General features: G+C 47.6%; 3 protein-coding genes across 4 annotated transcripts; all 3 read left to right on the forward strand.

The window, feature by feature from the left end:
• The first annotated feature begins 3,063 nt into the window (after positions 1-3,063).
• Positions 3,064-33,145, forward strand: tlx2 (T cell leukemia homeobox 2). Of its 2 annotated transcripts, none has more exons than XM_056600096.1 (5): positions 3,064-4,044; positions 12,558-12,770; positions 13,527-13,761; positions 31,821-32,001; positions 32,772-33,145. In XM_056600096.1, exons 1-5 carry the CDS (start codon positions 3,516-3,518, stop codon positions 32,952-32,954), a joined length of 1,341 nt encoding a protein of 446 aa, XP_056456071.1. In that variant the 5' UTR covers positions 3,064-3,515; the 3' UTR covers positions 32,955-33,145. The 2 variants fall into 2 exon arrangements, with proteins under 2 accessions (XP_056456071.1, XP_056456072.1); XM_056600097.1 differs by having other exon boundaries at positions 32,791-32,894.
• A 14,769-nt stretch (positions 33,146-47,914) lies between these two features.
• On the forward strand, positions 47,915-75,729 carry npm1b (nucleophosmin 1b). The gene is made up of 11 exons (XM_056600482.1): positions 47,915-48,549; positions 48,952-49,034; positions 49,286-49,405; positions 50,028-50,121; positions 52,728-52,825; positions 53,973-54,037; positions 54,121-54,196; positions 69,356-69,451; positions 73,901-73,990; positions 74,148-74,222; positions 74,950-75,729. The coding sequence occupies exons 1-11, from the start codon at positions 48,501-48,503 to the stop codon at positions 74,998-75,000; spliced, it is 897 nt and encodes a 298-aa protein (XP_056456457.1). The 5' UTR covers positions 47,915-48,500; the 3' UTR covers positions 75,001-75,729.
• A 14,750-nt stretch (positions 75,730-90,479) lies between these two features.
• fgf24 (fibroblast growth factor 24) lies at positions 90,480-99,708 on the forward strand. The gene is made up of 5 exons (XM_056600514.1): positions 90,480-90,617; positions 90,746-90,782; positions 95,821-95,998; positions 96,756-96,862; positions 98,705-99,708. The coding sequence occupies exons 1-5, from the start codon at positions 90,586-90,588 to the stop codon at positions 98,981-98,983; spliced, it is 633 nt and encodes a 210-aa protein (XP_056456489.1). The 5' UTR covers positions 90,480-90,585; the 3' UTR covers positions 98,984-99,708.
• Positions 99,709-125,000: the final 25,292 nt, after the last annotated feature.

A 125,000-nucleotide genomic window follows, 5' to 3' on the forward strand; every position in this document is an offset into this window, starting at 1 on the left:
GGCCCGCTCTCATATTGCTGAGAGAGGGGGGGAGAGAGAGGAGGGGGGGGGGGTGGGAGGGTGGAGGGTGAGAGAGAGAGAGGAGGGAGGGTGGGGGAAGAGAGGTGTAGAGAGGGGGAGGCCCTCTCTCATATTGCTGAGGGGGGGGGGGGAGTGAAGGGGGAGAGAGAGATAGGGAAGAGACTTAAGGGGGATGGAGGGGGGTGTAGAGGGAGCGAAACAGAAGAAGCTAATTAAAGAAGCCGTTTGTGGCGCGAGAGGAATCAGTTTTTGAGCAGCCTCGTGCACACAATAAAATCCCTCCCTCAGCTGAGTGCGTTCACGTGATCATCATTCACCCACTCTCCTAACTCTAGTTATCCTCCCTGTGACTAACTAAACCCTATCGATCAACAATCACCGCCTGTGACTAACAAACCCCAATGAATCAACCATCACTACCTGTGACTAATTTACCCCAATGGATCAACCATCAAACCCCCATGTATCAACCATCACCACCTGTGAATAACTAACCCCCATGGATAACAGTGAACAGATACTTGTGAGTGCGCTCGTCTAAGCGGGGAACTAATGGCTCTAGACGAAGAGATTCGCACGTCAGCTCCAATCAGCGGACGCCCGTGTGCAGCGCGGCTAATAATTAGGCGGGAATCGGATTACATCATTACTGCTCCCGTCCCCGTCGAGTTGGAAACGGATTAAACACGATCAGCTAATGCGCTCAACCTAACCAGGTGTGATTTTACAACATTATTAGGGTTTAAATGTTTTAGTTTGAACCATGAGCTGCGTGATGTCTGATAAAATAAGAGAAAACGGGCTTTATTAATCCCAGACGGGGGATTAGCGGATATTTCGGAGACAACTAGTGGGTTAAACGCAGCTGGATTTGTTTTGACGGTTGAAATAATAATAATAATAATAATAATAATAATAATAATAATAATAATAATAATAATAATAATAATAATAATGATGATGATGATGATGACGATGACGAAGAAGGTGATGATGATGATAACGAAGAAGGTGATGATGAAGATGATGATGATGATGATGATGACAAAGAAGGTGATGATGATGATGATGATGATGATGATGATGAGGAAGAACGTGATGAGGAGGATGATGATGACGAAGAAGGTGATGATGATGAACCGCTACCCAAAGTTTATCACGTGACCTATAATAAGGGTTTAAATTCTGCAATAAATCAAAACACAAATTAAACAAGTAGCCTACCCAATGAAGATGTATTCGATCGCATCCTCGAGACGTCACGAGTCGTCGGTGAACGTCTCATCTAGGCCTCCGCGCGCACAGCCTGGACGAGGCGCGAGGCCTCAGGTGTCGTTGACAACCCCACACCACCGTGATCTGGTAAAATGGGACGGGGACACGACGGGAGAATAAACGTCCCTGACAAACGCCTTAACGAATCTCTCCCGTTATTCCTCGCGCCAGGCGGAGACGTGTCGCGTTGATTTGGTCGTCGCCAGTCAGTCGCGAGGGCCCGAGCGAGACGCTCCTCCTTAATAACACGCCGCCCATCACTTCTGCTCATTTTATTATAAGGGGCTCCCATATAAACACACATCACAGTCCGCAGACTATTATTGATAGGGTCTAGAATGCACACAATTGATTTTTATCTTCCCCTAGCAGCCCCTGCGCGGGGCGCAGAGATATCTTTATTCTCACGGAAACTGAAAGAAGTGCGTAATAAAACGATGATCTATTCAATTCGTTTTTCCCCGTGTTGCGTTTTTATTATTTTTATCCCTATTGAATTAAGATGCAAGCGATCCGCTCACACCGAGACATGTATATGAAATAACTGATCTATCAGTCAACCAATCAATAGCATAAACAATGTATCAATATATGACCTAAATCTATCCATGTATCTATTTGTCTCTGTCTATCCATCTGCCTGCTGTCTGTCTCTCAGGTGGTCTGTCTGTCGTGGTGTTGACCTGTTGGTTTTGTAGTCTGTTATTGTTTGTTTATTTTGGTTTTGTAGTCCTGCATGTTGTGTGTCTGTTGGTTTTGTAGTCCTTTATGTTGTGTTTCTGTTTTGTGGTCCTTTATGTTTTGTTTCTGTTTGTTTTTTGTATTACGTTATGATGTGTGTCTGTTTCTTTTGTGGTCCTTTATGTTGTGTGTCTGTTGGATTGGTATTCATTTATTGTGTGTTTCTGTTCGTTTTGTTGTCCGTTAAGTTGTGTTTCTGTTTTGTAGTCCGTTGTGTTGTGTGTCTGTTGGTTTGGTAGTCCGTTATGTTGTGTGTCTGTTGGTTTTGTAGTCCGTTGTGTTGTGTGTCTGTTGGTTTTGTAGTCCGTTGTGTTGTGTAGGCCTGTCTGTTTGTGTTGTAGTAGTCCGTTATGAGTTCTACGTGGTTGTTGTGTTGCTGCAGACCCTAGCAGACGTCTCGTGCGTGGTTACACGTCATTGACTTCCTGTCTTCCACTTTCTGTCTGCAGCTCGAGAAACGTTCGAGCCGCCCTCCAGCTCCTCGAGACGACCTCCCTGCCCCGCGCGAGGCGCTCAGAACGAGGCCACCGCGCGTGACCGAGGAGCCGGTGTATGTGTTCGACTCGCCTCGGTATCCGTGCGCGGCTTATCTCGCTACCTCAGTAAGACTCGTGAGAACGAGAGAACGGCTGGTGAGTGAATATCGTTTATTCATACTCAGAGCGCGCGTGTGAACTTGTCTCGAGGCCACAGGAAGAGGAAGAGGAAATAAATGCGCTGCGTTGTCTTTAAGAAGAGACACAACAAGCGGGAGGAGGGAGGAGGAGTGGGGGAGGCAGAGGAGGGTCTCACCTGCTCCAAACCCACTTCTCGATTCAGCACGAGCCAGTCATCTTATCTCTCCCCTCCGCACGTGAAGAACACCGCTGTCAGCGACGCTTGACACCTCGCTCTCCTCCCTGGATCTCCTGATTGGACGGTCCGGCTCCACGGTTACCGGCGGTCTATGGATGCTTTCTGCCCCGCTAGGCTAACAAAGGACCCCCCCCCCCCCCCCCACACCCTCTCAACCTCGCGCTCCGTCTGTGAGCACTTCGGATAGCAGCACTGCGCGAGTCGTCTGATCTGGTGCGCGCGCTCAGGCTCTAGATTCACCGGGGGAGCCGCTGCACGCGCGGTGAGGATGGATACGTGTCCGCCATAGTTCCCGGTGCTCCGGCCGCACCACCGATGGATGTTGTTTTTTTGTGTGTTTGTTGTTAACGAACGAAACGACTCGACTCCCTGCCGCGCGACGGAATGACAGCGCGTGGGACAGCCGCGTCGCCCGCCTCGAGGAAGTAGAACCGCCACCGACGTGTGTTTGAGGCTCGCGCAGAGAGAAGTTGAGCTCTTCTGTGGACGGAGGGCTTCCGGTTCCGCGTGGCGTGCGTAGACCGAAGTGCTCTGCTGCAGTTTCAGTTTGTCTTTATTTATTGTTATCATCTCCACGAAGAGCGCGCGGTGTCGGGGTGACGCGGCTTGGCGCGAGGAGCAGCATGGAGCACACGGGCATAATCGAGGAGGGGGGCCAGTCGCTCCACCAGCCGCACGAGCCCATCAGCTTCGGGATCGACCAGATCCTGAACAGCTCGGACCAGGCAGGGGGCTGCATGCTGCCCCACCGGACCAGCGGGGGGGAGCCCCCCCCGGAGTACGCCCTTCCCGCCGCCAACCTGTACGCGAGCGGCTACAACAGCGTTTACAACAACCCCGCGTGCTCCATGGCGGCGGGGCTAGCGGCGGGCTCCTACAACGTCAACATGAACATGAACGTCAGTATGAACATGAACGTGAACGTGAACCCGGGGGGCGGGAGCGCGAGCGGCGGGGTGATCCGCGTGCCGGCCCACAGACCCATGCCGCCCGCGCCACATCCGCCCCCGCCGACACACGCACCGGGAATGGGGCCCGGGGGCATGCCCCCCCACCCGGGGATGCCCGGTTTAACCGGCATGCCCGGGAACGCGAGTTTCACCTTCCCTTGGATGGAGAGCAGCCGGCGCTTCGCCAAAGACAGACTGACAGGTAACGTCGAGCGCTGTGCTGTGATTGGCCAGAGGCAGGCCCACCTGTGTCCCCGGCGTCAGACGTCAATCAACGTCAATTGTTCCCCAATAATTAAATCCGGTTCCTAACCGTCAAAGCAAGGTCGTTTATCTCCACTGCCTCACGAGCCGTACTGAGAGATGTCATTTAACTGGAGGACGTGAGGCTAGCGTAGCGCGAGCCCTCGGGCTAACACAATCAGACACGACACAACACAACACAACACAACACAACGAGGACGTGATGCTGAACAGATCGCACACAGGCTCCTCTTTATGGCCCTGATGTCGCATGATGGACGAGCGCCGGGATGGGAGCGGGCGCGCGGACGGACCCGTCACTCTGGGTCTGCACGCGAGGACAGAATCATTCACCTCAATAAACACGGAGACGCGCTTAAGCGCGCTCCAGTAAAGTCACACACGGCGCCTCTAACTTTATCAAACAACAACAATACTCATAATGATACTGTTATAATAAAAATTACAACCGAAACATATACTCTTATAATAAAAACTACAACTACAACAGTAATAATAATACTTAATCAAACTACAACTGCAACAAAACTCTTAATAAATGTCTAATTATAAAACTACAACTGCAGCAATGCTTATAATAAAGCACCGTAACAACAACAACACGAGGCTTATCCGAAAGCAATATGACTATATTATTGATAACAAAAAACAATGAGCATCATAGTAGTAGTTTTAATGTATCATAGTTAATCATATTAGCAAAAACCACTGACGTAATATTTTAGGTTAAAATAGTAACAACGACAATGAATATGAAGCCTAACTATTGTTAGCGTAATCAGCCTATATTATTGTTGGGCTTTTGCTATAATTGTTGAACACTATTGGATAGTCTATAATATTGTTATGAAATGCATTATTATTAAATAAGCCATTAATGATAATATAGGCCATCTGATTCCAGATTCCATTCTTCGTGTTTAGTCTTTGGATGAATGAGTTACTCACCCATTCATCGACTTATGAACACGCTTTACTCTGAATCAGCACGAGAGCATTAAGACCAATTCACTCGGCTCGGGCCTATTCCAATTTGTTTTTTTTATCATTATATATAATAGTTGTATTACAATTGTATTTTCCTGACATATTTTATTATTATTAGGCAAGCCTGTAGACTATTTGTATTATTGTTGTTTTTAATTGTATATAACATATATATATATATATATATATATATATATATATATATATATATATATATATATATATATATATATATATATATATATATATATATATATATATATATATATATGATATAACATCATAATCATTTAATCTTAAACATCAGTATCTCTACAGTTTATAAATCTCTAAATGAATGTTAACTGTGTGGGATTAATTATAATAGTAAAAAGCGAAATCATGGCGTCATTATGGGATGATATTTCATCTGGTAAAATGTGAAGTAGAACTAAATACAGTTTATTATTTATTCCTTCATTTTACACTTTATATTATAGTAAGACATCCGGGTGTCAAATTGTCTGAATATAATACAATATATATATTATAATCAGTCAATAATATATATATATATTATAATGTTATATCATTTAAACTCTAACCTCTTAGAGGTGAAATAATGCAACATAATAACGAAGGTATTATTTTAAGAGTTACATTTTACTTACAATATCCTCATTATTCTACAGAAGAGGCAGATTATTTTTGGGACGCTTCACGTCTGATGACCTGAGTCGTCTAACGTCGTCGTTAACTCGGCGTGTGTGGCAGCAGGACAATTATCCACTCAACTGAATCAAACTTTATTATTTATTTACCCCTCCTGCTGAAACCCATTCGTGCTCATCACTGGTTGAACTGATGGTTCTGGGGCCGTATTCACAAAGGATCTTAGGGCTAAAAGTAGGTCCTAACTGGCGAATTTAGGAGTAACTCCTAAAAATAATGGGCGTGTCACTCTTAAATTTAGGACTCCTAACTTTTTTCACTAAGAGCAATTCACAAAGTATTTTAGGACTAAAAGTAGCACCTAAGTCTAGGAGAGCTTAAAAGTCCTCAAGAGGACTCCTAACTCAGTAAGACCTATTCACAAAGAATCGTAAAATGCCTGCGAGACGAAATGTTAGGGTATTCAATTTATTGTGGAGTTAATGCGCGATGCAATAACATCCCCGACTAACAGGAATAATCCGATTAGTCCCGAAATAAAATGTTATAAAAATTATAAATTATAAAAAAATATATATAATTTATAAAAAATAAAAATAATTGCGCCATCAAAAGACGAGGACGTGTTCGTCAATAGGAAGAAAGTGCATTCCATCAACACGCAGGTTGTTTTTGATGCAAGTTTTAACATAGCCTACTGGATGTTGTTGCAAAGTGGCCTGGATCTTCAGCTACCCATGATTCGCGCATTTTAATGGTGAGCGGTCTGAGGCAGCTTTTTGAGATATAGGAGTTGGGTGTCACTTGCTGGGTGACAGTGAATATCCATGCAAGACGTGGCTCTAGACACCCTACCTTAATCCACAACCGGGAGCACAGTTACAGTGTAACATGTAAGTGATTACGCAGATTACGCTTAGTCCTATGCGTAAAACACATCGTATTGGCTCTTTGCGAGCACACAAACATACACGAAATGTTGTGGAGAGAGGAATTGGGCAGATGAAACGTCGGTTTCATGTCCTCCACGGCGAAATACGCCTCACCCCAGAGAGGGCAAGCACAGTAATCACTGTATGTGCCATTCTACACAACCTTTGCAAGCGGAGGAACATCCACAGCCAGACGTTGATGATGATGATGATGATGATGGCAATCAACATTACAAGGAATTTGGCCGTGTGGAACCGAGTGGACTGGCATTTAGGGATCACTTTGAAAACACATTTTAGGTAAACACCTTGGCACAAATCAGTCAACACTTGGGTAGTTCGTAACATTTATTTTCTTTTAGATTTTACGTATTTTTATTGTTTGCTTTCTCTCTCTCTTGAACGTGCAGGCTACAACGTCATTATCGTGGTCTGCACAAAATTGTCATCATGCGTGTATTCTGCTAACTGCACTATAACTACTTAATAGGAATTAATTTCTAGCCTAGGCTATTTCCTTGTTTTTCGGTGATTCAGTGGGCTCGTCTGAACAACCAATCACCGAACTGACCGCTTCTAAACTCGTGCACGAGAATTGACGTAATCCATAGCAACGGCGCGTCACTCTTAGTTCACTCTTTGTGATTTATCCTTAGTAAGAGTAGGTCTCAGCGGCTTTGTGAATAACTTTTAAGAAAAAACTCCTACGTAAAATGTTTTAGCGCGAGTTAGGAGCACTCCTAGCGGTAAGATAAAATGCTTTGTGAATACGGCCCCTGGTTTCCAGTTGGCTTTAGCTAAAAGTATGAATAGGCTTTAGACTTTGGGCTGGGCTACAACTTAATTATTAAATCAGCATCGAAATCAAAAGCTTGTTTAGCAATTAGGCCTATGTTTAATTTTTAAGACAGGTTGGTTTTTACTGGAGTTTTTAGGTTATGATTTACGTTATCCTTATGATCCATAATCACACTCCAAGCATTTCAATTAACTCGATTTGGAATAGATCTATGCATTATTCTAACGAAGGAAGTCACCAGTTTTATTATTATTCAATAGGCCTATGTAGGCCTACTCTTTCTTTGAACAGATTATCATTTGGCCTATACATTTTACTTCATGCAATATCTGTATCAATCGGGTATTTAGATAACTGGGTCGATCCAATTACGGGTTATCAGGGCGCCATGACCTCACCGTCATCAGAAGAAGATGAAGGATTGAGGCCCGCGTTAAATATTGCTGTTAATTATTAAAAGGAGGCGCCGGAGACGCAGTGTGGGTCGGCTGATCAACGGGGGGCTCGGAGGGGCTCGGAGGGGCTCGGGAGGAACGCTCGTTTAAATCCGCTCAGCTTCGGTCGCTGTGATTATTTTATTTTATTATCTTACCCCGTTCGATCGATCAGAGGAGACACACACACACACGCAGACGCACACACACACACACACACACACACACACACACACACACACACACACACACACACACACACACACACACACACACACACACACACACACACTGTGTGCGTGTGTCTGTGTGTGTGTGTGTGTGTGTGTGTGTGAGATACAACTTTATTAAAAGAAAACACTGTTTGTGCGTGCTTGTGCGTGTGTGTGTGTGTGTGTGTGTGTGTGTGTGTGTGTGTGTGTGTGTGTGTGTGTGTGTGTGTGTGTGTGTGTGTGTGTGTGTGTGTGTGTGTGTGTGCGTGTATGTGTGTGTGGGTGCCCTCTGAGCGGAGAGTGTGTGTCTGTTTATCTGTCGTCATTAGGGCCTCGCTGACTCCTTGTGTTCTTCGCGCGTTATTATGAGGGCCTTCAGCTCTGAATCAGCTTTATTATTATTATATATTTATTATATTTAGACCCTCGCATACCTGTAGTGCTCCTAGAGAATGCTTCACATATTTAGAATTCCTTTGTTTATTTTAACGTTTTGACTTTCGATATGTCCCAAGGCAAAGAGAAATAATCTTTATCCACTAACAACTGTCCACGGGTACGGCTTCTGGGACCTTATAAAGTCAATCCGAGGAAGGAGCTGAAGTAGGGGCGCGTGGCTCTCTATAATCTTCATATTTAATAGGCCTACATGATATATAATGTCAGGTTTAGGGTTAGGATGGGACGGTGGCAGATCTTTTCCTCGGCTCGTTTGTCTCGATTCGCGTGCCTCACCGCAGCTGTCACAGCGGGGCATCGAACCCGCGGCCCGCGGCGTCGCGAGACCCGATATTCACAACAGAGCGAAGCGCTGAAAGAGAATACTGCTGTTTTAATGTTAATTGACTGGACTGGAGTCTGTAGCTTCAGAGGAATGGAGATAAACACGTCAACAAACACCGCGAGATTAGGTCCGAGATTATTATAGGCCTATAATAATAATATTACTCCTAATAATAATAATACTACTACTGCTAATAATAATACTACTTCTAGACTACGAATTATACTACTGATAATAAAGACTAAATAATGATACTAATAATCATCATAATAGTAGGCTAATAATAACAACACTATAGGCCTATATATTATAATGGATACACATCCGTACGGGATTATATAATGAGATATTATGCCAATATTTATCCCCTTTAACCCGCCCATATAATTACCTTTTAAGTCGATTGGATTGTGCAAGAATTTAAATGGGTTAATTTAGATAAGCATTAGGCTACATTTATTATTATTTTGATTGTTGCTCGTCGGGTTAATTGCTCTGCTGACTGCAGCCGCGTACAATTTTACGCGTAATGCATTAATGTTTAACGATCCTCTAATGCAAATCATTTTATTTCTTTTTAATTTCGTATCGAGTGTCGAAGCGCCATGCGCCTCCCGTTTTATTAAATTTAATAACCCGCAGGAACATTCAGAAACGTCCGAAGATTGCAGGTCGGTGAGGAGGCGACGTGATGCGTCCTATCCCGTAGAAACCCACCCAGACCTAGACCCAGATACCCTAGACCCAGACCCGGACCACCCAGACCCAGACCTAGAACCCCCAGGCCAGGACCCAGACCCCCGCTAACCCCAGACCCCACAGCAGCGGACCCCAGCTCTCCTCCCGTCCCGGGTCTGACTGGCCCGCCGTTCCTCCCGCGGTGTAATAAATAGCAGGATGTTATATTTAATCTCCCTTTAGATATATTTATTAGATGGGTAATGTCCGCAGGGGGGCGAGGCGCGCGCTGTCACCGCCGCGTTATTAAGTAGAGCTTCTGCTATTATGGGATGTATTCTCCACGGTAACGCTTTATTCTTTGATGTGCTTATGCTAAATTCTATTACTTCGCCACACTTTGAATCTGCTTCTTTCTGGTGTCGTTTCGTGTGAAGAGGAGGCGGTTTCCTGAGTGATATTTGGTTATAGGCCTATCTTTCCCTCTCTCTATGTCTCTATCTCTTTATTTGTCTCTCTCTCTCTCTCTCTCTCTCTCTCTCTCTCTCTCTCTCTCTCTCTCTCTCTCTCTCTCTCTCTCTCTCTCTCTCTCTCTCTCTCTCTCTCTCTCTCTCTATATATGTATAGTAACGTAGCCTATATGTACATATGTCTTTGATATTGGATATAGCTCGAAATTCTTCGACCTATTTCTGACCTCGTCCTCCGTGATGCAGCTCGTATATTTTCTCTTATCTTTCTATTTTAAGGGTGTTTCTTGGTATTGAAACCATAAGATGTTATTTTCTGATAAACATGTTGGATCCTCAGTCGGGCCTGAGAGGGTCCATTATAATCCCACGGGATGGTTCTTGACCGTAGGGACTCTCTGACAACATGTGAAGCTATTATCGGCCTCCCCACTCACCCCACCGCCTCTCATCCATAGAATAGTTCACATAGTCACTCCAACGCAGGGCCCTCCCGGTGTAATAACCTGAACCAGTGCGGGGAAGGGTCGTCCCTGGGTCTCTCCCAACCCCGGAGTGGACAGTTGTCCGGCTGACCGTCTTGGGTGTCAGGGGAGCGTGTCTGTATGCGCGGCCCTGAGGGTTGGCCCGCAGACGGCCTGGATAGTTTACTGTGTGTGTTCTCTACTGATGGAGCCAACATGTGACCGGCGCGTATTTAATGAGAGAGTCGCGCCGGGCCGCCATGTGCGACCTGTCAAACCTTCCTCCTGTCTTTGGCCTAGTTCTCTGAACGTTGCATGACCACCGTAAGCGCTTTTATGCACAGTCCGACGCGACGTTCCTTCCAATAGTTCCTATTCATGAAATAATAACAGACTCTATTTCTGTAGACGTCTTCTCTCCAAAAGCTTCCCGGCCAAATAGTTTCCGCAGAAAGTTGTCCCTAAAGAGACGGGTGTTTCTGGGAACACAAATCGAAGCGCTCCGAGCGGCACCCCCCGCCTCGCCCCTGCGCGACGTGTTTGGGGAGCAGAAAGATGTGTTTGTAAATGTGTTCTGGTGAACGTTGTTACTGCTTCAGGAGGAGAGTGTGTCTGAGAGGTGGATCCATGGCCACAGACGATCACGTTACCTTCATCGATCGCGTGTTTTCCCTCTGCTGACAAAATAGACAGGATCCAGAGATATTTCATGATGCAGATGATCCGCTGTTTGTGTGAGAAGCGTTTGGAAGGAGAGACAGTGGAGCTCATTATTAGAGGAATGAGAAGCCCCTCCTGGTCAGACACGGACTGTAAACAGACAGTAAACCAGCGTGGAAACAAACCGCGGTGTGATTCAGCTCATTTATCTATTCATATCTATTAATCTATAGCTATATCTATTCTATTTATCTATCTATATTTATTCATATATATATATATTTATTTATTTATCTATATGTATCTCTATTTATCTATGTATCAATATCTATTTATCTACATCTATAGGCCTATCTATAGGTTTATCAATTTATCAATTCATCTAACTGTATCTATATCCATTTATCTATATCTCTATATATTGATCTATCTATATATATTTATCTATTTATCTACCTGTATCAAATCTATATCTATTGATCTATCTAAATATATATATATATATATATATATATATATATATTGATCTATCTTTATCTAAATCTTTTTTACTACTATACTACATATATTTTCACGGTATTGTTTATTGAACTTCTCTAAGCCCTGAGACCAGGCAGTAAACAGCCTGTAAACATGTAACCCTAACCTCCCCCTTCAGCAGTCGGTCAGCAGCTAGTCAACGGTTAGTAAAAAACAGTTAGTAGACAAAAAAACTGTTAATAAATAATCAAGAGTTAGAAAACAATCAAATTCAGCAAACACTGCTTAGTTAACAACAGTTAGCAAAACAGCAAGCAAGCAACAACAGCTAATAAACAACAAAAGTTAGTCAATAATAGACTGGACGCAACAAGCAAGTTAACCACAGCCAGTAACCCGTCCATAATCAACAGCTGGTAAACAACAACAGTCAGTAAGCAGCTAGTCAACAGTCAGTAAGCAGCAACCAGTCGACCCCAGCTGCTGAACCAGTCAGTAAGCAGCAACCAGTCGACCCCAGTTGCTGAACGAGTCAGTAAGCAGCAGCCAGTCGACCCCAGCTGTTGAACCAGTCTGTAAGCAGCAGCCAGTCGACCCCAGCCTGTGAACCAGTCAGCAAGCAGCAGCCAGTCGACCCCAGCTGCTGAACCAGTGAGTAAGCAGCAGCCAGTTGACCCCAGCCAGTGAACCAGTCAGTCAGCAGCAGCCAGTCGACCCCAGCCAGTGAACCAGACAGCCAGCAGCAGCCAGTCAACCCCAGCCAGTGAACCAGTCAGCCAGCAGCAGCCAGTCAACCCCAGCCAGTGAACCAGTCAGCCAGCAGCAGCCAGTCAACCCCAGCCAGTGAACCAGTCCGCAGTGCTCCAGCTGAGGGACGTGTGTTTGTCTCCTTTCCTTCAGGGGAGCAGGCAGGGGACAGCCCCCCGGGAGAGGCCCCCGGCCGGCCCACCATGTCCCTGCCCGGCCTCTGCCCCCTCCCCAAGGGAGACATGGGCAGGGTCCCCTCCTGGAGCACCGTGGAGACCCTAGCTAAGTGCTACTACCCCGAGCTAGCGCACCTGAGGGACCACGACCCCCTGGCCGACTACCCCTTCCCCAAGGGGGCTCGCTCAGGTGAGTCAGACGGTCCGCTGCCCCCCGCTCTGGTGACCCCGCCCTGGGGTCCAGAGGCCCCCGTCGAGGGGGCCCTGGGTACTGGGTAGGGGTCTCTGGGTAGGACTACCAGGGCTCTGTGGGTAGGGGCCTCTGGCCAGGGGTCCATTAGGGGTCCAGGTGGGTAGGGCTACCAGGAGTAGGGGGTCTCGAGGTTGAGGTCTCTGGTATAGGTGTCTCTTGGTAGGGGTATCTGGTAAGGGGTCTCTAGGTAGGGGGTATCTGGTTAGGGGTCTCTAGGTAGGGGGTATCTGGTTAGGGGTCTCTAGGTAGGGGGTATCTGGTTAGGGGTCTCTTGGTAGAGGTCTCTGGTATAGGGATCTCTGTGTATGGGGTCTCTCGGTGGGACTACTAATGGGGTCCATTAGAGGTCTTAGTGGGTAGGGCTAACAGTTTGTGAAATGTCTAATAACAATGAATAATGTCAGATCAGCCGTATTCATCATTTGAAGTTAAGGTCAACGTGATTCAGCAGCCTACAGTCATCTTATCAAGGCTAACACAGGGAGCGGCGCTGCTAAACTAGCTTGAGTATGGTAAGCTAACCCAACACAGAGGAAGTGTACCTCCTTTACCACTAGGATGCCCGCCGCGTGCTAGCTAGTCGGTACGCTAACCCTTGGCTACCATAAATGATCCCTACTGAAGCTAACCAGCTAGCTCAGACTGTCTCCAACGCACCCAAGTAACCCATGACCCTCTGGTTGCCCCCGGCAGCGCTGTCGCCGTTCTCGGTGACGCGGCGCATCGGCCACCCGTACCAGAACCGCACGCCGCCCAAGAGGAAAAAGCCGCGGACGTCGTTCAGCCGCGTGCAGATCTGCGAGCTGGAGAAGCGCTTCCACCGGCAGAAGTACCTGGCGTCGGCGGAGCGCGCCACGCTGGCCAAGGCCCTGAAGATGACCGACGCCCAGGTCAAGACCTGGTTCCAGAACCGCCGCACCAAGTGGAGGTGAGGAAACTACAGTTCGTAAACAACAGTCAGTAAACAACAGTTAGTGAACAAAATACGACAGTTAGTGGACAAAAACAAAAGTTAGCAAACCAAAAACAACAGTTAGTAGATAAAGAGTTGCTAAACAAAAACGGCAGTTAGTAAACATCAGTTAGTAGACAAAAACAACAGTTAGTGAACAAAAAACGACAGTTAGTAAACAAAACAACCGTAAGTAGAAGAAAACAAAAGTTAGTAAACAACAGTTAATAAACAACGTGAAAAAAGTTAGTAGGCACCAGCCAAAAACAGCTTGTCAACAGTTAGTAAACAACAGTTAATAAACATTATTCATTGGTTAGTTAACGACAGTTAGCAGAAAAAAGAGCTAGCAAAGAACAACAGCAAGTAAACAACAACGGTAAGTCAAAAGTAGAGTTTGTAAACAACAGCTAGTAAACAACAGAAGTCAGCAGTCAGCAGCCAGTAGACAGCAGCAGACGCACAAAATGGCGGTAAGCTGTTTGTGGCTTTATAGCCTCCTGGGTTTCTATCATATTTACTCCGTTTACTTCCACCCTAAGAAAGAAACATTCGGCCTGTTTCACGCAGGATAGTGCTAGTACCTCTGTTTTTTATTTACTCGTATGAAAGGGATAAAACCCACATCAACCCCCCAGCCGCCGTTAACCCCGGGCTGCTCTTCTGCTTTAAGCGCAAAGTAAGATGGAGGGCATTCACAGCGCAGAAAGCCACATAACTGCTACTCTGCTTAGCGTAGCTTCAGGATGAGAGCGTTTCTCTTGACCAAGCACAATTATTTGTGCCTCCCCTGAAAGCCTTTTAGAAAGTTGCTGCCTGAGGCGATATTGAAACACTAAGGAGCCGGAATGGAGTCCCCAGGCGGACGAGAGGAGGCCACGCCCTGCTGATGCTAACGGCAGCTAACGGCCATTTTGGAGCAAATGAGCGGGAAATTAGGTTATGATATGTTTCACTTAGTCTACTTAAAGAGACTGCCAGCACGATATGCATAATCGTACTCCGCCAAGCCTTTGAATTAATTCAGTTTGGATTAGATCTATGCATTACGATGTAACGATGGAAGCAGCTCTCGTTTTATTTTCATTCATTATGTACTTTCTTGAAACTGATTAGGCCTATACATTTACTTTATGGATATTTTATATACATATATATGAGAAACATGAGCATTTTATATTTTATAGATGCATACATATCTATAAAATATAAAATACTCATGTTTCGGCCTTCCTGTTAATTAATTAAGGGTACATTTAATTTCTTATTCGTTAAGAGAAAATGTAAATGAATGGGTTTGGGAAACCTACCTCAGCATAACATAAGGCATTATTTCAGGATATAGAGGACCCTTATTGAATGGGGGATGCCAGCAGGATACAGTTTTTAGTGAGTGAATAAAGGCAGACCATACACTTACTTTGCGGTGGTGTTATGTTGCATCTCTTAAGGCCGGCTATACTTTATGAAATAAAACTCTTGATTGGTATATCGCATTGCTCAGAGCACAGCTCAGTAGCTGTGCTCTGAGCTGGCCAGGCTTTCTGTCTTGCAAGAGATATGTGCCTTAACGACCAGACCTTCAACCTTATTCCACTTAGCCGTCCGAACTGTTTTAATATATGCCGACATATGGACACCAATTTATATATTTTATAAAGCCATTCTAAACCCTTTAAACCATTAACCACCAGAAGAGGAATGATTTAGTTATAGACCAACAGACCGAGGCACGTGACCCACTGAACAGAGGCGCTTTTCTTCTCTTCGAGTCAAATGTTTGGCGGCGCTGCGAGGATGAGACGCTTTCTGCTCGTAGGAGGAACTGGACGCGCGCCTCGTGCACATGCCCGGGTCTCCTTTAGCGGGGATACTCCGTTCACTTGTTACCTGTGCGTGCGTTTTATTTAAGTGTTAAGTTTATTTAAACCGCCGTTGGGACTGGGGTTCGATTCCCAGTCTATAGGCCTATATTTAATTTTTTTCTTCATTATTTTCTGGTATTAATATATCCAATGACTTGTTGATGAATAAGTTGATGACATTTTATAAAAAAAACCGTTAGTTTTTATGTGTCAAAAAGACAAACTGTTTTAAAACAGATCTCAAAAATGTTTTGATGATTGTATGGGCATGATGTCACTTCATAGGGCAGAGGGGTATTCCACAAAGCCGGTTTTATCACATAACCGGGCAAATTAACCCAGGGTTTGCCAAGTCATAAAATCACACTGAAGCGCTTTGTGGCCACATACATAGTTCAGGCGTTCTCACGGCGACGTAGGGCAGCAGGCGTCTTAGTGGCGACGAACTTATCCAGATGTCGAGAGTAGACGTAGGTTTGGCACTATCCACTCGCCATATACGGGACCTCTCTGCTCGTGTCCTCGCGCCGTTGTACCGCGCGTGTGTACCTGTTCTTGCGCGAGAGGGATGTGTCCTCGCGGATGCTCTGCTACTAACGAGGTCGTGATCCAATCAGAAGCCGCTGAATCGGATCATGATAATGAGGTTGTGAACAGCGCGCGGTTAATGGATGCAGCAGGCCTTGAAGGAGGTGTTCCCCCCTAGGTCCGCGTTATCTTAGTCCACCTTTCATCTCTTCACTCACTACAGATCCACTCCTCCTTGTCTCCTATAGCAGCCTCCCCATCCCAAAATTATTCGTTTTAAATGCATTTTAGCCAAAGTTCAGACCTAGATGTAATTTTTGTATAATTACACCGGTTACTGTAGTGTAGAATTATGTGGTTACACACGTGCTAAAATAAGTACCGTCCATCCTCATTAGCATTGAGAGAGAGAGAGAGAGAGAGAGAGAGAGAGAGAGAGAGAGAGAGAGAGAGAGAGAGAGAGAGAGAGAGAGAGAGAGAGAGAGAGAGAGAGAGAGAGAGAGAGAGAGAGAGAGAGAGAGAGTAATTCTCTAGTGGGACTGGTTTTCATAAATTAGTCCGCATTTTTTTAAAAGATATAATTTAAGAAATGTCTCACCAATTGTGTACCAGTGGTTCTGTTTCCCTGTTTCCACACTCATTTGGGAAACTAATGTGACGATTGGTTCTCCATCTCTTTAACAGTGGTGTTACCCTGGCTGAACAGTCATTAGAACACTAATGTCACTACTATCGTGGTTCTGTTTACCAGGGGTACTGTCTATCTGTTTCCCTGTCTGATCTATTTTTTGTAATAAACAAAGTTTATTACAAAATAAACTTTGTCCCTGAAGTTTATTGAGCAGGGACAAATACATTGTACATTGTTTCATATTAAATATAAAATAGATGCCATGCATACAGGTTTCTAGTCAAGACTAATTTGCAACCCCGGTCCCTGGTTAGGCCTTTACTAAAAGTTACACATGAATAAAAATACAGAAGACATCATATACAGGAGGCATAAAGACAAAAACAAGGACAACGAATAATGCGTGTGCGTGCGCACGCGCCCATGTGCGTGCGAGTCAATGTTCACATGGTTTATTCCGTTTCAACCATTGTTTTAATTGTGTGTTAAAAACCTTGAGCTCTGTCTATGTTTTGATTTCTGATGGTAGTGTATTCCACAGTTTAGTGCCTATTGCTACAAAGGATGATTGTCCGAATGTGGTTTTGCGCTTCGCTGTTCTACAATTTCCGCTCTTTGCACCCCATTAACTAAAAAGTAATAAAGTTTTGATGTTGATTATCCTCTACAGTTAAATAACTGTGATGTTAATATTTGTGGGCCTTCTTTGGACCTTGGGTGACGTCTGGCCACATTTGTTATTCATTTATTAGACTATATGTATTTTTCGAACTTAGCATGGACTGCAAGGTGCATTCCATTTTCCATGAAAGCAATACTGGGTGCTCCCAGACATGGTGTAATCACATGTCAGTCTTGTGCCGTGTTCCAATACCCGTACTTCCATGAGTATACTTAAAGGAAGTACACTATCTGAACTATCCGTACTCACTTGAGTACGGTAATTTTTCAGATGTGAGTGCTGTTCCAAATCGAGTACTCCGTGGTGCACTTACCGGAAATTACGATCACGACTGCCGCCGCGGCTCCTCCCCCGCAATAAACATCCCGCTTTGAACGGTGAACTCTTTACACCTAGCAGCTATAAAAAGCTATAGAAACTATAAAAACTACAAAATGACTATTAATGCAGGCTATGTGGAAATTGCGCCGACTTTGGCTCAGCCTGGCTCCGCCTCTTCCGGTACGTAGCTAATGATGGCTGCCGTTGAGTACGGAGAGTGTCCTTCGATCCACACTTCACGATTAGCCCATTTTGAGTACGGCATCCGGGTCCTTGAAGTATACTTCTTTTCGCCGGATCTGAATTGTTAACCAGCTTAATTTGATATATTGACATCTAATAGTCAGTCATCTTTTAGCTAAACAACATGCAACAGCATTACTCAACTTACACGGTTTGTTTGGAGAAAACAAGGTAACGTTTTTTGCCTCTTGGCTGCTTGTTTGCTGAACATGCTTGAAACAGATCTGAATCTATTGAACAACACAACACACAACAGCGGTGTGTGCCACCTGGGCCCTGTACCACGAAGCTCGCTTAGAGGGTTAGCGAGGTATGTTGAGCTCCAAGCCTGGGTTAGTTGTACCACGAAAGTCGATCTCTTTTAGCGTCGCTGTATCACCATGGTGACTTATGCTCGCAACCAAACCTGGTCGGGAGCAGTTTTTCGGCTTAGTCTAGCCGGAGATCGGCTACTTAAATCGGCGTGCGCAGCTTCCTAGCCCCTCCTCTGACAATGGCGTCACCATTTCTGGGTGTTCCCGTGGACCTCTGCGCACTTCTCGTACAGGCGTCTCTCCGGAGACAGAGGGTTTTACGGGACAGAACCGATCCCCTGGCATTGTCTGACGATATTCAGATTTCAGACTTTATTGTCATTGTGCAAACAACGAAATTGGGGTTCTTCTTGAATATCTGCGCGGGGGGTTCGACTCCCAAGTGACGCGAATTTATGTGAAGCTTAAAAAGTCCCAATTATCATGCATATGGAATGCTTATTCACTAAATCTTATGGAATTATATTTTTGTGCTTATTTCGAACTTGAACCCATATTTTAAAGGCCGTGCTGGCACCACATCTATGGGGGTAAAAACATTTCTTACATAGGGTGTATTTAAAGTGAATTCCCTAAATGATAGAATAAGGCAGGATGGACGTTGCTTATGCATTTTTAAATCATCATCATTCTATTTGGATTAATGGCGAACAATTCTGCATTTGGCATAGTTATTTTACAGACAATATGCAGAATATTTTCACTTATACGCATATAGACTGCTTGATCTATCGTAAAGGTGAGAAAAATGACGCAAAAAACGCCCCTTTCACGTGAACGCGCACTGAACCTAAAGCGGAAAACCTGGTTCAACTAATTGAATCTAAAGTGAGCTTCGTGGTACCATTTAACTCTGATTGCGAGTTGCGGCTCTGTCAAGCCAGGTTTTCCCAAGAAAGCCTGGGTATGTTCAGCGAGCTTCGTGGTATAGAGCACTGGGCCCTGTACCACGAAGCTCGCTTAGAGGGTTAGCGAGGTATGTTGAGCTCCAAGCCTGGGTTAGTTGTACCACGAAAGTCGATCTCTTTTAGCGTCGCTGTATCACCATGGTGACTTATGCTCGCAACCAAACCTGGTCGGGAGCAGTTTTTCGGCTTAGTCTAGCCGGAGATCGGCTACTTAAATCGGCGTGCGCAGCTTCCTAGCCCCTCCTCTGACAATGGCGTCACCATTTGTGGGTGTTCCCGTGGACCCCGGCGCACTTCTCCGGAGACAAGGGTTTTACGGGACAGAACCGATCCCTTGGCATTGTCTGACGATATTCAGATTTCAGACTTTATTGTCATTGTGCAAACAACGAAATTGGGGTTCTTCATGAGAGATACAGATTCTCATCAGAGGGTGTTCGTTATTTGATCGTCCTTTTGGACCTTATGTAGACAATGATTACTGTTGCGCATCGTGTCTCAGTGACAGAGTGCTAGAGTGGAGGTAGCGTGTCAGTCTTGAATTTTTGCGCGGGGGGTTCGACTCCCAAGTGACGCGAATTTATGTGAAGCTTAAAAAGTCCTAATTCTCATGCGTATGGAATGCATATTCACTAAAGCTTATGGAATTATATTTTTGTGCTTATTTCGAACTTCAACCCATATTTTCAAGGCCGTGCTGGCACCACATCTATGGGGGTAAAATGCATGATGATAGACCGGCGAATTTGAACCCCGGTCGCTGGCGTTCGGGTCTTATACTAATCCACTACGCTACAGCCGCTACCACTCAGCGGCCGAAAACATGCGATACATTTCTTAAATAGGGTGTATTTAAAGTGAATTCCCTAAATGATAGAATAAGGCAGGATGGACGTTGCTTATGCATTTTCAAATCATCATCATTCTATTTGGATTAATGGCGAACAATTCTGCATTTGGCATAGTTATTTTACAGACAATATGCAGAATCTTTTCACTTATACTCATATAGACTGCTTGATCTATCGTAAAGGTGAGAAAAATGACGCAAAAAACGCCCCTTTCACGTGAACGCGCACTGAACCTAAAGCGGAAAACCTGGTTCAACTAATTGAATCTAAAGTGAGCTTCGTGGTACCATTTAACTCTGATTGCGAGTTGCGGCTCTGTCGAGCCAGGTTTTCCCAAGAAAGCCTGGGTATGTTCAGCGAGCTTCGTGGTATAGGGCACTGGCTCCGCCTGCTCATGGTGCGTTCAAAGGCGGCTCGGAAAAACGTGTTTCCACGCGTTAAAAATGAATTGAATGGTTGTAATGGCTGTAAAAAGTGCGGGGGACAGAGGGCACTGATACGGGAAGTGCGGGGGACATGTCCCCTGCGTACCCCGCGTCCGCTACGCCCATGTGTGTGTGGGATTGTTACTAAAAGTGTACGTACGCCCAAAAGCCAGGTTTTGCGCGCGCCAACATTTTTTCGGATTTATAAAACCCTGCGTACGCACACCGTACGCAATCTTTGCTTTATAAATCACAGAGTGCGTACAAGTGTGCGCAGCTGAATCAGCTTCACGTTCCGCCCTTTACACGCCCCTTTTTAACCATAAATGGTCAATGCAAATGACCTCATGAATGCGATCTGCATTCATGAGGTCAAGTATTAGCCTATGTCTTGTCGGAAACAATGGCAGAAGTACTGAGAAAAGCAAAAAAGCGAAATTTCACGGAGACACTTGTGGGTGAGATGGAGGCCCGGAAAGTAGTTTTGTTCGGTGGTCACAGGATTGGGATCGCCAACAACAAAAAGCAGAGTGAGTGGCAACATGTTGCTGCAGCAGTGAACTGGAGCGCACAGTCCCAGAATTAAAAAATAAGTGGTCTGACATAAAGGTACATATTTGTATGTACCAATAAATCGTTATGTCCCTAAAGACCCTATCCCTCCGAATCCTGCCATTTGCATGGTCCGCCAGAAGTGCCATATGGTGCAGCATTACCACGGCGCTCACCTCTGTATTTATAGGGTTACGGTAATAAGACTGACAGAGAACACCTTGGATAATCAGTTTGTAATCACCCACGTAAAATGTTCTTGAACATAAGCCCTTTTTAATGCCTGATTTGTCATGAAAGCATCAAGAGTAACGGACAACGGCTTGGTTTTCCACACTTGGGATTTAATTGACATTTGATGTGTTTACAGTGTCACATGAAAATATTATGTTATTGACACATGTTGGACATATGCTTTATTCCATGCATTCGCGCCGTCAGTGGAGAGTATGGATTGACGGGATTAAATATAGATTTTTTTTATTTCTATTCTACGGAGATGTTTCTGGAGTTATAACTGAGAAATAACCAACCCAGTCGCCAAGAAAAAACGTCAGTGGTGTACGTTTCCATGAACACTGGATACGTAGCATTTCAACGTAAAAAATAGCGTGTTATACCTACAGTATCCACGTGTGCCGCTGTGGAGGCGGGTTTCGGGGTTTGGGTTTCACGGCTTTCGCGGCAAATTGTGGACACGATTGTTTAGGGGGGGGGGGGGAGACTGTTGTTGACCGGGGAGGGGGGGGGGGGAGAGACACGTTTGTTGAGACACGTTAGTTGAAGGGGGGGGGGGGGGGGGACACGTTTGTTGAGGGGGGGGGAGACACGTTTGTAGGGGGGGGGGCACGCTCGACAACGAGAGTTGGTTTTTATTGAACGCTCGACAACGAGAGTTGGTTTTTATTGAACGAGACTTCAACACGGAACAGCTGCGCGAAACGATGGTCACGTCACTCTCGGTGACGGTGTCGACAATAATGAACACACGAACAATGTTAATAGAACAACACACAACCACATAACATCCCGAACCCATTAACCCCACTTAATCCTAACAACAAAACAAGTTAACAAAAGCCCCATTTGTCAACTGAGAACCCCAATTCCCAGAATCCCCCGCGGCTCCGGAACACGGCGTAGCTTATATTAATCTTTATTATCTGAATGGGAAATGCAATATTTTAGGACAGATACACCATTAAACGCGTTTCTAATGACATTTCTAGCGAGAAATGTACATTTTCCTTACATAATCTTCAGTCAGTGAATGTGTATGATCTTTATTATCTGAATGGGAAATGCAATATTTTAGGACCGATTCACCGTTAAACGTGTTTCTAATAACATTTCTAGCAAGAAATATACTTTTTAATTGCATAATCTTCAGTCAGTGATTGTGTCTGATCTTTAGTTTTATAGTTATTAGGAGTTGATCGGCTCGCTCGCATGTTTCAACGACGTCAGGTTGCTTTCGCTAAACTAGCAGCTCACGTGCTTCCGGCGTTTGTGTTATTAAACTGTTACTTTATGTAACTTTTAATGATATCATCTTGTTAGAAACACGTATATCTGAGAGCCAACCCAGTCGCCAAAATCATACCTACGTTGACACTGTACGTTTCGTGAACACTGGATTACGTCGCATTTCAACATAAAATTGCGTGTTATACACACACACACACACGCACGCACATGCACAGACACACACACACAAGCACACACAAGCACACACACGCACGCACAGACACACAGACACACAGACACACAGACACACACAGACACACACAGACACACACACACACACACACGCACACACGCACACGGTGCATTTCGCTGCTAAAACCACAACAAAAAAATATTCCCTCAAATATTATTACTTTCAAAACGTTGGCCAAAATGGCCAATAATATCTTTTTTTTTTGGGATGCTTCTAGGACATTTTGGGTGGATTTTGAACGGTATGTGGGGGGCACGTTTTTTGCAGGAAGATCTGGCTCCACCCCGGCGTGGTGCCGTCTCCTTTTGACCTTTTGACCCCAGACTTCTGGGGGAATAGCTGAATCAATTCATTAGTCAATCAGAAGCATGTAAATATCTTTCCGGTGGCGGAAGAGGACAAACAAGGTATCCTTCAACATCTACGCTTCCAGGCGATTGCAACGGTGCCACACATGAGCATATTCGAACATGTTTAATGGTAGTAATTAGCTGTCGAAATTGGAGGCCTTAATCAATACTGAGCAGCTATTGATTTGCTTCCCGATAAAGATTTGTCACAAATGACATGTTATTTAGCATCTACACGTTGAGCTGAGTCCAATGACACCAAGAACGACACTCTAGCTAATGGTAACATGTATTTTACATGGTACACCTAGGTCTAGGACATGATCTCGGTGTAGCAAGAGGCCGAGCTTGATCTCATTGGACTCAGCTTAACGTGTAGATGCTAATTAACATGTAATTTGTCAAAAATCTCCATCGGGAAGCAAATCTATAGCTGGTCATTATTGATAAAGGCCTCCAAAATCGACAGCTAATTACTACCCCCGAAACATATTCAAATATGATCATGTGTGGCACTGTTGCAATCGTCTCGAAACGTAGATGTCAAAGGACACCTTGTTTGCTCTGCTGCACCACCGGGAAGATATTTTCATACTTCTAATGGATTGATTCATATTTTAAGGTTCTCGGAGTGAGACTTTAAGTGGCTGCAGCAGAAGTGTTGCGACGAAAGATGATATCAAGAGATTTATAGAATATTCCCATTCACATTATGATTCTTCGTCGTAACTTCCGACCAAACATCCTTTACATTCACAGAGCGAAGATTATGAAAGTCCAGGCTCAGCAAGTGCTCCATCTCGTTGCACCTGCACCCAGCGGCTCGCTTGCAAGATTTTGGCCTGAAGTTCTTCCCAGACCTATACCCTAACAGTCCAATATGCATATCTGAGAATCAGGCCTCTCTTCAATAATGACAAAATGTAATGAGAGAAATACAGATTCACTTTTTGTTATCTCATAAGCGGCGTGGTGCCGGCTCCTTTTGACCTTTTGACCCCAGACTTCAAAGACGTGGCCACAGGCCAGCGGTGTCTACACACATTAAGCCACAAATGTACACCTCCATCCCACAAAAAATGGGGCCTAGAAACTAACCTCTGTCTTATGTACATTGACTGTACTGTTGGAGGTCACGCCCCTTTTCCAGCCTTTTCGAGATAGCTAGGGATGCTAAAATGTTGACACACATTTCCCGGGGCCCCGAGAACGACATATGCAAGATTTGTAGTTCTAGCCCATAGAGAAAAAAAGTTTTCCCAAATGGACTGTCATTTGGACAAAGCCCCTTCAGAAGTGTTGCCTGCGAGACCTAATGGACCCTTCCTGCCCTCGGGGTCCGACCGGGCCAAGTTTCGGTGCGGAGGTCCCAGTTAGGCCCTAGAATAAGGTATTAAAATTTCAGGGCGGTAGGACCTTCCTATCTCAAAAACTCTTTTTCCACCACATTCTGAACCATTAGGTCTCGCAGGCTACACTTCTGAGGGGCTTTGTCCAAATGACACTCCATTTGGGAAAACTTTTTATCTCTAAGGGCTAGAACTCCAAATCTCGGATATGTCGTACACGGGGCCCCAGGAAATGTGTGTAAACATTTTAGCATCCCTAGCTATCTCGAAAAGGCTGGAAAAGGGGCGTGACCTCCAACAGTACAGTCAATGTACATAAGACAGAGGTTTGTTTCTAGTCCCCATTTTTTGTGGGATGGAGGTGTACATTTGTGGCTAAAGGTGTGTAGACACAGCTGGCCTGTGGCCACGTTTTTGAAGTCGGGGGTCAAAAGGTCAAAAGGAGCCGGCACCACGCCGCTTATGAGATAACAAAAAGTGAATCTGTATTTCTCTCATTACATTTTGTCATTATTGAAGAGAGGCCTGATTCTCAGATATGCATATTGGACTGTTAGGGTATAGGTCTGGGAAGAACTTCAGGCCAAAATCTTGCAAGCGAGCCGCTGGGTGCAGGTGCAACGAGATGGAGCACTTGCTGAGCCTGGACTTTCATAATCTTCGCTCTGTGAATGTAAAGGATGTTTGGTCGGATGTTACGACGAAGAATCATAATGTGAATGGGAATATTCTATAAATCTCTTGATATCATCTTTCGTCGCAACACTTCTGCTGCAGCCACTTAAAGTCTCACTCCGAGAACCTTAAAATATGAATCAATCCATTAGAAGTATGAAAATATCTTCCCGGTGGTGCAGCAGAGCAAACAAGGCGTCCTTTGACATCTACGTTTCGAGACGATTGCAACAGTGCCACACATGATCATATTTGAATATGTTTCGGGGTAGTAATTAGCTGTCGATTTTGGAGGCCTTTATCAATAATGACCAGCTATAGATTTGCTTCCCGATGGAGATTTTTGACAAATTACATGTTAATTAGCATCTACACGTTAAGCTGAGTCCAATGAGATCAAGCTCGGCCTCTTGCTACACCGAGATCATGTCCTAGACCTAGGTGTACCATGTAAAATACATGTTACCATTAGCTAGAGTGTCGTTCTTGGTGTCATTGGACTCAGCTCAACGTGTAGATGCTAAATAACATGTCATTTGTGACAAATCTTTATCGGGAAGCAAATCAATAGCTGCTCAGTATTGATTAAGGCCTCCAATTTCGACAGCTAATTACTACCATTAAACATGTTCGAATATGCTCATGTGTGGCACCGTTGCAATCGCCTGGAAGCGTAGATGTTTACATGCTTCTGATTGACTAATGAATTGATTCAGCTATTCCCCCAGAAGTCTGGGGTCAAAAGGTCAAAAGGAGACGGCACCACGCCGGGGTGGAGCCAGATCTTCCTGCAAAAAACGTGCCCCCCCACATACCGTTCAAAATCCACCCAAAATGTCCTAGAAGCATCCCAAAAAAAAATGATATTATTGGCCATTTTGGCCAACGTTTTGAAAGTAATAATATTTGAGGGAATATTTTTTTGTTGTGGTTTTAGCAGCGAAATGCACCGTGTGCGTGTGTGCGTGTGTGTGTGTGTGTGTGTGTGTGTGTGTGTGTGTGTGTCTGTGCGTGCGTGTGTGTGCTTGTGTGTGCTTGTGTGTGTGTGTCTGTGCATGTGCGTGCGTGTGTGTGTGTGTGTATAACACGCAATTTTATGTTGAAATGCGACGTAATCCAGTGTTCACGAAACGTACACTGTCAACGTAGGTATGATTTTGGCGACTGGGTTGGCTCTCAGATATACGTGTTTCTAACAAGATGATATCATTAAAAGTTACATAAAGTAACAGTTTAATAACACAAACGCAGGAAGCACGTGAGCTGCTAGTTTAGCGAAAGCAACCTGACGTCGTTGAAACATGCGAGCGAGCCGATCAACTCCTAATAACTATAAAACTAAAGATCAGACACAATCACTGACTGAAGATTATGCAATTAAAAAGTATATTTCTCGCTAGAAATGTTATTAGAAACACGTTTAACGGTGAATCGGTCCTAAAATATTGCATTTCCCATTCAGATAATAAAGATTAATAAAGATCATACACATTCACTGACTGAAGATTATGTAAGGAAAATGTACATTTCTCGCTAGAAATGTCATTAGAAACGCGTTTAATGGTGTATCTGTCCTAAAATATTGCATTTCCCATTCAGATAATAAAGATTAATATAAGCTACGCCGTGTTCCGGAGCCGCGGGGGATTCTGGGAATTGGGGTTCTCAGTTGACAAATGGGGCTTTTGTTAACTTGTTTTGTTGTTAGGATTAAGTGGGGTTAATGGGTTCGGGATGTTATGTGGTTGTGTGTTGTTCTATTAACATTGTTCGTGTGTTCATTATTGTCGACACCGTCACCGAGAGTGACGTGACCATCGTTTCGCGCAGCTGTTCCGTGTTGAAGTCTCGTTCAATAAAAACCAACTCTCGTTGTCGAGCGTTCAATAAAAACCAACTCTCGTTGTCGAGCGTGCCCCCCCCCCTACAAACGTGTCTCCCCCCCCCTCAACAAACGTGTCCCCCCCCCCCCCCCCCCTTCAACTAACGTGTCCCCCCCCCCCTACAATCGTGTGTCGTCGTCCGTCTATGGTCCCCCCCCCTCAACAAACGTGTCTCTCCCCCCCCCCCTCCCCGGTCAACAACAGTCTCCCCCCCCCCCCCCCCCCCCCTAAACAATCGTGTCCACAATTTGCCGCGAAAGCCGTGAAACCCAAACCCCGAAACCCGCCTCCACAGCGGCACACGTGGATACTGTAGGTATAACACGCTATTTTTTACGTTGAAATGCTACGTATCCAGTGTTCATGGAAACGTACACCACTGACGTTTTTTCTTGGCGACTGGGTTGAAATAACGCAGTCGACTTAAATTATTCTGATTAGATAGATTTAACACATGATACGGGTTGAAATTTATGAAGATTTATGATAAAACATAATCGTTCTTCTCACTCTACAATTCTTCTGTCTGACTTCAGTTCACCACCACACCATCTGTGTCGCCAATTCTCCTTTTCCTCCAAACCATGTGTACGCATGGGTCAGAGTTTGCTTAGGGCTGCGCACATTCTCCCGTCAAGTTAGTTTTTTATAGATCACAACCTTGGCGTGGAAAGTCACGTACGCCAATTTCAGTCCCGTTTTGTGCGTACGCAACGGTTAGAAATGAGACCCCAGGTCAGGTGAACCAGACTTGTGAATGGGAGTTACAACTGCCTTTTTCCAGGGCTCAGGAAATGCATTACTTCTGATGGAGCAGTTGACAACATGAGTCACTGGCACTTGGACAACAGAACTATGTTTTTAAAGGCACCCAGTGCAACTTTCGAGGCTTAAAAATAAACATTCAATTTCTAGTCTTTTTTACAAGTAGTAAGTTTCAATAACTCCATACCATTACATACCGACATTCAAGCAGCAAAGATGAGACGTCGTTGTGTGGTGAGAACTGATAGAAAATCGATAACAACAACAATGCCGCCATTTTCTTTATTTTTTGTAACCTACAATAAATAAAGCAGGCTTCCAGTCAATGGAAAAATGGCTTCTCCCCACCGGCGATTGTTGTTGTTTACGATTTTCTATCAGTTCTCACCACACAGCGACGTCTCATCTTTGCTCCTTGAATGTCGATATGTAATGGTATGGAGTTATTAAAAAAGACTAGAAATTGAATGTTTATTTTTCATTGAATGTTTACATAAAGTTGCACTGGGTGCCTTTAATAATTAAAGTATCCAATCCAAAACTAGAACTGCAAGCAGTTATGCAGGGGTCCAAGAAATGTGCATTTCGCCGGCACAACACGAAGCATGTGTTCAAAACGCTACCGTGAACCTGTGGATACAAAGGTTTTTACTGTGGGAGGTTCGGTGTGGGAGATATATCCCCAAACGCGTTTTCAGAACATTCCTTTGGCCAATTAGGAGATATACAATTTCCTCGTTTATGGCGCCGCCTTGTGGCGTATTTTTTCGAAGAGAATTTTCCTCGTGGCGAAATATTCAGATTTTTTTATCGATCGCCATTAAGGGTAGCGCCGACACATGTGTAAAATTTGGTTTGACTTACCTCTTTAATATGAAAAGAAGTTAAGAGATCTCATTGTATATCATCAAACTCAATTGGTCGGAACTTGCCAGTTCCTCAACTGATGAAAAATGTATTAAATTCATTTGCAATTTCCAATCCATCATTACTAACTGTTCCATTTATATTCAATTCCACATTAGATCTTTTCATATTTGATGCCCGATTAGTCAAAGTATTTAGATGTTTCCAGAGTGCTGAGCTTTTCCCTTTTGAGTCAGCAATTAGTTGCATAAAGTAACAGGTTTTTGCCATACGCAACTCCTTTGTTACCTTATTTCTTAAACCATTGAAAATAAGTGTGTCTGAATTATTTCTGGTTAACAATGACTGTTTAAGTGCAAGATCCCTTTTCCTCATTAGTTGGTGAATATCCTTATTCAACCACGGGAAAACCCTGGGACAACGTGGCTTTCTCAATTTCTGAGTGCATTTCTGCATCGGATTAGTAAATGTTTTCATCATTGTATCACAACAGGTGTTTACATTCTGAGATTGCATAGCATCATCCCAAGAAATATTCCGTAAATTGTTTTCAAATTGTGTTCTTTTGTTCTATGGAATGCCTACAAACTCTGGTTTACCATTGCACCAGGATTTTCGACGTTTTTTGGTTAGTTTTCTAACTATTAAAACCATATTGTGGTCCGACAGGCCTGTGATTAAATTGTATGTCTTTGTCACTCTCTCAATTCTATTTGTAAAAAAGACCAAGTCAATATGGGTTTTGCTGACTTTAGTTAGTCTCGTTGGTCCTTTGATCATTTGCTGAAAATTATGCTTTGAATAGATTGTTTTTAATTTTTGCTTGCTGCCTTTGTGCAACCAGTTTATATTATAGTCCCCTAAAAATATAGTTTCATAGCTACAATTTAGTTGTTTGAGTAGTTTGTCTAGATCGTGGTAAAATGAGGCACCATGTGATGGAGGATTATATAGGGTTACAATATTGAATTTCATTTTTGTTGACAACACAACATTAATAGCAATACACTCCAAAGGTGTGTCCAGATTAATTTCAATACATTTAAAACTCTCTCTTATATAAATCATTACTCCACCCCCCCTACCCATCAATCTATCTTTCCTAAAGCATACATAACCTGGTACATCAATCATATGTGTTGGGATATTACAGTTAAGCCAAGTTTCAGTCAAACAATCTAGATTGGAGTCTGTTAATAGGTGTTGAACCTGATCTTGTTTTGAATGTTCAAGTGTCCTCCTACAATACCCTTTGGTTTGGTCTTTGAATCCCATATGACCTTTGGATGATTTACAGTGGAAGAATCTAAATTGTCTCCGTTTACCTTCAGCGCGACCACTGTGTTTGCAGGATTCACTGATTGCATGTTTCACTGCATATTTTCTCCCTGTGGTCGTGTGTTGGTTTGAGCAAGATGGTTCTGACACTGTTGGTAAACTGAAGTCGGCAGCATGAGGAGTGGAATCCTGGGTGGGCTGTTGTGGGTCAGGCAGCAGTTGCAAATGAAGCAGGTCCGTGGGTTTCTTCTCTTCTGTGGAAACATGCTGCACCTGCATTGCTTCAGCTGTGTCCAATGTTCTCTGATTGATTGATTGATTGTCTGGATGAGAAGTGAAGTCACTGTTGGCTCTTGGTAGATCAGCAAACGACTCCATGTGGAAAAAGTCCATTGGTTCTGTACCTCCGGTGTTCACATGACGCACCAGCGTTGTTTCAGCTGTGTTCAGTTGCACATTCTGAACAGGGCTTAAACTTGCTACTGGACCAGGGTTCAGCTGGATATCCCCACTTAGTAGCAACCAAATGCCATTTGCTCCTCTTGGTGATTTGTTTACTGCCTTTTTCATTGCTGTATAACTTCTGCCAGAAATTGGAGTAAGTAACTAAATGTCCATGTCCAAAAAAAAGTCAATTTTGGTGTGTTATTCCGAGGAGTAGAAAGTCCAGAGGTAGATAACTGATTGCTAGCCAAACAAAGACCTTGAACAGGTGGAGCATCAGAAAACACAGGCAAAGTAACAGTGTCCAAACACATCCATTTTCTCTGTACCTGTTGTTTGAATCTGGGCTTGGAGTCAGGCATTTCTTTGAAGTAGAGCATTTTTGTTGAAACACATTGGTTAAAACTGATTAAAAAAGTTAAAAGTAAGGAGAGGTGTGGCGCCTAACAAACCACACCTGCCCTTGGCCGCCTTTTTGGATTGTAGTGTTGGGACACTAATGTAACTACTATAGTGGTTCCCCATCTCTTAACCAGTGGTACTGTTTCTGTCTGATCAGTAGTCAGCATACTAATGTAACGACTAAAGTGGTTCTCTACTCAAGGGAGTTCTGTCTCCTCTCCTCTCCTCTCCTCTCTGTGTCTCCTCTCCTCCTCTCTGTGTCTCCTTTCCTCCTTTCGCTGTGTCTCCTCTCCTCCTCTCTGTGACTCCTCTCCTCCTCTCTGTGTCTCTTTTCCTCCTTTCTCTGTGTCTCCTCTCCTCCTCTCTCTGTGTCTCTTTTCCTCCTTTCTCTGTGTCTCCTCTCCTCCTCTCTCTGTGACTCCTCTCCTCCTCTTTGTGTCTCCTTTCCTCCTTTCTCTGTGTCTCCTCTCCTCCTCTCTCTGTGTCTCCTCTCATCCTCTCTGTGTCTCCTTTCCTCCTTTCTCTGTGTCTCCTCTCCGTGACTCCTGTCCTCCCCTCTCTGTGACTCCTCTCCTCCGCTCTCTGTGTCTCCTCTCCTCTCTGTGTCTCCTCTCCTCCTCTCTCTGTGTCTCCTCTCCTCCTCTCTCTGTGTCTCCTCTCCTCCTCTCTCTGTGTTTCCTCTCCTCTCCTCCTCTCTCTGTGTTTCCTCTCCTCTCCTCCTCTCCTCCTCTTCTCTGTGTCTCCTCTCCTCCTCTCTCTGAGTGACGTGTCTCCTCCCTCCTCTCTGAGTGACATGTCTCCTCCCTCCTCTCCTCCTCTCTCCTCCTCTCTGTGTCTCCTCTCTCCTCCTCTCTGTCTCCTCTCTCCACCTCTCTGTGTCTCCTCTCCTCCTCTCTCTGTGTCTCCTCTCCTCCTCTCTCTGTATCTCCTCCCTCTTCTCCTCCTCTCTCTGAGTGACGTGTCTCCTCCCTCCTCTCCCCAGGAGGCAGACGGCTGAGGAGCGGGAGGCGGAGCGGCAGCAGGCCAACCGGCTGATGCTCCAGCTGCAGCAGGAGGCCTTCCAGAAGACCCTGAGCCAGCCACTGCAACAGGACCCGCTCTGCCTGCACAACTCCTCCCTGTATGCCCTGCAGAACCTCCAGCCCTGGGCCGAGGACAACAAGGTGACCGCTGGCACCACCGCGGGCGGGGGGGACTGACAGTAGGCATGTAAGGAGAGAGAGAGAGTGGGGGAGAGAGACAGTAGGGGGGGAGAGAGAGGGTGGAGGGTTAGACAGTAGGCATGTAAGGAGAGAGAGAGAGAGAGAGAGAGAGAGAGAGAGAGAGAGAGAGAGAGAGAGAGAGAGAGAGAGAGAGAGTAGGCATGTAAGGAGAGAGAGTGGGGGGGAGAGAGGGGAGAGAGAGGGGGGGGGGAGAGAGAGAGAGAGAGAGAGCAATAACGAAAAAGGTAAAAAGGGGAGGGTAAAAAGAGGGAGAACGAGAACCGGCAAAGGGGGTAGAGACATTTAGGATTTTATTTGGACCCCCCTTCACATTGAGACAGCATGGGGAAACAACATGTATTTCTGAAAATACTTGCAAAAAAAATAAATACGCGTAAAATCCGAACAACGGAGGAGGGCCATTTTCTTCCGTTTGTTGATGTGCAAAGCATGCTGGGATAGATGGTACCGGACGCTGTGACTCTGCGTGGGGCAAAGACAAGATATTAACCTGTTACTGCCCAGACTCTGAGGCCGGGTGTGGTGGCCGCCCAGCCTTATTATGGTCTGTCCAGATACTGTGAGGCTATGTGTGGAGGCCGCCCAGCCTCATTATGGTCTGTCCAGATACTGTGAGGCTATGTGTGGAGGCCGCCCAGCCTCATTATGGTCTGTCCCGGTCAGCTCTACCATGTCTTTATTCTCTGAACCGTTTCCCTGCCTCACACCAGATTTTCGCTCTCCCTTCAGCTGACGGTCTAGAGCCCCGGGGAGCCCCTGTCCTCCAAGGGCCCGGCTTCACATGGACCCTCCAGGACGGGCCCCTGAGGCCCCTGGAGCTGCCCGGAGCTGGCCCCGCTGCCCTCTATCTGCCCGGCGGCGGCAAACACACAACCCCCTTTTTTGGCTTTTGACTTTGTACAACGTAGTAGATGCATGTTTCAAGCCTTTTATTGTGTACATTGGGACCGCGACCAGGAAGTCCCCTGACGAGGTGGAGGAGGAGTTTGGGGGGTACGGCAGGTGGCTCCGCCCCCCCGCCCCCCCCCTCTCGTTTCGTTATTTAAAAGGTGTTTTATATTAAATGATACCGTGACTTTTTGAAAAGATGACATCACTCTTCTGCAGGCTTTTCTTTCTGTGTCAGCGTGTCCGTCGATCGATGGAGGGATGAATGGAGAGAGAGAGAGAGAGAGAGAGAGAGAGATGGGTAGACACAGGCTCTGTTGTGCCGTCCTCAACGCCGGCGTCTAACCTAACATATCGGTGCATAAAGCTGCAGTGTCTGAGAGATTTCCATCTCCCTGGTGGTGCACTGTGTAACATGGCCACCCATGGCCACCATTGTAAACACACACACACACACACACCGCCCTTATCAGCCTATCACAACAACAATTCACCCACTTCCTGTCTGCCAGAAGCTGTAAACATCGAGGTGAGATCGCCGCGGTCCTCAAGACCTTAAAGGGGCAGGCAGACGTTTGCTCAGAGTGGATGTTCCGAGCGTCGGGCAGAGATCCTGGTGGATCTTGGGATCTCACAGGATGCATCATGGGAATAGATACCAGCTCTGCAGTGGCAAGTCTGGGTAGGCCCCAAACACCCAGAAGATGTGATTGGCCGCCCCAGAGGGCCTTAAGAGGCTAGCTGCAGTATCCAGCTTCCATTGATGCTAACGGTCCGTTGAGAGGGGGTTCTGCCTGGCTGACATCGTGTCAGAGGCCGTGTTTCTCCAGAAGACTCAACCCCTATTTCCTCTCCCTCCTCCTCCCTCCTCTCCCTCCCCCCCTCCCACCTCTCCCCCCCCCCCCCCCCCCCCCCCCCCCCCCCCCCCCCCCCCCTCCTCCCTCCTCTTTTATCTCTCTGTCTCGACAGCCACGAGGACGGGACTTAGCTCTTCGCTCATTTCACAAACATTCCACTGCAGGCTGTTTTGAAAGGGGCTGCATTGTGTTTCGCTACAGGTGCTCAGAGACCTCCTCCCTCCCCTCCTCCCCCTCCTTATCTCGTCTCATCTCCGTCCTCAACCAACGACTCCTCGTCACAGGAGAGCAGTAATCCAACTTCCTACCACTGTCGGGTTTCAACACGGCACCCGAAATACCAAAACACCGCCTTTACCTCGTGCACACACCGTGTCCGAGCACAGCTCTCATGAAAGCCCGTCAGCGCCCCGAGTATCCAACCCGTGTCCCGCCACGAGCCTTCACTCTACGGACTTCTCTTTACTATTTAGTCACAGCTGCTCACGTGGACGAGACTCGTCATGAGCAAAAAGTAATCTGTGCGGATAAACTGCGATGGAAAGTAGCCATATTAAAACAATTGCGTTGCGCGGCACCGCGCAACACAACATGATGTAGACACATGATTTAATATATAGGTGTAACGCCTTTGATTGCCATTTCTGAGCTCACATTAAATAATAAAATAATAACAATCATAATAAATGTTAATGATGATAAAACACTGTTGTGCTAATTGTTTCTTATTAGGCCTATGCATAAAATCCATATTGATCACATTTGAATTATTGATGACCTCTTATCCTTTCTACTTTTTTCAATTTCTTAGTACCATATTAAGCGCTATATAAATTTAATTTATTATTATTATTAATAAAATTATGACACTAATTTACAATAGCTCCCAGAGAGAAAAAAAACGATGTATTTCTTCGAGTCACAGCATGTCTCTCCCGTCTCCCTCCCTCCCTCTCTATTCTCTCCCTCTCTGGTTTCTCCCTCTCTGCTCTCTCGCTCTCTGGTCTCTCCCTCTCTGTTCTCTCCTTCTCTGGTCTCTCCCTCTCTGTTCTCTCTCTTTGTTCTCTCAATCTCTTATCCCTCCTTCTCTCTAAGTCAGTCCAGGCCTCTCCCCTCTGGTGTCTCCTCCATCCTCCTCTGTTCATGTATATACTTCTCAAACCCTTGAGATCCTTAGAGCAGAACGTTCTTTCAGCTCTGAGGCGTCGGGCTGACAGCTCAGAGGTGACAGGTTTCAGTCCGTCTCGTTACCCTGACAGCGTAACCATTATACCTGAACACGTCGAAGGGAAACATCGTTTATTTCACAATGACTCGTACACCACAACACCACGGCTGCCAAGAGCGTCTGAACTGGGGTGTTGAAATGTATTTCTGTCTTTGACCGTTAATATTTTAGCATGAGGTTGCGTTAGAAAAAACGTCTTAATTTGAAAATGTTGCCACACAACAAACACGGTTTGCCTTTTAACGTATCTGAGATGTCAGTCCTTCAGAATGTTGGATGGAAGGCAGACCACAGCTGGAATGTTGGAAAGAACTGTGGAATGGGACATTGGGACCCACACACACATGTACACTCACACACCAACCCACCCGCACGCACGCACGCACGCACGCACACACACACACACACACACACACACACACACACACACACACACACACACACACACACACACACACACACACACACACACTACACACACACACACACACACACACACACACACACACACACACACACACACACACACAGGGACGTCCCTAGGAATTATGGGCCCCCTGACAGAATTCAGTTATGGAGCCCCCCCCCGCCCCCAACCCCCCAAAAAAATCAAACAATATTTTCAAAGAAAATAGAATTATATATAGCCTACATTTTTAATGTCATATATTCATTCACATTTTATAATCATTAAATACTGGGTCAAAATTGGGTAGTCATTATAAGCAGAAGAAAATGAATAACAACTGAATAAAAACATGATAAACCTACCTACTACTTCACTAGATAGTTAGTTAGTATTTAGTTACACATTTACCTGGGTTGTAGCTATAGACAGAAATAAGCTAATAGACTGACAGTGCTGCTTCTACTTAGACTGTCCTCCTTCTCCCCTTCTTTTATTTCAACCTCACTGGTTTCTTCTGTGGGTTCATCATGGCTTGAAGAGGGCCCTGACTCTTAGATACATCATATAATTCAGAATATGTCTCATAATTATCTGAACATATTAAACAATATTGTCAACAGTCTATTTGATTTGATTGAGCGGGGCATGACTAAATATGTATATTTTGATTTGCTGCATTAGCCTACAATAAATAGCAGCTATTAATCTAAGGGTAGACTACTTGTAATTTTAGCTGGCTTAAAACTTAAAAGTCAGCTAAAATGTAAGTACCCTTAGTTTAATATCTGCTAATATTGTAATGCAGCCCATCAAAATATTCAAAATCTGTTTACATAAATGTTAACCCCAAAGACTTTTGTTCATGGATTGCACATAGGCTCACCTTCTTGCCTTTCAACTGAGCGGGGTAATCCTGGGGCTGCATCTGTGCATGAGGGCAGTTTTCATTAGCTAATGTCGACAGCTATCATGCTGGCAAGCAGAATGGAATGTTAACCATTGCATTATCTCCATTTATACAACGGGGGACCTAAATCCAGCGATCTGATTGGTTCCCAACTGTTGTATAATGAGCGTATACATAACTGCTATGACGCCCGATCATTTTGTGAAAGTTTGCGTATCACTCCGTGCCTGGAAGTAGAAACAGTTACAAAGTAAAACATATGTTGGATGATGGAGAGCGTGTAAATGTTGTTACTCCGGGAGTGAGCAAGGCGATGGAGAGACTAACGAAAGCTTAGGCACACGGCGAGTGAAATGCTCCATAGGATAAATTGCCGGCGAACCGCTCTTTCGGAGCCTTCTCTCGGAGGGACACTAAAATGTGTTGCATAGCGACCGTCGATGCATAGCGGCAGCCAGGAGGGACTACTTTTTTGTATTCTTTAATAAAACGGCTATTTTGACTGTCTTGGTTTCTTTTTAAATGTAGTGTGTCTATGACTTTCGTTTCGCCATAACAGTAACCGTTGTATAAAAGCAATAGATCACTTCAGTCAGTGGCATGTGCTCATTATACCACTGTGAAGGGGGTCGCCGGCCCTCCGCTGCGCGTCGGGGCCGGACAACGCCCCTTAACAGTGGTATAATGAGCACATACCACAGCCTGGCGTGATCTATTGCTTAATTATACCATGGTCTGGGTGAATACTCGATTCTGATTGGCTAGAGGGTGTAGGTTAAAAAGTGTTACTTTACACCTAGGAAAGACGTTGACCCTATGAAGACGCTATGGCCACGTTGCTTGGCAACACGAGATATTAAATAGTCCGCTCGACTTGTAAAAATAATGTAGGCTTTTTGTAGATAGGTAGGCTATTGGATATCATGTGAATGGTATTGCAAACGATCTTTTCAGTTTTATCATCCAGTGCAGGCTGTAATTATTTTAGCTACAGTAGCGCTAGCTGCTAGGCTAGGCTTGTTATCAGGTTGTTGGGAAAGTGTAGAGGGAAGGAATATACCTTTCTTGGTAAAAAGCTGGGTGACGAACTGTCGACCGCTTTGAGCTCTTTCCTCTCTTTCCTCCCCTGACAACCTGACTTCTTCATTTCACCGACCGGGGTACATACAAACTGACTTTAGACTGCTAGTTTAAGACACTAGCAGTAGTGTAAGACACTAGCAGTCAGCACTTGCTTCACCACGATCTGCCTGGCTGCTACTTTGCTCTGCAGTAAGACTTGGGCTGTACCAAAATGGAGAAACAAACCACAACAAAAACAACAAAACAAACCACCTTAATTTGATGATTAAATCCGAAAATTAAACTTTCTTTTTTTTTTTGCATAGTTTTAATAATACCACCAGTGTCCTCTGGGGCGCCCCCGTCAGTGCTGCACCCATGGAAACATCCTAATTTACCCCCCCATAAGGACGTCCCTGCACACACACGCACACACTAGGGATGGGCAAAATGATTATTTTCCGGGAACTAGTTCTTTCAGTTCAGTTCACTATAACGATTCGTTTGTTACGTCCAAGGGCGTCAGTTTGTTTTTAGAAGTGTCGGGGACAATAACCATAAGCTTGAGTGTGGTTTGAAAAGTGCTGGGTACCCTTATGTAAGCTATTCATCCATTCAACGCTGCATTACAATATGCTCTACAGTGTATTGTCAGCAGTGTTGAAAATCCTATCCGAACAATACAAGTTGAAAACCACAGTTTGTGTTTTGGCTTGTTTTGCAAAACGGCGTTGGAAACACCAGGGTATTGGCTCGGGATATGTAATACTAATAAACACAGGACAAAGAACAGTGTTGGCAATTTAACACTTATCTTGACATCAACAAAGTTTACCAGACAAACAATGCCAGACTGTAAAGGGGGTACGAAATGAAACGAGGTACTGAGCGACAGGTTTCAGCCCTTTGAAGACGAGCAAGGGCTGCTGGTAGCATATGTTATGCTGCATTAAAAAAAAAAAAAAGCGCCCAGAGGAGAATTGCATCTGCCAAATCCTGACCACCAGTAAATACTTGTGAAGGACCAATGTAGACTTCACTCGTTACAACATCATAAGCAAATTGCCCGCAAATAAAATCCCCTACAGTTTAGGATAATCACACAGGTTATGCAAGAACATATTTATGTCAGGATAGGCCTACCAGGCTCCAAGTCGTCACATATCTCAATCAGACAAAACAACTATAACCACATTGGCATAGCAATCGCACCGTGTGTAGCTGCTACTAGCTACAATCGATATATACAATGCATACTAGCTGGAGCACCAACCAGAATCAGATCACAATCGCTTAGGACCGTGGGTAACCTTTGGCCAGGTCATCACGAGCAAACAGAACCAGCAGCAAAGTTTACGTAAACCAATTTCTTACCTTATGTGGCCCTCCACATGCAGGCTAGATGATGTATCCATATCGTTATCCAGTGTCACAAACATGCTTTTTACAGGAAGCAAAAGGACCGGCTATTTTCTGAATAGAACTGTCAATTTTGGCTGTCCGTCTTGAAACTTCTCCAGTGCGTTCACTGTGCGTTCACACCAAACGCGATGGGGCGACAGGATCCCATACAAAGTGAACGTCTAGACGCATATCGGTCGAGAAAACCGGCGACAAGTTTTGATTTGTCGCGCCACACTTTCACCGTGCACAGGCGAGTGCGTTCACGAGGATTTGTGGCGCGACAAATTCGCTTGAGTTGAAATATTTCAACTTTGACACGAATTTCGCATGATGACAGCCAATCAGCGTTCAACAGCGTGGCCACTGAGTGACATGTGTAACGTAACAGCCAATCAGCGTTTAACCGTCAAACTCAGTGCAGTGCAGTCCGGGGTGAGCTGCAGCATGGAGGAGAAAGTGATTGTTGCCGTTTGCGACTCTCGGAGCTCGATATATAATAGTCTATAATATAATATAATTGTATAGATAATATCACGGCCAAAAGCTCAGTGCGCCTCCGGATGGCCGTAGCGCTGGGAGCTCTCATTGGGATTGGGCTTCTCAGGGTTTGTTTACCGGCGTTGCTATGGGTTCCGGTCTTGTGTGTTCCAACGGTTTATTAGGTTGGCCTATCTAATGAATGATGTCTTCGTGCGCGCCTATCGCATGATTTTAGACTCGACGATTTCGGTTGAGTATGTGGGGATTTTTTCAGTCGCAATTGGTTTGCACATTTTTAAAAGTGGTGGGGACAAAATTCGTATTTTAAATAGTGGGGGGGACACTATTTAAAATAGTGGGGGGGGGGCCTATGGTTACGTCAGATTTGACAGGGAACCTCACAGGTGTCTGCCCCCCCCGCGTGACGGCCCTGAGCATTATTTAAGCGTCTTCTAGGCTCTACCCCCCGTGAAAATCGACAAGATATACTATACAGTATAACCAAACGTCCCACCAATATTTATACCACTTGCATACTCTCTATGTGTCATTCATGGTTTTATAATTATAATTTTATTTTACTTTACATTTAATTCTTCATTATTCAGGCATTGCAGAACTTTCATGGTCATAAATAAAAAATACGAACTGCAGTTTAATTTCTTTGTTTGTTCTTGAATTGACATAGAATGGAGAAAAATTGGGAAATGCGTTTATCCAATAAACAGATGGAGGTCAAGTCTATTTTCAGAAATGTAGGGGGATATATGAGTGGCCCCATTTCGAATGGTTAGCCCAAGATACGTCAGACAGAGAAAGCGCGCAAATTCGACGGTACCACCTTGTCATTTGTTTACCCAGGTGCCATGGCAACACCATTGCTACCTCTCATTGGCTGAATCTTTGAGAACGTTGTAGACTCAATCGATATAAGGTCACGGGGAGACGAAGCTCTGTTTGTTTGTATATTTTATTTACGTGACCATATTTTTGTTTTATGTTCTTGAACTAGTTTGACGATTGTTTGTTCTGCTTCTTCCCTTTCTTCTAGGCTTGTGCTTTCGTTCGTTCTTTGCTTCAGACCTTTGTGTTCCTTGACTTTCCGCTTCAATCTGGCAACTGCTCTTACTGCTCTTTTCCAATCAGAGAACTTCTGTAGGCGATCCAATAATGATCTGTCTTCTTTTGTCTGAGTGTCACACACTAGAGCCTTGCGAAGTTCAGGATCGTCTTCCTTTATCTCTTCTACCTTGCATTCTCTGTTAGGAAGTTTGAGTTGCCAAAGAAACTTTGGTCCGGTGAACCAGTTTGAAGTCTTCAGCTGCTCAGCTGTCAAACCTCGAGAGGCGTGATCGGCCGGGTTGTCTTCAGAAGCTAAACACAAAACATTGTTCAGGTTTTGTGCTTGCCTTAATCCTCTGTACGCGATTCGCTACAAACACTTGGAACCTTTTTGCATCATTACTGATGTAGCCCAGGACAATTGTGGAATCGGTCCAAAAGAACTCTTGCAGATCTTGGATTTCAAGTCATTTCGAAGCATGTCGCTGGTTCGAACTGAAACAACTGCTGCTGTGAGTTCTAGTCGTGGTATAGTTGTGACGCTGGTAGGCGTAACTCTCGCCTTTCCCATTACCAGACAGCAATGGACGTCGTCGGATTCGCTAATGGCTCTCAGGTAGGTGCATACACCGTATCCGGAGAAACTCGCATCGGCAAAATGGTGAAGCTCATACCTTTTGACATTGCCGAAACTTGAAGGTAAGAAGCATCTTTTGATTTGCATTTCAGCTAGATGAGGTAAGTTTCTGATCCACGATTCCCACTGAGGTCTTAAGTTTTCAGGAATTTCATCATCCCAGCTTATCTTCTCTCTGCACATCTGCTGGAGAACTTGTTTCCCCAAGAGGACAAAAGGTGCGATGAATCCCAAGGGATCGTAAACAGAAGCTACCATAGAAAGCACACCCCTTCTTGTGAGTGGCTTAGGTTTTATGTCCACTCTGAATTTAAAAGAATCGGAGGTGATACACCACTCCACGCCAAGAGCTCTTTCCATATGAGGTAGACTCAAGGCCATGTCTTGATCTTTGACTGTGGTGCATTCCTCTTCTGGGATGGTTGACAACACATTCTCACTGTTGGATCTTCTTGGGAGACAGGATCATCTTCTTGTGTTCTCTCTGAGAAATCTGTTTCTAAGACTCTGATGATGTCTGAAGGAGAAATTTCCTTGACTTTGGTACGGCTCACATAATGCACTTCAGTTCGGAGGTTGACCGAGGGCTCCAAAGTTGGTGTTACTTCTCTCACTATTATGTGATGGCTCACTCCAATGTTGTCACCGTAGTCCACATAGAGATTCCCGTGGCCAATAATGCTCCATCCAAGGTCTGTACGCTGTGCGTAAGGATGGTTATCCTTGCCAGGAACAACTTCCCTTGGAAGTAAGGCTTGTGAGCAGTTGTACCCAATGAGCAAACCTACTTCACAGTCTTGCAGAGGTGCAATCTCTCCTTGAAGGTGCTCTAAATGGGACCAGGACTTGGCGGTTTCATCAGTTGGTATGTGAGTTCTGTTGGCTGGAATAAATTCCCGGGTGTAGACTGGTGGTAGGGCAATCTTCTTACCAGAGAAAAACCCTCGAACTTGGAGGTTGTTCACTTTTTGAGAGCTTACTACTGTTGTTTTTGAGCTCATTGTAGAAAGCTTCAGATTGACTTGTTCTTTGGTTACTTCCAAGGCTTCCACTACTTCATTCAAGGTGAAGGTTGTGTCGCTTTGCGAATCCAACAGATCATATACAAGGATTTCTCGTGCTGGTTGAGTTGTTGCTGAAAGCCAAACAGGAATTATTGCCGCTGTTTGCATGTTCGGTTCATGAAATAGCACTCTGTTGGCAGTAGCAGCTGTGAATACCCCTTGGTGTTGTGTTGATTGAGTACATTCATTGTTCCTCTCTTGACTTGGTCTGGGCTTTTCTTTACTTGGATTTCTTTCATGCAGACAGGTTGGATGTCGCTTGGAGCACACGTCGCAAACACTCCTACTGTTGCAGCTCTTTGAATGGTGACCTAACTTCAGACAACCAAATCATTTTTTCAGCTTGAATAAATGTGATTCGATCTGAAATTGGTTTATCCCTGAAGTTCCTGCATTTGTGCAAAGTATGTCCGTTCTTCTTACAGAAAAGACACATCATGATGACAAACCCTTCATTGGAACTTGTGGTCAGTGTCTTTGCTCCGACACTGTGTTGTCTTTGGGACTTTTCAGGCTCAGCTTGTTTCAGTGACTGCAGTGAAGTAACAGGGTTACAGGCGACTTTTACTTCCCTTGTCAGAAATTTTACGAACTGGCTGAATGAAGGGAATTGGTTTCTATCCTCTTCTTCATCAACAACCTTCCGGTTCCATCCTGCTATTAACCAATCCGGTAACTTTGACAGAATTCTCCTGTTTTCATTACAGTCATTCAATATTTCCAGTGCTTTTATATGGACCATGGCAGCCTCGCAACTGCGTAGAAAATCTACAAACTCTCTGAGTTCAAAGTTGTCTTTAGATCCTATCTTGGGCCATGCTTGTAGCTTGTCTCTGTAAGCCTTTGCAACTGTGAATGGGTTTCCATATCGCTCTTCCAGAATCTTCCATGCACTAGCGTAGGCCGACTCAGTTCCAAGTAGGAAATAGCCATCGATTGCTTTCTTAGCTAGTCCACTTACATACTGACGGAGGTAGTATATTTTCTCCTTATCTTCAATGTTCTTGTGGCCAATAAGTGTTTGAAATGAAAGTTTCCAGTTGTTGTACTTCAGTGGATCTCCGCTGAATATTGAAGGTTCAGGGATGGGAACTCTGTTAGCGCTCAGAGCATCTGCTAGCACCTTGACAAGCTCTGCTGTACTTTCATTTGAGCCGGTACTCGCACTTTGTATGGGAGACTTTTGCATGGACAGACGATTTGAAGGTGGAATAACTGGGTTGTCTGCTACCAGTTGCTGTCCCAATGTGTCCATTTGCTCTTCTTCTGCGGCCCTTGGTTGATCATACACCTGCATTCTGGCTCTTGCTGCATTGAGATTCTTGACTGCCTCCAACTTCTGCAGTTTTCTCCTCTTTTCTTCGAGAGCTCTTAGAAGAGCTCCATGCTCCTCTTCTAGCTGAGCTTTGATTTTTACTTCCTCTGCCTCTCGCTCTAAGCTGCGCTTAACAATTGCTGCCTGTTCATCAGATATCTTCCTTTTAACTTCTGCTTCTAGACGCTGTATTTCCTGCTGTTCCTTTTCTTGTTGTTCTAACACTTTCAGAACAGCTTTGCTTGCGGCAGCCTCTGCGGCAGCTTCTTGGCGTTTTATAGAGGACCTGGAGGAGTTGATTGAGGGAACTTTTAACTCAGTGGTGAAAGTACCTGACTTAGAGGAGCTTGTGCCAAAGAGAGAGCCTGCTTCTGGCCATTTGACTTCTTCTGCTTCCTTGGCTTCTCCATCGAGTCGGCTTGAGGCTTTGCTTACAATAAAGTTGGAGATCTCTACACACAGATCCACTTTTCTGCGCGTGCCTTGATCCAGAGTTGAGACATTGCGCAGCTCATCATAAATTAGCTGGACATCTGCAGAAAGACCTGCGATATCACCAATGATATCCTTGAGCAACTCTTCAGATAGACGGTCCTTTAATTGTGACAATGACTTCTTGGCTAATTTTGCTTGTGTTTTCCATTTATCATAAGTGTAGTTCAATTTTTGTTGAAGCCCTTTACATTTTTCTTCTTGCATTTCTTTGCCTTTTTCTGTGAGAGATCTGATTCTTGAACTTTGTCTTAGCTTTGGCGCTTCATCATGCTGGGCTTCAGGAAGGCCTACTTCAGGTTTATCTTGGGAGTCTAAGCTATGAACTGTTGACTCACTTGGCTCTGTCATTGGTTAAATCACTTATTTAAGTTGACTCACTTGGCTCTGTCATTGTTTAAATCACTTATTTAAGTTGACTCACTTTTGAAAATAAAGCGTGAATGTAAACATCACTTTAGTTGTGTATATCTTGCAATAAATCAAATAACTTTGGAGGTCACCCTTAAATGCAAACAATATTAAACCTCTATAAATTACCCAAAGCATCAAATGCAGAATAAAACTTTGATGTAGCTACAACACACTCTAAGTTGAAACACAAAAGTTCAATGAGAACTGTAGTTGCCCTTTAACTTTGGCACTTAAATGCTTCCATGCAGCATAAGAAAAAACATTCACTTAACACAGCTCTTATTCACAGTAAATAATAACCAAATCCTATACAAAAGCCTTAATTTTCTTAGATCACTCTTAACTTGGTGTCAAAGTTATTTTTTTCCTTAGTTAGATTTAGCTCTTTATGAACTGCGTATCTCTTCTTTCCTCTGCGCATGTGAACAGCGCGTGCTTTTCACTCATCTGTTAGTTAGAGATGTCCGTTGATCGCGGCTCCGTGTGCCTTAACGGTCATTCATCTGTCAGTTAGAGATGTCCGTTGATCGCGGCTCCGTGTACCTTAACGGTCACTCATCTGTCAGTTAGAGATGTCCGTTGATCGCGGCTCCGTGTGCCTTAACGGTCCAGCCAAACCTTAACAGGCCGATCCTTTTCTTGCGCTCCTTCGTTGAACTGCCACTCGCGTCGATGAACAGTCCGAGTTTTCACTGTAATTCCCTCTAATAGCATTCGGTAGACACCAATGGTTTCCTTTGACGGGTTTTATTGCAGCCTTTTACTCCAACTCCACCGTGAAAACTATAGATGAATACATACACAGTACAACAGAAATCACGGCATTGGCTTTACATAAAATCATAAATTACACGGCACACAAAGAGCCAAACAAGCAAAACAAAATACAGGGAAACAACAAGAAACATACCTCGTTGGCTGCATGCTATTTACAGGGACTTTGAAACTAGATTATTTTCGGCGATGTGTATCACAAGCTGTTCACCTTCTCTCATGCCGCATCTCAAACTGACAGAGTAGAGAATCTTCTAAAACATCAGCCTTACAAGTGACGTCATTCAACAAACTATTTAAATACAATTTTAAACCCGAATAACGAACACAATTATTGAATTACTAATATAAACAATAATGAATTTCCTTATGTCTTATAATATGAAAATAATAATTAAATTACAGAAACCTTTTAATGATGACAGTTACAGGGAGTATCAGTGTGGCAATAGAGGGGGAGTGGAGTTTAGCAGTGTCACAGCTCCATGATAGAAACTGTCCTGCAGTCTTGTAGTGCGGGCGGGCAGTGTCCTGTATCGTCTTCCTGAGGGCATGAGAGTGAAGAGGCAGTGTCCAGGGTTTGTGCTGTCTCTGAGGATGCCCATAACCCTCCGAGTACAGCGGGTCTGGTAGATGTCCTCCAGTCTGGGGAGCTGGGTACCGGTGATCCCCTCAGCCGTCTTAATGATGCGCTGGAGTTTATGCTAGCAATCGCCAGTTTGACAAAAATCTATTTAAAATGGGATTAGAAAGTAACAGACAGCATATATCCATACAAAAGCAAACAAACTACGTTTTTCGAATTATTTAAGCGTTTATCAACCACACAACATTAACCCTAACCAAGTTTAACTTACCACAGCGGTTAGAAAGATGGCTACCGAAAGTTCTGGATCAGCTCTGGATGGCGCTTCTTTGCCGGAAATGTGGGGGTGTGGTCAAATCAACACTCATGGTGTGAGAATCCCCTAACGACCGAAATCTACACCAACACTTTCATCAAAAAACTCTCCTGGTGTACATTATGATCAATTCAGTGTTAAAATAACACTGCACCCTGTTGATTAACACCAACACTGAAAAATTAACAGGTTAGGTGTTAGGGTTAGGGTTAAGGGGTAGGGTTAAGGGTTAGGGTAAGGGTTAGGGGTTAGGAGTTAGGGGTTAGGGGATAGGGTTAGGGTTCCGTGTTCAATTCCATCAGCCGGCTAACATTTGACACTAAGATGGCCGCCAGGTGAACATGCTAGCTGGATCAGTGCCGTGTTCCAATACCCGTACTATCCGTACTTACTAGCCAAATTTTGAGTACATAGTACGTTCCAATTCAGATCCGGCAAAAATAAGTATATTTCAAGGACCCGGATGTCATACTCAAAACGGGCTAATCTTGAAGTGTGGATCGAAGGACACTTTCCGTACTCAACGGCAGCCATCTTAGCTACGTAGCGGAGGAGGCGGAGCCAGGCTGAGCGCTCAACTCGAAAAAAAAATGGATACCGAAGGGACAGCGCCTGCAGCTCCTACACCATACAAATGTAAGTTTTGTCGTGTTACATATTCATATTTATTACATTTTACAATCGCCTCTGAATAGTTTTTTTAGGCGGTGTCACGCCAAATTTGTACCGGGTGCCAAATTTGTACCGGGTATGTCATCAGTTGTCCGTTGCCAGGCAACGGACAACTGATTACGTAAGGGTTGTCCGTTGCCGGGCAGGTTTCAAAAAACATTCGCACTCATGTTGCCAAAGACGAAATAACATAATACAGATAACGGATCGCTAGATAACACTTGTTTTTACTTTATATTTGTATTGTATTTAATTGTTTAATCAAATTTAGCTAGTAAACTCAGTGTTTAAAGCGGGTTTCAAAAAACATTCGCGCTCATGTTGCCAAAGACAAAATAACATAATACAGAAAATGGATCGCTAGATAACACTTGTTTTTACTTTATATTTGTATTGTATTTAATTGTTGAACATTAATTGTTCAACACCAAGGTGCCGTGTTTCAATACCCGTACTTCCATGAGTATACTTAAAGGAAGTATACTATCCGCACTATCTACTACGTTAATTTTTCAGATGTGAGTGCTGTTCCAAATCGAGTACTCCGTGGTGCACTAACCGGAAATTACGATTCTTTTTTTACTTCCTTTAAGTATACTCATGGAAGTACGGGTATTGGAACACGCCTATATCTGCTCCGTCACACAAACAGCATCCATGAGTGATGTGACCAGGGCTGAACTGTGGTGAACGAACGGCAGGTCTCACGGTGTGTAAAATGTTGACGCGTCACTGGGTTTTAGATAGTCATCTCCTGAGCAGATGAACACAAACTACAATGGATCTATTTAATGCGTGAAACGTTGACATAATGGGCCGTTGGAGAAATGAAAATAAGCAACGCAAATAAAATGCTAAGGGTGATATCACACACGTCTTCTATTGCTCTGAAGACAGACGGATGTTAAAGGTGGACCAACAGGAAAATGACTGGCAGGCACCGTCTCGAAATGCTGCCATCTTTGCCTTATTTGGATCCAGCTTTAAGCGTCTACAACCGAACAGTAAATCGTCCAAACGAAACTATAACTATCAGTGTGTTCGATCCGAAGTAATACACCCCCATACTCATTATCTAAGGATCGATATTAGGCTAATAGTTCTGCACTGTATTTGGGTCATCTTTAACAACAGAGGTAATTGCCAATCAGTGTGAGTGCGACTGCGCAACTCTCCCGCTTGACGTCACGTTTAACGTCGGCGGCAGCGTGTGAAACATTTTAAAATAGCGTTAGATTAATTGATTAGTTGATTGTAAGCTCGGCTACCTGGGAGGAAGTCGTTGGCTACTTTTCATAAACAAAAGGATTAAAAAACAGGGTTAGGTTACATGACTGTGAAGGCAACCCTTTAAGATGCCTAATTCTGGGGGGATTATTTTAATTCATCGAGAAAAATACGAAAAACGTGTCTGCTGAATAACTTCAATATATATATATTTTTATTTTTTATTATTTTTTATTATTATATAATTGATTTGCTTAATTTAAAACGTAATTAAATCAGAGAACGTCCAAGCACTTGGGGGTTAAAAACCGACACAGCTGCAACATGTAGGTCATGTTCTGGGACGTGTAACTTGAACCTTTAAATTGTATTGCATCGTTCCAGCTCACAGTACCTTTATAACCAACACAGCGGTGTCCCCTAGCGGTCATCCAACAGAACTGCACCACGAATATTGTTTATAACCTGAACCACGGCACCCCCAGCGGCCATCTGACTGAACCACACCAGTAATGTGGTTCATATTAGCCACTCCCACAGGCTTTCCTCAATCGCGTCCCGTGACCTCCGTGCTCTCGTCTCATTGGTCGGCTTAGCTGTCCGTCCCCCGGGTTGACGGAACCGTAAAACCCCCACAATACAAAGATGGAGGACAACATGTCTCATCTGAGCCGACCGCAGATGTTCTTGTTCGGTGAGCGTTCACGTTATATCGTACCGGTGTGAATGAGGCAGCATGGCCCGTGAAGTTAACATGTTATTCATTCAGGCTGATGATAACAGGTGATACTAGAATACATTTATAAGAAGACAGCAGGCCGTGCGGGCCAAAGCCGTTCGCGCCACTTCAGCCCTTTTGTTGTGTTGCTCTTCGCGTTGTCCCGCCTCCTCTTTTGACCTGTCCTGTCCTTACATGTCCTCTCTTAACATGTCCTCTATTTAAAATGTCCTGTACTAACATGTCCCGTCATATCATGTCCCTTCTTAACATGTCCCGTCCTAACATCTTATTCAAAAGTGCTGTACTCGCATGTCCTATCTTAACATGTCCTCCTCCGGGGGCTGTGGCGGACCTTGACTGTGTGGTCGCCGGCAGGTTGCACCCTCCGGTCGGACAAGAAGGAGTTCCGCGTGGAGGCGGAGGACGAGGACACGGAGCACCAGCTGTCACTCAAAGCGGTGAGACGTCACTCAGGGTTCATCCTCAGCTCTAGTCATATTTGAACGGACTGCCTGTTTAACACAAAAAATACCAGTACATGCCAGTACAAAGTAAAGTATGTACTGGTATCAATGGAAAAATAGAAAACCAACATCCCACTGGGCACACCAGTACAGCGTTTGAAAGGGTTTCCATGGGGATGGTTTCATCTGGGATGGTTTCCTTTCGGTTGGTTTCTGTGGTGACTGTCTCGGCGGTGACGTTGCAGGTGTGTCTGGGGGCGGAGGCTGACGACGTGCCCCACACAGTGGAGTTGGAGGGGCTGACCTTCGACGGCAAGAAGACCAAAGTCCCTCTGGTGGTCCTGAAGCCCTCTGTCCTGCCCTCGGTAAGACCCCCCCCCCCCACTGCCCACACATAGGGCTGCATTATTATGGAAAAAATCGTAATCACGATTACTTTGGTCAATACTGAAATCCCGATTATTCAAAAGATTATTTTGGAGTTTGAAAACATTATGCATTGTTTCAGCATTTATCTCCAAAAAAATTCTTTGTAACTGAGAACTGTGAAATTGTTCAATTAAAAAATTTAAATGTATCCATAAGACGGTACTTAACTGTGTAGCAACTGCATTAGCTGCTATCATTGCTGTAACACGGGAAATTGGTTAGCCTAGCGATTGTTGTACTTGCACTGGGTTCTATGAACATCCTTTCTGTACCGACAGCGATATATTGATGCACTTCTTATGACAAATGTACTTATTGTAAATTGTGGATAAAAGCGTCTGCTAAATGCCCTAGATGTAAATGTATCCAGCTGTGGCATACGTTTCTATAAGACATTTAATGAATAAAATAAATAAATAAAACACACTTTACTACTAGTTAAGGAGCAGCATTGAGCTCTGCCCCTCCCCAGGTGAGTCATAAATAAGACAGTACTAAGCTCCGCCCCTCCCCAGGTGAGTCATAAATAACACGGTGCTAAGCTCCGTCCCTCCCCAGGTGAGCCTTGGTGGGTTCGAGGTCACGCCCCCAGTCGTGTTCCGGCTGCAGTCGGGCTCAGGCCCCGTCCACATCAGTGGACAGCACTTTGTGAGTAAGTATTCACTACCACTTAAGTACTACATCAGTACTGCACACTGCCACTAAAATACTACTACGCTGCTCTTACTAAAGTATTACAACGCTACCTCCAATAAAGTACTACAACAGTACCACACTGCAACCACCAAAGTACTACAGTACTACACTTTCAGTGTTTCCCACAGACCAAGGACCAATGTGTGGTGCGGGGGTGGGTGGGGGGGGGTTGGGGCGTGCGGGCGGCGCGGCACGGCGACGCGGCGGCGTCAGCGCACAAGTTTAGTTTTTACCAGAACTTTTGATTCTGTGACATTCAAGGAATGAATTGCAACAGACAACTAAAGCTGGAGGTTTTTATTTCAAGTACAAATTATCTCACGACCTACCTGAACCAATATTTAACTTTTTTAGGAAAAATAAAAGAAATAGTAACAATATACTACTAGGTACAACAAGGCAACTAACTAAAATAATGAATGCAATGCACATATTGTCAGGGAGGGCAGCCGACTGAGGTCTAAGGACGTCCAGCTCCTAGGATGTCCAGCTCCTGGAACCTCCTTTTCAGTTCTGTCTCCAGGCCAGTAATGTAGGGTTGGATGACCTACAATGAACAGATAAGCACATTTTCTCTACCAGGAACAGAAGGATCGAAATTACTTTCCCTACTCTTATTTTTTTAAAGTTAAAATCTACACTAATCTGTTTCCACCTCACCTGTTGTTTCAGCAACATTTTGTCTGCTTTCCTCCTGGCCTATGTTAATCAGTATCTCTCCTGAACAGCCCGGCCCCTGAGAAGCACTGGGTTGTTCAGCACTGTTTGATGCCTAGGAACATTCAAAATAAATGTATTATATATTTAATAAACATTTACTAGCCACAGCCATTTGACTGTTCAACTTGATTTCAGACTAAGCTAACTACCTCCTCAAGCTGCTCTGCGTCGTCTGGATGAGGCCTTTTTTGGTGCATAAAAAACTTTTCAATACTCATCTGGATTAAAGCAACAAACATTCAGAGTCAGAATAAAATAATATTAAGAATAGAATGTAATAAATGTTTTCTATTCTTTTTGATATGGGCACCGTATAGGCCTATCTAAACTATAACCGTATTTCATCTTAATCGCAGTGTTCGCTGCGTTACCAACGACGTTGTCTATGATGACGGGTGCGGGATGTTCAATATCAATAACGTTGAGTTCATAAAGCTAATATTACCTTTTCTGAGTTAACAAGAAATTTGGGCAGGTGTGTTAGACCACAGTATATCATACTAACCTTTGGTAAACTGCAAATGTCGCAGACCGTCTTCTCTGTGCCAAATATATTTTTCCATTGACCTCAAGCATTGCGCGTGGACAGGAGGAGCGGGCGAATCAACCGTCAGTGAGTGTGCATGTAACTCCGCGTTTACATGCGGACACATCTGATCCGCATAGATGTGGAAGAACAGCTCAATCGGAATAGAAAAGTATCATATATATACGCCTCAATCGGTTCGGAATAGAATTCTATGCGGAATAGAAGAGGTGGTGTAGTCCGCTATAAACACTTATTCCGATTAGTTTGGGGTTTAACTTAGAGCAGCTGCAGTAATTCGCAATTGGTCCACTCCGTCTGTACTTTAATGCACACCAAACTTTACCGCTGTCAAGGAAATTGGATTTATTGCCTGATTCACGTCTTTGTTATTATCACTCCGTAGTAGTTACAGTAGTCCGGTAACTTATCAACCCCAGCGTGTCCGGTTGCTAAGCAACGGGTGACATCGGTGGGTTCATGTGTTAGCGTATCGTCGCTCTCGCTCCGTGTGTGTGTGTGTGTGTGTGTGTGTTTACGAGAATGACAGGGAGAACGAGTGCTATGCAGAGATGAATGGATAGAAAGATTTTTAGATTTCCAAATCGCGTTATAAAAAAATAAATAATAATAATAATATTGATTAATAAAAAATAAAAAAAAAGACAATCAATTCGTGGCGCTCGATGTTGATTCTGTGGCGCCGCGCCACACAATGGTCTATGTATGGGAAACACTGACTTTACTACAACCCAACAACTATACTTTTACAAATAAACTTTACGTGTTAATTATTCTATACTGTTTTTATTAAGACAGTTTGTCCGATGTGGACGATAAACTACTCTATTCATCAAACTGTGGTCATTAATAATAATAATAATAATACATTTCATTCATAGTGCCCTTTTCATCCGAAGATCTCAAAGGGCTACAGGTTAAAAGCAAAAATAAAAATAAAAAGGGGGTTTAAAAACATCTAAGAGTGGGAGCCAAAGGTTTTTTTAAGAAGAAATGTTTTAAGACCTTTTTTAAAGCAATCATTGGTAGCACATATGTTATATATGTTTAAGATTATTGTTACTTATGCTTTGTGGACATAGTAATATTATGTGGCGTTGTGGTGCATGCTGAGTAATGTCTGCCAGTTGTGTAGTTGTAAAGGACTCAGATGGTGACCTATTGCTATGATGTGGCGTTGTGGTGCATATTGGGTAATGTCCGCCGGTTGTGTAGTTGCAAAGGACTCAGATGGTGACCTATTGCTATGATGTGGCATTGTGGTGCATACTGGGTAATGTCCGCCGGTTGTGTAGTTGTAAAGGAATCTGATGACGAGGACGAGGAGGAGAACAACTCGTCGCCTGTGAAGAGGCCTTCCTCGCTGTCATCTAGGAAACAGCCAACCTCCTCGGTGAGTTTAAACCCAGCCACAGAGATGACCTCTGAATGACTTCAGAATAACCTCTGAGTGACCTTTGAGTCACCCTACAGTTAGCAGAAGAAATTTCAACGTTTCAATAGACCTCTCAGTGTTTCCCCTAGGATGGAGTTGCAGCAGCGGAGGTGTAATGTTTTTTTTTTCCACTCGCAAATTGTTTTGTGTGCTCGCAAAGCACACCCTGCTGGGAGTGTCTGCCGGCACCAGAAGGGCTCTTGAGGCCTAAGTACATACAGTACATTTGTGCGCAGTAACGAGCAGGGGAAATATGGAGAGTATAGTATAATCTTTAAAACAAAGTATAATCTTTAAAACAATTATTTACATTTATTTAACAAAAAATGATATGTTATATCAACAACCACCCATACAGTAAAATCACATAACACAAATACTATAACAATCGAAATGGTCTGTTCCTCAGACCCATGCATCTTCTCACTCCCTCCCCTCTCCCCATCACAAAGGCTGTCGTAGGTCCATAAAGAGGCCATGCGGGTTTACTATTGAACAAGTTTTGGGGCTCTAGAGGCAATAATGGCGACGCTATTGAAATTGAACCGCCAACTCCGAATCTGCCAATTTATTTCCAACTTTACTTAAGTACCTCTACGTTTATATGCTTTGCTCACAGGTGTGTGAATTGACCTTGATATGAAGCGTCCGTAGCGCAAAATAATATAACATTCGTGTTTTAAAGAGATAAGACGGAGCTCTCTTCTCCTGTCCCCTATAGGCACCTGCCTATAGGGGAAACACTGCCTCTGAAGAATAAGTCCCGCCCCCGAGGCTCCCGGTTCCCTCGGTCAAATGTCTATGGGAAATAACATGGGGTTTTTGAATGATCGTACATAACAAACTCTGTAGGTGGTTGAGAAGAGAAAGCCGTCTTACGTTTTGAACGCCACAATTTTTCCATCTAGTTTCGACTGGGTTTTTGGATTGTCGGTGCTCTTGAAGTAGTAAACGATTATTAATGCTACTTTAATGGCAACCGGAGCCTCAGAGGCGGGACTTATTCTTCATATATACATATGAATATATATATATGTGAATATCTATTGATGGTGACATTTATCTTTACCTACCCTACAATGTTGTTTTAATTATTTGTTTACAGAAAAAACTGAAGATGGAGTCTGATGAGGATGATGATGAAGAAGACAGTGATGAAGATGAAGACGAGTACGTTTGGAGATTCAGCGATTGTTATCTCGTGGTCAGCTTACCGTTGAGTCCTTATGTTTATCATTGCTATTTTATTGTAGTGATGATGAGGACGATGATGACAGTGATGAAGAAGAGGTGAAGGTGCAGAAGACCCCAGTGAAGCCTCCAAAAAAGGTACGTTCCTACAAACTGTAATATTACAAACTGTCTGTAATATTACAAACTGTCTGTAATAATATCGTTTGTACATTTTTTAATCTGTAAATGTACAAACGATAATTTTATGTTATGAATCAAACTACTTTCATTGTTTTACGTAACTCTGCACTGACCGCTATGCTCTTGTCCGCCATTCTCACCAAATACGTAGCGTGTGTACAGTGTTGGGTAAGGTTACGACTAGAGATGCACCGATTGCAAAATTCTTGGCCGATACCGATTTCCGGTTTTTAAGGAGGTCTGACCTGCCAAAACCGTTTTTTCCGATACCGATTTTCTAAGAAATAATTATAATCATATAATATGTTGATAGGTTTTCAATGTAGTGAGTCCCCGGGACCCACAGGTGGCGAGTTTGGTGGGTCCCTGAGAAATTCAATGGGTCCCGACTCCCCAGTTTAAAAAATGTGTTTCTTTTTTATTATTATTCTATTTCTTAAATGAAATTAATAGTGTTAAACTCGATACATGAAATTGTCATCTGAAAAGCGCAGCCATTTGTATGTGGTGAGCCACTGCTTCAGAAAAGTTCGCTTTTTTTGGGAGGAACATGTAGAAGCAGTGTTTCCCCTAGAATTTTTTTTAGGCCCGGTGGTAAGAGCTGATAGTGTGATTTGTTATAAATATTTCACGGGATGCTAGAGTATTTGTTGGTATTTGTTGGACGGGGGGGGAGGTGGGGAGAGGTATGGAGCGATTGTTGAAGAGCGATTGTTGACGGGGGGGGGGGGGGGGGAGCGATTGTTGACGGGGGGGGGGGGGGGGGGGGAGCGATTGTTGACGAGGGGGGGGGGGGGGGGGGGGCGATTGTTGACGGGGGGGGGGAGGAGAGCGATTGTTGACGGGGGGGGGGGGGGGGGGAGCGATTGTTGACGAGGGGGGGGGGGGGAGGGTAGCGATTGTTGACGGGGGGGGGGGGGGGGGGGGTTGTATGTCTTCAAACTTCGTCTGGGCAATAAAGAAAAAATCAATGATAAAATTTTTTTTTTATCATGGCCATAGTCTCGTCAATGTGTGGGAAACACTGAACAGTGTTTTTATAAAAACAAAGTTCATTTAATGTAAACTAATTTCATGTACAGGAGCATAAAGCACCAATACATATTGAGATAGCTGGTGGTGAGCTTGGATGGTTATGATATTATGGCTAATAATAATAATAAAAAATAATAATAAAAAAAAAATTTTTTTTTTTTTTTTTTTTTTTTTTTTTTTCTCTTTTTCATTTTTTTGGCCGGTTGTTGGCCTGGCGGGGGCGCTCGTTGGCCTGGCGGGCCGCCAGGCCTGAACAATGGTAGGGGAAACACTGAGAAGGTTGAGGCACTTCTTCTGCAGTGGGCTCATCAGGCTCAGTAGAGGGGGAGGCAGAAGTAGGTACAGGCAATGTTGAGGTACTCTCTCTAGGCTGATCAGAGTCAGGGAGGAGTGCAGAGGTAGTGGGGACAGAAAATGCAGCTGCAATAGTTTGCTGACCTGCAATAGGTTTAATCTTTTTCTTTGGTGGTATTTTTGTGTTCTCTCTTCTCTGCCTGTTTCTCGAGAAAAACTGGATCTCGTTGGAAGCGCGATGTATGCGCAGGCGCCGTTTGGGCATAACAATATGGCGGCTGCCGTTCAATGTAGTTTTCATCACCACCACCGGATTATGTTTCATTTATTTCATTACAGCACGTCCCCTAAACGTTACAACATAATCGACACGAATGAGCACAGCATCGAGCAGTGGAAACGTGGGTTTATTTACTATGAAGTTCGTATTTTTAATTGTTGAAATGAAATCAGCGGTGACGAGCTAGTTGTTTTGGTAGCGGCTAAATTAGCATGTCGCGATACTTTGTACAGGGGATCACGTCTGCGCCGAGTAGATGCGCAGAGGGTTGAAACAGCGCTTGTCCGGTCTGTTCACAAGAAGTTTTCTTTGGCCAGTTACTGTGATTAAACAAGAGTTGTTTAATGTTCACAATGTATCGTTTTTCATGGGGAAAATTAGATGCGTCCCTGGGACGCATGGTTAGTGAGTTTAGTGCGTCCTTTCAGATTTTAATGCGTCAGGGACGCAGGACGCGTACCTAGCAACATGATCCCCCACGGCTTATTTTTTGTCTTGCAAGCATTACAAACAGCGTGTTTTGGGTCGTCCTGGCACACAGTGAAATAAGTCCAAATCAGCGACATGTTTTCTTCCGGTGCTCTGGGCGCCTTGAGCTGCTACGCACCGCGCATGCGGGTGAGTTTGATCGGCCGAAAACCGGAAATTACGACAGTGACCCGCAGGTCACCGATTGTGGCCGATTGGATACAAAACCGGCTTTTTTAATCGGCGGCCGGTTGATCGGTGCATCTCTAGTTACGACTAGTCGAGGCAAGAGCGATGTTTACGTGTAGGGATTGACCGATATGGATTTTCTAGGGCCAATAATATACTGTTCTCTTCATCAGTCTTGGCCGATGATCGATACGGCGATACAGATTTTCTTGACCCGATATTTGGAGCTGATGCTGCTTTTGCTACCTCAATTTACATGATAAAAATCACACTGGTGATAACAAATATTACAAGTCTCAATTTAAAGGAACATTTATTGAACTGTCTGTAAATCATGGCAACAACAAAAAAATCAGCCAATGCCGATACACGTAAAAAACGCAAATATTGGCCTATATCAGTCAATCACTATTTATGTGTGCACTAGGGATGGGCACGAGTAGTAAATTCCAAACTCGAGTGATCGAAGGAATTCCTCGAGGATCAATCCAGTACTCGTTTAATCGAATCTATTTTTAGAATGCAACCCATCTGCAGCAGGAATAGGCCTAATGGTGAACGGCAATATTAACAACCAAACATGTAATGCTTATTCTCCATCAAAACAGTCATTTTCCTTGCAAAAATAAATATGCGTCTCACAAATTAAATCACGTCGAACCAAGGCCTGTAACGGTTTAAAAAAAAAAAAAACCAAACAAGTAGCCTAACCATTGCAAATAAAACGGCAGCAAATGGACTATGGAAATACTCAGCGTTGTGATCTTCTCTACACGGCCGGGTTTACAGCTGCGTCTTGCGGTGGTGAAAATAGCCGACACACTTGGTTGCTGCGGGTCTGCTTTCCCGTACTCACCGTTGTGTTTCAGGAGCATATGTTGCCGCATAGTACTTGTAGTACTCTGGTAGCTCGATTTCGCTTGGCATATTTTACATTTCACCTTATGATCTCCTATTTCTTTAAAGTATTTCAATTGTTCGCTGCGCTTTGCTTTAACCGCCATCTCTTTGAATTCTGGCGTGCCTGCACACGGCACGGCACGCGCCACACAGAAATTTGATACATTTCATTTGCTTTGTGCCCACGGCATGCGTTAGTGGCGCCGCACAGAAAATTGATACATTTGCTTCAGAAAACTTTGTTTGTTTGTGTACCGTAATTTTCGGACTATAAGCCGCGCCTTTTTTTCCCATTTTTCGATTCTGCGGCTTATATAACGGTGCGGCTAATCTATGAATTTTTACATCAAAGGCCACTCGGAAAATTTGAATTCGAAGCTTAAATCAGTATTCGGAGCTTCGTTGTTTTTTTTCCACGTACGTGACGTTACCAGAGCAAGGGAGGCAAACTATAAGCCTCAGCGACACCAAGCAGAGAAGCGAGAGAGGTGGAGGAAGAATAGATATCTTGTTTCCCTTTACTTTATAACACAACATTAGCGGGATCTCGGGAGAAAAGTAATACTTTCCCAAATGGGGGTCATCCCTATGTTCCCTGGGTTCCCCTGTAGCCATGCATACCGGGGAGCATAGGACCCTTTTTGGGAAAAGCGGGGAACATAGGACCCTTTTCTGGGAAAAGGGTCCTATGAATGTTGCCGTTGATTGTTGCCGTTTGCGACTCCCTGAGCTCTTTATATAATAGTAGGCCTATATAATATAATTGTATAATAATATCACGGCCAAAAGCTCTGTGCGCCTCCGGATGGCCGTAGCACGGGGAGCTCTCGTAGGGATTGGGCTTCTCTGGGTTTGGGAAAAGCGGGGAACATAGAAACTTTTTTTTTTATAAAAGGGTCCTATGTTCCCCAGTCTCATACAAAGAGGGGAACATAGGACCCGGGGAACATAGGACCCGGGGAACATAGACACGCTCCCACGAAATGCTAACCTTAGCTTAGTTGTTTGTTTACGTTCGCTGTACAGCGCCGCGCCAATCAACTGTGACTGGCTTGCTGCAGAGCGTGAGCGCCTTGGGAATACCCGGGACAATATAATGGATATAATATGGACACATAAGACAATCAATATTCGGTATTTGTTATGGATTTATTGTACAAATTCCCTGAAAAGATGCACGTTCCATGATGAATTGAAAAGCTCCCGTAAGGGCTGAGATGGCAGAGGACAGCTGATTTGGAACGGAACAAGAGCTGTTCGCTTTCACGGGGAAAAACTGAGGAACTTCAACCTACTCAGGCCTACTAATTAACATTCAAAAGCTATTAAATATTCAACAAAATATGCAGATACTGTCAAAATCGGTTCCGGGGAGTATATAGGGATTATTAATGTTGTTTTTGATGCTGTTTTTTTCTGGAACGAGTATTCGAATATTCGCTTGGAAAAACCAACGAGTATTCAAAGCCAGAAAAATGGCATTCGGGCCAGCCCTAATGGTAATTAAACATTAAAACCACTGCGGCTTATAGTCCAGTGCGGCTTATATATGTACACATCATTCAATTTAGATGCTGCGGCTTATACTCCGGTGCGCCTTATAGTGCGGAAAATACGGTATACGCAAACTCGAGTTTGCCTGTCCACCAACCGAGTTCATTTGTAACGAGGAGTACTCGAGTAATCGATTCCTCACGCCCATCCCTAGTGTGCACACATTTTCAAACCATGCCTGAGGTGAATTCAGGATGTCTTCCTCACATGCTCTTCTGTTTTGTTGCCGGTAAGTTCCACTTCTCAGGAGGAAGGTCATCAACCATGTTTTATTTTCACTCTTTTACACACAAGTTGCTCTGTCTGAGTCTCACTCCATACTGGGGGTGTCTCTGTCTGAATCTCAGCCCTTACTGGGGTTGTCTCTGTCTGAATCCCAGCCCTTACTGGGGGTGTCTCTGTCTGAGTCTCCCCCCTCACTGGGGTTGTCTCTCTCTGACTCCCAGGTCATCACTGTTGTTTTAAAAGACAGAGAAGCCATTTCTAGACTAAACACAGCATTCTGGAGTAGAGATAGACCGTTATGGTTTTTTCAGGGCCGATACCGATTATTGGTAGTCCAGGGAGCCGATAACCGATATTTGGAGCCGATATTAATTTACAGAAAAAGGGAAAATATTGGCGTCAAAATTTTGAACAATACAAACTCCAAAACTTAACTTAATTTAAATGCCTTTAACCACTTGATCGTCAAATCCCGCCGGCAGGCAAGTTTTAGTTACACCACCCTTACCCCCCTAGCCTGGTTCTACCAGACTCTCGTACTTCACTTCATTTCATTTCATTTGTACAGAGAGTCTGGACCTAATCAATTGACAAACGTTAACTCACTTGAAGGCGGGTGTCTGTTGAAGTTTAAAATGATTGGATCTGCCCAGTGCCACTCTGGATCTGCCATAACCAATCGCTAACGTTTGGTTGTGACGTATGTCATGCGCCGGGAATCACGCGCAGGTTGTACACAAACCAAACACCTTGCGCGTCTGCACGAAAATGTCCGTCAACGACATTTATTTATTAATTTTTCAGGGAAAAATTGCACATTGTAAATCAACTACCGACCTACAACAACAACTCAAACTGGCGTACGACTTTATCGTCATTGTTCTCAGACACGCCCTCTGTTCGCTGATTGGTGGCCGCTGTGGCGGCACCAGAAAACCAAATTACTTACAGCAGGTCCAGACCTAGTACTGAAGGGAAATTCAAATTGAGCGGAAGTACTTAGGTGGGCGGAGCCAGGCTACTACCCCCCAACATGCCTGGTCAATTTTCGGCATCATTCAGTTGAGTAATATAGTCATGTCATACACCGTTTGAAAGCTTAGAATCTCTGGAATGTCATAAAATGTCAACCTATCGGTGGAATAAATATGTTTAGCGAATATAGATCAAAAATATCCTAGTGTCTTAGGTCAAAATAGCCTATACTTCATGTTGGGTTCTGAAATGTTCATAAGAGTCCACAGAAATCGAATATCAATGTTATTTTAGTCTAATTACATTGTGTATATGCACGCGATCTTATACAAAGCAGCCGAAAAATAGAAAACCGAAACTCTTTCTCCTTTGAAGAAAACTGCGATTTAGGGTTTGAATTCCGCTATTGTCGTCTGATTCATGGAATCCACTGTGTTCGCCAGGGTCACACGGTGACATAGAGCCCTCACACATGTCTGTAATGGTACGGCCACACCAAACGCGTTACTTGCGTTGGATAACGCATGTAACGCGCCTAACTTGACGCTTGATCATTGTGTGTCACAAAAATGGTTCAACGCGTCTAACGCGCCTGTGGCTGTGCTGGATTTAGGAGTCTGAGGTAGGAAACCCAAACGCCGCCGTGTTTGGGTGCATGATAGAGCTTAGATCGGGTTAGATTAAATAATCTCGGATATAAATAACTAGGGATGTCCCGATCCAGCTTTTTGCACTTCCGATCTGTTACCGATATTGTAGCTTTTAGCATCGGCCGATACCGATACCGGCCGATCCAAGCATGTATTCAAGATTAAAGATATTTACTTATTTTGTTGTACTACTCATGTTGAAAAGGGTTTTACTCTTAAGAACAACTAGCCAATTTAATTAGGTTAGTTTGAATAATCCTCAATAGTTGGTAATGAGAAGCTGACCTGTTTAGTCAGGGTTAAATAAACACAAAATAGACAAAATAATAAAAAGTCAAATTACCACACACTCACTGAATTGGCATCAGTGCTCTGTTCTTGAACAACAAGAGTGTAAACAATATTGTAAACAATATAACATTATATATAAAAGCAACACACACAAAACCTGAGTAGAAAATAGTCAAATTACCACACACAGTGTGCGCTAGGTGTGCTGAACAAAGCGGACCGGATTTAGGGGAAAAAGCTGAAAAAAACTGGAATAGATTACCTACATTGGTGCGCTCGAAAACACGGACCGGAGTTTTGAAAAAAAACTGGATCGGGAGTCCGGATCGGGATTTTTCCCGTGCAGGCCGATCCGATATTGATATGCATTTTTTTGCTAATATCGGCGGCCGATCCGATCCAAATATCGGATCGGGACATCCCTATAAATAACAATAATCGGGTTAAATAACTTCACATGGTGTGTCTGGTGTGTTTCCAGCATTCGTAGTGTTGTTCAGCAGGTGCCATGCCGTAATTCCGACGCCTCATTGTTTTCCGACGTCTCAATGGTCAGAAATATTTCCCATTAGATCGACATGCCACTATGCCGACGGTTCAATGTTCCGAAAACGGAACCCATTTGTCCGACTTTTCAAAAAGGAGGCGCATTAGGCCGACGGTTCAATATGCCGAATAGGCCAAGGCGCTATTCCACATGTGTGATTATGAAACCAAAAATAAAAAACGATGTAGACCAAGTTCCAGCAGTGCACTTCACCAAGCCAGACTGTTGCTGTGGGCTTGAGCGGTCACAAGAGGTGAATTTATGAAGCGCACGTTATACAAGGACTAATACTTTTCCCGCAAAGAAGTCAAACGGTGAGGGAAAAACAAATACATTTTTTATCTTTAGTAGCTGTGTGTGGACCTATATTTGTTGTTTACTGTGCTTATAGTGGGCTTCCGGGGCGGGGCCCCGGGGCCCGGCCGCGTGGGCCCCGCCTAGCCCCCGTCGGTCCCCCGCGCGGCCGCGGCCGCCCGACGGTCACCGTGCTGGCGGCGGTGTGAAATAGGGATGGGCCGATAGTCGATTCTATCGACTATCGACGATAGATGGATTCCATCGTCGATCATCTCAAGTTGCCGATAAAAAGGCGATAATTATATTTTAATAATTAATTTTTAATTTTAATTTTAATTTTTATTATATTTTTTAAAGCGCTGTGGTACCTATTTTTTCAACTTAAAAAGCCCCGCAAATTTAAATTGAAATTAACTGGCACCGGTGGAAAACATACTATGTAGCGCTGACATGCCGTATTCACTCACTGCTGCGAGAGGAGAGGGGAGGGGCTCGAAACCTACCGGTCTGCTCGCACGGCGAAATGACATCACACCCCGCTGCACCATTTCCGGGTCACAGCTGTGGTACATGAGCTGTGTTCGAAATCGTTCCCTATTCACTCACTCACTATTCCCTATAGTGTTCATGATATAGTGCACTACATAGGGAATGAACAAACGAGAATTTGGACACTACGCTGAACATTTCTAAACCTCATTTGTGTCAGTAAATGCGCCGGGTATTTGTGTGACGCAGACAGATGCGCCCAGATCATGTAAACAAACCGGGAACTCTCGAGGAAAGCTGGAGGTTGTATTGATGTTGAATGTTACATTTCCTTGAACAAGGTTTTCTTATTAATTTTGAATGTTTAATTTTCTTGTTAAATCCCAAATAAATTGTTGATATTTCCGGAGACTCCATCATTAAATGTATTCATTTTCGCCGCTTGCGGTTATTGAGCTTCTTCTTCTCCTCTGGAAAAACACGACTGCATTGCATTGTGATATATGGGACTAACACGTAGGGAACATGGACTCACATGTTGGGTATTTTAAGTGCACTATATAGGGCATGAAATTAACCAGTGAGAATTCGAACAACACTACAAAATAGCGAGCACCCTATATAGTGCACTATATCCGTGATAGGGAACGATTTCGAACACAGCTACGAGCTGTGTTTCATCAGCGTCTGTCATCATGACAGCGCCGCCGGCGCTGACACATCGAAACTTAAATCAGCGGAGGCTCACGCTGGTCCAAGGGGAAGACCATCTTATTTGTTTTTAAGAAAAAATTTGAAAAATAAAAACGAAAAAATTTTCAAAGGGCTAAATTATTATAAATGATTAATATTATAAAATTATTATAAAGTTGCCCCCCCGATAGGATCGACTATCGGCGATCGCTAGGGTGTATGAATGTAGAAAGGAACTGACCGCATTATATAGATTCTCTTCTCTCATAACATCACAGGCAGGGTTATATATTTTTATCTTCCTCTGCCTTAATGTATGTAATTTGGTTACAGTAGTGATATTTTGGCCAGGAATAAAAAAGTATATACAATCACACTTAGGCAATTTCATTTATTTTCTTTTATTTTCAACATTTACAAAAAAATAGGGCCTGCTGGGAAATCTGTTCGACCAATCACTGTGATGTTTTGAGTGTACAGACGACGTACCCTACATGATACTCCCGTATACCACAATGCAATGCGGTCGTGTTTTTCGGTAGGAGAAGAAGAAGCTGATTAACCGCGAAAATGAATACATTTAATGATGGAGTCTCTGTCTTCGTTTAGAAATGTCAACAATTTATTTGGAATCTAACATAGAAAATGTAACATTCAAAATTAATTTAAAAAAACTTGAACAAGGAAATGTAACATTCAACATCAACCCAACCTCCAGCTTTCCTCGTGAGTGCCCGGATTGTTTACATGATGTGGGCGCATCTGTCTGCGTCACACAAATACCCGGTGCATTTACTGACGCACATGACGTTTAAAAATGTTCAGCGTAGTGTCCGAATCCTCGTTTGTTCGTTCCCTATATAGTGCACTATATCATGAACACTATATAGGGAATAGTGAGTGAGTGTATAGCGAACGACTTCGAACACAGCTAGTATCTCCAGCTATAACATATTGTTAAAAGCTAAGCCATACCATTGCAATGTTTTGCTAGCTAAAAAGTGGTACTAAAAAACATAAAGAGAAGAAAGACCTGGCGCGCAATTCGAAATGTTTGCACAGCGTTTTTCCTGTACCTCACCATACCAGTGACAGTAGCCACGGCAGAGCGGTCATTTTCCAAGCTCAAATTTATAAAGACTTCCCTAAGGAGCGCCATGGCACAGTAGCGATTGAGTGTATTGGCCATACTCTCAATCGAGAATGAAAGAGCAAGGAAATTGGATTTCACCTCTATTATCAACAAGTTCGCTGAACAGAAGGCACGCAGAGTTAACTTCTGAACGGTTAAGAGCAGTTGTTATTTTATTATTGGTTATGGCCGCTGTGCCATGTAGGAGTATGTTACCATTGGCCATTTTGATTAGGCCATAGTTGTGCTGTTTGGGAAATGTAGTTGTGTGGTCAGCTGAATGGAGTATTTATGTTTTGTTTTTGATAGTAGGCAGTGTTTTGCAAATACAGTGTACATGGTCCTAATAATGTTTCCGTGATTTTGACGTGTGATCTAGGGATGCTAAGTCTCTGTCCATGGTTCTGATGATGATTTTGCGTTCTCTCGTTGTGGCGGCTGTTGGCCTATGGGGGAGTGGATGCATTCGCGTGTGTGTGTGTGTGTTTGTGTGTGTGTGTGTGTGTGTGTGTGTGTGTGTGTGGGGGGGGGGGGGGGGGTGGTGTCGGGGGGAGGGGCCCAGCGCAATCTTGCCCCGAGGCCTAGCACAACTAAGCTACGCCACTGGGCTGAAACACCGTGTCGGAATGAAGTGAAGCGTTGTCACTTTGCTCTCCAATATTCATCGTTAACGTGATATGTAGGCCTATGTTGTATTTTGGAGAGAGAGCGAGAGAGAGCGAGAGAGAGCGAGCGAGAGCGCGAAAGAGGTATAAAACTCTTTATATGTAGGACTATTCGGCATATTGAACCGTCGGCCTAATGGGCCTCCCTTTTTGAAAAGTCGGACAAACGGACCTTCGGACCAATGGGTTCCGTTTTCAGAACATTGAACCATCGGCCTAGTGGCATGTCGATCTAATGGGAAATATTTCGGTGATTGATGATTGGCTAAGTGCTAAGCATCACGCGTTGGAGAGTTGAAAGTTACATTTTTTGAACTCCGGGCGTTGGTGCATTTGGCGCGTTACTGCGTTTACGTGCGTAATTACGTGCGTCTGCCGCGTCTAACGCCCCTAACGCGACGCTTCAACGCGTAAATAATAAATAATGAATACTCTGATAACTCTGACTCTTTTGATGGAGAATAAGCATTACATGTTTGGTTGTAAATATTGTCGTTCATCATTAGGCCTATTCCTGCTGCAGATGCGTTGCATTCTAAAAAATAGATTTGATTAAACGAGTACTCGATTGATCCTCGAGGAATTCCTTCGATCACTTGAGTTTGGAATTTGAGTTTGGAATTTACTACTCGTGCCCATCCCTATTCCCTATGCAAAAATGCAGATTTTCGACGCCCCCAAGCGCGAGTAACGCGTTTATTGTGGCCGTACCTTAACGCGACGCTTCAACGCGTTACACGCGTTGAAGCGCCTACACCAATGGTTCCCTATGCAAAAATGCAGATTTTCAACGCCCCAAACGCGAGTAACGCTTTTGGTGTGGCCGTACCTTAAGACCAATACTTCCTTGTTTACAAGCCAATGAGGCGATCACTATCAAAACGGGGCTTGTATACTTGTAAATAGATTTTTGTTTATTTTCACATTGTTATTGTTATTTTACTTATTTTTGTTTATTTGTACATAGTTATTTATAGTATTTTTACTATTTCAGTTTTGGTGTTTATACCATTGCAGTTTTCACTTTTCAAGTAAAAATAATAGCCAAAACACTTTGTTTGAGCTTTTTTTTGTCCGTCGTGGCTCTCCGTGTAACCAGAGCGTGTAACCAATCAGATGGTGCTGTGGGTTGGACAATGCTGGAGACAGCGTAGTGACAGCAGACAGAGAGGCGCGGCTGCATCAGATCCAAAATAACCCCGTTTTAAATTGATATTTTATCGGCCGTCGGATAAAAAAAAAAGGCCGATGCCGATATGCGTCAAAATGCAGAATATCGGCGCCGATAATCGGCCCGGCCGATATCGGTCGATCCCTATTCTGGAGTTAACATCCCATTTACTTGATGTTGTGCACTGCAGAAATCACAGTACTTCTTCTGGGTAGAGACTACTGGAGTCACAGTACTTATTCTGGGTATTGTAGCATTGGAGTCAGTACTTATTCTGGGTACTGGAGTCTTAAGTACTTATTCTGGGTATTATGGTACGTGGAGTACTAGAATATGCAGTCAAGGCCTGGCTGTGTACTGGACTAGTAAGTTTACTGTTATTGTGTATTATATTATAATTTGTATAGAGGTAATGTGTGTGTCTGTCCACCAGGGGGCAGCCAAGCCCAGTGCTGACGGCTGTAATACTCCCTGATAGTTCTAACGATAATTACACAACCTTTTCTTCCTATCTGCTCAAGTCTCACTGAGTATCCGGTGAGCGGGCATCCCATAATAACCAACCTGCCCCTCCCCTCCCTGAACCCGCTGACCGGTGGCCATTTTGTTTGGGCGGGAACGCGCCGTCCGGCGTGGCCCTCGCTCCAGCTGTTCCCCGCCGTAAAACACATAATATCACACCTGTCCTCTGTAATCACACACACACACACACACACACACACACACACACACACACACACACACACACACACACACACACACACACACACACACACACACACACACACTATTGCACTTCTTGTGCGCACACACACACACACACACACTATTGCACTTCTTACACACACACACTGTTGCACTTCTTACACAGTATTACACACATACTAATAGTAACACACATCTGAACTCTAGCACACATAACACACACATCCCTTGTCACGAACCCATTAGGGCTGGTGGAAGGTACGAACCCTCCGTTAGAACGACACGTACGCACGTGTGCCCCCACGCACGCACGCCAGATAACAGTGGTCCCTGTATTTAGCGTTATCCCGGCCTACCGCAACAGGACTTCCTGTGTGCTTCCTACGAGCTGTGTTCGCCAGTCCACACTGAAAACACGACCATAACAAAAAAGACTGAGAACAAAGTAGTCAAAGTTTTATGCTAATCATTTCACATAGCAATATCCAAAACATGTAGCGGAACAGATATCCCCTTACCGGCAGTCCCTCCTTCTTTGTAACTGAAAGTCCCGCCTGCTCTCCTATAAAGCCCATTCCGAGCACCTTGTTCTGTCATAAGGTGTGTGTGTGTGTGTGTGTGTGTGTGTGTGTGTGTGTGTGTGTGTCATTTCCCCGCAGTGCACTTCTGTTCTTCTTCTTCTTAGATATTACAGCGCTTCTTCACGTGCACTCCAGCTGTGGGCGTGCACGTGGCTCCCTGGGTGTGTGAGGCATTGCTGTGTCCCTCTGTCATAGTCTGTTTATACCACGACTGCTTTTGATCTACCGCTCCGTACTGCACCTGGAGTTTGTCTCAGAGTGTGTGTGTGTGTTGGATTCCCGTGATTGTGTGTGTGCTTGATTTACAGGCACACATTTTCTATTGGTGATTTTGTGTGTGTGTGTGTGTTGGATTCCCGTGATTGTGTGTGTGCTTGATTTCCAGGAACACATTTTCTATTGGTGTGTGTGTGTGTGTGTGTGTGTGTGTGTGTGTGTGTGTGTGTGTGTGTGTGTGTGTGTGTGTGTGTGTGTGTGTGTGTGTGTGTGTGTGTGTGTGTGTGTGTGTCAGGCAGCAGATCAAAGAGGATGTTGTGAGGCCTCAGGGAGCTGACTGACTCATCAGCTGATTTATATACTGTAGTCTTCTGCTACACCTCCTCCTCCTCTCCCACCTCCTCCCATCCCCTCTCCCCCTTATGATCACCCTCCCACCTCCTCCTTCTCTCCCACCTTCTTCTCCTCCTCTCCCAACTCCTCTTCATTGTTCACCTTTTCCTCCACCTCCTCACCTTCTCCCCCCTCCCCCTCCTCCTCCTCACCCTCCCCTCTCCTCCTTACATCTCTCTCTCAGCCCTCCTCCTCCTCCTCCTCCTCGCCAGTGTCTCCCATGTGTTGAAAGGAGCTCTGGTCTGAGGTCAGCCAGCGATTTTATAGGTCAGCTGTTGACCAATCAGGGCCCATCTAAGGACCAAGCATCAACTCTCTCCGGCCTTAACAGAAGGTGAACCTCCAGGTCCACACAGGAACAGACTCCACTCCGGGATTTACATCCACCGTCTTCTGTCTGGACCAAGCGCAGATAGAAGTGTTGGAGCAGCGATTGGGTGGAAAACCCGGCATGGATTCTGTTCCTCCGCCAGCGAGAGATGTAGCGCGCTAGGGCTGGTAAACTGTTAGCCAGCCACGCTCCTGCAGGAAGTGTGTAATCACCTCGTACCGGTTCTGTCAACATGCCCAATTACAGCCCTCGTCATTCCAGCGCAAATACCGCAGATCGGGGGGGGTGGGGGGGGGGGGCGAGGTTGCTGTCGTGTGAAAACACAGGTACTCTCCGGGCTGTTACAGGGTGATTACACCGGCACTTAGCTAACACGCTACACAGGTAATTACACAGGCCGCGAGGAATGTCTGCCTAGCCTCGACAGCGCCCCCCCCCCCCCCCCCCCCCCCCTCCGACTCACGGAGCGCAACGTCAACGAGGTGCAGAAGGGGGGGGGGGGGGGGTCTGTCGCAGCTTGTTGGGGCGAGAGTCACTCACCCCACGGTGTAGGAAGTGATGATGAGGGTGATGGTTTCCGGGCAGGTTGCAGGACCTGTCGGGGCAGGTGGCGAAGGGCTGCATTCTGATTGGTCCGTCCTCGTTTTCGGTTTGGATTTCGTCCAATGTGATTAACTGAAGGGATAGAAAAGTATATGCGTCCAATTTTTGTCACCATATCCACATAACAGACTGCGTTTATACCACACTTTTCTAACGGGGGGCCACTCAAAGCGCTTTACAATATGGCCCATCATGCACACATGCACACACCAATGCGGTGTCAGCCACGCAGGGCGTCAGCCAACTCGTCTGGAGCAGTCAGGGTGAGGCGTCTCGCTCAGAGACACCTCGGGGATCGAACCAGCAACCTTTTGGTTACGTCAACCCGCTGTCCATCCTGAGCCACATGCCGCCCCTATGTGTCGATGTCATCATGGTAATGAGTCAGTCCCCTCCGGCGGTCCTGACCGGGTCTTCTGTTGCTCCACAGAACCAGGGGACACCCGTCAACAAGACCAAGAGCCCGGCCAATCAGAACGTCTCCCAGGGGAAACCAGGAAGTGTGCTGGTCAAAGCCCAGAGCAAGGTAGACACCGCCCCCTTACACACACTCAAATGGATGCCTGTCAAAAGTGGTTGTCAGAGGATTTGGTAATTAAGGTTGTCTGGCACGACTTTGAACCAATCAGAGAGCAGAACAGTCTCAACCTGTGTTCAGTGCTTACTCCAAGTTTAGAGTTCAGTGTCTGTACAGCATATACATGTATATTATGATAAGAGCTCTATCTATACAGATAAAATATTAAGATAAAGAGCTTAATCTATACGTCTTACATCTTAAAATAGAGCTCTATATACAGATTATATGTTAAGAGATATATTCCATATCTATTATTTTATAGTATGATACAAGAGCTTTATACTGCATTTATCTTAAGCTATGTAATGTATACGATCTCTATCCATACAGGTTATATATTAAGAGGTTTAAGAGCTCTATCCATACAGATCATGCATGGAGGAGTGAGAGCTCAATGCATACAGATGACGTGGTGGTATGAACCCCCGAGGTGGACGAACATGAGCTGCGTGTTGCTTCACGGCCCATGTGCCGAGGAACGAGGTGTGTGGAGCCGTGTGCTTCAGCCTGACACTGGGCTGCTAGTGATTACGTGCGACCGCATCGCCGTGTGCAGCTGGATCCACCCCCCCCCCCCTCCATCTGATCTCAGGCCTGCAGAAGAAGAGCCAACCCCCCCCCAGCTGATCTCAGGCCTGCAGACGAGGAGCCAAACCCCCCCCCCCCCCCCCTAGCTGATCTCAGGCCTGCAGACGAGGAGCCAAACCCTCTCCACCGTGGCCAACACAGTGCTGAGTGTCCGAACCGCGCTCGTAAATCCAAGGGTGTCCTTTGTTAACACCGCCCCACTCAGCTCACTGAAAGTCTCCAGGGGGTGTTGGGGTTACCTCTGACCAGGACGCCTGCACGCATGTGTGATCATGGATGTGGCGCCATGCCTGCCCTGTTCAAGCCCCCCCCCCCCTCCAAAGGGTCTCCATGCTGGAACGCCAGCTGGGGTCAGGATCGTACGTTTCTGATTCCAATGACGGGCTGACGTTGGATCAATCCCGCTGGTTTGGTTAACTCTCTGGTCGAAGCCCAGCCTTCACCTCCTCTCCTCCTCCTCCTCCCTCAACCCAGCACCTCCTCCTCCTCCTTCCCCCTATAACTCATCACCTCCTCCTCCCCCCTCCATCTACCTCCTCCCAGCTCCCCTTACAGATCTATCCCCTCCTCCCTGTCCCATGCCCCATGCCCCCCCCGGATCGCTCTCATTAGCCGGTGTGTGTTTGATGTCTGGGCGGCGATCCCAGCCCCCTGTGTGTTTGTGGGGAGCAGGTGACTGAGGGTCATTAGACGTCTCCTCTGATGTGCTGCCAGGGCTAGTGTACGGCGGCGTTGGCGGAGGCTACGCATTCCTCCGCAACCGGCACGGCAGGGGGGGGGGGGGGGGGGGGGGGAAGAGTCCACCTGCTGAAGGCGGGGCTGCCCTTTTCCCAGAGCCGGGGTGGCTCTGGGAAAAGGGCAGCTCTCTTCCCCCCCCCCCCCAACAGGGGGGGGGGGAAGAGAGGAGGGCAGGTGAAGTGGTTAGCGGTCGTTAGCCAGCAGTTTGACGTGTGTTTTTCAGCAGGTGTCTCGTCCCTCGCTGTTACCCGTCTGTGTTTTCCTTGAGATGGACCCTGTGGTTGACCTCCGACCTCTGACACGCAGGGAGGAAAAGGTCAAGTGGTGGGACCTGTTGGCTCTAAGCAGTAGACTAACCACTAGTAGCCGTGAGCTTAGCATAAACGTCACCAACTGCTGGGGACCACAATGCTAACTGTTGGGTGCCGTTAGCTCTGCAGGGCTGAACCACACAGGATTCTGGGAAGTGAATCAACCACTGGTACCAGTTTGCTCACCTAGCCTTAATGTCACCGCCTTCTAGGGACGACAAGGCTAACTGAATCGGCTAACTGATAGCCGAGATAGGCTATCTAGCAAAGCATGCTCGGGAATATATATAATGCTAGCATCTATTAGCTGTGCTAGGCCGAACGAAACACGCAAAACGCTTCCGATTTTACAAAACCCTTTGAAAATGTCATCCACTCGAACCCGTAAGCTACCTCAGGCTAGGCTAGGCTAACCCTCGCACAACGCTAGGTAAACAAACCCGGTGGATCTGAGCTTGAGTCCCTGCCCAGCGGGCTAAGTGGCAGGTAGGCCTGTGTTCAGCGCTGCTGCAGACTAGCGCTAGCATCAAATGATAGCAGCGCGGCGGCGGCGGCTATTAAGCAGCATCTGTAATCAGCGTCTGGGCCAGATGAGAGGCTGCGTCTGCCTGTCAGCTGTTGTGGGGCGACAGCTGTCCAGCCCCCCCCCCCTCATAAACACGGGCGTGCGGCCCCGGGGCCCCGGCTCAGGGCCCCTGGCGCGGGGCCAGAGACACATGCTGCTCGCTGCTCACTCGTTTCTCTGGTCCCTGTTTCTGTTTTTGTGTTTTTGTGTTCTTTTGATCTGCGCTGGGAGGGAACGGGAAACACTGATGAGTTCATCCATAAACCGCTGGGAAGAAAGGAGTCTGTTTCAACTTAGGGCTCCCCCTCCTCTGTACATACACATGCACACACACACACACACACACACACACACACACACACACACACACACACACACACACACACACACACACACACACACACACACACACACACAATCTTATAGCTCGTATGGGATTCAAACACCTCTCCTCTACCTGACGTTCTCACGTCAGGGTGAGGGTCTTCTGTCAGGGGGGGGGTCTCCTGTCAGGGTGAGGATCCCTTGTCAGGGGGGGGGGGTCTTTTGTCAGGGGGAGGGTTTTCTGTCAGGGGGGGGGTCTTCTGCAATGACCACAACCAGAGGAGAGATGGAGGATGAAACGGGCTGCTCTGAGGCTCTGGGGCTGCTGATGAGCTGGAGATGACGTTTGGTCATGGGTTCATGGGTTCTGCTGCTGCTGTGTCTGGGTCTCAACGCGACACTGCTATTACCGCCAGGCCAGCCAGTCTGAACACGCCGTCACACCCACAGACTGAGCCGGTGTGTGGTGCATGTGTGTGTGTGTGTGTGTGAGAGTCTGCCAGTGTGTGTGTGTGACTGTGTGTCTGTGTGTCAGCGTGCGTGACAGCGAGAATGAGTATGAGTCAATGTGTGTGAGACTTTATGACTGTCAACGTGTGTATGTTAAAGTGGGATTGTTAAAGTGTGTGTCTGTGTGTGTGTGTGTCAGTGTCTGTTGTCATTTCATCTTCTCTTCTGGTCCAGACCTCCAGATCTATAGTTGAGGTTCTGGTCTCTGGTCTCTGACCCGGACCTGGGTCTCGGGGGGGTAAGGTGTCTCTTGTCAGACCCGGTCTGCGGGGGTTGGGGTAACCCGTGTTAACCAGTGGCTCCTACACGGCCGAGGCGTCTCATAAACACTGAGACGCTGAACACTTTTGTGTTTTATGGACTCTCCTCCACAAACAACCAACAAGGGAGACCTGTACTCTGACGGTTCCTCTTCTGACAAACAATACTCCCACAATGCACTGCGTCGTTCTGGGCTGGCCTCCTCGGCTTGGTGCTTATTAAGGGATCATTTGAACCCGGTGGATTCTCTGTAAATGCGCCGTAATTAGGCAAGAATCTGTTGTCCTTTTATGCGCTTTAATCCCGCGCCAGCTGCTGGGATGAATGGTTCGGTCACATGTCCTCCTCGCAGCCAATCACGTCGCAGGAGTGACTTCTGACGAAATGAACCCACTAATGAAGTGAAGGGGTGAAATTCTGAGGGTTTATTACCTGAATGTTTTGTGGGTCGAGTAAAAACACAACATGGCATTAGTTTAGTAACTGAAGTCCTGAGTCTGGCTGGCTGATTTACTGACTCTTATTCAGAACTTAAGCTCTTTAATAGCCTTTTGGATAACCTATCGAAGATTAAACGATTCAATAAAGTTAACCATGACAAGAAGTCATTTCAATAATTAAAACATTTTATTTCACATCAGAATGTAATTTAAAAACAGAAACTTTTAAATTCCCAAAGTAATCACGTCAACCTTCCATACAGTGGCAGTACAAACACTGTGGTGACCCTTCCTCCTGTGAAACGAGCCACAGGTTCCCTCAGCACCACTGACTCCTATCCTGTTGAATACATCTCAGTATTGTCCTTATTCATGTAGCAAAAATTTTGGAACTCTATTGTATCTTGTAGCCATCTTGGTTCTAAACGCTAAACGCCTGATGGAAATAAATGGGGAATTCCACATTCATCTATCCAGTGCTTTTCTAACCCTTGGCCACTCAAAGCGCTTTACAATATTTCCCAACATTCACCCATTCATTCACACACCGACGGCGGTGTCAGCGATGCAAGGCGACATACAGCGGAGCCACATGCCGCCCTATGTCTTCTCCCTCTCTGTCTCTCTCCATCACCTTCCAATGATCTCTCTCCCTCAGCCTCCCACCCCAGTGAAGGCCGGCGCCGCGGGGCCGTCCAAACCGGGGCTCGCCGAGATCAAGAACAAGCTGGCCGCCGCCATCAGAGAGGTTCTTCTTCTTCTTCTTCTCCTCCTCCTCCTCCTCCTCCTCCTCCTCCTCCTCCTCCTCCTCCTCCTCCTCCTCCTCCTCCTCTTCCTCCGCCGCCGTCTGGGCATGCCGTCATGTGACCTGCAAGACTGATGACATCATAACCCTCTCTCCTCAGGGGAAGGCCATGCCCAAGACGGAGCAGAAGTTTGAGAACTTTGCCAAGAGTTCCTTCAGACTGTCGGACGCTACGGTGAGTGTGTTCTCGTGTGACCGATCGCTCACCACTGATGCTCCCCTGAAGGTCAAAGACCTCTCCCTCCCCTCCTCCCTGAAGGTCACAGCTTTGAGGAGACGTTTCTGGAATTTAGATTTGGTTCATCAAGGAGATAAGTTATTTATCTCTTATTGTAAAGTATGTGTGATCGTGTTCATTTTTTATTTTCGCAGTAAATCTTGTGAGGGTTTTTTGACATCGTAGCACCTTTCCCAGAATCCACCGCTGGTGCTCAGAACGTTTCCATGTTTCCGTGTTCACAGGGTGCTGTGGGATTCAGAGGAATCTGGTCCACTTTATGAACACACTAACGTTTATAGGAGGTCAGTTTGAAAGCGTAGAAATGTTCTCTCCAGAGGAGCCTGTTGCTCTGATGACGCCATGATGTCATCATGTTTTAGTCCTCAGTGGCATGTTAAAGTGTACTGAAGTAGGACAATGCTTGGGGATCATTGTGTGGCCATTGTGTTGTGTTCTCGTGTTGCTCCTCAACACAACCTCACCACCTGAGCCACTGCCTGAACCATTTTGTTGTTTAGAAGAAAATCATGCAGATCCGTGTCGTGTTTTGCTGCTCACCGCTCCGGTCCGGCTCTTCTCTCGGACCACACGGCAGCCCCTCGTCTTGTTGACGGCAGTGCAATTCTGATGAGCTAATCAGTTTCTCTCTCCCTCCCCATCCTCCCTCCCCCTCCTCCCTCAGGTGGTCAAGGACCTGTGGAGTTTCGTCCAGACACTGAAGGGGAAGAAGTAACCGGAGTCCATCTTTGTGTTTTTCTTTTTAAATAACGTTTGTTTTGGGTGCCCTTTAAAGGCGCAGTCTGTATGCTCTCCTCTGCTTTAAAGGGCCCCTGTCTAATTAACCTGGTGGGGGGACCCGCCCACCTGGTGGGGGGACACGCCCACCTGTGAAGTCACCAGGGCCCCTTTAAGTCTGCTCAGAGTTAAGAGGTGAACTCCTTTACTCTGGTCAGCCGTGCAATAGGAGATATTGCAGAATGTGCCTTTAAACGACTACTGCAGACTACTTCAGTATCAGGGAACCCCATGTTTTTAATGTTATGTTAATGTTTGAATACGCAGATATTCTAACTTTCCCAAGTTTGTTATATATATATTTGTTAAAGTTCTGTTTTTCAGTACTAGTGTACTAAGGAATTAATGTATCATTTTACATTGACTTCATTTTCATAAAAAAAACAAACATGCTTTTGCATTCTGTCCGAACATTTCAACTTAGTGTTGCTCGCGGTCTCCTCTCCCTGATTGGTCCGGACAGCTCGGCCCGTTGCTGCGGAAACGTACGTGTGTGTGTGTGTGTGTGTGTGTGTGTGTGTGTGTGTGTGTGTGTGTGTGTGTGTGTGTGTGTGTGTGTGTGTGTGTGTGTGTGTGTGTGTGTGTGTGTGTGTGTGTGTGTGTGTGTGTGCCCGTCCTACACACTGTACGTGTGAAGGACTTGGTCCATGTAGGGGTCCTGCTACCTGGAGACGCTACAGAGGGGGGCGGGGCGGGTGAAAGAGAGGAGAGAGAGAGAGAGAAGGGAGGGATGGGGGGGATGTAGTTGGGGAGGGAGGGAGGGAGGGAGGGAGGGAGGGAGGAGGGGTGTAGGCGGGCAGAGAGGGAGTAGGGATGGGGGGATGTAGATGGGGAGGGGGGGGATGTAGATGGGGAGGGGGGGATGCAGATGGGGAGGGGGGTATAGGAGGGGACGGAGGTATAGAAGGCGGGGGAGAGTGAGTGGGAAGGGGGAGGGAGGGGTTGTGGGAGGGGAGGGGGGGTGTTGGAGGGGGAGGGCGGGCGTGTTTGCGATGTGCTTAGCGGGTAGGGTGTAATTTGTCGGTGCTTATCTCCCGGCCTGGCTGTGGGTTGTGGTTTAGCGGTGAGCAGCACCGAGCTCCAACACTGCAGAGCGACAGCCCTCCGCCGCTCTGACACCGAGCCAGCCCAGAGGAGCGCTAGGTTTAGGGGATCGGAGCCAAACAGCTCAGAGCCCACCACACCTGAACCCCACGTGGACCAAGGGCAGGAACCTAGAGCCCTCTGTCCCCCTGTGGGCGTCCCCTCCGTCCTGCCCCTTAACGACATGCATGTGAGGGTCCGCTGTGGATTAAAGAGTCCGCTGAAACTCCAGTATTATAGGAGGATAATGAGCCCGGGTAAACACAGCTGTACGACCATCTGCGCTCTGACGGATGGCCGTGTCGCGGTATCACGGAGTCATTTAGCGATCGCTTTCATCCCCAGCGACGGGGATTCCTGGGGGATCAGGTCATTAATGAGCAGGTGCCCCGGTCCTCACGGACTCGCTCACGGCGTGGGCATGCTCTCCTCGTGCGGGCGCGGCCGAGGTTGAGGTTACCTGGTTAGTGTCGGGTTCCTCGTGTCCGTGAACCGTCCTCGGTGGGGATCGGTCCGCTCTGGGAGCTCTCCTCTGATCACTGGCGCTCTGATTGCTTTGGTGCTCCATTTCTGCCCTCATCGTTGTAGCTTTTGTCCTCATGGCTCTCTTGGCTCCTGGTTGATTTGGAGCTGTTTGTTTGTGTAGCTGTTCGTCGTCAGTGTGCGCTGCGTGTTCTGTTAACGATCTTCCTTTTTTAACCGCTCGCGCTCCGCTTCTACTGACAGATGTTTCTAGAATGTAACTTAGGATCCCCTGGACTTCAAATGAGTTATTTTTACGTCTTCACCTAAAACGTTGGGTGACCTCTTCAACATTAAGTATTGTTAATATTAACCTGTGTTATTACAGTTTGACTGAGCTACTGAGGGTGGCTGGAGCAGGGGAAGCTGAGCCATTCGCCAGTGAGCTTCAGCTCCTCACAGCATGGGGATCTGACCCCTTCTGCAGTGAGCTTCAGCCATTCTTCAGTGTTGGGATCTGAACCCAATCATAGAAAGCTTCAAACACTCTCTGGGCTCTGAGGACAGCCACGCCCGCACACTGATTGGATATCGTGGGGTTTTGACCTCCGTGGGTTTGAAGTCCTGCTCTCGTTTGATTCAGTCCTCTCGTTTGATTCAGAAACGAATCAAAACGAATTAAACAAAATATACTTTCTCATTGTCGTCCTCTGAAGAATGATCTGTGATCGTCTGTCTGTCAGTTTGTTTTTATACTGCCCTAAATAAAGTGAATCCCCCCCATCACTGCGTCAGTCTCCTGCTCTATGACTCACTTTCATTCTCAGGTCCCTGATAAAAACATGTTATTTAGGAGAGTTACACAACTCAGCTGACGGTAATGCCACTGGTATTTAAGGGATAGGTCTAACACAATGCCTCTTAACCAGAGTTTAGGAGGGGTTGACATTTGACTACAAAGAATCAGTCATATTCACCCTCTACACTGAAGTGCTTTGCGTTTATTTGTGTAATTCTCCATATTTATTCACACCATAATAAACATTTGCTTTTCACGATCGCCACTTGGGGGCGCTAATGCCCAGACGGTCAAGTGACTGATGCGCTTGTAGATGTTTGCTGTGTATCGATACGATCTGAATCGGGATTTGAGAAGAGCGTTGGCGACGGGTCACTGCCGCTGCCAGCTGTTGTCCGCACCAGGATGACGCATCTGGAGGGGGACTGAGCGGCACGTGGACGCCCCCCCCCCACCGCGCACACACACACACACACACTCTTGTTGTGGTTCATATAAATTCCAGGCTGCGTATTTAACTAACTGCACAGCCCCAAGACACGCACATGTGCAGCCACAGGTGCACAGATACTTACACACACACAGGCACACGCACACACGTCAAATGGATAAACGAGGGGTAAACAAGTCACACGGTCTTTGTAAAGGTACGTCTAGTGGGGATGTAGGTTTGCTTCCTATTAGGCCGAATTAATTGCAGTTCGCCTAATCCGTCGGTTACAATCGGACAAGTGTATTCGGGATAATCAGAGGTTATATAGTTAGGGTGTTGAAGACATGTCTCTTAATTGTCTAACGCCTCGACTCATTTGTCTCACTAGCTAATTGAACCTGAACGCAACGACCCTGCAGATATACTCTTCCGCCACAAGGGGCGGTAGAAACATGCAATGAGGGCCTTAAAAAGTTAACATGAAGTCTATAACTATGATCTATTAACTATATCAATCTGAAATATAGCAACAGATAACATCACTGTGAATAAGGTACAAGTTATATCAAAACATTTTGTTGCCTCACATTTGGTCAAACCTAACAATGTTAGTGCTTGGAACTTGGTTATATGAACATCCTTAATGTTCCGACAGCGATATATTGTTGTTTCTCTTTCTTCTGACAAATGAATTATTGTAAGTCGCTTTGGTTTAGCGTCTGCTAAACGCCCTTAATGTAAATGTAAATAATAGGTTTGTCCTGATGGTTTCTATCAATGAACAATTTTGAATTGCTTGAAATTATCATTCCACAGCTAAGAGATCACAAAAACAAAGAAACACAAATTCATTCAGAAGCAGGTTGTACTGAACGCCAGACTCTACGGTCCTAACCTTCTCCCCCAGTCTGTCGTCCTCCTGCCCTTCAGGTTAGGAAGCCTCCCCTGTGGAGCTGTGATGCCAGGCCCCTGGCCCCGGAGCCGCTGGCTGGCTCTCTGTTCTAACAGCCCAGGGGCCGTCTGGAGCACGCTGTAGTTTGCATAGCAGAGCGCGATGTGGAGAGTAACAGATCACTGTCTTCACGCTCAACTGGAACAGATCTCAGAGTCTCAGAGTGCGTCGGTGTAGAAGGAAAAGGGTTTGCTTACATTTACATTCAGCGCATTGAGCAGACTCTTTTATCCAAAGCAACTTACAATAAGTACAATTGTCACAAGAAACAGTAACAACACACTAGCGTGGCAAAACTCCAGTGCTCTTTGTCTTAGCATGTCTTAGCTCAAATGCTCGCTGTTAGAGTTGCATACAGTTAGGGCATGTTAGCATGACTTAGCAATGTTGTGTTAGCATGTCATAACTCATACTCTTACATGTAGACATGCCAGATCTTAGCTACTAAGTTCAGCATGTCTAAGCTCCATTATTAGCATGTCATAACGCTACCCTTCAGTGTTAGCCTAATTTGCTCCACCGCTAAGTGTTAGCATGTCTTAGTTGCACTGTAAAGTTTGTGCATGTCTTAGTTCCACTGCTAAGTGTTTGCAAACCATAACTCCCCTCCCAAGTTCCAGAATATCTAAGCTCCAATGCTAAGGGCTATGCTATGTCTTCACTCCATCCGCTGTTAAGAGTTAGCACGCGAGTTAGCATGCAACCCTCCACCCCTCAGGTGGACGGCTTTGACCTTTGCCCTGAGGAAGCAGCGATTACCTCCCTAACCCAATGCTAACTAGCACGTAGCATGTAGCACGTAGCCTGCGCTGCGAGGCCCTGCCCCAGGGGGGGGGGGGGGGGGGCGCATCCCGCTGGTATGTTTACACTAGACAGAGGAAGCCTTCGTTGTCCTCCCGCGGCGGCGCGCTGTTCCGTCCGCGGCGGCTCTGACAGTTGACTGCATCTTAATAACAATTCCTGCAGCGTGTTCGTCAATTGTCACACGGCGCGCTTGTGTAAACATTTTTGTGTGCGCGAGGCGAAAGGCTTTTGTGAAGCTGTCAGGTGCAATCAGGTCGTGTCGGGATCTGTATAATCTGGGCTGCGATCAGCGAGTCGCTCCTCCACTGAAGATCTGTCGGACTCTTAATCACAACTCCTCGATGCAGGCTGGGGATGTTTGTTAAGTCAAGGAGGCGACCAGCAGTTATGTTGTTGGTTCTCTCTCCTCAGTGTGGGACACACAGGGTTAGAGACACGTCCGTATTTACTGAGGGGATTTAGAGGGAAAGCTTGCACGGTTACGCTACTATTGCTGCACTCTGACCTTTCTGACTTCACGGCGTTCACTTTTAAGTTTCGAAAACATACTTAAACACCCTTGCACTCAGCCAAGGGCAGTGGTGCCCAAAGATAACATACACACCTACACACACATACTCACACACACTCACACACACACACGCACATGCTTGCGGCCACAGACACAAACACACACACACAGAAACACAGACACTGACAGACACACACGCACATGCACACATACTTGCGCCCAGATAAACACATCCTCACACACAGACTAAAACACACACACTCCGCGCACAGACTGACTCACACCTACACTCACCCTCACACGCTCAAGATCACACAGACCTACACTCTCCCCCCCCCCCCCCCTCACACACACAGGGGGGGGGGGGGGGGGGTAATTGTCCAAATGGGAGGAAGAGGTGTGGAGGCTCCTCGTCGCGGTTCCCGTAAGGCTCAGCCGGGGCCGGTGGGCTGGGGGTTGCGGGTTCGACTCCCGGTACGACGGCTGCACCGCATGCTTATTACCGCTGTGGTGGAGGAAGGGTTTGGGGGGAGGGAGGGGGGGGGGGGGGGGGGGGGGGGGGGGGAGGCGTTCCGCCTGGCGTGCCGCTACACGCCCGCGCATTACCTCTGCGGCGGGCTATGGCGGGGATGTGAGCGCATTCCTCTGCCCACCCGGCGCAGATCCCAGGACTGGGAGGAGCGGGGAGGAGCTGGCGCCTCGGGCCCTCTCCAGCAAAACATCCTCGTCCCCCCCCGGGGCCGGAGCGGCCACGGCGTCGGGGGGGCTGGGACGAAACAAGACGGGATCGGTGCGTTACATTTTGTCCAATAGCTTTTATCCAAAGCGACACAATAAGTCCATTTGTCAGGAGAGAGAGAAACAACAATATATCGCTGTCGGTGCAGTGGGGATGCTGAGAGCGCTAAGCTGGTTCAGAAGATGAATGAAGCCACTTGCCACCGGTGACCTCCGCTCTGATTGGCTGGGGGTCAGAGAGGGGGGTTCTGGGTAGTGTGGGAGGAGAGGATTGATTCCCCACTACCACCCGACCCCGGTGTTGCTGTGCTCCTTCACCTCCTCCTGGGTGATGTTCTCCTCCATCGTTACTCCGTCCTCGTCAGAAGGTTCTTGGAGTCTGCGGGGTACTGTCTCTGAAAGGCTTTCAGAAGAGCGATGGTCAGCCTAAATCAGATTAATCCAGAAAGAGGATTATCTGCTGGGCTTAATCCGACCGATCTTTTGAAGGGAAAGAAACTGTTGCTGAGTCTGGAGCCACCGCGGCCTTTGTGTCCGGGCCTCAGCTGTGATTGGTCTACATTGACCTGCTTTGATCTGCTCATCTAGCAGATGCTTCATCCTGTTTCTAAGTGAGGTGGAGAACAAGATGCAACCAACGTCTGCATCACATCTAACCAGGCCAGAACACAGTTGATGTCCCAGTAGAACGTCAACAACATCCACCACAACAGAGCTGGAGAGAGAGAGAAGTCTGGGAGAAACTGTAGACCCCTGGGAGGAGATGCAGCCTTTGGCCATGTGGGGGAGTCCATCTCATGGGAGAGTCCATCGTGTGGGGGAGTCCATCATGTGGGGGAGTCGATCTTGTGGGGGAGTCCATCATGTGGGGGAGTCCATAATGTGGGGGGAGTCCATAATGTGGGGGAGTCCATCGTGTGGGGGAGTCCATCGTGTAGGGGAGTCCATCCTATGGGGGAGTCCTTCGTGTGGGGGAGTCCATCGTGTGGACGTGGCGTTGTGAGCTCAGAGTGGACCACTCCTCACCGTGTCCTCCTACGAGCAGCGGCAGAAGATCCTTCTCCTGGCGGGAGATGGATCTCCGGTCCTGGAGTGTGGAGCCGGGCTCGCTCTCCTAAGAACCCTCATCCAACTGAACCCCTGGGGAGGTGCTCCCGGCATTCCTCACATCGCTCTTTAAGGAACCGCTCACTGCTCTCAGAATCCCCTCTCAGTGAGCTTGGGCGATTAGGGAGCAGATCGGGGGAATACTGAACATTAACCTGAACTCATCATGGTGGTTTCCATCTGAAACAAACCTGTTATGTTCAATGTTTTTCTAAACAAACTGATCAAATGTTATGGTAGGCTGCACTAGCAGCCAGCCCGATGTACTGGAGCAGACCCAGTGGAGATGAACCCAGTAGAGATGAACCCAGTAGAGAAGAACCCAGTAGAGATGAACCCAGTAGAGCTGACCCCAGTAGAGATTAACCCAGTAGAGATGAACCCAGGAGAGCTGAACCCAGCCAAGTAGAGCTGAACCCAGTAGAGATGAACCCAGTAGAGCTGAACCGATGGACCAGTACCTTCAGACCAACCTCCAGAGCTATTGAAGAAAATCAAAGCACTAAAGTAATTATCTACAGCAAGTTGTTTACAGTCATCGGGTGAAAAAAACGCTATGGCCACGTGAGTGGTGTTTGGTGTCTCTCTCTCTACATCTGGAACGGCCCTTTCTTTGTCCTCTGCCTTAATAACGTGAAGCTAAGAGCTCAACAGGTAGTTAGTAGTGATTGGTCATGGGTGGATTTTATCCCTCTCTCTCTCTCTCTCTCTCTCTCTCTCTCTCTCTCTCTCTCTCTCTCTCTCTCTCCATCTCTCTCTCTCTCCTCTACAAAGGCTAGAGGCTAGTATTTCACTGATTACAGACTTGTTCCATTGAATGGTGGTTTTGTGTATTGTCAGAACAAAGCTCCTATATGGGTGACCGCGAGACAGGAGAGCGGGTTGGAGCTGGGAAAGAGGTTTAGAGTTAAGGTTTAGAGCTAGGGTTAAGGTTTAGAGCTAGGGTAAATAAGTGTAGCATGTCGTCAGGTAATGGCAATATGAACATTACACTGTAGTTATTGGTCCATTGGGATGAGCTAGAGACACCTTACAAACTATCTAGCATCTAACATCTGAAGAGTATTAATATTAATTCTACCAGCGGTCTCCTGGAGCCACCAGGTCTTAATAAGGTCCTGGTCCTGAAGAGGGTCTCTGGTCCTGAAGAGGGTCTCTGGTCCTGGACGGGGTCTCTGGTCCTGAAGAGGGTCTCTGGTCGTGAAGAGGGTCTCTGGTCCTGAAGAGGGTCTCTGGTCCTGGACGAGGTCTCTGGTCGTGAAGAGGGTCTCTGGTCGTGAAGAGGGTCTCTGGTCCTGAAGAGGGTCTCTGGTCGTGAAGAGGGTCTCTGGTCCTGAAGAGGGTCTCTGGGCCTTGACGGGGTCTCTGGTCCTGGACAGGGTCTCCGGTCCTGGAGCCAGCCGGTCTTAACGAGGTCCTGGTGGGTCCTGGTGGGTCCTGGGGAGGGGTAAGACCACACAGGGGCCGGGCCTCATTAGCTGCCCAAGCCCGTCTGTCTTTGGTTGACCTTCAACCACAGATCTGCTGCGTTCTGCTCCAGAGGCGGCGGGATGGCCTGTGTGGCGGCCGGCGGCCCCCCAGCCAGAACATGCTCTGGGCTGGGGGGAGGTGGGGGGGGTTGCGCTCCCTCCTGTAATTGAAAGCATGGACGTGAGGCAGCAGGCGTGGGGGGGGGGGGGGCGCCCACCGGTTGAGGTTCTGGTGTCCTTGGTTACCGGCTGATTCTGGTTCCTCTTGATGTTGCTTGGTGGACGAGGTTCTTCACGTTGTCGGACAACAGGCGTTACATCCTGAACAAGGGTGGCAACAGTGGGAATCAAACCCCGATCCCTCTGAGTTAATGCCCTGCTCGACCAGTTGAGGCTCAGACAGGGAATCAAACCCTCGCCCTCTGAGTTAATGCCCTGCTCGACCAGTTGAGGCTCAGACAGGGAATCAAACCCTCGCCCTGTGAGTTAATGCCTTGCTCTATCAGTTGAGGCTCCAACAGGGAATCAAACCCTCGCCCTGTGAGTTAATGCCTTGCTCTATCAGTTGAGACTCAGACAGGGAATCAAACCCTCGCCCTCTGAGTTAATGCCTTGCTCTACCAGTTGAGGCTCAGACAGGGAATCAAACCCTCGCCCTGTGAGTTAATGCCTTGATCAGTTGAGGCTCCGACAGGGAATCAAACCCTCGCCCTGTGAGTTACTGCCTTGCTCTACCAGTGGAGCAGCTCAGTACCAGCCTGTGTTCTCCAGTCTGGGAGGTTGTGGGTTCGATCCCATGGCGAGGAGCCCTGACTCCTGGCTGCTCTTATGTCAGAAGATCACACCATCTGGTTAGAAATGGTTAGAAATCCAGGATGTAGCTAGAAATGCAGGTGGTATAGACCCAGGGTGGTGGTGGGGGTGGAGGTGGTATCGACCCAGGGTGGAGGTTGTGGTGGAGTAGGTGTAGACCCAGGGTGGTGGTGGGGGTGGAGGTGGTATAGACCCAGGGTGGAGGTGGTGGTGGAGTAGGTGTAGACCCAGGGTGGAGGTGATGTAGACCCAGGGTGGAGGTGGTGTAGACCCAGGGTGGAGGTGGTGGAGGTGGTGTAGACCCAGGGTGGAGATGGTGGAGGTGGTGTAGACCCAGGGTGGTGGTGGTGGAGTAGGTGTAGACCCAGGGTGGAGGTGTTGTAGACCCAGGGTGGAGGTGGTGGTGGTGGTGTAGACCGAGGGGGGAGGTGGTGGTGGTGGTGGAGGTGGTGGAGACCCAGGGTGTAGAAGGTGGAGACCCAGGGTGGTAGGGCCCAGTCCTGGGTGCTCTGCTCCACCTGAGACGGGGGTCTGTGCATCTGTCTGGGTGTTAATCAGAACAGCGTTCCTCTGGTTCTCTGACAGCGGCTCCCTTTGAACACTCACTTAGTACTTCTCACCCTGCACCCTAAAAGTAATTACTTCAGAATCAAAGTCCTCATCGGGGGGGAGGGTGGGGGAGGAGCGGATGGAGGTGGGGGAGGGCTGGGGAGGGGGGGGGAGAGGGGTTCACCAGTGGCCGGTGCCCTTTGATTCCCAGCTCTTCAAAGCCTCTCTCTCTGATTGTGTGTGGTGCCGGGGTGGGATATGATTCTCGCCGTGCGTCGTTACATCCTGCTAAAGAGCCAACGCCTCCAGGAGAGGGGTCCCCCACGCCTCAGAGAGCGGGCCCCACACCTCAGGCCGGGGGCCCCCACACAGGGCCGGCTCAGGGGGCAGGGCCGTCCAACACACTGGGCTTGTAAACCTTTAATGACTAATATCACAGGCTCCTGGGCACGGCGCTCGGCCTCAGATCAGCCGTCATGTGTTCACGGGTTCATGTCGTTAGAGCCGGAGGGTGAATGGGGTAATGATGAGGAGCCAGACTGGACCCCCTGTGGAGACCTTCTCTGCCCTACACCTCTCCCTCTCTCACCCTCTCACACTCACCCACTCATCACTCACTCACTCACCAACTCACCCCCACTCACCCACTCATCACACACTCACCCTCTCACCACTTCCAGCTCTCCTCACCCTCTCACCCTGCCAGCCGTGTGGTGACTCCATGAACACAGCATCCTCTCCCTCTCCCTCCCCCTCCTCTCCCTCACCCTGTGTGTCTCACCCTTATGACCCAACCGCGACCCCCCTGCCAGCACTCCTGTGTGTGAGGTGTGTTTGTGTTTGTTTGTGTGTGTGTGTGTGTGTGTGTGTGTGTGTGTGTGTGTGTGTGTGTGTGTGTGTGTGTGTGTGTGTGTGTGTGTGTGTGTATGTGTGTGTGTGTGTGTGTGTGTGTGTGGGGGAGGAGCTTGTCACTGTGTAGTAACGAGGTGCGCTTGATTCCTCAAAGATGAGAGGGAGGTGATGGGGGGGGGGGGGGGGGGCATGTTGGCTTCTGTTGTGATATAACCCCAAGAAATCTTCTGGGTGGTTTTAATAAACCCTCTTACACACACAAACACACACACACACACACACACACACACACACACACACACACACACACACACACACACACACACACACACACACACACACACACACACAACCACACACACACACACACACACACTCACACAATCCTCTGAGTGAGTCCGTCCGTGTTGAAGATGAAAGAGGGGGGGGGGGGGGGTTCAGGGGTGTTGGGGGGGTGGGGGGGGTCCTCAGGTTGACCAGCCGCCGCGCCGTAGGGGCCCCGCCGGCCTTTGAAGGGCCCGGCCCCCGGCTCCCTCACACACCCCGGCTTCCTCTCTCCGTACGGAAGACAGGCAGTCTTCCCTGGAAGACTGCCTGTCTCCCCCACCTAGCTAACCCACCCCGCTAGCCCACCTAGCTAACCCACCCAGCTAACCCACCTAGCTAACCCACCTAGCTAACCCACCCAGCTAACCCACCTAGCTAACACATCCAGCTAACCCACCTAGCTAACCCACCCAGCTAACCCACCTAGCCAACCCACCAAGCTAACCCATCCAGCTAACCCAGCCAGCTAACCCATTTAGCTAACCTACCCAGCTAATCCACCCAGTTAACCCACCCAGCTAAGCCACCCAGCTAACCCACCTAGCCAGCCCTTCCAACCAACCCCTTCTAGCTAACCCACCAAGCTAACCCACCGAGCTAACCCACCTAGCTAACCGACCCAGCTAACCCACCAGGCTAACCCACCCAGATACCAGTCAGTCAGTAGTATCCAATCAGTCCTATCCAGTCAGTCAATCGGTCAGTCAGTGCTATCCAGCCAGTCAGTCCTAACCAGTTAGTCAGTCAGTCAGTCAGTCCTATCCAGTCAGTCAGTCCTATCCAGTTAGTCTATCAGTCAGTCAGTCAGTCAGTGGTATCCAGTCAGTCAGCGTATCCAGTCAGTCAGTCAGTGGTATCCAGTCGGTCAGTCAGTGGTATCCAGTCAGTCAGTCCTATCCAGTCAGTCAGTCAGTGGTCTCCGGAGGTTCTTGGTCAGGTGTGGGGGCACCCTGTAGACCCCGCCCCCCTCACCTGCCAAGGTGAACCAGGACCTGTTTGGCTTCATCTAATCTCTCAGGTAACCTGACCCCAACCTGCAGACTGCACCGCTCACACACACACACACACACACACACACACACACACACACACACACACACACACACACACACACACACACACACACACACACACACACACACACACACACACTCATTGACACACACACACACACATATTGACGCACACACACTCACACACACACAAACACACACCCAAACACACACTGACACTCACACACACACACGCGCACACACACACACACACACTGACACACACAAAAACACACACAAACTGACAGACACAAACACACTGACACACTCACACACACTGACACACACGCACGCGCTGATACACACACACATGCACACAAGCAAACACACACACACACGCACCCTACTAATACAAACACACACACACACACACACACACACTGATGCACACACACAGACAAGCACAAACACACAGACACACAAACAATGATGCAAACACACACTCCCGCCACCCCTCCCCCCTGCCCCTCCACACTCTACTATTCATTCCCAAACCAACAGTTGGCCAATCAACAGAGGATTACGACATACAATAGTATTGTTGTTTTAAATCAGCTACATTAATTAAAAATAATAATCAAATTAAATACCGGTTGGACGTATTTTATAAGGCTCGTATTCTATTTTGCATCTTTGTGTTGGCCTTTCATTCATGGTGTTTATCTAGGTGATATGAAGCAATGAGCAGCCTGTAAAACAGATTTACATACAGCCAATATCTGATCCGTTCAGACTCGTCCTCAACAAGGTACCCGAACCATCGCTCATAAATCTTACAATAAGTCTATTAATATACAACGATTTACCAATCTATCCTGAAGATATCGAACCCGAACCGGTCTGCAGAAGATAAACTATTCATCTTTTTCAGGTCTGTTTATGTTTCTTTGTGCCTTAGGCTAATGGAGGAGTGATGTCACGCAGCTGACAGCTGTCACCAATATCGAGTGACCCTCTGCAGTCGTCTCGTTCAGCGTCATCCTCATCATCATCCTCAACATCCTCGTAACCATCATCATCATCCTCATCATCATCATCTCTCTAATCACCCTCACCCAGCCAAACCTGGCCTCACCTGGACGGTGTTGTCTGCATGGACTCCTCACTCAGGACATGGAAGTTATGGGACGCCCGTTTACAATATGGATGGGGCGGAGCCCCGAGGGCTGGCCTGAGGGGCCCTCAAGAGCCCGTAAAGGTCCCTCACAGAGACGTGGAGCGCGGGGGAGCCAGACCTTCAGAGCCGCGTATCAAACCGTCCGGATGCTAATCCACAAACCCGCAACACCGAGAAAGACGATGAGGTCCATCAAGCGAACCACCGTACTGAGTTTTGCTTTGGCATGGTTAGAGCATTTGATTATATACATATCTAAGAGATATACATATATAGTCCCCTAGTTTTCCTTACTCCCCCTGCTTGCACCAATTGTGACCCCCTTTGTTGGTTCCCCCATGTTTTTTTGTCTTTGTGGTTACCTTGCGGCCTTGGGACAGGTAAGAAAGAGGCCTCAATACATTTACACGTAGTGCTCTACTTTGTTTAGTAACACTAGGCTAGGAGTGTTGATACCCGCTGTACTTTTGGCTTAGTTTAGTTAGGTTAGCGGACATGTGGTCTGCTGTGTTAGCTGTTAGCTTAGCTTGTTTTGTTTGGTTCCTTTCTTTGGCAACACTCAAGTCCCAAGGCCCGCTGGTTTGGTCGTATGTTACTTTTGTGTTTTGTGATCAGTCACCCCATTAAACCTATGTTCAAACTTATCCGTTGCTGTTGTCATTCCTTTATTGTTTCACTCACCAATTGTTTCTTCATCTACACCCATAACCCGGACAATTTTAACATCCGTCACCTCCCCCGCTACCCCTAGACAGTGGGAGTTGTACGGTGATCAGTACGGTGATCAGTCCTTTATAGTACATGATCATTATAAATATATATCGTAATCAAACTTTGTCATTAGTGTGACGAGAGACGATCCCATCCGGTCCAACCTGCAGACCACCGCCGCCTTCGCGCAGCACAGAGAGAGTTAAAGGCGTTAACTGGATTCGAAAACGGTTCTTCAAAGGGATGACACAGAAGACCCATTTCTCTTGCACATAGAACCTCGTCAGTCCTTTTCCTTGAAGGTCCGACAATGGTGCCTCAAAATACCTAAAAAATGGTTGAGGATGATTATGTAAAGGAGGTCTGAGCATCCTATGATGCTCAGAACTTTACAAAATCATCCTCAACCATTGTTGATGTATTTTAGGCACCTCCTTTATAGGATAGAATCCCTATAGTAGGCTGTAGATATCATAATCAATCTATCATAGTGTGTTAGTATATTGATGGCTAACGTGCCTATTGAAGGTAAATGCTGGGGCGTATTTTACATTCAGAATGCTGTGACAGTCCATCACAATAATACAGTTAATAACACAACACGAATACGGGTCATTATAATAATTTCATAATTTAATGTACATCACATGTCCCATCATAACGCTACAATCATTTGTATGTGTATTTTATCATCAACAGGTTCATATTTCATATTAAGTCAGACAGGCCGTAAAATTAATTTCGAAAAACAACACGATGAATAGATCGCCTCGCTCGCCTCCTCCTCCTCCTCCTCCTCCTCCTCCTCCTCGCTTCTGGTGCGCGTGCACGCGCGGAGCCGCCGCGGGTCCGACCGGCTCGCGGGCGGGTCGCCCTATCAGGTGCGGACCGCCCGACTCGTTTCCACCCACCGGAGCCTCGCGGGACCCACCTCCCGCCGCACGCTCACACTCCGCTCTGCGTCACCGGGACACGAGCTGCCGCCTCTGCTGCGCCTCCACGCGACCCGCGGCTCCCTGGATACTGAGACCACGAGACCTTTCGTTCCCGCCACCACGTCCCGGACCCTTCCTCTGCTTTTGAACCCTTTGGTTGAGGCTTATTGACGGCTGCAGGTTCTAAGTTCGTTCGGACCCTCCGTTCGCCGTTGCTGCCGGTTCAGAGTCTGCTCGGACCCTCCGGTCCCCGTTGCTGCCGGTTCAGAGTCTGCTCGGACCCTCCGGTACCAAGTGCTGCCGGTTAAGAGTCTCCTCTGACCCTCCTCCGGTCACTGCTGCTCTCCGGTGCCGCTCGTGCTCTGACAGATCGCGCCGTCCGTCGCCAGGTGTCGTCATGCGCCGCAGGCACGCGCGGCTCTGAGGAGAGGTCCGCGGTGGTCCCTCTCGCGGACAGGCGCGTGCATCCACCTTTCCACGTGATTGACGTGTCCATTGTACTTGTTTTTTGGGTTTTTTGGGTGCAAATTTATAATTGTTGCTGAGAATCTTTTAGTTCTGACTGATCGCCCCCGTCGGGCAGCCTCGTCCCGGGACATCGGGCTCCAGCCCCCCGCCCCCCCCCCCCCCCCCCCCGGGGGTGTTTGGGATAATTTCTGATGTTGCGCCCCGTACCGCCGCCGCCCCGCGCTGATCTGTCATTACACTGGAATTCAACCGTGTGTGTGAGCCCGCCCTGGAGGAGCGGGTCTGTCCGCGTCCCGGGCTGTGATCTGTGAGACAGGTGTCTCTCAGGTGTCTCTCTCACCATGTCGGTCATCCCGTCCAGGCTCGTGTACCTGTAAGTGTTCCCCGCGCGCCCATAGAAGCTGAAACGTGGTATGTCGTCATCCAGGTAGAGTTCTCTTAATGACCCGCTCTCCCCCATCTCTCCCCCTCTCTCCCATCGTTCTCCCTCTTTTCTCTCAGGTGTTTACATTTGCTGGTCCTCTATTTTCAACTCCAGGTACGTCCCCCCCCCCCCCCCCCAACACACAGACACACACCTCATACCTGCCGCGTGTGTGTGTGTGTGTGTGTGTGTGTGTGTGTGTGTGTGTGTGTGTGTGTGTGTGTGTGTGTGTGTGTGTGTGTGTGTGTGTGTGTGTGTGTGTGTGTGTGTGTGTGTGTGTGTGTGTGTGAGAGAGTGTGCACGCCTGGTTCAGAACGGTTCGGAGCGCAGAACGGCGTTGTTGTTTTTTTATTGAGTCCATAATTGATCCCGGATCGGTTTAACGACACGCTGTAAATCCAGCGGTTTATAACAGCAGATGAATTAGTCCCAGAGACACACTGGCATACTCTCTAAAATGCGAACATTTGTGCAAATTATGAGTTTGTGTTGCAGTAAAGAGAGAAATATTCTCTGTGTATAATATACGAGTCAGGCTCTGATCTGAGGAGAGCGAGGCTCCAAGCCTTAATTGGTTTATTAGAGTGTTAATTGTTCTTTATCCGGAGAAATTAAACGCAGATGATTTGGGGGCCTTAAAAAAATAGTTAAGTCGAATCAACGCAGGGGCTCAGAAATACTCCGATATTCATATATAATTCATGGTTTATGATTGTATAAATAATCAAATTTAATTGGATCTGATTCAATAATACACTATAACATAATATATACCTATAGTGATTGGCTATTATATCGACCTGGGCCTCTAATGCAATTCAATCAGAAGGTGTAGAATATATTATTGTCTTATTCAATTACGTCGATCTAGTATCTAATCAAATTAGAACTGTATAAAATGTAATGTTATGGAATTCAAACAATCTAGCATTATAACCTCATAGCGATCTGCACACTTTGTGTAATAACATTTGTAATATATGCACAGTGCATGCATCTGTTTTTCTGTGTGTCTATATCTAGATCTATGAAGAACTAGAACTCGATTTATCTGAGGGTAATCTAGATCATCTAGAACTAGATCTATCTGCGTATAATCAAGATCATCTAGAACTAGATCTATCTGAATATGATTCTAGATCATCAAGTAATAGATATATCTGGGTGTAATCTAGATAATCTAGAACAAGATATATCTGAGTGTAATCTAGATAATTTAGAACTAGATCTATCTTCATCTTCGGACCGTGGGACGAAAGGGAAGAGGGAAACATTTGAGCTTCTCAGATCATCCTGATCCACCAGAAAGCTGGTTGTGTTGTGTGTGGTTGTGTTGTAGTGTGGTAGGTTGTGTTGTAGTGCTTTGGGTTTTGTTATGTTGTGTTGTATTATGTTGTGGTGCTCTGGGTTGTGTTGTGTTTTGTTATGTTGTTTGTGTTGTGTTTTGTTATGTTGTGTTGTTGTGTGTTGTGGGGTGGTAGGTTGTGTTGTGTGTTGGTGCGTAGGGTTGTGTTGTGTTTTGTTTTGTTATGTTGTGTTGTGTTATGGTGTGGTACGTTGTGTTGTGTGGTGGTGCGTTGGGTTGTGTTTTGTTATGTTGTGTTGTGGTGTGGATGTTGTGTTGTGAGGTGGTGCTTTGGGTTGTGTGGTGTTTTGTAATGTTGTGTTATGTTGTTTTGTGGTGTGGTAGGTTGTGTTGTGTTGTGGTGTGGTGTGGTGTGGTGTGGTGTGGTGTGGTGTGGTGTGGTAGGTTGTGGTGTTGCGGTGCTTTGTGTTGTGCTGTGTTGTGTTTTGTTGCAGAGCTTTGTTTTGTGTTGTGTTGTGTTGCAGTGCTTTCTGCTGTGTTGGGGAATGTTTTGTTCTTATGTATTGTGGTTTGTTGGGTTGTGGTGTATTGTGTTCTTGTGTCTTGGGGTTTGTCGTGTTGTGGCTTGTTGTAGTGTGTTGTGGTTTGTTGTGTTGTGTTGTGGAATTTTGCGTTGCGTTGCAATGTGTAGCGCTATAGTGTGTTGTAGTGTGTTGGGTTTTGTTGTGTCTGAGCTCTGTACAGTGTTGTTGTGTATTGTGTTGTGTGTGTGTGTCGACCATGCTCTGCTGGGTTTGAATGTTGTCTGATCGTCCTTTGGCTCTGAGGTGTAGAGTTTGTTTATCTGTTTGTTGTGTGTTTGTTCATCGGTTTACATATTGTTTGTTTACCTGGTGTTTGTTTATTTGTTTGTTTAGTGTCTGCTAATCTGTTTGTTAAGTATGTGTTTATTTGTTTACTTATTGTTTGTTTACCTAGTGTTAGTTTATTTGTTTTTTGAGTGTTTGTTTATCAGGGGATATTAGGACTACTGACCGCTTGACGACTCATATAAACTACATCTCCCATCTCCTCTGAGAGTGCGCATCCATTCAGTGAGGTATCACTGGGGGTTGTAGTTCTTTAGGACCAGGCCTCCATTATATCTGTAGTCCTCTGGAGCACTCAGTGGGAGGTTCCTTTTCTAATCTTGACATGGGATATGCGATATATCATACCTCCTGCATTAAGGAGTATGGGCAGCTCCCTATCTGATGGGCCGAGTATTATGGGTGTCTACTAACCCAGAAGGTTCTGTATGATTGGAGTTGGTCTGGACGGTGGTGTCCACGTTTAGGTATACGCAGTTAGAAGTACTGTCTACAACTGTGTATTCTGTAGTACTGTAGTACCCCAGTGTGTACTGTGTTTCTCTGTAGTACCCCAGTGTGTACTGTGTGTTCTGTAGTACTGTGTGCTGACGTCATGCTACAGACATTTGGATGAGTCTACCTGCTCATCCAAACCTACTCCTCTGAGGTGTAGTTAGCTTGCTTATGGCAGCAAGGTTAGTGAGAGGTAAGCTTGTTTAGCTAGAGGTGAGCATGTTTAGCAAGAGGTCAGCATGGCTAGCTAGAGGTTAGCATTATTAGCAAGAGGTGAGCATAGCTAGGTAGAAGTTAGCAATATTAGCTAGAGGTGAGCATGGTAAGATAAAGGTGAACATGGCTAGCTAGAGGTGAGCATGGCTAGCTAGAGGTTAGCATTGCTAGCTAGAAGTTAGCATGGTTATGTAGGGTTAGCATGCAGGGCAGTGTCAGATGTGTTTAGCTCAGAGCATCATCATGCAAACCCTTCAATGGGAAATCAACGCTGAGGGCAACGGATCCACCATCGGAGACGCACGCTCTGAGCATGCTCAGTCTGCGCACGTATGCTCTGAGCATGCTCAGAGCGTGCGTCTCCGATGAGTGGTGGATCCGTTGCCCTCAGCGTTGATTTCCCATTGAAGGGTTTGCGTGATGATGCTCTGAGCTAAACACATCCGACACTGCCCTGCATGCTAACCCTACATAACCATGCTAACTTCTAGCTAGCAATGCTAACCTATAGCTAGCAATGCTAACCGTCTGCACATGCACGCTCTGAGCATGCACGCTCTAAGCATGCTCAGTCTGCACACGCTCAGTCTGCACATTCAAGAAGGTACACCTACACAGACACACACACATGCACACACAAACACCCCCCTTTTGTAGGTGAACTTCAGAATTCTGGCCAGCGGATCTTAACACAACACTTTCCTGTGTGTGTGGCTGCGTGCATGTGTGTGTGTGTGTGTGTGTGTGTGTGTGTGTGTGTGTGTGTGTGTGTGTGTGTGTGTCTCTGTATGAGTGTGCGTGCCTGTCTATGCGTCTGTGTGTTTGTGTGTTTTTTTACTACAGCCGTTATGTAATTTATGGTGCGCTTCAGCGCCTGTGGGCAGATATTTGTTGAGCAACAGGTCTAGGTACTACAGGTCTAGGTCTATAGATCCAGATAGTACACGTCTAAGTGTGACATATCTAGAGTCTACAGTTCTAGGTGCAGCAGGTCTAGGTACAGCAGATGTTGATGGTTCAAGTCTAAGTATTTGATATCTAGATTCTACCGGTCTAGGTATATAGATCTAGATGCTATAGATCTGGATACAACAGATGTAGATGCTTCAAGTCTTAGTAAAAATATCTAGAGGATATGGATATAAATGCTGCAGGTCTAGGTCTATATATCTACAGTCTAAAGATATAGATCCTTCAGGTGTAGGTCTATAGACCTAGAGTCAACATATCTAGATACTGCAGGCCTAGGTCTGTACATCTAGAGCAGGGGTCTCAAACTAAACTTACCTGGGGGCCGCTGGAGGTAGAGTCTGGGTCAGGCTGGGCCAGATCCAGTATTCCACCAAAAAAAGTAGCACAACTGACCCAATCTAAGTTAATGATCGGGCTATAATTAGATCACGTTGGCTATGTAATCGCTGACAACCGGGGACATTTCATAGTGTTTGGTGGAAAACCGGGACATTTTAGCGTCCTTTGGCTTTTGTCAGGACTTAGGACACGCAATTCAAAATTGGGACTGTCCCGGCAAAACCGGGACAGCTGGTCACCCTATCACAAGTGATAAAAAACTGTGGCAAGCGACTCAGCAAAATGTGCGTTTGACAACAACGCGCGGGCCGCACTAACACTAAACTTTGATGTCAAGTAGGGGGCCACAAAATATCATCCCACGGGCCTCAATTGGACCCCGGGCCGCGAGTTTGAGACCCCTGATCTAGAGTCTACTGGTCTAGATGCTGCAGGTCTAGGCCTATAGTTCTAGATATTGCAGGTCTAGATCAGCTCAGATGGTCGCAGGACGATCGCCACATCGTCCAGCCTCACGCCCTCCAGCTCCACGACTTGGAGCCCATAAAGTATTTCTATCAACACCTATCCACTGAGATCTCTTCACCTCCCTCTCTCCCTCCCTCCCTTCTCTCTCTCATTCACCCTCACCCTCTCCTTTCCCACTATCACTGTCTCTCCCTCTCTCTCCCTCTATCTCTCACTCTCTTTCTTTCACTCTCTATTCCTCTCTCTCTCTCTCTCTCTCTCTTTCTCTCTCCCCCTCCCTCTCTCTCTCTCTATCTCTCTCTCGCTCTCTCTCTCTCTTCTCTCTCTCCCTCTCTCTCTCTCTCTCTCTCTCGGATGAGATTGACGTTGCACATTCTAACTTAAAGAAGATGCTAAAATAAGTTTGAGTTAAAGGCGTAATGTAAACCTCCCCCTCTCTCTCTCTCTCTCCTTCTCTCTCTCTCTCTCTCTCTCTCTCTCGCCCAAGGAGTCCCAGCAGACCTCGGCTGACTTCCGGTTCTACATCGAGAACCACACACGGAACCCAGAGGACCTGAGCCGCAAGCAGGTGCGGATCTACCAGCTGTACTCCCGCACCACGGGGAAGCACGTCCAGGTGATGGGCAAGAGGGTCAACGCCAACGGAGACGACGGCGGCAAGTTCGGTACGGAGCCCACACGGGACCCCCAACAGGGACCCCGCAACACAGACCCCTCAATACAGACCCCCCAACACAGACCCCCCAACACAGACCCCCAACACAGACCCCCCAACACAGACCCCCCAACACAGACTCCCCAACACAGACTCCCCAACACAGACTCCCCAACACAAACCCCCAGCACAGACCCCAACCCAGACCCCCAACACAGACCCCCAACACAGACCCCCAACACAGACCCCCAACACACCTCACTGGCTGGGAGGGTGTGTGTGTGTGTGTGTGTGTGTGTGTGTGTGTGTGTGTGTGTGTGTGTGTGTGTGTGTGTGTGTGTGTGTGTGTGTATCTCCCCTATCCCTCCAGGGGGCCGGTGAATGGACCAGTGTCTTTACCTAATGGTTCATCTTAACTCTGAGACCATTAAAGACACCCTGGAACCCGCCCTCAGACCCCCTCTTCCCCCATCTCCTCCCCCAGACTGCACCCTCCTCCCCCTCCCCCCCCCTCCCCCCCCTCCCCCTCCAACCCCCTCACTTCCCCCACTTCACCCCCCCCCCCCCCCCCGCCCCCAGACTCATCCCGGTCGTGGTGTGTATGATGCTGATCAAAGCACAGAAGGGGTTCGGTCTCTGTGTCTTCTAAACGGTTTCTGAGTTTGTGTCGGTCGGAGGGTGAAGAGTTCCTACAAACCGTAGAGCCACAACTTGTTGGTTTTGTTGTAAACCCGTGACTGTCCTCTAACATGATGTTCTCCCTCCAGCGCTCCTAGTGGTCGAGACGGAGACCTTCGGCAGCCACATCCGAATCAAGGGCAAGGAGAGCGAGCACTACATCTGTATGACGGACAAGAAGAAGATAGTGGGCCGGGTGAGTGACTGTCTATAACCCCTACCTGCCCTCTACTGTCTAACCACTACCTGCTCCTGAATGGCCTGCTTCTGTACTGTCTAACCCCAGCTGCTCCTTAATGACCGGCCTCTGGACTGTCTAACCCCTACCTGCTCCTTAATGACCTGTCTCTGTACTGTCTAACCCCTACCTGCTCCTTAATGACCTGTCTCTGTACTGTCTAACCCCTACCTGCTCCTTAATGACCGGCCTCTACTGTCTAACCCCTACCTGCTCCTTAATGACCTGTCCTTGTACTGTCTAACCCCTACCTGCTCCTTAATTACATGCCTCTGTACTGTCTAACCCCCACCTGTTCCTTAATGACCTGTCTCTGTACTGTCTAACCCCTACCTGCTCCTTAATGACCTGTCTCTGTACTGTCTAACCCCTACCTGCTCCTTAATGACCTGTCTCAGTACTGACTAACCCCTACCGGCTCCTTAAGGACCTCGTCTGTTTGTTTACTCCTAAGTGTCATCAGCGGGGGTATAACATCATACACGTGGTTACCGCGACAACCGCTTCCCTTTGTATATCCATCTTAGTATGGGGGACGTGCTGGACAGGTGTGTGTGTGTATGTGTATATATGTGTGTCTGTGTGTTTTTCACACTGTCACACTGACACTGCGTGCTTGGGCGTGTGTGCGTGTATGCATGCGTGTGTGTGTTTCGAGTGTGTATGTGTTCGTAAGCATGTTTATATTTGTGTGTTTGTGTGTGTTTGTCTAACAGTGTGTGTGGTTGTGCGTGTGTTTGTGTGTGGTTGTGTGTGTGTGTAAGCATGTTTATGTGTGTGTTTGTGTGTGTGTGTGTGTGTGTGTGTGTGTGTGTGTGTGTGTGTGTGTGTGTGTGTGTGTGTGTGTGTGTGTGTGTGTGTGTGTGTGTGTGTGTGTGTGTGTGTGTAAAAGTGTGTGTTTGTGTGCGTGTAACTGTGTGTGTGTTTGTGTGAGTTAGAAAGTGTGAGGCCACCTCTCCCGACAGCTAGGCCGCGTCTCTCCAGGTGAAACACACTCAGCTCCATAACCTGTTCCCCAATGGCCCTCACACTTGACAAGTCATTGTGTCGCTACTGGTTGCCATGACACCATCACACCGCTTTCTGTGTGACATGAGCATGATGCAGACCGCCATAACACCAACAGCATCGCTCCCCTGCACGTCGCTATGGAAACCGTCCCGTATGGCGTGGGTTAGCAGACCTAGCAGACGTGGTAGAACTAACAGACTGCGTAGGCCTGGTGGAACTCATAGACCTGGAGACTTTATAGACCTCAAGGTCAACAGCCTACCCGTAGGCTTCCTACATCAAGTTGTCTTGTAGGCGCTGTCAGCGACGTCATCGTTGGGCTAACTTCCTGTCTGTCTGTCGCTCCCTCCCCCCATGTACATTGTTATAGAACCGTAGTTCAGTACCTAGGTGTACTCTGAGCGGTTCTAACTGAACCAGGTCCATGTTCCTCAGTAGGAGGTCCCTGGAGGAGCCAGGCGGTCAGTAACCAGGTGGTCAGTAACCAGGCGGTCAGTAACCAGGGGGTCAGTAACCAGACGGTCAATAACTAGGCGGTCAGTAACCAAGCGGTCAGTAACCAGGCGGTCAGTAACCAGGGGGTCAGTAACCAGGTGGTCAGTAACTAGGCGGTCAGTGACCAGGCGTTCAGTAACCAGGCGGTCAATGACCAGGCGGTCAGTGACCAGGCGGTCAGTAACCAAGCGGTCAGTAACCAGGCGGTCAGTCACCAGGCGGTCAGTAACCAGGCGGTCACTAACAGTGTCTCTCTCTCTCTTTCTCTCTCTCTGTCTCTCTCTCTGCCTGCAGCAAGACGGACGTAAGCAGGAGTGTGTGTTCGTGGAGGAGTTCCTGGAGAACAACTACACGGCGCTGGTGTCGGCCAAGTACAAGGGCTGCTACCTGGGCTTCAACCGCAAGGGCCGGCCCAAGAACGGCTCGCGCACCGCGCAGACGCAGCAGGAGGTGCACTTCATGAAGCGTCACCCCAAGGGCAAGGAGGACCCCCTGGAGGAGTTCCGCTTCACCACAGTCACCAAGGCAACACGCCGCGTGCGTCGCTTAAAGCTCCACCCGCGGCGGAACTGACGGAGCCTCCGCCTGCCGCTGCCGCCGCGGGGATGCTACCGCGGCTCTGGTTTTATTATTTTTGTAAAAAGAATCTCGAAACTTTTTTTGTCCCGTGGTGAAAAATCACAAAAACACAAAACAAACGTTTGAGGAACTTTACTTGTTCTGCGATAGAACGAGGAACCGGGAGAGGAGCGGAGACGAGGCGGAGGAGAAATCAAAGATGTTTTATTTTTTTATTGTGGACTGCGGGACGGGTGGTGTTGAGGTGGTGTTGAGGTGTCGGGGTGGTGCTGATGCTGGAGCTGACGTGAGTGGGGAGGAGGGCTCGCTTCGGGACAGAGAGCGACTGACATCAGTGCGGACCCCACACCCTGAGCAGCCCCCCCTACGAGCCTTTATGGGAATACCGTGTTGCTTTCTGTTTGCGTTGCCCCTGACGACGCAGACTCCATACTTTCCAGTGGAATCAGGAGCCATGGAGACGAGGCCGTGACACCCGGCCCACCTGACAGTCGCTGCTCTCTCTCTCTCTCTCTCTCTCTCTCTCTCTCTCTCTCTCTCTCTCTCTTTCTCTCTCTCTCTCTCTCTCCCCGCCTCGCTCCATAGTCTCTCTCCCGCCCGCCGCTGGCTTGGCCGTGCTCGCGGGCTAGCCAGGTGGAATGCGCAGCGATGAGCAGTCCCTGAACGAGAGGGCGACATGCTTTGACTAGTCCGCCGAGTGCGCCGCTCTCAGCTCTTGTTTAAACACTGCGGGGGGGGGGGGGGGGTCTGTGTTTGATCTGATTCATATTCTCCGCTGTCTTCAAACCTCATCACATCACGATTTAATCCCTGCTCCTCCTCCTCCTCCTCCTCCTCCTCCTCCTCCTCCTCCTCCTCCTCACCTGATCCTCAGCTCCTCATCTCCTTCTCCTCAGCTGATCCTCCTCGCAACCTTCACCTTCACCCCTTCCGCCTCTTCCTCTTCCTTCTCCTTCTCCTCCCCCTCTTTTCCTCTTTCCCCTCTCCTCCTCTTCTTCCTCCTCCTCCTCCTCTTCAAACCCGGTCCGCATCTTCATCATCTTTCTCTGTGTGTAGACAGAACTCGACCAAAACCAGATTGACATTAAATCGAATTCACATCCAATGAAGGAAATGTGAAACGACGGGACAGATGTTTCGGTGAACTTTGATCTCTGCTGTCCACAAGGTCATCTAAATGATGATCATCATCATCTTTGACATCATCATCATCATCATCATCTCCATGTCCTCCCTTCTCATTAGATGATTTGAACCTGAGACTTACAGGAAACAGAGAGCCCCCATGTTGCAGTTCAGACAGCCACAGGTCAAAGTTCACAGGCCTCTGTTGAACCCTAGGAAGCTGTGTCGTCTTCCTCATCCTCCTCCTCCTCCTCCTCCTTTTCCTCTGGACTCCTATCCCCTCCGATTCATTTACCAACCCTTCTTTTTTTTAAAACAAATGTAAACAAAGTAATTTTAAGACTATTATGAAGATATTTATTGCCTCTCTTTGTAAATACAATGTGATGAGTTCTATCTGGCCTCTGCTAATAAAACGAGGACTATATTTAAAAACTGAGCTATTTGTGTCTGGTGTGCTGGCGGCGGTAAGGGAGGACGGTTCGCTGGAATCTGGGATGTTCGCTCAGCGCAGGTAGACCCGGTACATTCCCTTCCCCTCCTCCTGCCAAGGTATCCATTTTATATACAAACCTGACGTGTGAGCTCTGCTTTTAAGGTCAGACGCTCTCAAAAGGACCACCGCACTAGGTCTGCGGCGGCTAGCCGCCGCAGACCTAGCGTTAGCGCTAGCTCCGTGATGTATGACACTAGCCTCAGCAGACTAAGCGTTATTTATGACACTAGCCGCCGCAGACATAGCGTTAGCTCCATGATGTACGACACTAGCCGACACAGACCTAGCGTTAGAAGTAGCTCTTTGATGCATGACACTAGACGCCGCAATAGCATTAGCTCGGTCAGTCATCTATGATGACACTAGCCGCTGCAGACTTAACGTTAGCTTTGGCTCCGTTATGTATGACACTAGCCGCCGCAGACTTAGCGTTAGCTCCGTGATGTACGACACTAGCCACCACAGACCTAGCGTTAGCATTAGATTTGTTTTGTATGACACTACATGCCACAGACTTAGCGTTAGCTTCAGCCCCGTGATGTATAACACTATCCGCCGCTGACTTAGCGTTAGCATTGTGATGTATGACACTAGCCGCCGCAGACTTAGCGTTAGCATTGTGATGTATGACACTAGCCGCCGCAGACTTAGCGTTAACATTGTGATGTATGACACTAGCCGCCGCAGACTTAGCATTAGCTCGCCCAGTGATTTATGCCATTAGCTCTGAGAAGCTGGTTTAGATCCTGAATCATCTCAAAAGGTCAGGAACATACATAAACACACCATCTTCAACCTGACGGTTCAAACCAAGGAACTTCAGGGCTCTGGACGCAGGATGGAACGCATCTACCTCAATGTGGACCTGATCAACCCACACACCTTCATTTACAGGTTCTGACGCTGTGCTCTGAGCACACACACGTATGTTTCCGATGTTTGTGTGTGCAGGAATGTGGCGGTGTGTTATAATGCGAACGCTGGAATGGTGTTTACAGAAGCCGTCACACTGAGAGATGGACGTTTTGAGGAGAGAAAAAGCTTTTGTTTAAATTCCTCGCACTGCTATCAGCCGCCTTACCACCTATCAGACACACACACACACACACACATCAATACACACAAAAACGCACATGCACATCGACACAAACACACACACACACACACACACACATCAATACATATACCCACGCACACACATATCTATACACACACACACACGCGCACACACACACACACACACACACATATACACACACACACACACACACACACACACACACACACACACACACACACACACACACACACACACACACACACACACACATATATCAATACACACACACACACACACACACACACACACACACACACACACACACACACACACACACACACACACACACACACACACATCAGCACAAAAACACATCAATACAGACATGAAGACACAAATACACAAACACACACACATGAAGATGCACACAACCTCACACAAACACACATGCATACACACAGAAATGCAGAGACACACACAGACAAACCTACACTGACACACACAAACGCACTTAGTGGTACCTCTGCACTCACACACATGCACACACACACACACACAGACACACACCCCTTTCCCGTAAGCCCTTACAAAGTCGTTCTAGTCCCTATAAGTCCCGTCTCCCTCCTGGGCTTTAGGAGTTTGACTAGAGCTCTGTGGCTCTAAAGCTATTGGCTACATTAGCCCCATGGTTCATTCTTCATCCATCCTGATCTCTCATGTTCTCCCCTGGACCCGACCAGGACTGCTGGGATATGTGTTCATATAAATACATTACTCTGTATTCATGTTTATCGTAGGTTATGGATTCAGGGCAGAGTTACATCAACCTCTCAGAAACCAAAGCATACAGACGGAACACAACGTATGAAGTGGTGAATCCCATCGTCTGTAGGGTGAATGAACGAGAGTAGATCTGCAGCTATGAGCCCGGGCGCTTGAAATTAACAGAAATATCAACATTTCTTGTTTTTATCCGCGCAAAATGCTTTTCAGAGCGATAGAACCACTTTCTTTTGGTTTGAACCCGTTCAAACTCGAAGCGACTCAGAGGAACATGCTCTCTGGGTTTGTTGTCAAACAAACAAGAACGGGGTCTCAGAACTGCCGCCCGCCCCGTGGAACCCGGCCCCTGCGACCCTCCGACCCTCCCACTGCGACGCTCCGACACTCCCACTGAGACGTTCCGCCCCTGCCGGTCGTGGTTCTCCACTCAGCCTCCACTCAGCCTCCACTCAGCCTCCACTCAGCCTCCATTCAGCCTCTAGCTCAGCAGCCTCCACTCAGCCTCCACTCAGCCTCCATTCAGCCTCTAGCTCAGCAGCCTCCACTCAGCCTCCACTCAGCCTCCATTCAGCCTCTAGCTCAGCAGCCTCCACTCAGCCTCCACTCAGCCTCCATTCAGCCTCTAGCTCAGCAGCCTCCACTCAGCCTCCACTCAGCCTCCATTCAGCCTCTAGCTCAGCAGCCTCCACTCAGCCTCCATTCAGCCTCCATTCAGCCTCTAGCTCAGCAGTCTCCACTCAGCCTCCAGGCCTGGTCCCCAGACCCCCCACTGAGGGTCTGGGGACCAGGCTGATGGTGCCGTGTGTCTGTAGAAGAACCGTATCCATGGTAACTTGTGGAGGGGAAGGGACAGAGGGAGCGCGAGACGGACAGGAAGTCAGCTTCAACGGGGACATCGCTGACAGCGCCTATAAGACATCTTGAGTTAGGAAGCCCGACAGGTATAACGGGCTAATGGTACCCTGCATGGGGAACCCCCACTGGGCTCAGGACCAGAACCCCAACCTGGTCGAACCAGGACCACCACCGGGGCAGGGACCCCCGCCGTCTGCAGCGGGGAAAACCCGACCCAGCAGCCAAACCCGCGACCGGGTCTGGGCGGAATCCAGCGTGGACCATGAGCTGGCTGTTCACTTCCTGTCGCTCAGCAGAAAACACTGGGCTACAACCCACACAGCCCGGGACACGACCAACACACCCCGGGCCGGGACTCAAACCACAGGGCTCTGGTGGTGGCTCTGGGCCCGACCCGGGCAGAGCCCAGTGGGTCTAAGCCTCCAGGCTGAGCCCTGTTTTCACAGGATTAGGAATATGCTTACTGTACTGCCGTGTGTATGATTACCTCGAACCCCAGCTCTCTGGCTGAGGCCTTCTCGTGAACACATGAATCAGTGTAGAAGATGCCAGCGTTGAGTACAGTGTGAACCTGAACATCTAGTTCTATAGAGCTGATCTGAGACCAGAGAGCAGAGAGGTTCACTCCACATCTAGTTCTATAGAGCTGATCTGAGACCAGAGAGCAGAGAGGTTCACTCCACATCTAGTTCTACAGAGCTGATCTGAGACCAGAGCAGAGAGATTCACTCCACATGTAGTTCTATAGAGCTGATCTGAGACAAGAGAGCAGAGCGGTCCACTCCACATCTAGTTCTGATCTGAGACCAGAGGTCCACTCCAGATCTAGTTCTGATCTGAGACCAGAGGTCCACTCCACATCTAGTTCTGTCCAAAACAACGTTTCCTTCATTGAGTTCTGCTCTGAGTCAAAACCTTATTAACTCACTACTGTTTTCCAGAGCATGCACTTACATGTGCACACACACACACACACACACACACACACACACACACACACACACACACACACACACACACACACACATACACACACTCACACACACACACACACACACACACACACACACACACACACACACACACACACACACACACACACACACACACACACACACACACACACACCAACAAGAGGGACCGCATAGGAAGGAAGAGGGAGTGGGGGAGGGAGGGAGGGAGGGAGAGAGTGGGGGAGGGAAATGGGGAGAGTGACGCAAAGAGAGGGAGAGTTGTACATTTGTAGGATGGCTTGGAGAAAGGGATGATGCAAAGGGAGAGAAAATAAAGAGAGAGAGAGAGAGAGAGAGAGAGAGAGAGAGAGAGAGAGAGAGAGAGAGAGAGAGAGAGAGAGAGAGGCAGAGCAGCTGCCAGGTAACACCCTTCATTAACTTGTGTTCTTCTATTCTCCGGTCCTCATTGTGCGCAGCATGAGACCGCTCTTTGTGAAGGAACCTCTTTCCTGTCCACCAGGCAGCCTGTAATTACTGCTCGTTCTCACAGGCCTGCAGCGCAATTCATCAGCACTTTCCCATCCCTCCCCCTCTCCCCCACTCCCCCTCTCCCTCTCCCCCACTCCCCTCCCCCCCTCTCCCCCTCCCATCGCCCCTCCACCCCAAGACCCCAACCTACCACCACCCAAACAACCAACCACCACCAACCACCACCCAAACACCAACCCACCACCAACCAAACACCAACCAACCACCACCCAAACACCAACCACCACCCAAACACCAACCAACCACCAACCGACCACCACCAACTACCACCCAAACACCAACCAACCACCAACCAATCACCAACCAACCACCACCCAAACACCAACCAACCACCAACCGACCACCACCAACTACCACCCAAACACCAACCAACCACCAACCAATCACCAACCAACCACCACCCAAACACCAACCAACCACCACCTACCACCACACAAACACCAACCAACCTCCACCTACCACCACACAAACACCAACCACAACCAGCCACCAACAAACCACCACTAACCACCACCCAAACACCAACCACCACCTACCACCACCCAACCACCACCAACCACCACCCAAACACCAAACACCACCTACCACCACCCAAATACCAACCAACCACCAAACACCACCCAAACACCAACCAACAACCACCCAAACACCAACCAACCACCACCCAAACACCAAACCAACCACCACCAAGTATACTTTAGTAAATTTACATGGATTTGGAGAATTGTAGTTTGGGAACCTCTGCTATCTATGGTCCAATAGTTTGGGGCCCTTGCCATCTAGGGTCCAATAGTTTGGGGCCCTAGCTATCTAGCGTCCAATACTTTGGGCCCCCTGCTATCTTGGGTCCAATAGTTTGGGGTCAGTTGGTGCCCCTGCGCTCTAGGGTCCACTAGTTGGGGGGCCGTGGTGTGGGGCCCTGCCATGCGTATGCGAGGACAAAGGGCCCATGTAAGCCCTGTAACCCCACCAGTGAGTCATTAGGTCTCCATCCTGACAGGGGATGTGTGTTGGAGGTCTGATTAGTGCACAGGGCCCCTGGCCCCCGAGCTCCCCCAGGCCCCCCCAGGCCCCCCCCGGGCCCCCCCCGGGCCCCCCCCCCGCCGTGAGGTTCACATGACGGACTCACCCCTTCATCCCGCGGGAGCTGGTCTGTGATCTGTGATCGGTGATCTGTGATCTGTGATCTGTGATCAGTGATCTGTGTTCTCTGATCTGTGCTCTGTGATCTGTGTCCAGCCTGGCACTGTGTTCTGTGGTTTCCATGAAGGACGTGTAAATGGCGCTCATCTGTGTTCTGTGATCTGTGATCTGTGTCCTGTGATCTGTAATCTGTGATCTGTGATCTGTGTTCAGCCTGGCACTGTGTTCTGTGGTCTCCATGAGGACGTGTTGATGGCGCGATTGGCGGGGGTTAAAGGGGGTGGAAGTAGAGCGGTTTGCTTGGCAACCGCAGGGTCGCTGGTTCGACCCTTCAGTTTGTTTTTAATTTCCTAAGGGGTCTCATCAACGGGCGTGGATCAAGTGTCTCTGGATATGATTGGAGGAGTTTTCAGCTAATCAGAGCCGTGCCCTGTCGGACACAACAGTGGCAGCCATCTTGGTGGTTCATGAAGACTCTCCCATGGGCTCATCGTATTGACCCGCCCATATTGGGTAAACGGTCTTGATTGGGCGGACCCGGACCAGGTCTGCTCAGAACCGGTCTGAACCGGAGGGGGTCCAGACCCCAGGTCTGCTCAGAACCGGTCTGAACCGGAGAGGGTCGAGACCCCAGGTCTGCTCAGACCCGGTCTGAACCGGAGGGGGTCCAGACCTTCTGAGCTGACAGACCGGTCCGGTTCCCAGGCCGGCCTTCCAACGTGCCGGAGCGTCGCTTCAAAGGCGCTGGTCCCAGGAGCGTGAGGGCCCCCACCGGGCCCTGGTCCAAACACCTGCTGGGGGCCCCGGGCCCCTGGGGGAGCCGGTCAGGGGGGTCCCCAGGGGCCCGACTTTGCAAGGTGCTATCTTTGAAGAAGGAACCGTCAAATGACTCCTGGCACTAATTTGGGGGCGATGGGCAGAATGTAAGGAGGATTGTGGTTTGACAGTCCCTGCTAGGACGTGGACCCCAATCCTTGTTAGACCCAAACCCAGCAGGGGGGAATTGGACCTGCGGAGTGTGGCCCACTGGGGGCCCCGCTGGGAGGCCACTGGGAGCCCACTTGGACAACATTTGGCCCCTGAGCCAAGACAAGCAAGGCCCCTTGGCGGTCCTCCAGAACTAATGATGTCAAGTGATTCCCCTCAAAACAAATCTGCTGTAAAACAGAATGTGGGGAGGAGGAGGGGGGGGTCAGAGAGAGGGGGGGGGGACAGAGAGAGAGGGGGGGCAGAGAGAGAGAGGGGGGGGACAGTTAGAGAGAGAGGGAACATGTTCACACAGGACCCCTACCTCGATATGAGCAGGGGCTCCTCTTAGCTAGTCGGGTCCCAGGTCGGGTCTGGGGTCCGGCCCCCTGGGTCTGGCCCCTGATCCCCGGGCCCCCTGTCCGGGTCTGGACCCCGGGTCGGGCCCCTGGTCCGGGTCTGGCCCCGGGTCGGGCCTCTGCCGCTATCATATCACTGGACGCAGAGCGAGAGCCCTCCCTCTTTATTTGCGCCGCCATTGTCTCCAGATGGCTCCTAATTGGTGTCCTGGATTCCCGCGGCGGGAGGGGGGGGCCCTGGGAGTAATAGAGCATAATGATGGCTGGGGGCCGGGTCAGGGCCCCACAATACCAACATTCAGCTACTTAGCTTCCGATGCAACTTTGTGACAAAATCTGTTTGCCCAACACCAATTAGGAGGGCCGGGGCCCCGCTGTCAGCGGGTTGTGGGGGGGCCCTCACAGAGCCCCAGTGTCCCCGCGGTGATAATTGGTGTCCCTTGCAGGGAGCCTCTTCCCACGGCCACACTACAAGGGGAGGACGGCCTTTAATGAGCCCCCTGGTGGGCCTAAACCAACACAGGGCCCCCCCACTGCCCTGCACGGGGCAGGGGCCCGCGGCCCCCCACACCCTGCTCTAAACAAACATGGCTCCCAGGGGCCCCCCCGGGGGGGACGCCGGTGCCCTCGCACCCCGCGGCCAGCGGGAGCTCTGGGGGTCTGTGCCCGGTTTGACTGACGGACGTGTCAGCCAAGGGGAGCTGCAGCAAAGGGCGGGGCTTGTTGGGGTTCTGAGCCTTGAATGGCTGGTTCTGTGATGGTTCCCTGTAGGTGATTGGTCCCCTGCTGTGTGCTGGGTGATAAACAAAAAACAAAAAAAACTGAAAAAAAACCTGGTAAATGATAACCTCTCTACCATCCAACTTACTAACCAGCCAACTGACCAGCTAGCTAACTATCCGACTGACTAAAAAACGAGTATGAGGCTAACTAACTAACCGGTTGACTGAACTACTCACTAACAAGCTAATTACATAACCTAGATATTAACGAACCAAACACTGATGCTACAATGTGGTTCCTGATTAGGGAGTTTGAAAGGTTGTTACAATGAGTTTAGGTCTCTTCTTGTTGTTCCCACTGAGTCATGTTTATATTCTCTCACACACACACACACACACACACACACACACACACACACACACACACACACACACACACACACACACACACACACACACACACACACACACACACACACACACACACACACACACACAGATGACCTGCCACATACCAGGTTATAAATCACATCAAGAGAAGTGTAGTGGCTTACAATTAATCATCTTCTATCTCTTCATCCATCAATCACCCATCCATCTAAGGACATCCATATATAATATATAATAGCCATATATAATATATAAGTCTCTATTTCTGTCTCTGTATCTATATATCTAAATCTATATCTGTATCTATAGCTATATCTCTAAATATATAGTTATAGATACGGATATAGATATACTGTATCGATACAGATACCGATCTGCATCTGTATCTATAACTATCTATCTATCTATCTATCTATGTTGTCACTATATCAATATATATACATGTATAATATATATCTTTCTATGTATATATAGAGATCTGAAGGTGTGAGTATATATATATATATATATATATATATATATATATATATATATATATATATATATATATATATATATATATATATATATATAATTTGCTATATATTTTTTGAGCTGTGGAGCTGTTAGTGAGGTATATATATTTATACATATACATATATTTATACACATATATATATTTTTATTCACGCCTATATATCTGTATGAGCTCTGAGGTGTGTGAGTGACGTGCAGGGGGTGAGCAGGAACTCTAGATGAGCCGATAAAGGATGGAATGTCTTGTTTGTTATTCCGACATCTGAAGAATTAGGAGAACGTATTCCGGCGCGATCCTGCGGCTTCCAGCGCTCGCTGTCACAAAGGAGCCGGTGGTGGCGGGGGAATTTCCCCAGCAACCTCCCTCCGTGCCTGTCTCCTGCCGGTATATTATTACAGCGTCGATGGGATGAAGAATGGAGCTCTGTCTGTCTCTCTGACGGACCGCTCTCTGAGTACACCACAAATCAGAGTGAAATCAAAGATGGACACCTTGATTTCATGGCATTCAGAGAATCTCTTTGGTGTTGTAACATTAGCTGCGCTCCAGCGGGACATTAGGGCAGGACAGGGCACCTGATTGGCTGACGTAGGGGCTACCCGGTGTGTACTGGTGTTCTGATTGGTTGGGATGTGAATCATGGCCTTGGTGCCAGCGTCAAAAATACCTTTTTGTCTTAGATGTGAATTTAAGGTTGAGGTAAGGTAAAGTTAGCTTCAGATGACCGATCTGAAGGGGCTGTCTGTCACAATATACGCTCATACTTAATATTTTGTATATTTATTTGCTCATTAATTGGACTCAAGTTTGACTCCTGGTAAAAATGCATTTTAATCATGTGGTCAAAATACCAACACCTCCTCCATCTACTCATGGCGCTCATTACATAACACGTTCCTTCAGACCAGATCAGGTATTCAACCTCGAGAGAAAACCACAGACATGTAGAAGGATTACTGTGAGTGTTAGCATAGTGTTAGCATAGCGTTAGCATAGCAACCGCCCCTAATACCTGATAACACACAGCCTGCTTCCCTCGAGCCAACCCACTAAACATTCTGATCCTCCAGAGCTGGAGATGTGTTGGATCATGATGTGTGCGTGGGTGTGTCTAAGTGTGCGTGTGTAAACGTGTGTGTGTGTTTGTGTGCGTCTGAGTGTGTGTGTGTGTGTGTGTGTGTGTGTGTGTATACCCGCCTGTGTGCATGCGTGTGGGTGTGTGTGTGACAGTTGACCAGAAGAGAGGGCAGGTCTGACAGACTTGATGAACCGTATACAAAGAGCTCCATTTTAGAACATAGGTTTTCATCAGACCAGGAACAGAATATTACAGAACACCACATAAAGAACATCCTCACCTAAATAACATAACTTAATAAAGACAGAACCCCACCTAAAGAACTGAACTTAGAGACGGAACACCATCTAAACAACAGAACGCCACCTAAAGAACAGAACACCACCTAAAGAGCAGAACACAACCGAAAGAATAGAACTTCCAGACAGAACCCCACCCGATCCCGGATCACCCACCAGGAGACCTTGCAGTGCACCTTCAGGTCCTCGTCTGAAGGCCAAGGTGTTAGATGCCAGACTCTCCTTCCTACCTGATAGCGCTGATGAACGATCTCTCAGAGAAGATTCCCCGACTGTTAAGTAACGCCAGGAATGTGTTGGGAAGGAGATGTACTGGACCTCTGTTTGTAGCTTTTAGCTTGTTTTGACCAATTTGTCTTCTTCATGAAGTAGAGTTTTAAAGTATAAAGTATCAAGTAGTATTTATAAGAATAAACTATTTAAAAACATCGAGTAAAGATGATGGAGATTAATCAGAATCAACTATTTATTACCATTATTTAAGATTAGGGGTTTTAAGTTTTAAGGTTAATGTAAGGTTCAGGGTTTGGGATAGGATTTATTTCAGGTTACAGTGTAGCTTAATGTGTAATAAGTAATACGTTCATGTTAAAATAGTGTGTTTCATACTATAGTTCATGTTAATATAATGTGTATTATACTATAGATCATGTTAATTGAATGTGTATCATAATATATTTCATGTATATTATACTATAATTCATGTTAATAGAATGTGCATCATAGTTCATGTTAATAGAATGTATATCATACTATAGTTCAGGTTAATAGAATGTATATTATACTATACTTCATGTTCTTCTGACGCTCTAACTCTATGCCTGTGTGGGACTTTCCAGCGTCGCCGTGACAACCGTAATTAATCAGCACCCAAAAACACTGTCAACCCCTATCTGTCACATTTTAATGATTCACTGCGTTGAGGGGGAGAGAGAGAAAATAAAGAGAGAGATGGAGAGAGACAGAGACAGAGAGAGAGAGAGAGAGAGAGAGAGAGAGAGAGAGAGAGAGAGAGAGAGAGAGAGAGAGAGAGAGAGAGAGAGAGAGAGAGAGAGAGAGAAAGAGAGATAGGGAGGGAGAGAGAGAGAGAGAGAGAGAGAGAGAGAGAGGGGGAGAAAGAGAGAGAGAGAGAGAGAGAGAGAGAGAGAGGGTGAGAGGGGGAGAGAGAGAGAGAGGGTGAGAGGGAGAGAGAGAGAGAGAGAGAGAGAGAGAGAGAGAGAGAGAGAGAGAGAGAGAGTAAGAGAGTGTGAGAGGGAGAGAGAGAGAGTGAGAAAGAGAGAGACAGATAGATAGAAATAGAGAGAGAGGGAGAGGGAGAGGGAGAGAGAGAGAGAGAGAGAGAGAGAGAGAGAGAGAGAGAGAGAGAGAGAGAGAGAGAGAGAGAGTGAGAGAGCGCGAGCGAGAGGGAGAGAAAGTCAGGACCCACTAAAAGATCCCCTCCTGATGGATCTGTCTCCACAGAGCGCCCGTTAGCTCTCGTTCAGCACCTGATGAAAGGCGATGCTGTTGTGTTTGTGTCCGTCCCTCCGGAGGAGTTCAGGAGCGTTCTCCCAGCGCGGCGGGGCCGAGGTGTTTACACAGAGACGGAGAGCGGCCAAACACTGTCCGACCCCGTCTCCGGGACCGGCGGGACCACCTGCACGGCACGGAGCACCGCCACGGCAACCGCCACAAACACCGCCGCACGCCACCCCCCCCTCCTCCACGTCCCCTCATCTCCCCCTCCTCCCCTATGTCCCTCCACCCAGAGAAAGAGGGAGAGGGAGAGAGAGAGAGAGAGAGAGAGAGCGAGAGAGAGAGAGAGAGAGAGAGAGAGAGAGAGGGTTAGGGGGAGGGAGGTTTGTCCTGTTCCTCACTCCTCGCTCCACTCCCAGAAGATTCATGCAACGTAAACACTGGCCATCAATGTTCCTGCTGGCGGACAGACACAACAAGACATCATCTCCCCTCTCTCCTCTTCTCCTTTCCTCTCTCTCTCCTCTCCTTTCCCCTCTCCTCCTCTCCCCTCTCGTCTCTCGTCTCTCTCTTCTCTCCTCCCTCCTTTCTCCCCTCTCCCCTCTCCTCTCTCGTCTCCTCTATCCTCTCTCCTCTCTCCTCTTGTCTCCCCTTGCCTCTCTCCTCTCCCCTCTCTCTCCTCTCCTCTCCCCTCTCCTCTCTCCTTCCTCCTCTCTCCCCTCTCGCCTCTCCTCTCTCCCCTCTCCCCTCTCCTTTCTCCTCTCTCTTCTCTCCTCTTTCCTCCCTCCTTTCTCCTCTTCTCTCCCCTCTCCCCTCTTGTCTCTCCGCTCTCTCCTCTCCTCTCGCGTTCCTCCTCTCTCCCCTCTCCCCTCTCCTCTTTCCCCTCTCCCCTCTCCTCTCCCCTCTCTCTCCTCTCCTCTCCCCTCTCCTCTCTCCTTCCTCCTCTCTCCCCTCTCGCCTCTCCTCTCTCCCCTCTCCCCTCTCCTTTCTCCTCTCTCTTCTCTCCTCTTTCCTCCCTCCTTTCTCCTCTTCTCTCCCCTCTCCCCTCTTGTCTCTCCGCTCTCTCCTCTCCTCTCGCGTTCCTCCTCTCTCCCCTCTCCCCTCTCCTCTTTCCCCTCTCCCCTCTCCTTTCCCCTCTCTCTCCTCTCCTCTTTCCTCCCTCCTCCCTCCTCTCTCCTCCCTCCTTCCCCCCTCTCCTCTCTCTCCTGTCCTCTCCTCTCTCCTCCCTCCTCTCCTCTCTCCTCTTCCCACGTTAATAAAGGCTGGTTAACGCTGAGGGGAAAGCAATGGAGTCATGATCGCATCCATCCTCCTCCTCACCGCTCTTCATCTCACTTTACGGTCCGACAGAGCGCCTCACTCAAGTGGAATGTCTTCACAGTGCCAGGGGTCAGGGGTCACGGAGAATATGCTCTCTCCTTCTCAACCCGGTGGAGATGAGGAGATAGTCCACCCCCAGGTTTAGCTAAGAGCATCCTTAACCCCTTACCTGATCCTTAACCACCTGTCCCTTAACCTTAAACCTCACTGACTCCATACCTGGAACTTAACCCCTAACCCTCACCTCCTCCTAACCCCCTCCTCCCTCTGAGTCCACTGTGTGTGAATTCATCAGAAGTTCAGATCCAAGAAGTAATACGTCCTCTCCAGCATTTCCAATATACCATCTAGTACCCCCTTAGCATAATTAGTAAACCCAAACAAGCTAATAAGCTAAAGGCTATTAGCTGGTTGGCATTCTGGTCAGAGCTAAAACGTGGAAGTCTTCTCCCACTGGAGCAGCTCAGCTCATGGAGTGGGCTCCACGGACAACCTGGGAGCTTTAAGGAGTGCTGAACCCGGGTCAGGATTCAGAAGGTCTCTCCTCCCAACAGACCAGCTGATTCCAAACTGAGCACCGCCGAGAGGAGCTCCTTGCTGGCGTTCCCTCGCAGTCAGACAAAGATACAGTCAGACAGGGGTACAGTCAGACAGAGATACAGTCAGACAGAGATACAGTCAGACAGGGGTACAGTCAGACAGAGATGCAGTCAGTCAGAGGTAGAGTAAGTCAGGGGTAAAGTCAGATAGAGATACAGTCAGACAGAGATACAGTCAGACAGAGGTAGAGTAATTCAGGGGTTCAGTCATTCAGAGGTTCAGTCATACAGAGGTTCAGTCAGACAGAGGTTCAGTCAGGCAGATGTTCAGTCAGACAGAGGTACAGACAGGCAGACAGAGGTACAGTCAGTCAGAGGTTCAGTCAGACAGAGGTTCAGACAGACAGAGGTACAGGCGGACAGACAGAGATACAGTCAGACAGAGACACCGTTAGTCAAAGTTTCAGTCCGACAGAGACACAGTCAGACAGAGGTACAGTCAGACAGAGGTACAGTAAGACAGACAGAGATACAGTCAGACAGAGGTTTGGTCAGACAGAGGTAGGGTTGTAGGCTCAGAGGAGCTGGTATCTGGTGGCCGGCTGCCAGTGGGAGCTTATGGGGAAGGTGATGTAATGTTGACACACGGCAGGAATATCTCACCTCCAACGTCTCTGTCAGCCACTCACCTGGGTTTATATAAGCCCCAAAGCATTCTGGGTAAGATCCAGCGAACACAGGTACAGAGACAATGATCCGCCTGTCACTCAGGCAGAGGAGAGAGTGTGTGTGTGTGTGCGTGTGTGTGTCCGTGTGTGTGTTTAGAGTGTGTTTAGAGTATGTGCGTGTGCGTGTGTGCGTGCAAGTGAAGAGCGTTGAGTGCATGCGTCCTCCCTTCCTTATTTCCTTGCTAAACAAGACCACTTGTCTGAGTGTTGCGTGTTGTGTTAATAAAGTTTGCATCAAACGGCACTCCTCCCGCGGTGATGTCTGCTAGCGTACGCTACGTCGTAGCGCTCAGTCGCCGTATCAGATGAACCCACTGCTCCTGGGGTTTGGACCGTTCGCAAGGTTACCACGGAGACCACACCCAACACATCAGTACCAGCGGGTTTTTCACATGAGGGGCCCCAGGGGGGCAGGGAGGGAGGCCCCTGGGTCGTATCATATAGGGTGGATATATACAGGAACGATGGAATGATGTTGTATTGATAGTAAATTAAAGTAAGAATACTTTAGATTACAAGCACTGAAAAAAAAGTTATTCACATGTGGGCAGCCATACAGACAGACAGAGATGCAGACAGACAGGCAGAGGGAGAGGCAGACAGACAGAGCGGCAGACAGGCAGACAGACAGACAGACAGACAGACAGACAGACAGACAGACAGACAGACAGACAGAAAGGCAGAAGGACAGACAGACAGACAGACAGACAGACAGACAGACAGACAGACAGACAGACAGACAGACAGACAGGCAGACAGGCAGACACACAGAGAGATAGCCCCTGGTGTTCCAGTGGTCTGTGTCGTGTCGCCGGGTTCGTCTGCAGCCCTGACAGACGCTGTACACCAGAGAGGATCCACCCGTCTGCGACCCGTGAGCGTCCCCCCCCCCCGCATTGTCATGGAAACGGAACCCCAACACCACAGGGATCCAATGGGAGGGCGTGGGGGCGGCGGTCTGGGCGGGTTGGGGGGGGGTGGGGGGCCCTGTCGTGGAGGTATGAACGCTATGATGGAGCTTCTTCTAAATGAGTCCTCCAGGAATGTGTAAATAAAACACGAGCGTCGCTGCAGGTGAGGCCGGCGAGCGTGAGCTCATCTCCAGCGTGTTTCCACCGGCGGTTACGCAACGCGCCGAACCAGCTCCTCCTGAAGAAGAAACCGCTCAGGGAGCGCTCGTGTTTGTGTGTGGCCGCGACTTACCGCACAACAACACCACCAGAAGTTTGTGGTTGTGATGTGCGAGCTAGGCTAGCGTTGTTAGCTCCGTGAAGCTAGCGTTGTTAGCCCCGTGTCTCTAGTGTCGTTAGCCCCGCGTCGCTAGCGTTGTTAGACCCGTGAAGCGAGCGCCGTTAGCCCCCGTGATCCATGGTTTCGGGGCCTCCGTTAGCGTAGCACTGAGGAGGGTAAGCGCACGGCCGCGGTTCAAAGCTCGGAGGGCGAGGGATTCCTGAGCCCCCTAACACCCTCCAGCGTCTCCCGCCCCGCCGAGGTCGTCTGAGAGGGATGGCTACGATAAATAACTTTAATGTGCGTCCAGCATAAACATTGCGGGATAAAAACAGCAGCCGACAAGAATTATGGCCGTCTAAAAGCAGTTTGAGGCGGCCTGGGTTTAGCCTGTGCTGAACACCTGAGGACAGATCCTGGCTGATTACTAGTCCAAACCAAGCCAGCTCAGCCCGGAAAGCCTCTGGAATGTTCCAAGACCCAAATGTGTTCATTGGGGTGGATAAAGTATGGCTCATCGTATCGTAATTTATCTTATCTTTGAGGGTCCAGAGTAGAAATGATACAGAACTAACTTCACACTGCTCTATCTGTTAAGCCCCCTACATGGTAAATGGACTGCATTAATACAGCTCTTTTATAACCAGTGGCCACTCAAAGCGCTTTACAATACAGCCTAACATTCATCCAATCATGCACACATTCACACACCGACGGCGGTGTCAGCCACGCAGGGTGACAGCCAGCTCGTCAGGAGCAGTCAGGGTGAGGCGTCTCGCTCAGGGACACATCGACACTCCGCTAGGAGGAGCCGGGGATCGAACCAGCAACCCTCCGGTGCCCAGCCAACCCGCTCTCCCTCCTGAGCCACATGCCGCCCCTGCAGTAGAGGATGGCCGTGGTTCTCCTCCACTGAGGACGCTGAATGGAGGTCTGGGGAACCTTTGTTGCTGTTCGTCTGAGCCCCCGGCCCCAGCTGGAGGTCTGGTCCTCTCTCCGCTCCGGGGGCTAGCGGGGTTAGCGGGTAGCCGCCGCTAGGGCGTTAGCACGGAGGTCGGCTTTGTGGAACGGCGTGCCGGACCAGCGGCCCCACCCGCCTCCTCGCGCCCGGGTCCCTTTCATTACCCAGAGTGCCTTTCTTCTCTGAACACAGGCCCAGCGGCCGGTCCGGGGGCGGGGCCTGAGACCAGGAGCACTCGGACCCCCTGCTGAGAGGAGGAGCAGCAGCAGGAGGAGCAGCAGGAGGCGCGGTCTGGCGCCATGGCAACGCCGGCCCTTTTATGTCCCCCTCTGAGCGGTCTGGGATGACGGCTGTCGGTCAGATTCCGGGTCTGGAGCGGAGAACCAGAAGGTTCTGGTTCTGGAACCGGTTCTGATTCGGCTCTGGGTCGTGTGGGTCACAGTGACGAGGTGGTAACCACGGTAACTATGGCGACTATGCAGGGTTTTAGGGTGTTTATTGGTAATGTTTGGGGAGAATTGCAACGTATTTACAAATCGTTAAAACAAACATCTGTACACGAAGGAGTGCGAAGGAAACGGAGGCTTTGGACGAAGACTAAATGTTTCATGTGATGTCATGAAGATGAACATCCTAACCGTACCGACAGCGATATATTGCTGTTTCTCCTTCTTCTGACAAATGTACTTATTGTAAGTCGCTTTGGATAAAAGCGTCCGCCAAACGCCCTTAATGTAAACGAAGAAGATAGCCTGGTTATTGCCAGACCAAGCTCAATCATAGATCGTATATTGGTCTGGGGAAGCGGCTGTCATCAACGGGCCTAGTTCAACTAACTCTGTGCACGATTGGCTGCTTGCCGTCGCTTCCCTGTCGTCAGGGTGTTAAACCAGCCAATAGCGCGCAGAGGGGAAAAGCCAGCTTGGTGATTGGCTCCCGCAAAAACGTATCGGAGGCAGAAACAAATGTATTGCTCTTCTCCGGACCCTTGTACAGGGCGAACTCAAATCTCTGGCAAAATGGGCGGGGCTACCCAGTCTACTAAGAGGGCGGTTTTGGCTTTGAAAGGTCAGCGCCTACTCTGTTTCCTGGAGGATGAACAGGCCTCATCAGCACAGCCTGGCCCTGGTCACGGGGAAGGAGGGTCCGACCAGCCCTGCCCAGACCCTCTGATCTCCCCAGCAGGTCCGGCCTCGCAGCGCGGCCCTCAGGAATCAGCCCAGCAGCCCAGGTTCCTGATTTACATCTTTACTTCATTTAGGGACTTTATCCCACGAAAACTCCCATGATTCCTGGCAGCGCGTCCGCCAGCCCCACAGGGCAGTGGCCTGATTAGCAGCGGAACGCGGGAGTGTGTGTGAGACTGTGTGTGTGTGTATGTGTCTGAGAGTTTGCGTGTGCCTGTGTTTGGTGTGTGTGTGTGAGTGTATATGTGTGTGTATGTGTGTGTGCCTATATTTGGATTGTGTGTGTTAGGTGTTTGTCTCTGCGTGTGTTTGTGTGTATGTGTGTGTGTGTGGCATGTGTGTGTGTGTGTGTGTGTGTGTGTGTGTGCTTGGTATGCATGTTTGTTTATGTATGTGTGCGTGTGTGTATGTATGTGTGTGTGTGTGTGTGTGTGTGTGTGTGTATGTGTGTGTGTGTGTGTGTGTGTGTGTGTGTGTGTGTGTGTGTGTGTGTGTGTGTGTGTGTGTGTGTGTGTGTGTGTGTGTGTGTGTGTGTGTGTGTGTGTGTGTGTCCCGCTCCACTGCATTGTGGGGACCACTTCATACGGGATCTGTCCGTCAAACGCTCTGCATGGACAACATCACTGTCAGGATCTCCTCACCTCGCCCGGACACACACACAAGCACACACACAAGCACACACACACACACACACACACACACACACACACACACACACACACACACACACACACACACACACACACACACACACACACACACACACACACTGACACGCACACACACACTGACACGGACACACACACATGATTAGGAACATACACACACACATAGGAACGCATCCACCCGGTCAGAGCCTCCACCCTGAACCCCTATCAACACACACACACACACACACACACACACACACACACACACACACACACACACACACACACACACACACACACACACACTCACTTGGAACGCGACACACACACCTCCACCCCGCAACCGTTGTCAACACACACAGACGAACACACACTTATGTGTGTCTGTCAGGAACACACACACGTAAACGCTTGCAGGCATACACTCAAACACACACACACACACACACACACACACACACACACACACACACACACACACACACACACACACACACACACACACACACACACACACACACACACACACACACACAAACATACACACACACTCCCACACACACTCACACACCCAAGCACACACTGTCCCCTGTCAGAGGACAGCTATCCCAGGGTGAACCTGGGAGTGTCACAATCGCCCTTTGTGTGTGTGTCTGTGTGTGTGTGTGTGTGTGTGTGTGTGTGTGTGTGTGTGTGTGTGTGTGTGTGTGTGTGTGTGTGTGTTTGTGTGTGTGTGTGTGTGTGTGTGTGTGTGTGTGTGTGTGTGTGTGTGTGTGTGTGTGTGTGTGTGTGTGTGTGTGTGTGTGTGTGTGTGTGTGTGTTTCCATGTGTGTGTTTCCATGTGTGTGTGTTTCCATGGTGATTAATATCATCATGTTATTTTATCAAAATGTTTGGTCCACATTCTTCACACATGTTCATGTTATGTTTATCCTTTTAAATCGTTCTCATCTAACATCTGATGAATCCATTACTCCCCGAGTCAGAGAGAGATCTCCTCTCTGGAGGTTCAGACACCACCATGCTGCTTCTTCATCACACAGACACTGAGGAACACCCCCATCCCCTCCTCATCCACCTGCTCCTCCTCAATCCCCTCCAAACCTCTCCCCTCTCCACCTCCTCCTCTCCCCACCTCTCTCCTCCCCCACCACCTCTCACCTCCTCCTCCTCGTCCTCTCCTCCTCCACCTTTACTCTCCTCATCCTTCTCTCATCTCCTCCTCCACCTCCTCTCTCCTGGTCCACCACCTCTCTCCTCCACCACCTCTCTCCTCCTCCTCTCCTCCTCTCCTCCTCTCCTCTGCTCCTCCAGCTCCTCCTCCTCCTCTCTCCTCCTCCTCCTCCTCTCTCGTCCAGCTCCTCCTCCTCTCTCCTCTTCCTCCTCCTCCTCTCTCCTCCAGCTCCTCCTCCTCCTCCCTCCTGCAGGTCCAACACACTCTCCTCCACCACCTCTCTCCTCCAGCTCCTCCTCCTCTCTCCTCCTCCTCTCTCCTCCACCTCTCTCCTCCACCTCTCTCCTCCAGCTCCTCCTCCTCCTCCTCTCTCCTCCAGCTCCTCCTCCTCCTCTCTCCTGGCCCACCACCTCTCTCCTCCCCCCCCCTCCCCTCTCCTCCCCCCACTGGTGGAGGTGGGCTCCAGGGAGGCGTGGGCGTGATTAGAATGCTTGCAGCTCGCCACCCGTCCGTGACGTGACATCAGCTCTGATGATGTTACAGCGAGGCGGGGCCGGCGACACTCCAGAGGAGTCAGTGGGATGGTTGACCACCAAGCAGTCGGTGGTCAACGTGACCCCAGGAATCCGATCGCAGTAAAACCATCAGAACCATCTCATGAGGCTCCACCCCTCTCGGTCCCGAGACATCTGGTGCCTTGCTCCCTGGCACCTCAGTGATCCCAAAGGTCAAGTCAATATGATAGAGCAAAACCGAAACCATTAATATTGAGATATATCTTCCATTCTAAATTATTTGTTAGACCCTAAACTTATTTTCTTCAAGGTAAAATTATTTGATCGAATAAGTACTAATAAGTCGAGCAATGAAAGGTTATCAGTCATAAGCTAAAGCCTAAAGTAGCAGAGTAAAGTATTCAGTATTTTTTTTTCCTAGCTCTAGGATGAAGGGACGTTGCATCGCCCCCTGCTGGTCACGACTGGTTTCAGCGGTTGAAGATTCCCACTGAAACCAGTGTGGAATGTCAACCAAAAATAAAAAAAATAGGCCTGCACACAACAGTATGCTGTAAAAAAAATACACGCATCCATCGAGTCTGTGATTATTATAAGATTAATTAGTAGAAACAATCGCATTAGCGTGAAACATGGAGATGGATTGTGTGACTATTTAGATTCCATGAAACTCCGGGTTTTCGAGCCCATAATTACACACGCAGACTCTGAGAACCGCAGAAGTGAAATAAATAACACTTCATCCCCGGGTCAAGGTCTCTCTGCTCTCCTCCCACCTGTCCGGAATACCTCAATTGATTTAGAGGCTCCAACATCACGGCCCCAATTAGTCGAGTCGACGCTGAACACGGCCACAGGTCCAATCCCGCGGGCGGTACATCACCCGGACAGCCGTGTGTCAGGTGCGCCGTGAGTTACAGCGCGTTGTTTCTACCGCGGGGCTGTGAGCGTAAATCACCGAGACACGGAGAAAGTGGAGGCCAACACCTCCCCGTCCCACCTCACTGTTGCTTTATGAAATATTAGCCTATACATGCGTCAACTGCAGCCGAAGTCCCATCTGCAAGTTTTAAAACGTTTATCTACCGCTAATCTGATTTAATCTACTAATTCAAGTATGAATACACAGTCGCCAAAGCAGAATTACGGGAATCTGAAACCTTGTTTTAATCAGAAGATTTTATTACATGAGAAATATATTCTAAAAATACAACATGGTGACGTCACACATAGTCAACCTGGGATGTGCGTGTGTGTGTGTGTTGGGGCGGGGGGGGGGGGGGGGGGGGGGGGGGGGGGGGGGGGGGGTCTGTGTCTGTGGTTCTGTTTGTTTGTGAGTGTGTGTGTGTGTGTTTATACTAACCAGTTTATCACTATATATAAACTAACTACAATACAGCCTATTCAAATTACTAACTAGTAGCTAAACTAGCCTACACTACCAGTATTTAAACTAACTTGTATCAACTAGAATATATACGATAGTATCTATATACTATCCAGGCTTTCCTAACTGTACTAACTAGTAATAATAGTAACTAACCTGAACAAACTATAGACTGTTTACTACCGTAATCTTACTAATGAATACGAACCAGTTAACCAGTATCTACATCAACTCGTCTAACTAGCCAGTCTTCTGTTCAACCCCATGCTGCGTGAGCCCGGCCCCCCCTCCTCCTCTCTGCTGATTGGCTGATGAGGTCAGGGGTCATGTGATTGAGGCAGGAAGCGCTGATCACAGGTGTAATTAGTGGGAAAATGAGGGTCCATCAGATGACATAATGGCTGAGCAGCCTCAGGCTTCTCTGCTCGGACCCACAGCAGAGAGGGGGGGAGGGGGGGGGGGGGGGGGGTTTGCACGAGTGTCTGTGTTTGTTTGTGTTTGTTCTGCCTGTGTGTGTGTGTGTGTGTGTGTGTGTCTTTGTGCGTGTGTGTGTTAGTGTGCGTGCGGACCCTTTGTTACGTGAACTTGACAATAATGATGTTCATTATTAAAGTTGAACCTGATATTCACACCCAAGAAGACTTGTCAGGGGAAGGAGAGAATGAGCAGAGAGGAGATGACAGGAGAGGAGATAAGGAGAAGAGGGGAGAGGAAAGGAGAGGAGAAGAGATAAGGAGAGGAGGAGAGAAGAGAAGGAGAGGAGAGAAGAGATGAGAGAAGAAGAGGAGAAGAGATAAGGATAGGAGGATAGGTGAGAAGGAGAGTGTACAAGAGATAAGAAGAGAAGGAAAGGAGAGGAGGAAAGGAGGGGAACAGAGGAGAGAATGAGAGGAGGAGAGGACTATAGAAGAAGAAGAGGGGGAGAGAAGGAGAGGAGAGGGAGGAGGAGGAGAGGAGGGGAGGAATATAGAAGAAGGAGAGGGGATAGAAGGAGAGGAGGGGGGAGAGGAGGAGAGGAGGGAGGAGAGGAGGAGAGGAGAGAGGAGAGAGGAGAGAGGAGAGAGGAGAGAGGAGGTCTCTAAAGTTCAGGGTGATTAGGGGCCATTGTTGTGTTGCGGTGCCGGTGACGGTTGAACAACAACCTCCCCGTCGTATCTCTTTCATCTAGCCTCTATCGCAAAATTAGAGGCTCCTCTCTCACCACTCATAAAAGTGTGCACATGATGTGGGCGTGCACGTGCACTGTGTCATCGGCAGCACGCACACAGCTGTGGTCTGAACACACGGCACCAAAACATGCACCTGGTTAGTCTCTGGTCTCTGGTCTGGTCTCTGGTCTCTGGTCCCTGGTCTCTGGTCTCTTGTCTCTGGTCTGTGGTCTGTGGTCTCTGGTCCAGGTCTGGTCTCTGGTCTGGTCTCTGGTCTCTGGTCTTTGTCTCTGATCCTGGTGTGTGGTCTCTTGTCTCTGGTCTCTGGTCTGGTCTGGTCTCTGGTCTGCGGTCTCTGGTCCTGGTCTCTGGTCTCTTGTCTCTGGTCTCTGGTCTGTTGTCTATGGTCTGGTCTTTGGTCTGGTCTTTGATCTCTGGTCTGTGGTCCTGGTCTCTGGTCTCTGGTCTCTTGTCTCTGGTCTCTGGTCTTTGGTCTCTGGTCCTGGTCTCTGGTCTCTTGTCTCTGGTCTCTGGTCTCTGGTCTCTGGTCTGTGGTCTCTGGTCTCTGGTCTGTGCTCTCTGGTCTCTGGTCTCTGGTCTCTGGTCTCTGGTCTCTGGTCTCTGGTCTGTGGTCTGTGGTCCTGGTCTTGGTCTAAGGTCTGGTAACATCCACATCTCTGGGAACTCATTCATCATTTATCTGATGAATGAGTTACTCAGTTATGCAGTGCTAACCCTAACCCTAACCATAACCATAACCCCTAACCCTAACCCTAACCCTTACCCTAACCCTAACCCTAACCATAACCCTACACTCTAAATTCTAAATTCTACAAAAGGATGAATTTGTATAATCTCAAAACGCACAAATGTGCGAACTCAGTACAGGCTCTGCACCCTGGTCCTGGGGAACGTTTACCTCGCTAACCCCCCGACAGACCCCCCCGCCGCTGGGTACACAGACCCCCCCCCTTTCCCCCGCCCCCCTGCTCAGCAAACATCCCCCCCCACACACACCCCCCACCCCACTAATCCCTGGACCAGGAAGCAGTCCGGGCCCCGCAATCAAAGCCAAGGGCAGGCTCGCCCGGGAGAGCCCCGATCAAACAGTGTCCCGACCCCGCTGCAAGGCGCGGTGTTTGCCCTGACCCTGACCCCCCAGGGTCAGCCCCCCCCCCCCCCTCCCCCAAGGCCTAATGGAGGACGGAGGGCCGTTTTATACAGTACCGCTCAAACAGGGCAGGAATGCCGGCGCTAGACTGGTGGAGATAGGCGACACGCCGGGGATTATGGGAGATTGTGTTCCCTTTGATGTGGGCCCACTCTGCGGTTGATTCCCTGTCATTACCCGGAGCACTGCCTGACAGACGGACGGCCCTCAGACAGACGGCCCTCAGACATGTCCTCATCCGGTCGGCTGGTGAATCATTGAGCAGTCACCGCCCCCCATCCTCCTAGACCAATAGTAGTCCTAATATACCTAATACTAGTCCTATTAGACCTATTCCACCTCAAACTAGACTAATACTCTAATGCTTATCCAATTAGACCTGGATTACACCTAAAACTAGTCCTAGTCCTAACTCTGTTAGATTTATGATACCAATTTATGGAACTGTTAAACCCCTAACCTAACCGTCTCTAGCCTAACCCCTAACCTAACCATCTCTAACCTAACCCCTAACCTTCCATCTCTAACCTAACCCCTAACCTTCCATCTCTAACCTAACTCCTAACCTAACCCTCTCTAACCTAACCATCTCTAACCTAACCCTCTCTAACCTAACCATCTCTAACCTAACCCCTAACCTAACCCCTAACCTAACCATCTCTGACCTAACTCCTAACCTAACCCCTAACCTAACTCTTAACCTAACCGTCCCTAACCTAACTCCTAACCTCACCTCTCTAACCTAACTATCTCTCACCTAACCCCTTACCTAACCCCTAACCTAACCGCTAACCTAACCCTCTCTAACCTAACTCCTAACCTAACCCCTGACCTAACCCTCTCTAACCCAACACTCTCTTACCCTCTCTAACCTGTCTCCTAACCTAACCCTCTCTAACCTAACTCCTAACCTAACCCTCTCTAACCTAACTCCTAACCTAACCCTCTCTAACCTAACTCCTAACCTAACCCTCTCTAACCTAACTCCTAACCTAACCCTCTCTAATCTAACTCCTAACCTAACCCTCTCTGACCTAACCCCTAACCTAACCCTCTCTAACCCTCTCTAACCTGTCTCCTAACCTAACCCTCTCTGATCTAACTCCTAACCTTACCCTCTCTAACCTATCTCCTAACCTTACCCTCTCTAACCTATCTCCTAACCTAACCCTCTCTAACCCTCTCTAGCTGAGGTAGACCTACCGGCAGAGACCTCCTCGTGCCTGGCTGCTCCGCGCTCGCATGCTAGGA

The sequence above is a fragment of the Gadus chalcogrammus genome, chromosome 10, assembly GCF_026213295.1.
Source record: "Gadus chalcogrammus isolate NIFS_2021 chromosome 10, NIFS_Gcha_1.0, whole genome shotgun sequence".
Lineage (NCBI taxonomy): Eukaryota > Metazoa > Chordata > Actinopteri > Gadiformes > Gadidae > Gadus > Gadus chalcogrammus.

What these genes read in the sequence shown, in the direction of transcription:
- tlx2 (XM_056600096.1), top strand. Translation starts at nt 3,516, where the DNA reads ATGGAGCACACGGGCATAATCGAGGAGGGGGGCCAGTCGCTCCACCAG. An exon ending in CCCCAAGGGGGCTCGCTCAG is followed by an intron (nt 12,771 to 13,526) that starts GTGAGTCAGACG and finishes TGCCCCCGGCAG; the next exon opens with CGCTGTCGCCGTTCTCGGTG. An exon ending in AACCGCCGCACCAAGTGGAG is followed by an intron (nt 13,762 to 31,820) that starts GTGAGGAAACTA and finishes TCCTCTCCCCAG; the next exon opens with GAGGCAGACGGCTGAGGAGC.
- npm1b (XM_056600482.1), top strand. Translation starts at nt 48,501, where the DNA reads ATGGAGGACAACATGTCTCATCTGAGCCGACCGCAGATGTTCTTGTTC. An exon ending in ACCGCAGATGTTCTTGTTCG is followed by an intron (nt 48,550 to 48,951) that starts GTGAGCGTTCAC and finishes GGTCGCCGGCAG; the next exon opens with GTTGCACCCTCCGGTCGGAC. An exon ending in TGGTCAAAGCCCAGAGCAAG is followed by an intron (nt 69,452 to 73,900) that starts GTAGACACCGCC and finishes TCTCTCCCTCAG; the next exon opens with CCTCCCACCCCAGTGAAGGC.
- fgf24 (XM_056600514.1), top strand. Translation starts at nt 90,586, where the DNA reads ATGTCGGTCATCCCGTCCAGGCTCGTGTACCT. An exon ending in CCGTCCAGGCTCGTGTACCT is followed by an intron (nt 90,618 to 90,745) that starts GTAAGTGTTCCC and finishes CTTTTCTCTCAG; the next exon opens with GTGTTTACATTTGCTGGTCC. An exon ending in AGACGACGGCGGCAAGTTCG is followed by an intron (nt 95,999 to 96,755) that starts GTACGGAGCCCA and finishes TTCTCCCTCCAG; the next exon opens with CGCTCCTAGTGGTCGAGACG.